Source organism: Sminthopsis crassicaudata, chromosome 4 (assembly GCF_048593235.1).
Source record: "Sminthopsis crassicaudata isolate SCR6 chromosome 4, ASM4859323v1, whole genome shotgun sequence".
Classification (NCBI taxonomy): domain Eukaryota; kingdom Metazoa; phylum Chordata; class Mammalia; order Dasyuromorphia; family Dasyuridae; genus Sminthopsis; species Sminthopsis crassicaudata.
In genome coordinates, this window is record NC_133620.1 from 178,385,852 (window position 1) to 178,530,030 (window position 144,179).

The 144,179-nt window shown below is 34.6% G+C and overlaps 3 protein-coding genes across 4 annotated transcripts; 2 read left to right on the forward strand and 1 right to left on the reverse strand.

The window, feature by feature from the left end:
- The first annotated feature begins 336 nt into the window (after positions 1–336).
- LOC141566013 (NF-kappa-B-activating protein-like) lies at positions 337–2,090 on the forward strand. Its single transcript, XM_074309973.1, has one exon. It carries the CDS (start codon positions 703–705, stop codon positions 1,996–1,998), a length of 1,296 nt encoding a protein of 431 aa, XP_074166074.1. The 5' UTR covers positions 337–702; the 3' UTR covers positions 1,999–2,090.
- Positions 2,091–8,801: 6,711 nt separating this feature from the next.
- On the forward strand, positions 8,802–34,540 carry SERINC1 (serine incorporator 1). Its single transcript, XM_074264690.1, has 10 exons — positions 8,802–8,955; positions 11,128–11,292; positions 13,149–13,318; positions 18,201–18,280; positions 20,278–20,415; positions 21,847–22,016; positions 22,925–23,015; positions 26,110–26,254; positions 26,375–26,605; positions 32,984–34,540. Exons 1-10 carry the CDS (start codon positions 8,917–8,919, stop codon positions 33,117–33,119), a joined length of 1,365 nt encoding a protein of 454 aa, XP_074120791.1. The 5' UTR covers positions 8,802–8,916; the 3' UTR covers positions 33,120–34,540.
- A 4,800-nt stretch (positions 34,541–39,340) lies between these two features.
- Positions 39,341–77,484, reverse strand: HSF2 (heat shock transcription factor 2). Of its 2 annotated transcripts, XM_074309978.1 has the most exons (13): positions 77,145–77,480; positions 62,051–62,159; positions 61,764–61,891; positions 60,068–60,192; positions 57,058–57,133; positions 55,170–55,231; positions 54,090–54,177; positions 52,741–52,889; positions 51,896–52,150; positions 49,562–49,667; positions 46,104–46,157; positions 42,174–42,258; positions 39,341–40,331 (listed from the first exon to the last, which is right to left on the reverse strand). In XM_074309978.1, exons 1-13 carry the CDS (start codon positions 77,235–77,237, stop codon positions 40,042–40,044), a joined length of 1,620 nt encoding a protein of 539 aa, XP_074166079.1. In that variant the 5' UTR covers positions 77,238–77,480; the 3' UTR covers positions 39,341–40,041. The 2 variants fall into 2 exon arrangements, with proteins under 2 accessions (XP_074166079.1, XP_074166080.1); XM_074309979.1 differs by lacking the exon at positions 46,104–46,157 and having other exon boundaries at positions 77,145–77,484.
- Between the last annotated feature and the right edge of the window lie 66,695 nt (positions 77,485–144,179).

Sequence of the window (144,179 nt, forward strand, 5' to 3'; positions counted from 1 at the left end):
AATCTACACCACTTTAACTTCAAATTAGGAACTGGCTAAATAATTGCCAAGATTCCCTTCTTCCTAGCCACGCTCCTCAGATGCGTGTGTTGGGTAGGGAAGAATTTCAAGAAGAAATGGGAACGGAGGAGGCCAGAGGTAGGGAAGAAATGAAATCGCTTTGAATGACTCTCACACGGGGGCCTGGCTGTAGTTCTCAGGCTGAGGTGTGGAGCTACGATGAAGACCGTAGCTACACTAAAGAAGCTACCACTGAAAATTACTTCACAGAAAGCTTTCATAGGTAAACTGGTCAGAGGTTACCCTCCGGGCACTGTAGCACGGGTCACGCGCCTCCCGAGAGTTATCACCTAAGAAAACTGAATTTCGGCGCGCCTTCAGGTGTAAACAAGCTGAAGTTTGTTAAACCCAGCCCCAGAAGTTTGGCCACGCCCTTCCCGGAAGTTCTCTTCAAAGGAAAAGAAATCTCTGTTTACCAACAATTCGCTATCCTCGCCCCAAACAGGATCACGCCCCTCAGGGACGGTCTCTCCAATGAAAGCGGAATCCTTGTGTGACAGTTTCGGAAAGACGCTGGAGTTTGCTAATCCCGTGCTTTGGTCTGGCCACGCCCCCTGAGGCGGTCTCTCTCCACCGAGTTTCTTCCGATTTCTCTTCTCGCGAGAGAGCCTAGCTGGGCTTTCCGTGGAGCCGGCCGGCGCCATGGCGCCTGCCTCTACCTCTCGCAGCCCGGAGGATGCCCCAGGTTCCCGGAGACGGCGTCACGGAGGCAGCGGTGGCGGACACTCAGCTACAGCGTCTGGAGGAGGCGGCGGCGGCCGCCGAAGCTCCTCCAAGAGCCCTCCGGCCACCAAAGCTATCCGCTCGCCCCGGGGCCGCTCTCGTTCTCGTTCCAGAGAGCGCAACGGCTTTCGACAGTCGTCGTCCTTCTCGGAGCCGGGAGGCCCAGGCCGCAGCCGTCGCAGCCCCAGCCGGAGCCACGGCCGCGACCGAGAGCGGCTTCCTGATATGCGTGGCTCCTCGTCCTCATCTTCTGCCCACTACCATCATCACTACCACTACCATCACCATGGGGGCGACCGGCAATGGCCAGATTACTACGAGAAGGAGAAGGAGGAGAGCCTGCGCCAGAGAAGGTTAAATGAGCGGGAGCGGATCGGGGAGCTCGGAGCCCCGGAGGTGTGGGGGCTTTCTCCTAAGATTCCTGAACCTGATTCTGATGAACACACCCCTGTAGAGGAGGAGGATTCAAAGTCCAAGAAAAGTGCTTCAAGTTCCAGTTCTGAAGAAGAAAAGAAGAAAAGGAAGAAGAAAACGAATCGCTCCAAAGAAAATGCTCAGAGGAAAAGAAAGAAAAAGACGTCCAAAAGAAAACATAAAAAGTATTCTGAGGACAGTGACTCTGATTCTGATTCTGACTCTGATTCCAGCAGTGAAGAAGAGAGAAAAAAGGCAAAGAAAGCCAAGAAGAAAAAGAAGAAGAAACACAAAGTGAAAAGGTCCAAAAAGAAGAAATACAAAAAAGAATCTACTGAGTCAAGCTCTGATGGCTCTGATGAAGAGCTCCCAGAAGATGATCTCTGGATTGAGAGATCAAAAAATGCAGAAGCTATGGATTTAATTGGGCCAGAAGCGCCAGTGACACATGCCTCTCAAGATGATAGACCTTTGAACTATGGACATGCTCTGTTGCCTGGAGAAGGTGCAGCTATGGCCGAGTATGTCAAAGCTGGAAAGCGAATTCCTCGAAGAGGAGAAATTGGCCTGACAAGTGAAGAGATTGCTTCCTTTGAATGCTCCGGCTATGTAATGAGCGGTAGTAGACACCGAAGAATGGAAGCTGTGCGACTTCGAAAAGAAAACCAGATCTACAGTGCTGATGAGAAGCGAGCTCTAGCATCCTTTAACCAAGAAGAGAGAAGGAAGAGAGAAAATAAGATTCTAGCCAGTTTTCGAGAAATGGTATATAGAAAGACAAAGGGAAAAGATGACAAATAAGGACTTTGTCAGTTATGCAGCTAAAAATGTTAAAAGTATCTTTACAACCTTATCTTTTTTTCTATTGAAATATAAACAAAGTTTATGATGCACTTGTGCCTTCTTTTTTATTAATTGAATTCCTTCAGGAGAATATGGTGTTGATAGAACTAAATTACTTTATTGGTATCATTTCGAAAAGGTGTGATTGGCGTACTTAATCTGAATGTTTCTATGTGCTAGTTAATGAAAGTTTTATGTGTTGAATTGAGGGAGTTGGTCAAAAAGTGATCCCTGAACAACCTTGCAATTCAGTTTTTTTTTTCCCCCAGTGGTACTTGGGAGGGAGATGAAGGGGGAGGGAGAGGGAGAGGTAACCATGGTCAACTCCAAAAGTCATGCCCTCTTAAAGTAGTGACACTAAACCCTGTACAGTATACTTACTATTCAGGGAAAACAAACAAACAAACCCAGCATTCCCCTGCTTTTAACACAATTGCTGTAAATATAGGAAGCCCATTGCTGCAAAAGAAAAAATAATGAAGTTTGGAAATTCACTTCTAATATTTTATAAGCTCTGATTTGTACTAGGAATGTTGAATTATTGGTTCTTTCCTCAACCTTTTTTACTAATAGGCTAGTTAAATCGCCAATGACAGAACAAAATTTGGAACCAAAAGACCTGCATTTCTTTTATTAGGGTTATGACCCTAATAGTCAAACTCTCTCTGGGCTTCATTTCCTATCTGTAAAATGAGGGGTTAGACAAAAATAAAATCCTTAAGGGTTCCTTCCAGCTCTAAATCTTGGGAACTTAAATTCATTTTTAAAAATATTAGGCAGTTGTAAGTCCTCTCTCCCCCATTTAAAAAACAAAACAAAACAAAACAAGACTGGATGTATCTAGTATTAGGCCAGTCAGTGAAACTAAGCACCTATTGTGTGATATGTGTGGGAATACAAAAAATATGAGTTCACAAACTAATGAAGACTACAAAACAAAATGTATATATTTCTGGGCAGGAGGGGAGGAGAAGAGGGAAGGCATTAGAACTAAGGGAGGTTGGGGAAAGCTTCTTGTTAATTCTACAGGAATTTCTGTAGATTCTTAAAAGATGGGGCTTCATTTGAGAGAAGCCAGGGAAACCAAAATACTGAATTGAGGAAGAACATTCCAGGCTCTGGGGACAGCCAGAGGAAATGTCTAAAGCTGAGTGTCTTGTATGTCAGTACAGGTCAGTGTCACTGGATCAAAGACTTGGAAATAAGGCGCAAGAAAATGGAAAACTGGGATGGGGGGGGGGGAATGCAAAGGGTTAAAAAGGTATTCAAATCCTTAGAATATTTTATATTTGATCCTAGAGGTATTGGGATTCACTGAGTTTATTGAGTAGTGGATGAAATGAGCAGGCTTGCGCTAGTGTTATTAAAGGTCAATGGGGTTGCATCATTTCAGCTTAAACGCCTATATAATGGGAATAATAAATAATCGAGGTTCTAAATGGCCAGTGGCATAATCAACAGGTAAGGATGAATTTAAGTATCCCCTTCCCAAATGACATTTTCCGGTTTTTTTTTTTTTTTTTTTTTTTTTTTTTTTATTAATAAGGATAAAAATAAAAATTTCCTATTTAACACACTTATGGAAATTTTTCCTTATATGGCTTGGAGATTTCATTTACTATTATACATAATCTCCAAATACCATTGTATAAATTCAGCTTAATCACTTTAAAAAAAATTATTAGCTAACGTTTGGAAGAAATAGTGCCATTTCTTTTATATCAGCTCATTTGTTTTCCTTGCCCTTTTGTTTTACTAAAGGAAGATGAGTGAGGATGTGATTTCATTTTTATGTGAATTTAATGTCCAAAAGTGATTAGCTTCTCCATTGTGAGAGCATCAAATATCAACTACTCAAGTTCAAAATGCCCCCAGACAAATTTAATGTTTTTCTCTAAATTTGCCCCGTCTAAATTTTGTATTAATGGTACCAATATTGGTACAGTCATATAGCCTGAAAATTTGGATTATTTTTAGATTCTTCCTGATGAATTTTCCCCCACTTCAAGAAGACAGCCTGCTATGTTAGAAAAATTGAGGACCTAAATGAATCCTGGCTTTGCTTTTTACCTATGAGATTTTATGCAAGTCACTTAAGTCTGAGATTTTAGTATCATGAAAAATGAGGTAAGATGAGGTCAAAGATCCTCTGATGCTATTAAATTCAGTTCCAAAAAAAGTGTCACCTACATTATCTGGAAGACATTGGCTGCAAAGTTGAAAACAATCCTTGCCTTCAGAGAGCTTAAAATCTTAAACAGGAATTATGATAGGTACACATTTGATACAAAATCTGATAGAGTAAAAGAGAGCCAAGTAGTGTTCAAAAATAAAATTTAAAGTGGGAGAAATCATTTAAATAGAGATGGTAAAGGAAAGCATTTACAGAAGAAATAGCATTTGCACTGGTCTTAAAAAGAATTAAAAGAATAAGCTCTATTCAGGCAGGGACCATGCCTTACTTAAAAAAAAATTCTAATAGGCATTTCCTATTAGATTTCCTGCAGGCATTGATTGACTAAAGGAGTATGATACAGATGAGGTGTGTGGCCTGTGTGCATACAGTAAAGCAGGACAGTGCAAGTCAAGGTTAGGAAACAGTTACTAGTATTGTCTGGCTATATAGAGTACATTGAGAATATTAATATGAATTTTTAAAATGGATTTTTATTTTTAAAGTATGTGTAGATAGTTTTCAACATTCATCTTTGCAAAACCTTGTATCCCAGATTTTTCTTTCTCTCAGGCCCTCCTCTAAACAGCAAGTAATCCTAATATATGTTAAACATGTGTAATTTTTCTATACATATGTCCACGTTTATCATGCTGCACAAAAAAAAAAATCAGATCAAAAAGGAAGGAAAAAATAACCAAAAAAAGATGAAAATACTATGTTGAGATCCACATTCAGTTCTTATAGTCCGTTCTCTAGGTGCAGATGGCTCTCTCCATCACAAATCTATTGGAATTGTCCTGAATCACCTCAATATTAATATGAATTTTAACTATCTTAAGAGAGGCTCAGTCATTATGGAGGGCCTTCAATATTAGATTCAGCCATTTGCATTAAATCATTTTTGAATCATGATATGCCAGGTACTGTGTACTATACTAATACTTCATGTACTATAATAATAGCATTTATATAGTGCTTTTAAGGTTTATAAGATGCTTCATATGTATCACCTGAGAAGGTCTTCACAACCCAGTGAGGTAGGTGATTATCCCTATTTTAAGGGAACAGTATGAGCTAATTAAATTAACCTTCTTAGGATCATACATCTAGTATCTGAGATGGAATTAAAATTAACATTTTCCTGACTGTACTATACCACCTAGCTGTTGATATGTAAGCAAACAAAACTATTCTTGTCCTAATTTGAAAACATAGCACATAATAGGAACTAGAAAACTGAGAGAGAAGTCCTTGATCCTCATCATGTTTTAGAAATGGTGGTTAGGAATTAACAGAGAGGCCTGTTATCCTAGGAACAATTAAAGATTTCTGAATGGTAGTGCTAGGGGAATGAGGAAAGAGTGTGTGTGATCAGAATGAGGAATTTCAGTCTTCTTACATTGGTAGAAAAACTTTAAGAAGGAATATTGGGTGGCACTATCTCTGCATGACATGGAATAGAAATGAAGGTGATAAAATTTGGAATTAATAAAGTGGGAGATCAACCATAATCAATGAGAATATTAAAATTACAAATGATAATAGAGATTTGAGTGGAGAGGAAGATAAGATTGACAGTCATTGAAGCAAATGGTAGCAAATCCTAGACATTGTTATATGACAATGACATCTATAGTAAAATAATAGAACTAGATGACTCAAACGTCAAAGTAGGAAGGCCTGATATGAATTGTCAGAGTAATACTTTAGTAGTGAGAATCAGAAATATTCCATTTGCATGAGCAAAATCTTTACATTCTCTCCAATCCCACAGTATGCAATAGAAACACTACCTTCACATAGCCACTGCTTGCATAAACTTTTTAGACTGGCAAAATGAGAGAATCATAGAAATTCAGAATTGGAAGGATTATTTGGTACAAAAATGTACATTGGTACAAATGGTTATTTGTTGAGAATGTTGTTGAGATTGTTTTTATTCATTCAATGTTTTTTTCAGTATTTTAGCATTTTTATTTATCAGTATTTGCTTGAAGTCTTTCCCTTAGGGAGAACCCTCTATTGCCTAAAGTTACCCATTCTCTTTTGGATAGCTAGGTGGATCAAGTGCCAGGTCTGAAATCAGGAGGACTCATCTGAGTTCAAATGTGACCTCAAACCCTTACTACTTGTGTGACCTTGGGTCACACAACCCTGTCTGCCTCAGTTTCCTCATCTGTAAAATGAGCTGGAGAAGGAAATGGCAAACTACAAAGCCCCAAATAGGGTCACAAAGAGTTGTATGTGAATGAACAATTATTTCTTTTTATCAATCTTAAAGTAACCTTTTCAATTTCACTCACTGTTCTTAGTTCTTCCCTTTAGGACCTACATTATAATTCCAGTCCCCTTTCATGACATGACACCCTTCATATAATTGAAGACAAGTATTATACCCCAATTCTTTTTTTTATGATGACTAGTTCTTTTATTCTTGTTATATTATGAACATGAGATTTCTAAAGAGTGTGACTTCTGTATCTCTTCAGATTAACAAAGGTTTCCCTAAAATGAGTGGAGGATAGGGGACTAGTCAGACATAGCCTTTAAATATAGTCTAAGATTGCATTAGTGTTCTTGACTATCACATAGCACTTCTGACTCACGTTGATTTTTCAGTTTATTAAAATTCCCAAATGAACTGCTTTTTAGTTATCTTGTACATGTGAGGTTGATTTTTTTTAACCTATGTAAAATAACATTTAAACCTATCATACTTCATCTTAATATAATCAACCTAAATTTTTTTCCATAAACATTTTAAAAATTCTGACTTGTTCCCTAATGAATTAGCTATTCCCCTCAACTCTTGTCTCATCTATAAATTTGAAAAGCATGCTATTTTTACCTTTATCCAAGTCATTGATTAAAATATTAAACAGCACAGAGGTCAAGGACAGATCCTCAGTTGCTAAACTGAAGATTTCCTTCTAAGTTCAAGTATTAATGACTACTCTCATTCCCAATCCATTTAACTATACTATTATCCAGCATGATATGCTTTTTATGGAACACTTTGCTAAAATTTAGGTAAACTATATCATTTCCTGGATGTAGATGTAAACTTAACAGGATAGCAATTCCATTGTAAAAAGGAAGTAAAGTTAGACTGGAATCATCTGTTCTTGATGAAGCAAGACTTGTTTTCCTGATCACTGCTCCCCTTTCATCACATTTCTAACTATCCCTTTAATAAAACATTCTGGTATTTTGTAAATAATTGGAGTCGAGTTCCAAATTGATATAAAGTTTGATCACTCTTTTCTCTTAACTTTTTTGAAAGCTGAAGCATTTGACTTTCTCCAATCCCGTGGAAATTCTCTCATTTCCAATGATCACTGACATTGCAATCACCTATCAGTTCTATCAGATTCATTCCCTCTATAACCTGCCCCAAACATTAAGGTATAATACTTGTTCTCAATTATATGAAGGGTTGGCATGTGGAAGGGGAACTGGAATTATTATGTAGGTCCCAAAGGGAAGAATTAAGAGCAGTGAGTGAAACTGAAAGGTTTCAGGCATATACACTATTACTTTCTTTCATTTTATTTTTCAAGTCAAACTGGATTACCTATGATTACCCAAATTTATCCATTTATTTTCGACTTCTTGCTTCAGGTTTCCTCGTTTCCTGGTATATATTCCTCCTTTGCAATTTCAATTGTATTCTGATTTTTATCACCTTCAAACTAGTTTAACTACCATTTCCTGCAAAAAACCTTCACTTGATTTCCCTAAGTGAAAAAAAAAAAATCACGATACCACTAAATACCTAGAGTTTTTCATACCTCTATTATGCATTTATCAATAATCTACCTTGCATTACTCATAAATTTGCATTTATTACTTGTAATGTGTTTTATCTATTAGTTTGTAAACTCCATTATACTTTTATATATTTACTAAATGATCGAATAGTTCACATAGCAGATGAGAAAAACTGAGGTCCAGAGGTAGCCACTTGCTCAATGTCAAACTAAGGTGTATGGCATAATTTGAACCTAGGTCTTCACCTCAAATACACGATAATCTGAAGCAAAACAAAGCATATCATTTAATAGAAGAGAAAAGGAGAGAAAACGTGTACGCTTGAGGAGAAATTAAGAAGTTTATAAAAATTTTTTAAAACTTGGGGGGAAAGCAAAGCATCATTATGCCTAGGATGTTACAAGATCTTAAGAAGCAAAATCTGAAGAGGGCCTTCAGAGATCCACTGTTCCACGGCCCATCTTCTCCATGACCCTGCCCCCACTTAGGAGCCGAGGAAAGCTCTCCATGCGCAGCAGCCTCGCCCAGTCCCCGCCTCTGCGGCAAGTTGATCCCAGGAAAGGAGCGACTCTCCGGGAGGTGGGCGAGGCCGGCGCCCTCCTACAGACGTCTTTTTTTTTTTTTTTTCTCCTTTAGTTTACTGAACGGACAGCCCAGTTACACAACCGATCCAACGTGGGGTGACAGCCTACCAGGACCCATCTTTTCTTTGTAATCCACAATCAGCTAAATAGATTACAATTTCTCCAGTTTATCCAGCTGCCCACCCCGAACCCCGTCTTTTTCTCCCGGGGAAATGACGTAGGTACTGCGAAAAGCGGGGGCGGGGCCTGGGCCGGAAGTGCCTGGAAGATGGTAAATAAGCTGTGAGAGGAAAAAGAACCTGGCACCATCTTTACAACGCCCGGAGGTCCTTCTATCTCCTGACGATGGGGGGTGTCCTGGGATTGTGCTCCATGGCGAGCTGGGTATGTCCTTTCCGCTGTTTTCTTGAGGGCTGCGGGAGCTGGCTGCGGGAGGGAAAGGACTCTTGAGAAGGCTCCAGACGCGGAGGCATCGCCCCCGCCCTTGGACGCCCCAACGGGGCTTCTCGGCTCGGCCGGGTCTCGAGCCTCTCTCCCATTTCCCGTTGCCCCGGGGGCGGGGACGGCTTCCAGCCCTGGATCTGGCGAAGAGATCGGGAGAGGTGGGAGACGTTCCTGGAATTGTCTGGTTTGGGGGGGAGGGGAGGGGAAGAGACCGGTGCCATCCGCCTCCCCCCACCCCCAGCTCCGGTACCCACCCGGCCTCTTTTATGTTCTGACGGTCTCGCCACCCTGCGTGCCTTTACCGGGCCCCAGGACCCGCCCTGGGCTACGAGGTTTGTTGCTCTCCTTACTGCGGAGCGTGCCCGGGCCCGCCCCTGCATCTTCCTGAGTCCCGAGGGCGTCTTGTTGGTTCTAATGAGGGAGAGAGATTGCGTTGATGTAGGACCTTTGAAAATGAGGTGGGGCACAGAGATGGCTTTGCTGAGCCTCTGCTTATTGAATTTGGAAGCGCCCTGGAGGTTGAAATACTTGGGTTTTAGTCCTGGGTGATAACTGCTGGATGACCTTGGATAAGTCATCTCATCTCCCAGAGGTTGGATTTTTTTTTTTTTAAATCGATAAAATGGAGACAGGTAGTGTCTATTCTATCGTTATTAACGTTGTTACGAAAAAAAATTGTGAATTGCATAAACCTTGAATTGTCAGTGCTGTTGTTTTGTTTGGAGCTTAAAGCTAACAGCAGCCATCATCGCTCAAGTGGTGAGAAAGAGGTAATACACCTCTTAAAATACTGAGCTTTAACTTGGGGAATAAACTGTGCCAGAAAGAATCTGGCATTGCAGGTGTGAGTTTGTAAGTAAGTAATATTTTAAGTATCCTGTTGGATAAGTTCCTCTTTCCTTTGGAACACCAATGGATGATTTGCAAAATTGGTCAGAGAAAACTTATGGAGGATGCTTGATAAAATGGAAAGAAATATTGCATTTGGAATTCAAAGCCAGCCTGCTATTAACCTGTCATTTTCAGTTAACTTATCTTAAATAAGAGGGGTTGATAGACTTATGGAGTCCTATTCGGCTCTAATTTGCCCTCCTATCGTCATAAAAAAAAAAAAAAGTAATTTAGGAAGACATATTAGGGAAAGCCGTCTTTTCTGTATGTACACCATATATGGCTTCTCTCCTACAAAATTATTCCAAAATAGACCTCCACTTTTTCCGAATTTATACAGGTGTGGTACTGTCTTTAAAGACATAGCTAAAATAGTCGAATTTAATTTAACTTATTCATTGATAATTAATGATATTTTTTAAAACCCAAAGGGCAATAAGCTGTCCCAGCCATAGCCTTGTTAGGAATATGAGAAGCTCTTTCCTAGCTTCAGAATTTCTTTGTGACACAACTAATTAGTTCTCCTAATTTTCTTTTACTTATTTTCCTTATTATGTCACTGTCCATTTATTCTCTTCTATTGTCATTGTGTTTCTTTTCTCCCTAATTTTCGTTTTCTTGCCTTTTTTTCCATTCTTTCCTGGCAAAACTTAAATTAAATCATATTTAATAATCTGTATTTAATGGCTAAATGACCTATTCTTTTAAAATTATATGAATTTAATCTTTAATGTGTGTTTCCTCCTGAAAGTCTTCCTCTACCCCCCAAAAAGAGCCCAACTCTTGGTAGGTAATCTGGTATAATAGAAAGAAGATCCAAAAGACCTTGTTTTATGTTTTAAGGATTTAAATTTGGAAATCCAGTTGATTTTTACTTCTAAGTTTTATATTTATGTATTTCTTCTTATCAGAAGCCTTACCTAGTCTAATATTTTAATTAGCAGAAGAAATGAAAGAATAATAGAATTGATTACTAAGATTAATAAAAACCGTAGCACCACAAAATCTCTTTGGCATATCACACACAAAAAATTATACTTTCTCTAATATCTTTAATATAATTGGATTACATACTGTTTAAAAAAGAAACCTTTTGGAAGATATCTGTGATTTTTGTCAGGAAATCAAATTTTGATAAATTTTCTAACTTTTTGTGGTTAATGTATGAGGATTTCTATATATTAAAGTGTTACTTGCTTCTAACATTTTTCTCTTTATCAGATACCATGTTTATGTGGCAGTGCTCCATGTCTGCTGTGCCGATGCTGTCCCAGTGGGAATAACTCTACAGTAACTAGGCTGATTTATGCATTCTTCTTTTATTCTCTGGATCCACTGACAATCTGTGGGATTAATTTTTTGTTTTTTTTTTTCCCTGAGGCAATTGGAGTTAAGTGACTTGGGCAGGGTCACACAGTTAAGAAATGTTAAGTGGCTGAGGCCAGATTTGAACTCAGGTCCTCCTGACTTCAGATCTCTATCCACTGACAATCTTGGGATCAAAATAATCTAGTGAAGCAGTATCCATGATCTTGCATAAATAAACTTTCTGCTCTAAAGCTAAAGATGAGAATAAGATAGGTAACATAAAAGCTTTTTTAAACTTTCTCTTTTAAAAAATAGTAGATATTGAACTAGTAGTGCTTCATTTCATTATTTTTTTTGGAGAGGCTAACAAAAGAGAAATTTAGTCTATAGTTGAGTTACTAAAACTTTAAATTCTTGGTTGAGGTAATTTATTAGTTATGGGCCAGAACTCTGAACTTGAAGCAAGATACTAAGTCAGTGGAATTGATAGAGATAATAGTTGTCTAATTTAGCATGGTTCAGTATGGTTGACTTAATCCTACAAGGAGTTATTATGAGCCAGAACTTGAAACAAGGTACTAAGTGGAATGGAGGAGACAATTGTTAAATCTAGTTTAGCATTGATTTAATCCAATAACAAATAATGGTTTCTTAGTGATATAATGATTGGTGTGTACTTAGGGTGGAGCATATAAGCTAGGAGTCTTAGCCAGGAGAGATATTCGGAGGAAGCTAGAGGCAGAAGGTGTCAGAGGCAAAGTACTGATGGCAGGAGCTCTCAGAACCAAGGAGAGAGATGGGTCTCTAAGAAAGTTAACCAGGCCCCAGGAAAAGAGACAATAAAGGATTTGGACTTGAACTCCTCTTGGTTACTCGTGTGGTGATTACTGAACTGAAACGAAGGCTGTTCCCAGAGACACTAAGAAAACCTCAACAGAGAATATTACATTTTAGAGAGAACTGTACAATTATTGTTTCCTATTCTTTTGTTTTAGAGGGCTATAAATGGTCCCTTTTTGGTAATACTTCTCAGTAACATCCAGATACATTTATGTTGGCTCATTTTAATTTCATTTTAAAAGTTGTTATACTTGAGCAAATTGAAATATAACATGACCAAACTAGATTACATATTCAAAGGTGTTGATAATGCTATTAAGAGCTTGAATTGCTCCAAAAGACCCATACATTACAATATTTGTTCAATAGGGGTTTAAAGGGGAAGTATTTTGGACTTTTAATTGTAGAGCCTGAGAATTTGGCCCTTAGGTATTAGAGTCCATGAGTGACTTGTATACTTTGATTTTCACCCCTCCCACCTCCCATTGCTAACCAGAATGTTTTATTTTCGAAATTAAAGTGCATTATTAAACTTGAGGAATTGTTGGTGATAGGGTTTTTGTAAAATTAAAGTTAGTAATAATTCTAGTGAAAATTAGATCTTAATTCTGAGAAATTATATTGGATATATTTTTTTAAATTGATAAATGAGATTTGTAAGCACAATATTCTTGTAATTCTCTGAGCAATAATAGTTAAACATTGACACATCATCTAAATCCCTTGCGAAATGTCTTCTAGTAAATGGGTTGAAAAATCATTAACTTTGAAAAGCAAAGTTTCTTCAATATCCTTATACAGATTGAGTTATAGAGATTAGTTACAAGTGTATGGAGGGCATCAGGAAGATAGGAATGTCCCAATAAAATTTAAAATTTTGAAAAAATCAGGACAGATCTATGTGATTAAAAATTATCAAACTCAGGTTGGGCACTGGGAATTGTCTTTTTATGGTTTGCAGTAGCTTGATGTAAATTGACATCAATTTTTTTTTTTTTTTTTATCTGCATTTTAGGGAGTTCATTTATGTAAATTTGATGTTTTTTCTTATTGGTCATGACTTTTTTTTTTTTTTTTTTTTTTTTTTGTCCTAGATTCCTGGTTTTTGTGATAGTGGGACAGGACTTGTGCCTTGTAATGTGTTGGTTGGATACAAAGCTGTATACCGTTTGTGCTTTGGCATGGCCATGTTTTTCCTTTTGTTCTCCTTATTGATGATCAAAGTGAAGAGTAGCAGTGATCCTAGAGCTGCAGTGCACAATGGGTAAGTTTTAAACTTTTTTAAAGAAGCTGAAAAAATAAATAGCCTCCCTAATAAAAGTGTTAAGAATGCTTTGATAAATATTGAAAATGATTATATTCTTTTAATGTACATTTATGGCTAGAAAAGCTAGCTCATTAAAGTGGGAGTTTCAGTTATTTACATTTTGAGGAATAGTTTTGATGAAAATTTCTGTTGGTTATAAAATTTTAAATTCTTAAGTTATAATTATTTCATGTTTAATAGGAGGAAAATCTTTTTCATTAGTGCTTATGATTTCCCTATTCACACAAAACTCTCTGGACATAAACTGCAATAGGAAATTCCATTTTGTAATCTGAAAAATTAAGGAAAAAATGCAGTGGATAAATTGTAATTGTGGTAGATGTGAAAGAGAAGTTGGGAGAATTTAATAAAACAGCAAGATGCAATGGAAAGTGCACTTATTTGCAGTTGAAGAATTTGGGTTTGAATTGTGTCCCTTTATATGATAAGCCATGGTTTTCTCATCTGTCAGATTCTCAAGTTGGCAATAATGGTCTTGATTAACAGATAACCTTCTTTAAAACAGAGACAGGAATTTACTGGGGGAGAATATAATATAAATAGCTAAGTCATTGTATCTGATATTTTTACTTACTTGATTTTTCTTATAATGGTTCATTTTGGAGAAGTGGGGGAAATGTCTAGAAATGACATAAAAACAAAAGGCAACAATTTAACTTTGATTTAAAATAATAAAATGAGGGGGATTGTATTAGTTAATCTAAAGTTAATATTTCCAAAACTAATACTCTGTGGTCCTAGTCTCAACTTTGCCATAAACTATGTAACCTTAAATGACTGATCCTTTCTAAGGTGATGGCTTTAGCTTCTTTCTTCAGCTTCTTTCTTCAGTTTTCTTGGTCCAGATGAAAGATCTGGATCTTTTAAATATCTCTAGTTCTAACACACCTGCTTTTTAAAAATGATTCATTACTGGAGTATGTGCCTTTCATACAAGTGGCCTAACTCAAGGAATGCACACAACTATTAAAGCTTAAGCATTAAGATTTTGGGACACCCTGTATGTTTTATATGGATATAGATCAGAAGTGGGGCCATTTCTGTTTCTTTTTTTCTGTTAGGGCTTTGGATACTTAATGGCATCATTCACAGGCCATACAAAATTATCAACTTATAGAACTCAAGCAGTGGAAGGTTGTCAAATTAGCTTTTGGCTCATTATCCCATGAGATTGCTATAACAATTGATTTGGGCATTTCCCATTCCTGATATACATAGAAAATTAAGAATTTGTAGAATGATCCAAACAAGACTAATAACCATAAGCTCTGATTCTTTCTGAAACGTAATATAGATGTCCCCTTTAGTGCTTTTCATAATCTAAAGTCCAGAACCTTAGTTCAAAATATAGATATTCTAGTTCAAAACATAGTGGTTACTTTCTGGATGTAAGGAACTTCAAATGGATATAGTGAGTGGGAAAGAAGCTAATTAAGATTGTGAGATGGTTTTGCTTTTATGAAAAAAATAGTAATGTTTGAAAAGAATTTATAAGTAGACAAATGTTTAAATGCAAATGATTTACAACAAACTTTAATAAGTATTAATACAGTTAACATTCTGCAGTTATTTACATTTAAATGTACTTCAATACATAAATTATAACTTATGCTTAGTTCTGACTATGTCTTTCCCATTATTAAAGATCATCATCTATTTCCTTCTTTTTACTATATTTTTCAAACTTGAGTTTTTATCATGTTATAGTTAATAACCTTTCTCCTGATATTAGATTTTTAGGGTCTTTCTGTTTTTTTTTTTTTTATTTCTAGTTATAAATAATGCTTTTATAGAGATAAGATTTGTGAAGTACTTAGCACACTACTTGGTCCATGTTAGGTGCTTAATAAATGCTTAAAGCTCTACTCTATTACAAAAACCTTTAAATAAATAACTTTCTTCCCCTGGCATCCTTCTACCCCAACTGCTAGTAGTGTTACAGGATATTTCTGACAATGGAATTATTGTATCAAAGAATATAATTATTGTAACTTTTGCTAAATCTTGTTTTTTAAACTGAAAATGTTTAATAGAGGTCATAGAAGAACTGATTCTCAAAATGTGTAAAGGGGGAAAAAAAACTTAGGGGGAAAATACTCATGCTATTGTGTCTTTAAAGTAGTCAAGACAATATTAATAACTTCTAACATGTACATCTACTTTTTTAGATCTATTACATCTTTATGAGAATAATGTAAGGGCTTATTGAAAGTATAAAAAGAAAACAGGTAGTTTCCTCCAATATTTTTCTACATCAGATCATGAATTTGCTATATTATTGAAAAATACACGGGGGCAGCTAGGTGGCGCAGTAGATAGAGCACCAGCCTTGAATTCAGGAGGACCTGAGTTCAGATCTGGTCTCAGACACTTAACACTTCCTAGCTGTGTGACCCTGGGCAAATCACTTAACCCCAGCCTCAGAAAGAAAAAAGAAAAAAAAAAAATACAGAGAATCCAATATTTGACTGTGCTTACTATTTATTAACTTAAAGAAATGATTGAAATAATTAAACTAAAACGATTTTGCTTAGAGCAAAATGCCATCTTAAGCATTTCTTTAAAATCATCATAGAAAATATTTAAAAAATGAAACAAGAACTTTGCTCAGTGACTCTCTGGTTATATAGCAGAGAATAAAACAGAATAATAAATAATTTCTAAAAGTATTAAACTGTCATGGAAGATCATCAGAAGAGTTGAAATGAAGGCCTCCAAATTTTCCCGTTCTCGTTGACACTTGTGCTGATTGCATCAAGCCCTGGAATGTTGTAGACACTTCTAAAAATAGGTTCTACTGAAAAAAATAGTGATATGTATTTGTATTAAGTCTTTGGGTTTTGGCTATTATATATATCTTAGACATCAGTAATTTACAATAAACAGGATTTAAGATTGAAAAGAATTGGGGCAGCTAGTGGATCCAGCAAGTAAAAATGGAGCACTGGCTCTGGAGTCAGGAAGACCAGAGTTCAAACTTGGCCTCAAACATTTGACAGTTGTTAACTGTGTATCCCTGGACAAGCCAATTAAATCTGATTTCATTGCTCTCCAGAAAAAAAGAGGAGGATTGAGAGTCAGTTGAACTGCATTTGAAAGTTGTTACTACTATCTCAGCCGCCTTAAAATAAAGACCTACTATTTTAACCCTAGTAATTTTCCACTGATAATATGTGGCTATACACTACCCAAAAGATAGTGGAGAGAGAAATGCATGGTAAGTGGTGAATAGAATATAGTAGTGAAGAATTGAACAGGAGAAAGATTACAAATAATTAGACAAACATGACTAGAATAAAGTGTCTAGTTAAAGAAAAAGAGAGACATAGGATGTATGTGTTATTGGTTTTTTTTTTCCTGTTGTTTTCCTGATCATTATAAAGGCTTCCCAAGATGTCAGTTGGATGACTACTAGAAAATTTACTGGTAAATGTTGACAGAGAGTTATATAAGAATGAGAAAATATATATTGGTTCAGTTCTATAGCATTGGAGAGAATAGTCAGATCAATGAATGCACAGATCTATCAGATTAACCATAGAAATGAGAATTATATATTCTGAGGATATAGAGGAAAATATTTTTTAAAAGTTGGGTTTTGCAGATATTGGAGAATCAAGTCTGTTAGCATACCATAGATTTTTTTTAAATGGGTATTTGTAAAAATTTAGTGGGCATGTAATAAATTTTATAATCTCAATATGATATAAAAAACAAATGGACAGTATCTTGAGTGAAATAATGGAGGATTTAGAGGAGAATCATATATAGTTTTGTGTCTCAAAAGATTTTTTTCTTAAGAAATTAAGACCTAAACTATAATTTTTATTTCAGTTCCATAAATAAAACCTTGCTTTTTCACAATATGAAAAAGCATATTATGAAATTATCATAATAGGAAAAAGCAACTCTTTGTTGCTAAGAGTTAGGAACAGTGAATAATTTTCTTTTACACTGTCTATCGAACCTTTTATGAATGTGATTTCTTGGTTAGGATCATAGCAAGAGATAAACGCTACAGGATGTAATAACTAAGCCTAGTTATCTTTTTTTTATCTATTTTCTTAGTTTATATAATAGTGTGATAGATGAGAAAACTAATGAAATGACATAAAAGAATGGTATTTAAGAATTGCATTTCTTTTTTGAGTTTGTCAGCTGTTGGTTAGTTTTCTTCTTGATATAACTATATAGCTATAATAATCCCAACATATATCTCATTGTCCCTTTAATTTTTTTTCACAAAACCCATTTTCTAGCTGGGTTCTCTGTTGTGACACTCATAAAATATGACTAGGCCATTGTACTCATTGATTTTTTTTTTTTTAATTATTAAAACTTTTAATTTTCAAAACATATGCCATTGAGTTTCTTGGAATCATTAGAGATTTAGGTTAGTGTTTTCTTATTAACTTTTAAAATATGATAGCTTTTAAGTGCGATGTTCATATAGTCAGGTATCTAATTTGTTTAATGCTTTATACTTTATAAAAGTACATCCTCAATTAGTGTAGCAGCTTTATGAAGGTTAAGTGATAGTATTTTAACACAAATAAACATTAATTCTTTTGTCAAAATGCCATTATTTATGTAAGATCTGGAAAACAATTTTTCTTTAAAAATTATGCAGAAGTAGATGAAGTTGAGTTTTTTGTTCACTTTATAGTAATCCTTCCAAAGAATTGTTTCTAGCCTAGTTCATGTTATTTTGATATACTCTTAAATTTTTGCATGTGGTATTGCATGTATTTGAAAATATATATCATACATTAAATATACTTGAACTAACATGGTAAGAATCTATGGTTTTCTTTTTTAGATTCTGGTTCTTTAAATTTGCAGCAGCAGTGGCAATAACTGTTGGAGCTTTCTTTATCCCTGAAGGACCCTTTACTACTGGTAAGAATGCTGAATATCTGTGTTAGTATGTGTGTACTCCATTTTCAACTGCTGTTAAAACAATATATTTTTTTGGTTGTATAAGAACAATTCTCTTGCTTCTCTGCTTTGTTTTGAATGTAGGCATTCTTGAAGGCCCTTTCTTTGAACTTTTTCTCTATTTAGTCTTTCCTTGTTGATCTCTTTCTTTTCAGGCATTATCTTCAATTTAATCTCCATCCAAAGCCTCCTTCCTGAACTTTATATGTATGTGTATTATGTGTATACATGTGCATATATACATACACATGTGTATAAATTTCTTTCAGTACTTTTATATGTTTAAAAACCCACTTACAGGAGTTTAATGAATATTATCTTTGTTGAAGTGAAATTAGACTAAGTTAGTGCTATAAACTCCTCCCCCCGTAGCTATGAGTTGCATAGGGTCAATAAATGTGTGATTGTTTTCTTTGTATTATTGTATGAGCATAATTGCAAAAAATGAAGTGAGGGACTTATTTTGACAAGGAAGTCTGCAAAAATTAACTTTTTTTTTCCAAAGGGATTGCTTACTATGTGTCAGGTGAAACTCTTTAATTTATTTTTCTTTATGGATACATTCTTTTGATCAGACAAATGTATAAGGTGTTACAGATTTTATATTGATTTTTTTTTTTTTTTACCTTATTGCTATTCAGTTTAGTAACATTTATCGAATTGATTCCCTTCCCTAATGTTTAACAACCATAGATTTATCAAACATTAATCACCTTTGTATATTTGGTTCTAATTAGGGGATTTATGGTCTTTTCCATTGACTTTTTTGGTTCAGTATAAGATAATTTTAATAATTAGAACTAAGAATTCTTATCAATTCTTTATCAATAAAAGTAAGGACTTTTCTGCAATTTATATCTTTTGTCTAGGTCATTGAAAGGTTAAGTGACTTGGCTGGGCTCATACATATAGTATGTTCAGAGGCAGTACTTAAACCTCAAGTTTGTTTGGCTTAGAAGACAAATTTCTATGGTTATAGTATCTAGTGATAAATAAAACTATAATTTATTTTTTAAATGGTAGGGCAAGAATCTCTGTTTAACTTTTTAAAAGTTCAGCTTTATATTTTCTATATATAAATTACACCTATAATTATGTAAATTGGGATTAATGTGATTGAGAAAATTTTTTGTGGCCTTGGGCAAGTCACTTGATTTCATTGAGCCGTTTCCCCCTTCATTTGTAAAATTAAGAGCATTGACATTAAAAAGTTTTATGTCACTTCAGTGCTAGATTTCTATATGACTTTCTGTATTTTTCTCATATTCATACCTCTCTTTTGCTTACTTCCCATTGTCTTTTTCCTTTTATATATATGTCCATTGGGTAAATTAATGACCAGAATTTGTGTGTGTGATTATGATTTTGACATTAAAAATAAAAAGTTGTTATTTATTGGCATTAGAGTGATTTTGGATTTATATTGTATCCTATTATATTTAAATTATTTCAGTTTTTTGGTTGGACTTGTATTTTCTACATCTTTATGTTATCTGATGTGTATTACTTGTATTTGATTTTTCTTAATCATGATAGTACTGATTTCCTCTCACTTTAATAATTTCATATATTGTGATTTTTTTGCTTTGTAATATTATTAGTGTTTCTTAAAACTCTTAGCCCAAATAGTTTCTCTCGGGGTATTCTGCTTTTAAATTTGTGTGTCACTATCATTGCTATTCATGGTTTTCTTGAGCTTGCATAATGGAGGCTTATTTTTTAGTCCCAGCATCAGTTGTAAATTATGTGGTGAGTTAGTTCATCACTATTCCTTTTTATTAATCAATTAACATATATTTATTAAGTGCTTACTGTATGCCTGGAATTGCTGGAGCTACAAAGAGAAATCAGTACCTTCCTGATCTCCAAACCTATCAGACAGACCACATTTATATCTCTAAGTCTATGCGAGATAATTTTCGTAGAGGAACTTCTTACTTTTTTTACCCCTCTTTCAGTGTGGTTTTATGTGGGCATGGCAGGAGCCTTTTGTTTCATCCTCATCCAGCTGGTTTTACTTATTGATTTTGCCCATTCATGGAATGAATCTTGGGTTGAAAAAATGGAAGAAGGGAACTCAAGATGTTGGTATGCAGGTAAGAAATTGTAATGCTTCAAGAGCATGGACAAGCGTATCATACAAGCTTATTTTAAAGCATGTTGTTTAATTAACTCTACAGATCAAAGATTTATAGAGCTAGAAGACGCTTTGTTGTCATCTAGTATAGTACTCTCATTTAAGAGATTAAAAAAGAGGCTTAGAGGTATTTTAAGTTATAAGGTATTCAGATTGTGTACATACACATCCAACACCCTCAGTTCTCTGGAACTGGAAGAAAAGAAAAGGTTTCTGAAAAACAAGAGACAGTGGCTTTGGATTAGATCTTGCTTTAGGTATTTGATTTTCTAATATTGGTCACCTGATTTTATAGCTGACCTCTCAGCACTGTTGAAGGCAAGCACAATGATAAGAATGGACACTTGGCTACATTAGAGTCAAAAAAGTTAAGAAACTTTGGTCTAGGCCTATTTAGTGTGAAGATAAATACCAATGTATACATTGTTTTTGAAAGCATCATGTCATTGTAACATAATTCAATAATTGATGATCATACAATGATACTGAATTATGAAGAAATGCTTCATTTTCTGCATCATTTATTGTGTTTAAGATAGGAAATATATGATAGCTTTTAAGAAAGATTTCCTTCTGGATTATTAGTGCATTTTTGATACTTCTTCCATATCTGGGAATTTTACAAATATGGAATTTAATTTTTTGAAGAAGAAAGATAAAGAGGACTTTTACGTTTCTATCACAGCATTTATGTACATTTTCTTTTAAGCCATTATGAGTCCAGAACTACATATATTGAGAGTTATTCAGAAGAAATTTTTCTTTAGATATTTGAAAACTTTCATATTCTTTTATTAAATATTTGAATATTTATTTTAAACATTTTGCTTTTGAGAAAGCACTTGTTTTGTGGGCCAAAGGTTTTGAGAATTAAAATAAGTTTATTTCCAAAAACCGTTTATCATATAACAAATTTTACAACCTCTGCCAATTTTTAAGGTCTTTAATTTTGGGCAAGGAACTACCTTTGTTTCCCAAGGATCAATCTTGCAAAGTTTGGAGAAGACACAACATCCGTATGTGATGGAGATTGACCAAAAAAAAAATTTTTATAGCAATTTTTCTAAACCATGTGCGAAGTTTTAGAGGAATTAAAATGTTTACCAGGGGACATAATCTGTGTAGACAAAATTACAGATTTTTGGTGTCTTGGATGTGAAATAAAGTTTTTATGGGAGTTTACCCATAGGAGTAGAGTCTATACTAGAGTCTCTTGAAAAGTGTTAGTTTATGAGTCTTTCTGAGCCTATATGAAGGTCATTACTATATAGTTTTTTGGTTTTTGGTAATGTTTTGTTTTTTGTTTACAACTTACTATTTTTATCTAATGTAAGCTTACACAATTTATATTTGTTATGAAATTTAACTCTCCACTCTTATCTTCTCACAGCTTTGTTATCGGCTACAGCAATGAATTATCTGCTGTCTTTAGTTGCCATAGTCCTATTCTTTGTCTACTATACTCACCCAGATGGTTGCTCAGAAAATAAGGCCTTCATCAGTGTCAACATGCTTCTGTGCATTGGAGCATCTGTAATGTCTATTCTGCCCAAGATCCAAGTATGCTATCTTTCTGTCTTATCTATTTATTTGTATAGTAATATTTCATTTTTTCCACAAATGCATTACAAGAAAATTTTTAGCATTCATGTTGAGTTCCAAACTTTTCTTCCTTCCCTTCCCTGTCCCAAAAAAGGTAGATAATTTGATCTATTTGATTTGATACACATTCTAGCATGTAAAAAGTATTTCCATATTAGTCACAGTTGTGAAAGAAAAAACAGATCAAAAGGAAAAAAAAAAGACAGGAAAGAATAAAGAAAGTATAAAAAAAAAAGCTTTGATTTGCATTCAGAATCCATCAGTTCTTTATCTGGGTATGGATATCCTTTTTTGTTATAAGTCCTTCAGAGTTGTCTTGGGTCATTGCAGAAAATAGATATGTCATTTATAGCTGATTATCTTACAATACTGCTGTTTATACACGATACATTTCACTTTGGTTCAGCTCATCAAAGTCCAGGTTTTCTGAAAGCATTCTGCTCATCATTTCTTATAGTATAATAATATTCCATCATAATTACATACCACAGTTTATTTAGCCATTCCCCAACTGATGGGTATCCCCTCAATTTCCAATTCTTTGGCCATAGAAAAAAAGCAGCTTTAAATATTTTTTCATATATATAGGTCTTTTTCCTCCTTTTTTTTTTTTTTTTTTTTTTTTTTAATCTCTTTTGAGATACAGACCGCAGTAGTATTGCTAGGTCAAAGGGTAGGCATGGTTTTATAGCTCTTTGGGAGTTTCAAATTGCTGTGCAGAATCATTGAATCAGTTCACAACTCCACTGACAATTATGCTGTTTATTTGAAGACTTTTAGTTGACATTCATTAATTTCTAAATGTTCAGAAATATTGAATTATGTCAGATTGTAAGTGTAGTTTTTATTTTTAAATTGTTACATAGGAGTCACAACCAAGATCTGGTTTGTTGCAGTCTTCAGTAATCACAATCTACACGATGTATCTGACCTGGTCTGCCATGACGAATGAACCAGGTATGTTTTAGGATTGTCTTTGATAATTTTTTCAAGATTACAGTCTTTTTTTTTTTTCCTTGAAATTTAATAATTTCTTTATAGTGTCCAATTAGCAAAAATTCCATGGAAAGTTATTCTTCCAACAAGAGACCTCTTATGTGCAAGTCAAAATTTTACCAGATTCCTTAAAAGATAAAACAGTAGAGATAACTTCGTTCAATACTGTATATCAAGTGAAATATAAAGTAGAATGAATTGATATATTACCAAAGATACCTTGTAACATTGCAGGATGGACATTACAGGAGGAAATGAATGCCATTCTTTTTCTTCACTCTGAAAGTAAAAACAGAAGCCAGAAAAAACAGCTTAAAGAAATCTTGCAGTTTCTCCTTGAATAGTTAAATAAAATAAATTATGGAATTGGTTTTATTATACATCCAAAGGCAGCAAAACATTTATTTTTATGGGACACTGGAAATCTTATATTGCTCACGATGGACATAGACTATCGTGGAGTCAACTGTAGTCTTACGTTCTAAAATCTATTGTGGAGGATAAAGAAGTAGACACTTTTTTGAGAAACTTGCTTTGTGACTTCAATATAAAAGTGGGCTTGGAGAAATATGGTAAAAATGTTTGAAAGTAGTTAGAAATATAAAGTGGGAAAGGTCAGATCTGAATAATATGTAGAAATATCACACTTATAGAGCATTAATACTTTGACTAAAATCAGGAGGTGCTTAATGGATTAAGCCCTAAAATTTAAAAAAAAAGTGATTATATTTTCAGAAGAAAGATAAGAAGTTGCTGATGTTGGAGTCATTTTCTCATAACTGTATGTGTAAGACAACAGTTTGTTCCTGGAAAAACAACAAAATTGAGGCAGTTCCATCTTGATCTGTTCTAACAAGCTGATGAAGGAAAGTGAATAAAAGCACAGTGATGCAGCATATTCTCAGTATCTAAGGAAATTTAATTAATATTAATTACCATATTGAGAACAAAATACAGATACCAGAGCAGAAAATAGTAAGCAAGAACTTGCTGTTCTTGCAGAAATGGATAAGCTAACACTGCAGAATTGTTTATAAAATCTTGTAGGATAATCTGATAGAAGCTTGTTCTTAATCTTCTAACAGATTCTTTCAAGCTTTTGTATAGCATCAGAAAACTAGTGGTAATAGAAGGGGAAAATACTTACCTAAGACTAGTAAGAGTCTCAAGTCATATCCAAAAGGGGCCTTTTAAAAATAAAATTGGAATATATAGATTTTTTAAAAAAATGGAACATAATCTACAAAGATTGCTATGATGTATTTTTCCCTATTAGTGACAACAGAGCAGATTCTTAACACTAAATCTGTACCCCTAACTCTCCAGGTGCCACTCAGGCAAAAATGGCATAGATAAAACAAATATGGAAAAAATAACTGCAGTTCACCAAGTAACACAAGCAATATTTGCTGGAGATGACAAATTTTTGAAGGCAATAAGGGATAAGACCAAAAGTAGCAAATGCTTGGGGGAAAAAGTCACAATCCTATTTACAAAAAAAGATGGGGCAGGGTGGTGTATGTCAAAAAAAACCACAACAAAACCTTAGTTATTAATTACTTGGCAATTAATAACCTCTTGCTTTTATTTTTTCATTTTTTCAAAGTTTAAGATAATAATGATCACTTACCAGACATCTTGATGAAAAATATGGGAAGAGAGCAGGCAAGTTTTTCACAGAAGTTCTTCAATAAATGTTTCTATAGTAGCATAATTGACTATGAAAGGTAGAGAAAATACAAGATGCCATTGTTCTTATTTGATTTTTTTTTAAAAAAACATTTCATAGAATTAGAGTTATAATTGATTTCAATGGCTATCTAATCCAATCACTACACTAAAAAATACCTAGTATAGCATAACCAGCAACTGAATAGTCAACCCTTATTTGAGGATTTCCAACAAATGGAAATTCATTCATTTTGGTCTCCTGTTTAATTTTAGGATGACTAATTGTTAGGCTTTTTTTTTTTTCCCCTAGTATTTAAAATAAATTTGCCTTCATTTCCTGCCTGTTGTTTTAAAATTTTTGCCCAGTTGTTTTAATGCAATGTTCCAAACTAATGGCTTTTCTCAAATAAGCCCTATTTATATAGGAAAACTTCCAAATGCAGTTGATAGTTCATAAAACTGAGCCATTGGTATTTTAGATAGATAATGGAGGTAGAGTGAACTTGACCCAGAATTGAAAAAGTAAGCCAGTTAGATTTCATTGAGGCTTTTCAGTTTTTTTCAAGCTTCTTTCTGAAATACAGATTTATACTGTTCATACTTCATGGCTTGTGGCATGTGATATATTTTATTTCCAAAGGAGCAGTTGTTAATCACCCAAAGGAGAATCACGTGATGAGCATTATTATTAATAGGCTGCAGCATATTGCTAGTGAAGGATTTCACAGAAAAAAAATGTAAAGGATGTCATTTAGCTTTATGATTAGAAAGAGATTCATCGTGTAGTGAGAAGAAAGGATAATTGATAGAAAACTTGTGCACACCATTACTAATCATAAAATGTCAAGAGCAAAGGCCCTAACTAGATTATTGGACTTAACAAGGTAAAGAAGGCATGGGTAGGTTGAGAATTATACAGATTTATCACAGTTAAGTATTTAGTAAATAATCAAGTTAGAAATCAAAAACATCTAAGTAGTTCTGATCTACCTACCACTAACTTGCTGCGATTTTTGGTCAATCACTTTTACTTTAATTTCCTTATCTTAAAAAATATAAATCATGGCAACTTCATACATTATGAGGTTTAAAAATAGATAATATGTTGTGAAAACTTTAGTGCTATGAATATGTTGGTATGCCTTTTGTTCAAGATTTTGAGCTCTACTTGATACCTTAAATGCTGTATAATTGTTTAAAAAAAAGTTATACGTGAATTTATAAAATCTACTTTGAGCATAATTTTAGCTTTTACTTTCTGGTCACAGTTATAGTCTCCTAAAAAGTTATGAATTAATAGATTTTTGTAAAGGGTAAAATGTGGATTCCTTAGAAAATGTCATCTTTGAATTTCTTTCTATTTCAATGTTTACTCATTTCACAGACAGAAAATGCAATCCAAGTTTATTAAGCATAATTGGCTATAATGTTACAACAAGCATTCCAAAGCAAGGGGACTCTGTCCAGTGGTGGGATGCTCAAGGAATTGTGGGACTTATGCTCTTTTTGTGTTGTGTGCTTTATTCAAGGTAAGCTTTTTTCATAACATGTTTTGTTGAAAAAAAATTTTTTTTTTTTTTTTTTTTTTTAAATTACATTATACTTCTCTGAGACTAATGGTTTTCTCTTTTTCTACCTGTTTTCCATAGCATCCGGTCATCCAACAATAGTCAGGTTAATAAACTGACTTTGACCAGTGATGAATCAACACTGATAGAAGATGGTGTGGCTAGACATGATGGCTCACTTGATGATAGTGATGATGTTCACCGAGCAATAGACAATGAAAGGGATGGTGTTACTTACAGTTATTCCTTCTTTCATTTTATGCTTTTCTTGGCTTCACTTTATATCATGATGACCCTGACCAACTGGTACAGGTACTTATTGACATTTTTTACATTTTTAAAGGGATCTAGGATTTGTAAATTCTGGCAGGTTTGTATTTAGCATAAATTAAGATGTGATGGCACTAATTCACAAAGGTAATATTAGTATTGTTTTAGAAACTCTTATTTTAAATCAACACAAAAGTAAATACTGGAATATTGTCATTATTACAGTAGCCTTTTCATAAATTACAGATTATTTTCTACTTCATTATAAATCATGCTTCAGATATTTAACTGTTTACACATCTTAATAAAAAAAAGTGAAATAGTTTATAATTTTGGAGCTTATAGAAATGCAAATTTTAGATTGACACAAAAAGATATGTGCATTTAGATTTTGAGCTCTACTTGGTAACTCAATTGCTGTACAATTGAGGTTTTTTTTTTTTTTTGAATTTATAATCTCCCTCACAATCTACCCACCCACTTTTCCCTCCCTCAATTAATGACAGCAATTATTTCAAAAAAAAAAAAAAAAAGAAAAGAAAAGAAAGAAAATCCTCATCACAATCCCGTTGTCCTTGCCCTAAAATATTTGTGACATTGCAGTTTGAATTCTTTACCTTTGGCAGGAGATGAGTGATATATTTTGTCTTCAGTCTTTTGAACTCACGGTTATTATGGCATTGTTCAAAGGGATCAGCTTTCAAAGTTTTTTCTGTAATGTTTTAGTCATTTGTAAATTTTCTAGGTCTTCAGTCTACCTCGGTTAATAGAGATCTTATCAGTGTTCTTTGAAACTGTCCATTTTGTTATTTTTTTGGGCACAATAACATATATTTAATAGGAGGAAAGCTTATTTTCTAAATTTTGGTTCCAATGAAAAGAGCTGCTATGAATATTTTTGAACATATATTTTTTTCCCCTTTCTTTGAGGTAGAGTCCTGGTAGTGATATTAAGTGGGTCACAGGTATATAACACAATTTGATAACTTGATGGTCATAGTTCCAGGTTGCTTTCCAGAGTGGCTGGAAGTTTGTTTCTCTATAATTAGTTACATAAGTCCCTGTTTTTCCATAATATTTTTGCTATTCACTGGAGTGTAAAGTGCTTTAATTTGCATTTCTCTACTAGTGTCTTAGAACATTAAAAAAAAAAAAAACAACTTTGTTTTTCCTCAATTACATGTAAAGACAATTTTTAACATTCACTTTTTAAAAAATTTTGAGATCCAAATTTTTCCCTTTCCCCTTTTTTGAGAAAATGAAGGATTTATTTAATATAGGTTAAAATATGTGCAATCATATAAAATGTATTTCTTTATTAGTCATGTTATGAAAGAAGATACAGGACCAAGGGGGGGGGCAGCCACAAAAAAGTGAAAAATAGTTTGAGTTTTGTTTTTATAATAAGTTTCTTTCATTGTTTATTTAGTCATGAACTCTTCCTCTATCCATAGATCTAGAAAGCAGTTTCTTACTTGCTTCTCTAGTTTATGTTGTTCATGTATAACTATAGATCTTATATCCATTTGTAGCTAATCTTGGCATTTAGTGTCAGGTGCTGTTATAAACCTAATTTCTGCCAGGTTGCTACTTTTCTTAGCAGTTAGCTATTTATTATGTTTACTATCTCCAATTAATTTTCCTTTAAGTATTTTTGGTGCCATGCTGTTATTAGATGCATTTATATGAAGTGTTGTGGTTGTTTTATTATCTGTTACCTTTAAGCATATTCCCTGTTTATATTTACCATAACCATATCTGAAGTAAGCATATTCCCTCTTTAGCTGTTTCTATAATGTTTATATTTACCATGATCATATCTGAATAGTAGCTACCTCTACTTTTTTTTTGATATAGAGCATTTTCAAAACACATGTAGCTTTCTTTTTTTTTTTTTAAATTTAATTTTATAATTATAATTTTTTGACAGTATATATGCATGAGTAATTTTTTTTTTATAACATTATCCCTTGTATTCATTTTTCCAAATTATCCCTTCCCTCTCTCCCTCTCTCCCTCTACTCCCTCCCCTAGATGACAGGCAATCCCATACATTTTACATGTGTTTACAATATAACCTAGATAAAATATATGTGTGTAAATCCCATTTTCTTGTTGCACGTTAAGTATTAGATTCCAAAGGTGTAAGTAACCTGGGTAGATAGATAGTAGTGCTAACAATTTACATTCACTTCCCAACACATGTAGTTTTCAACATTCACCCTTGCAAAACCTTGTTCTAAAATTTTTTTTCTCCCTCCTTTACCCCCATCCCCTCCCCTAGATGACAAGTAATCCCATATATGCTAAACATTGTGCATTTCTTCTATATATATATTTCCACAATTATGCTGCATAAGAAGAATGAGATAAAAAGGGGGGGCGGAATGCACCTTAACTCTTAGAATTCAGGGGAAGAATGGAAGTTCTGGGTAGCTAGATGGACATCAGCAGAAAAAGCATGAAGCACTAGGATTATAATTCCAGAGACAAGCAGGGAAGAGCACTTATGGGATCATCTCAGCCTTAATTGAGCCTTTAAGTGGGACTTTCGATTACAGTCCCACCCCAAGCGGAGGTCTTTAGAAACCCTAAATTACAGTATCCAGTCAGAAAGAATTATGATGTCAAATCCTCAACTTTATATTTCCCCGTAAGCATTCCTCCTTGGTGTAGATCTATGCTAAATTCATTTTAGGATTAGTCCACCTGTCAATCCTGTAATTCCTTCCTTTGTCTGCTAAACTTCTCTGTGGATTTTAGCCTGTGAATGTAGTGTATCTTGCTTTCTTGGCATCTTCTCTTTAAAGGCTTTTTCTTGCTGGTTAATTGTGAATTCCACTAGGGAACTTGTCTTTCCCCCTTTTAATTATGAAAAAACCCCTTGCTAACTCCTGTGTATTAATTCACATATAAATAGCACTTTTGTAACCTGTGATGGATATCCTAAGACGTAATTTCTTTATGTTATGAACAGAATTTCTACTATGCTATTTTTATATAATCTATCGCTCTCCAAAAATTATTTCATATTTACCATACCTGATGATGTAATTTTTGTAAGACCCAAATGTTGGGTGAAGAATTCATAATGGCCAAAGATGACAAAGATAGGTTTATTTAGGAGAATGGGTAACAGACAAATACAATAGACACCAGGAGTAGCAAGTATGAAATAGAGTTGGGAGAGCATAGAAAAGGGATAATTAAAGGTGGAAAAGACAAGTTCCCTAGTGGAATCCACAATTAGCCAGGAGAAAGTGTACCTCATAAAGTTGGAGTATGCCCTCTGCTGACAGGATACATAGCAAAAGAGATTTATCACCCTGAAAAAGTTAGCTATAAGTAGAAAGATACCATGAGCCATGGTTGTTCATGAGTTATGGTCAGAGACACCACACGGTGTGGGAGAAGGATGAAGGGAGAGATACCATGGGGCAGAGTGCTGTGGTGGGCTATAACTCCACAAGGGAGTCAGCAATGATGCTTCAAGCCATAGACAGATTTATAGAGGTTGTTTTTCCCCCTGAGTCAAAATTTTTTGTGGTTTTCAGTTTTTTTATCTGGTCCATTTTAATTTTCAGGGCATTTAGTTCATAGGTGAGGTTTTCCACCATTTAATTTCAGGGCATTAGTTCTCATTGCCATTATTTTCTCTGTGGCTTTTCCTTTTTTATTTATTTGTCTTGTTTAGTTTTTTTTTTTCCCATGGAACCCTTGTAATCTTTGTGGTCATATGATTCTCTCTTTCCCCCCTCCCCCCCAGCTTTCCTTGAAGTAACTGCGGAGGGCATAATCTTCTGGATTTTCCCACAGTTATTTAAATCATAACATTTCTTTTTAGGAATTTACCTTGGTGTGTATGCTTATCTCATAAATGGACAGTATGTAGTTTGGGAAGCTTGTACTTCATTCAATCTCTGCAACTAGATAGCTTGGATAGGGTTTGTCCAGTTCTTGACTATTGTGTCAAGATTGGATCTCTTCTTCAGTGGACTCCAGGGTATTAAAATGCTGAGCCTGGCTTGGGTGACTCCCTAGTGCTACCAGTTTACAGAAAGGCATGTGTGGTATTTTCTTGCACCATAGATTCCTAGGAATACTCCAAGTTGGTCTTTGCCTAAGGTTTTTTTTTCTTGCCTGGAGCCACTGGAGTCAGCTAGTCCCTCCCAAGCCCTTGTGTAATTTCTCTCTGATGTCTGTCTACCCCAGTTTGCTTAGCTCATAATCTCCATTGGTCTTTTGTGTTCCTGAAGCTGAGTTCAGAATTTTATAATTTATTTTTTTCATTCTTTCTAGACTGATGCCATTTCCAAGCCCCATGGTTATGTTTATGGAAGATCCAGGCTCCATTATGTCTTAGTATGCCACCATCTTCCTGTCTATATTCTTTATATTTTTCTTTTATTCATTTCTATAGTCATATATATGTTTGGAAATCTTAGGGATCCAGTTTTGATCTCAGACCTTTCAATCAGTTCTTCAAACATTCTCTTTTTTTGTCATCACAATGATACAGTAATTTTTTTTGTTTACAGTTTTATTGTTTAGTTGAAACTGACAAAAATGAAGATTTTTCTCATTTTTACAGTTATATTTTAAAATATTACATCTTTAATAATTCATCTTTACAACCATTTTGTATTTCAGAATATAATTATTATCCGTACTAATTTTGAATGAAGCAAGTGGCAAAAAAAAAAAAAGTTTCCACTTCTTTTCCATTTGGAGTGCATTGGGCTTGATGCTTATTTATTAAAGACATTAGGAATTAATTATATGTAGTATTTTGAGATTTTGAATCCTCATAGTAGTCCTATAGAATAGGTACTATTGTTAATATTTTACAGATGAAGAAATTGGTATCAAGTGAGTGCCCAGTCATATTGTCAGTCAGGATTTGAACTCAAGTTAACATTCTGTAGTTTTTCTTTAAGCTTTGTTCAAGACTATTCAAAAGCCCAGCTATATGATGACTATAAATAAGATTAAAACCCATTGCAGATTAGATTTCCTGCAGAGTTCCACGAAAGGGAGAAAAATTAGCCTTGCCAAATATTTGAAGGACTGTCAGATTACAATTGAGTATAACATCCCACTTAATACAAAAGTAACTGATAGTTAAAAATACTTGGAATATAATCAAGACATACTGAAAAGTAAGTCTCCTAAAAAGGGGCTCAAAACTATCACAAAGAAAGGAACAGAACCAGAAGAATGTTATACGCAGTAATAGCAAGCCTATGTGATGATCAAGTATCACAGTGGGGTGATTCAAGGCAATTCCAGTAGACTTGGGATGGAAAATGCCGTCCCCATTTAGAGAAACAACTATAGGGACTCAATGTAGATTGAAGCATACTGCCTTAATCTTTTTGTTGGCTCATTTGTTTTTTTTCTTGTGTTTTTTTTCCCCCTCACTTTTGGTTTGATTTCATTTGGTCAACCTGACAACTATGGAAATATGTTTAAAATGATTGCACATGTTTAATCTAAAAAAAGTTATCACAACTCAAAAATTCAAAAGTTCTTTCACTCCATAAATGAGGAGAAACTTTATATTACGTGAAATCAGCAATAAAGACATTCTGTAAATGACTTATTAATGTGTAAATGAGACATAACCATATAAAATAGATGATTGGCATAGACTATGCAGTGTGTTAGCTAAAGATTAGTAGCCATATACCTGTATAGGACCTAGTAGCTTGTTTTGCTTTGTTAAATGCTTGAGTTATCAAAGCAAGGACTATCTATATTCAGAAGCAGAGTGGAATTATGAAGTGTAAAGCATTCATCATGGCTTCTCCAACTACCTCTGTCACCTTGGACAAGTCACTTAATCTTACTGGGTTTTCAGTTTCCAAATGTGCAAATAAGATATACTACTTGACTTTCCAGATTCCTTCAGCTTTAAAATTTTGACCAGTATGTTAACAATGTAGCAATGTATAGTTTTCTTTAAGAAATATGTTACATCACAAATAGTTTTGACTTTTAACATTTCAGTTTTCTGAAGAAAATATATTTCTTAAAGATGTTTATTGAATGAGATAGTGCTTCTTTAAGATTTACCTCTGGGAAATCTACTTACTGAATTTTGTGTAAATCTTATTTGAAATGCTTATTTAATCCTTCAACAAATATCCTCATAAAGTAAAAATAAAATCTTTTATAATGGAACTACCATTCAACTTAACAATTAAGTTGAGATTTCTTTTTTATTAAGTTTTTTGGATTTAAAAGAAAAAGGGTAAGAGGACAGAGAGGGAGGGGGAGGAGGAGAGAGAGAGAGAGAGTGTATGTGGGGTGTGTGTGTGTGTGTGTGTGTGTGTATGTGAACAGATCTGAAACTCGAACTTTAAAGATTAGCTATTAATGCAATTAATTTTTTTTTCTTCCTGCCCCCAAATATTTTAGTTATGAGCCTTCTCATGAGATGACCAGTAAATGGACTTCAGTTTGGGTGAAAATTTCTTCAAGCTGGATTGGCATTGTCCTTTATGTTTGGACACTAGTGGCTCCACTCGTCCTTACAAACCGTGATTTTGACTGAACTGGAATTCTGACATGAAAGTTCTTTTGTTTCTTGCTCATTTGAAATTGACAGTATTCCAGACTTTGATGTAAATATGTGTGTTAACAAGGTAGCCTACTTGGTATTAGTCTGCATGACATAAATTGTGTCATTTTATGTTTTATTTGTATTTTCTTGCTAAAGTCACTGATTTATGTTGGATTTAATATCAGTGAAATATAGTCAGTATTGTGTGAGATGGTAGGAAAAAAGTAGATGAGGAATATGGGGAGAAAGCGAAATAGAGTGAAAACCAAAATGTTAGTAATTTACACTTTAAAAGCATGGTGGAATTGAAAAGGTCTTTTTTTTTTTTTTTTAAATCTTTATCAACTATATAAGCAAGTTAGGACTGCCTTTAATAAATACCTGATGACTTGATTCAAAAACACACTTTAAGAAATTTTGTATTCTGTAATTCTTTAAAACATGTTGTATAGACATTTTTGTGACAGCTGATATTTATCTACCCAGTTTTTCCATGATTTCAAGAAACGTGATTTATCACTTAGAGGAAATGTTCTGGGTTACACAGCATGAAAAATTTAATCAATAGTGCCTAAGTAATAAATTTAAATTTTCCTGAGGTGGGAAAATTTTGGTAGGCAGGTACTATTTTTGCTAGTTACTTTTCCGTAGTGTTTAGCACAGTGGTATAGAGTGAGCATTCATTTGATAACAGATTATCTCCTCCCCTCTAACCTGAGATAAAAAAACTGTTACATGTAGGTAGAACTTTTATTAACTTTTCAAAAAGTAAATTTGGAATTTTGAAAAGAAGAAATCATGGCTTATGTACGAAAGATTTTGGAAGTCAATTTAAAGGGAAAAAATAAAGTAGATTTTTGTCCCAGGGAAAAAATTTTAGACCTGGAATGTCTGAGATCTTAGAGATATGAATTAATTTGTCCCAAAGTTAGAACCAGGATTCCTGGCTAGTTAGATGTATTTGCCATTGTACCAGAGTGGCAACAAAAATTATTCTGCAAAATATATTGTATAATGTGTATTGTACTTGATTTATTATTATGGCTGGTGCGTAGCATGTCTACGGTTAATGGCAAAATTATTTTAACTCATGCTAAAAGAATGAACCCTGACTTAAAGTTTGTTGTGCAGTTTTAAAAGTATTATTAAATGCTTTTGTATTTGCTACTATATAATTGAAATACATGGGCTTTATTTAAACTTGTTTGCTCCATTTCAAATTGATCACTGATTATGAACTAGAAACATATTTAAGCACTTGTTTTTGTATGATGTAACTATTGCTCTTTATCTGTGTGATGTTAAATGGCTATGAATGCAGGTGGAGTATAGTAAAGCAACAATTGTTATCCTCCAACCTTATATTTGGAGATTCTAAATCTCTTGTGTTAATAAATATTCACAAATCTTCAGCATCTCTTCTGTTACTATTAATAAACATAAATTCATATAATAGGTTTGGGGTTTTTAAGGTTTTGGTTAGAAAGCCTTCACTTAATTTTAAGAATACACAGTAGTCACTTTTTCCCCCCTTTCCACCACATAAAGTTGAGGAAAAAAAAATAACTGTGATGATGCTTACAATAGATTATCACATGCCTGGCTACCTCCCATTTCATTGTGCTGGGAAAAAAAAAAAATCAAATGTTAATTATATGGTTGCTATCAATTATATGGTCGATCATTAAGTGTCCTAGGTTCATAGATCTGAGGAAGGATGAGCGTAATGGATCCATATTAAAAGAATGTGGGGGTTGGGAGTAGAGAAGGAATATAAAGGAAATACATTGGATTTGGGAAGAGGTAACTTATAAGAAGATACTTGGCTGATAATGTCTATTAGTTCACCTCCTGCCTTTGGACTGATTTTCTGGTTTGGAATATGCTCTTGCAGGTGGCTGCCTTAGAATGCCTTAGAATATGATGCTCCAGAAATAAACTAAGGGAGGAACTTCAATATAAAGGTCGATGTAACTCTCACGCAACCAAGTTCACAATTCCTCATTTTTTCTCCTATCATGATCTCTTCCTCTATTTCTGTTATACTCAAGAGATGGTCACATCTCTTGATCTTGACATCACCCACAAATGGTCCACTAAAATGATAAACTCTGAAATCACTGGCAGTCCTAATTTTTCATCCCATCTCTCTAAAACTTCAGTGTTTGGTATCCTATCCTGCCAGGTCATTTGCAGAATCTTCTAAGACAATTCAAATGGAAATGATTCAGTTTAGTGGCATGGTACTGATACACTGTCCAGGTTTCACAGGCATTTTTGTTTGCAGATGATTATGTTTGTCAACTTTATTATCAATGTGGACAGTCCTAGAAAGTATACTGCCGAGGTAAGTGGGCTAGATAATTATCTATATCATTCAAAACTATTGTTAAATGATGGTTCCACATGTGGATGGTATGATGTTGGCTGATGGAGGACCTGTATTTTCTTGGTGTTAATCATTAGGCCAAAATAAGCACGGCTCTGAGAATTGATCCATATATAATCTCAGCTTCAGAGGCTGCATCAAGTGCACAATCATCAGCATATAAAAAATGATATACCTACACTCCCTCCACTTCAGTTTTGACTTTGCAAGTTGAATTTGCCATCAGTGCAGTAACAACTACCATGAGAGGTCAAGATGTCTCCGTTGTCCACCTTTATAAAGATAAAAGAACTAGATTGTCCTGTGACAATCACAGGTGGTCTCTTTTAGTCATTGCTAGCTCTTTTTTAAGCTCACTCTATACCTGGAAAAAGGTCATCTACCTGAGAGCCAGAATGGCTTCAGAAGGAACCGAAAAGTAGTTTGTGGTGTTTATTGTCTGACAAGTCTATGAAAAGTGCCAGGAGCAGAACAGATCTGCATGCAATATTTGTAGATTTGACCCAAGCCTTTTGATACTGTCAGTTGTGAGCATTTAGGGAAAATTATATCAAAATTTGATTGCCCAGAGAAGTTCATCAGTATAATGTATCAACTTTACGATGGCATGCTTTCCCAGGTTTTGGATAATGCACAATGCTCTTGAACTTCCCCAGTAACCAGTGGAATGAAACAATGATTTGTTTTTGCATGATGTTTTCAGCCACCTTGTCAAATGCCTCCAATGGGGACACATGTGAAAATCAAAGTTATCTTTAAGTGATCCTTTATTGCAGTAGGCCCTTGTTGAATTCTTTGTCAAATTCCTTGCTTTGACAAAATTATTATGACCCCACAATCCCTATATCCAATCAGAAGGCCAAGTTTGTCAGCAAACATCATTTTTCTTCTATAAAAGAACCTACTGGTAGCCAGCTTACTAAATGTCACAATGGCTAACTCCATTTTTGAAACTTAGCTGGCCAGTGAATAGCATAAGCCCTGCTAACTTATTTAGGAATTTATCCAGCTTTATGCTGTTGCTGTTTCAAAAACTTTAACACCACCTTATGGCATCTTCCCCCTTGTTAATCACTAAAACTCCTGGAAATTAGCCTGCTGCCAGAAGCATAAAATCTTTTGCCTCTTGATTTGGATAAGGTCTAAACCTACAAATTCTTTTGAGACACCTTGTGAAACAATATATTTTGGGGATTCAATTCATCTTTATGTGATACTTTTGACCACCTTCTATTGAACATTCTTAAAAAAAAATAAAAGCAATAAAAGTGCTAGCTAGCTACTATCTTCTTGGATTTGCATACCAGTTTCTCCCTTCTACATATGTGGTCATTCTAGGACCCTGTGCTGATTTATCTTCCATTGTCCCTAACTGGTATACCTTCAGGACTTTGTCCTAGGCCACATTCTATTCTATTTTACTCCATGACCTCATCTCTCTTGGGTTTGGGACCCCTAAGGTGCCCTTCCAAGCTCTAAAGTGACGATTTGATGAATTCTCTCAGGTGAGGTGGCAGAGAACAGATATGGAATGAGGCATATGCTATAAAACTTAGACAATGAGTTTTGTTAATTGCACTTTGCTACAAGAACGTTCTGGGGGAAAAGGGAGATGAAGATATGTTAGTAAATGAAAGTGACGGCTAAAAAAGTTCAATTATACATAGGCAGCTCTGAAATCAGAAAATATGGCCTAGTATAGATGTGAAGGAATCAAATCAGTCCAATATTCCTATCGTGTGTGAAAATAAAACTACATGCATCTAAACTAAGCTTAAATCTACTCAGTTTTTTGTCCTTCATTTTTGAAGAGGACCATGACATCAGGGAGATGGTGCCAAGAGAATTGCATACAAGTGAGGAAGGAAGAAGTTACCAGCTTCTCTTCTCTGAAGACATTGAGTCCCTTGGCAAGATATAGATCAGAAAAAGTGAAACAATTGTTATTTACCTTCACTCTGAGCCAGTAAGGGCCCAAACAATGACCAGGTGGGGCTTGGCCTGGGACCTATTGTTAATCAATGAGAGCCAGACTGATAAAGGTTGAATATGGTCTTGGCCCATAAATCCCAACATACCTAGCAAGATTTCAGTGATCAAACTTTATATTCCTTTGGGCAGAGCACCTGCCCTATCTAGTATAACACCTTATCTGGACAAAGGGAAGAGAAAGGGGGAAAAAAAGAGAAAAGAAATGAAAAGATAAAGAGCTGTGTTGTCCAACAGCTGTGTTGTCCAACTGACCTCCTCTAGTTGAGTCCCTGCTCACAGATGCTGTTTATCCTTTGTTCTCCAAGACCAGGACATTATGGAGGTGGGAGGTGATGGTATGACATGCAAATGAATTACATTTGTCTTTTTTTTTTTGGACAAGGTAGAAGGCCATATAGCTTTAAATCACAATGCGGAAATTGTCTCAAACTTAGAAGACTGTTACTTTAACAAGGCCCAAGTGTCCCACTACGTCCAGGACCGTCACCAATTGTAATAATCTTTATTTTGCCACCAGACCCAGATGGCTCCAGAGGAATAAAACAGGTTGGTGACCTCATTTAGATGCAGTTCACTTGCACGTCAGGGTCCTCTTTGAGAATGAAGGACAAACAGCTTATGTACGATTAATCTTGGCTTCAGAACACCTCTAACTGCATTGTGCATTTCTTCTGAGTTACTTCAGTTCTGCTTTGCTCTTAGAACACAGCACGCATCTTCTCTGATTGATAAGGGCATGCCAGGCTGGGCAGTCCTGTGCCAGTGTCTCCCCTGTTATGCAATCAATTCTAACGCTGAGAGACCCTTCAGTGTCCTTGTATTGCTTTTTCTGACCACTCCATGAGCACTTGCCCTTTATGAATTCCCTATAAAATAAGTGTTTTTGGCAAATGAACATTTAACATTCAAAGAATGTGGCTACCCAACAGAGTTGCACACACTGCAATAGAATATGAATGTTGGATTCTACTGCTCTGGACACTGGCAACTAAGGGTGTGATGAATGCTGGTGTCCCCAAGTACATTTATCATAGCAATGAAGCATCAAATATTATAGCATAGGACAATATTAAAACTTGCCCAACTGCAGCAAGTAAAACACATCTGGGTTATAAAAGGACCTGGTTGTATTTACCTCACAAGATTGTTTAAGAAAGAAAAGCATTTATAAAAATTTTAAAGAGTATGTTAGCTGTTACTAAGAGTAATATAAACTGAGGGCTACTACTTTTTTCATGCCTAGACAAAGTATTTGTTGCACTGTATTGTATAAAGCTCTAGCAAAGAAGAAATGGTAAGCTGACATTTTCATTTTGAATAGAAGCTTTTCTCTCTCTCCCCTCCTCTCCTCTCTGTCCATCTGTGTCTCTCTTACACACACAAAATTTAACAACAAAAAATGTATCCCATAAATGTAATCATCTATCACTACCAATAGTTAACGTCAGCAAACATAACATTAGGATGATACTTTGCCAATTCTTTTGCCTCATTTATATAAAAACTTAACTTGTAAATTAAAACTTCTAAGTTACTATATGCTAAAATTCAAAAACAGTACGGGATTAAGAGAAAGAAGGACAAGAAAAAGTATATATAGTTTTAAAAAAAGAAAGTAAAATTCTTTAGAATTTAGTGTGATAGTTAGCTTTCTCCCCCTATCTGTGCCCCATCCATCACCCTCCAAAAACCAAATGAACCCATACACAAAAAGACAGCAGAGCAGAAATGAGATCTAAGTATCTACTGGATTTATTTTAACTTGAGTATCGCTTAAAAAAAAAAAAAAAAAAAAAAAAAAAAGGACAAAAAAAAATCCAAAACACAAGCAAACTGAAAAACCTTTTTATTTGACATTCCAGTCCAACTCAGAGGGCAGAGATGATCTCCATAACCTAAACTAGACTGGGAAGGTTTCAGGGGCAGGAAAAATCATGCCCATTTCATTATTCTGGTGTGGTGCAGAGAAATACCTCTCAGAACCAAGGGAGACCAATAAAACCACTAGATCCAGGCACTTTTATGTTCCCAGTTTTGAAAAGCCAAGTGTAAAAATTTTAATAAAAGTTAACTGCAACAGAGAAAGCATTCAGAATACCATCTTCAGCACTAGTGTGTTACACTCAAGGCAATCAGATAGCATCAAACAAGTAAAACAAATTACAACAAAGGAACAAATGAAGGTTTAATTAGATTAGGGTAAAAAGGGCATGTACACAAAAACAAAAATCAACAAATACCACTGCAATTGAAGAAAGAATGGCAATTTGAATCCAAATTAAGGATTTGCCAACAATATTCAGGAAGTCTTATAGAAGTACATAGCTGAGTAACATTTGAAAGCTTTGCAAGAGTGATCAGTGTGTGGTTACAGACTTGGGGTAGGGACTAGGAAGGTGCTTTAGATTCCACAGTATCTGAATACACAAAACAAAGCCATTTACAAAACAAAAGAGTACCAAATGATACTTTAAATAAATAGTTCATCATTTTGATGAATATATACATATAAGAGTCCACTTTCTTGGGGAGTCAATTATCTAAGAGTGGCATGTCACTGTCCAGTGGGGCAGGGGCTAGTTCACATAAATAGAATAGTGTGGCTTCACTAGCTTCAGCTTCAGTCAACGGTTCCAGTCGAACAAGCTTACTTTGGGTCGGTTCCGGGTCCAGGCTACTATCCAGAAGCTCATCAACCCCCAAGGGTTTGTCTAAAGAAGATGCAGCTTCTGAAGTTGCACTCCCATTTTCCACAGTGGAGGATGGGCTCCCGTCAAGAAATGCAAGGAGAGGAAAAGCTGTGTACTGGATGAGCTGCTTATCTAAAAAGAGGGACAGAATACTCTCAAGATCAATTTATACAAAACCAAAGGCAACACAGAAAAACTATAAAATTAAAAAATAGAGTGGGCCACAGAATCCAGGTGTTCTCTGAATTTTACCACTCTATTTCTCAGTGAGTGTATTCATGCAGTTCATGCCAGTCTCTATAGGGAAAAAGAATATCACAAACTGTTAAGTAACCCCAGCTTCTACAGACCACAGTCCACAGAGACTATAGATTGTTACTCTATCTTCAAGAGGAAAAATAATCTAAAGACAAGAGACAGTTTAACTGTCAGAGACTTAACTGTTGGGATAAGGGTTAACTGTTATGACCAGAGAGACTGTAAGAGGCACAGAGAAAGGACTAAAAAGATTTTTTCCTGAGAGACTCTAAGTTCATTATTCCTGAAAAAAGGCTGAAAGAGTTATTTCCTGAGATAATGCTATCCTGAGAGAACCAAGTGATAGAACTGTTTCCATAGTTAAGAAGTCTAGAGTTGCAACTGCTATTTAGAGGTGCCTCTGATTGTAATCTTTCTCTCTCTCATATAGGTTGAAATATTTAAATTTGTTGTTATTCAGTCGTTTCAATTATATCTAACTCTCCATGACCCCATCTGGAGTCTTCTTGGCAAACAATAATGGGATGATTTGCTATTTCCTTTTTCAGTCTATTTCACAGATGAGAAAAGTGGGACAAACAGGGTTAAGTGATTTGCCCAGGTGACATGAATTGGTGCCCAGGTGACATGAATTGGTGCCCAGGTGACATGAATTGGTGCCTGAGGCCAGATTTGCATCTTCCTGACATCAGGCGCAGCACTTGATATATCCTTTGAGCCACCTAGTGACCCTCTAATATTTAAATATCTTTGTATTATTAGTTGTTAAACTGTTAATAAACTACACAGCCATTAGCATTCATATTTCTTTGGAAATAGTAAATTCAACATGTTCAAGATGAATTCACTTCCCTGCCCCTAATGCTCCCCCTTCTCAACTTCCCCATTACCATCAAATATACCACCACCCAAATCAATCAACCTGGCTCTCAACCTAGACTCAACTCTTCTCTCACCCTCCAAATTCAACTAGTTGACAAAACCCAGCATTTCAACACGTAATCTAAATTCTATGTACACTTCATAGTATGTCCTATACTTGGAATATCCTCTCAAGCTATCAAGCTTGACCTCTCGATTATCTTGTAAAGCAGAGGTATCAAGTTGGACCTAACAACCCTCTGATTGCAGTCTGAACCCAATTAAGCTATGACTGGGAAATATTTAATAAATTGAGTAAAAATAAAATAGAACATAGATAATGTTAATATATGGTTTTGTTAAGTCTATATGTATAGTCAAAGAACTTTATATATCACTTAGTGGTCCCTATTACTTTTTGAATTTAACACCCAAAGAGACCATGTGATAAAGAGAAAAGTGAATGTCAAGAGAGTCTGGTGACATCCTGTCTTTGTTATCTGTCACCTGTGTGACCCTAGAGGGGCAGACTCCTTGATTCTCACTTTCCTCATTTATAAAAACCACAGGGTTAATACAAGTCCTTTCTATCTAGACTTATGAATTCTCTCCACTCCACTCCACTCAATGAAAACTTTTCTCAGCTCTGGACTTTAAACAAAGCATTATTGCAATTCTCTCTTACTGCTGTCACTCTAAAATAATTTTGCTAATTAATGGAAGATTGGCTAGGAAGGAGGGTGGAGGTCATAAATGTGAGGATTTCTGATAATTGTGGTGTTAAAAAAAATAGTACCAACAAGATTTAAAACAAAAAACAACACACACCTCAATGATGTATCTTTAAAAACATACCTGATTTAGGCTTAGAATTTCTTCCATCTTCTGAAGTTGGTTGAACTTCATTATTCTTATTAGTTTCTGATCCTTTATTTTCCAACTGGGGAAAAAACCCAACATCGTCAAATATTACACAATATGCATCTTTTTTGGGGGGTGTTCTTGAAAACTTACCTATACATTAAATGTTGATAGAAAAAAATACAAATAACAGTTCTAGAATGGTAAGTACTAGAAGGGGCCTGAAATTTAACAAATATCTAGTCCAAATTCTTTATTGTACATAAAGGCGAGGAAATATGAAGCTGGAGATATGTCTGAGTTTACAATCTAGTTGGACAGAGAGAAGACATACAAATAATTCTAATATATAGTATACTATAAGGTCAAAAAAGAAGGTAAAAAGGAAGGACTATGAAAATTCAAAGAAAGAAAATATCATTTTTAAATGGGAAAGGAATAACAGAGTAACTAACACTAGAGAAGACTTCAAAGAAACAGTAATACCTGAACTGAATCTAGTCTTAATAAAATATAGATTTGGAGGAAGGTCCATTTTAAAAGGGAACACAACTGTGAGTTGCAATAAAAATAGATATTATAAAAAGACCTGAATACTAGCTAAGGAATTTGGATACAATTTACTAGGCAATGATGAGCCACTTTAAATATTTAATTAGGAATGATGATCATAGCTGTGCTTTGGAAAAATCAAGTTGGTATGTATGTGAGAGTTAATGAAGGAATGAACTAAAATGACAGCAATAAAACTCCAGAAAAAAAGTCGAAAGCTTGCCGCCCAAGAAAACAGGAGAAAATATACTTTCCACCCCCTTTTTCAGAGGTGGAACACTTATCTATACTGATCTAGGTGATAGGCTGTGTAGTCTTGCTGAAATGCTTCCCCTCACCATCCCTGCTTTCTCTCTATTGTGTTATAAGGAAAGCAGGATAAAGGCAAAGCTTTAGGAAATTAAGATAATATAAAAGCAACTAGCAATAAAAAAAATTAATGGAAACAGGAGTCATTGAAGAGAAGGAATTAATGAAGCTCGCCAACCAATTGGACAATGGGAGATTTTAAAGTGGGAAGAAATACTCAATGACTAAGATTTTTAAATTAACTCCAGAAAAAAAGTTTAATTTTTTAAAACATCTTAAACCTTTTTACTTTGGAAATATTTTCAATATGGTTACATAGCTTTAATATTTAAGAGAAATAAAGAGTTTGGTCATTACCTACACATACACAAATCACAAACTCTTCTAGAGCTTGGTAGACAATTTGAAAGTTACTGTTGATGCAAAATGCATCAAATACCAGGCAATCTGATGATTAGCCCCTCTGAACTGAGTCCTTCTCCCTTGGAAGTACCTGCCAGAAATCATACTGTATAGCACAACTTTTGAAAACTCAGGGCCGTTTCCATGTCAAGATGAGACAATAAAGTAAGAGTTCCGTTTTTGATTAACTTGAAATGATCATCATGAACAATTACTTAAAGGATAATCTTGGAGGCTGAGGTACAATAGAGCTGTCTGAGCCTTTGCAGAATGGTTTTCTTTCTTTGTCACACAATGTCATTTTATCTACTACTCACTATTCATTTTGCCATTTTCTATCTGCCAAGATGATCTCTTTTTCTTCAACTTTTCAGCATGGCCTGTAGTACAGCTTTTATACCCACTAATGAGAAATGTATATTTATGTCCTGGACAGTAAATGGACCATTCATATCTTTAAATACTCCTAACTTCAAGTTGGTTTTTTTTTTTTTTCCTTGTGCTACAAAAGTACTTAAACTTTGAAAGTTGATATTTTTTTTTAGAAGTACTTTTGAAGAAAAAAATGGGTTGCCTCAAGAGTTCTACATGCTAGATAAGTTTGACATTATTATTCTAAATCCAAAATAAATAGAATGTATTCTTTTCATTTATGATTATATATACAAAAGAAAATTAATATTTTTAAATGTGTTCTTATTAAATATTTGTTGCAAAGCATTTTGGATCTGCTCTATTTTTGCTCAATACTGTTATTTTTCATTAACTATACTTACTATCCCAAGTGAAAAACCACAGTAAATCAAATATTGTTCAGCGGAATTACAGGAAACTGGCTAATCAACTTTCAGAGTTCCTGGAGTTTTGTGATAAGTTTCTCAATCTTAGAAATGTGAGAACCTGGGCTAAATGGATAATTTATATAAGATAGAAGTAGTAAAGAATCAAAAGGAGAAGCACATATATTAAATACACATGTAAAAAGGTCCCTTCCAGAAATGAAATCATATGACTAAGTAACATAAGAACATATTCATAATGTGGTTGAAGGGCCATGGAGACTCTAACATAAATTATCAGTTATACACTTTATACACAAAATATATTTACATATAACAGAGTAAAACTGTTTTGTTGGTATTTAATTTTGAAAAAGATCAACAGTAGTTATTTCTGTGAAGATCCAGACAGCCAATATAACTGTACACATACATGCCAACATTCACACGATAAAAATTACTTTAGTATGCTTTTCCTTGCTCATCCCTAGACCATTAAGTGTTAGAATAAAAATAAATAAAATAATAAAAAATAATTTGGAATATGTAATAATTCTCAGAAATTCTCATTTATTTTATAACTTTAAAAATATATTGCTAAAACAAAGTAAGATAAAAATCAAAAAGAGGGATATTTTTGAGATTGTATGGTGTAAAAAATACTAAATACAGAATCTGAAGATATGAATTTAAATACAGGCTATTACTTATGACTTCTGTGACTTTGGGGAAATCTGTTTTGTTCTTGAGCTCCAATTTCCTCATTTCCAAAATGAAAGAGACCTTGATTGGATTATCCTTCTAAGATCTCTTCCAGCTCTAAAAACTTATGAACCTTTGAGTATTATTTAAGACTAGTTTTCCATTCTCATTCATGACCTAACCCACATGGAGGCTTTAATCTTCTCCAGTCTTTTCTCCTGGAACTCTGCATCCAGGAACTCACTATGTTGGTGCTAAACTTAAGTGAGTATAACCAATTGACTTTAATCCTCTTATAGCTCAAAACTCCTAAATTCAAGCAATCCACCAGCCTCAGCCTCCCTCAACAGCAGGAACTTACAAGCATGTGCCATCATACCAGATCCTTATGACCATAATATGGTAATTAAAAATCATCCTCATCTGGTCACTCAAAAACCTCTTTTTAATTATACTGTTAGCTCAGTAGAAGTTATTATATTAAAGTTAGTTTCCCTAAACAGTCTACAATTCTGATTTCATTAATTTAAACCTGCTTATTATATCTCCATGTCAGTTCAAATTATTGACACTTTTCACATATGCTGTTAGGAAATCTAGCACAGTAATAAAAGGAATTATGAAGGAACATGGTTTCCAGAAAAACATATTTATAACGCTTATATTGTGCCACAAGTTTAAAAAGTACTTTCCTGCCAATAATTCTGTAAAGCAGTTTAGATATCATTTTACAGATGAATAAACTGAGGATCAGAGATAATAAATTTCTTGCCAAGGATTGCTTAGGTGCTGGAGCTAAGTCTTCTGACTCAAAATAGTACTTCATGCACCTCTCTACCCAGAAATTGTTCATAAGTATGGAAAGTATATATTTACATCTGTGGTATATGTGAAGCTTTTTCAAAGCTTCTCCTTTACAATACCAAATTTAATTAGGAGATTGTCCAATATCTAACTATATTTTCATATTTATATTTATCACATAAGTTCCAAAGGAACAATCATCCCTAAAAGTTTTTACCCAGAACTTTTAATATCTTCATTAGAATTATATTTTATTAGAAAACAAAATGCTTTTTTTTAATGATAGTAACAATTTCACTGCTTACTAGTTATCAGATTATTATTTCAGAATTTTTTTTACAGCTATGGGTCCTGAGCAATATTAACTAAAACTTACTTTTGTATTACTGATGTAATCTGTGGAATTCATCTGCACAGAGCTAGTGAAAAGCTGCAAGACCAAATGAGACATTGTAAGTTTAAAAAGTATTCAAAAATATTATGTTCAGTCATGATTTTCAAAAAACCTCAACAGGCAGAAGTCTTGCAAGGCAAAGAGATGTAACCCTCCACCATAAGTTCATTAATAGGAATATTTCCCTAGAGAAAATTTTGAGATGAGAGAAAAATAAGAAAAAAGTAAAACAAAGAGAGCCATACACCAGATGGCAAAGAAATTTGCCATATATTGTATGGAATTTTCCTTATTATTGAAAGGGATATTCCTCTTTCTGATTTTATGAGTTCTACTAAGAAACTGGGAAGTAATCTGGTGATACCCAAGACAAAAAGTGCTAATGTTTGTTCCATCATTCAAACTTTTTCTTCTTTTTCTTGTACCCTCCAACTTAATACCTCTCCTTCTGGGTTTTTTCTCATTATTCAAACTCCTCAATGACATTTTCCTGCCCTCCTAGACTGCAGTCAGGACTAAAATAGTCTATTTTGGAAGACTTAGTAGCCTCCAATAGGTTTTGACTGAAGAGGCTGAAGATATAGTTAAAAAGTTAACATTTTTTTCCAATAACAAAAATACTTTAAAAAAAAAAAACATGGTAGAAATAGGTTAAATCCATACTTATGCATACATACTTATACAATTATCGTGACGCTAACAAATATGCTTTTACAAAAATCTCTCAGTATGGCTCTCCTCTGCTGTCACAAGAAATCTTAAATTCTCACTAAATTGGACTCTGCTAGCATGCTCTAGTGGGTTTCCCACTCAAGATATACATATTTTGCAACTCAAATAGAAATTTATTCATCCCAAAAGTATTTGGTATTAAAACTACTAAATAAAAAAGCTGCATATATGAAAGTACTAGGTATATAAGAAAAGACAAGATTCATGAAGGAGGGGAACAGGAAGACTTTAAAACAGGACGAAAGGAAAGTTAATTTGAATTTGGACAAGGACAAAACTAGGGGGAGGGAATAGAGTAAGAATAGGTACAGGGGTAAAAATGGGAACGACAAGTTTTAAGGATAAGCAAGAAAACTAGTCATTTGAAGCAGAAAGTTTGATCTGATAAGTACTGACTGATAAACAAGAGGGCTGGGACTTAATTATCTTTCTATGTCCTTAGGAAACTTTTGTGCTTCGAATATACTTAGAAGAAGGGTCAGATTTTGTCTACTTGAGTGAAGAAGGGAAAATTACATTATTTCCTCTAGGATTATATCCTGGAAGCAACGTGCAATTAATAGAGGTGGTAGAGTAGACAAATTCAGAATAAAAATCGGTACTTTGGGTAGAGGAATGCAGTCACTAAATATTTATTGAACATTATGTAAAACAAGTATCGTACTAAATTATAGATAGATAAAGGCAAACGACAGATACTGTTCAAGGAACTCACAATATAATAGAAGACAAATGCAAACAACTCTGAGCAAACAAAGCCACAAACAAGGCTACTAAAAATGAGCAAAAGGAAGGAACTAAAACTATAGAGGATTGGGAAAGGATTTCTACAGCTGGGGAGAGATTAAGTAAGAATTGAAGGAAGCAAGGTGAAGAGAAGAGGTGGAAATGAGGGTGGGGGAGAGAATTCTAGGCAAGGAGCCAGCCAGTGAAAATGCTGGAATCAGGAGATGATGGAGTATCCTACACAAAGAAGAGCAAAAAGGCTAACATTATTGAGAGATGTTACAAAGGTAAAATGGACAGGCTTTGGCAACAGATTAAATGGGAGAGGAAAAGTGTGAGGAATTGAGGTTAACCTAGATTGCCAGTTTGTGACTGCAAATATCCTCTTCAATAGCAGTAAGGAAGCCAGGAAGAGGGAGGGTGTGTGAGGAGAAGATAATTTGGACACTTTGTCTACAGAACACTGAATATGAGATGTCCAATAAGCATCTGGAGGTGCACAGCTAAGGCCAGCAGAGAGATCAGCAAGTAGATTTACGAACTGTGAGCAAAGATGATGTCTGAATCAGGGGCGCTGATGAGATGGCCAGGAGGAGAAGAGGGCCAGCCTACACCACACTGTGGAACACCTATGGTTAGTGGGCATGGATGGAATGAAGGTTTAACAAAGAAGACTGAAAAGGAACACTAGCCAACGAATCAAGAGCAGCTATTATCTTGAAAAATCTAGAGCATCTAGGAGGAGGTGATCAACTGATGTTAGAGGTTGTAGAGTGGTCAAGGAAGATTAGGACCAAGAAAAGACCATTAGAGATTATCATTAATTTTGTAGTTTCACTTTAATGATTAGTGTACAGAGAAGAAAAAAATAGAAGCACCTACTAAAGGTGGTCTTTTCAAGAAATATTTGGTAGCAAAAAGGAGAGAAAGAGATGGGATGGTTGTGTCAAGTGAGGTGTTTTGAGGATAGGGAAAGGCATGAACATGTCTGTAAGCAGGAAAGAGGTAGCCAGAGGACAGAAAAAGATTCAAGAGAAGTGAGAAAGTTCGTATAATATAGAGGAAAATATGAATTACATAATATCCCTTAACATTTCTACAATCCACTATTTTTCTTACAATAATCCAGTGAAATTGGTGTGAAATTGAGTGAAGAAGGGAAAATTACATTATTTCCTCTAGGATTATATCCTGGAAGCAACGTGCAATTAACAGAGGTGGTAGAGTAGACAAATTCAGAGTAAAAATCGGTACTTTAGGTAGAAGAATGCTGTCACTAAATATAATAGAGAGGGCAAAAGGCATAAGATCTGAGAGCTTGGCTACATTAAGTGTGCCTAAATGGACATTATGGGTAAAAAATGAAGGAATACAAAGAAGTTTATACAAGGATAGAGTTAAAAATAAAGGAGCTTAGTAAAAAAAAGAAAACTTAGAAATCAGTCATCTGTGGAGAGATGGGAAGGGAAAGAAAAGACAATGGCTCCCAGGTATGCTGAGGAATCATATTTAGAAATGTGACAGACTTTTAAAGTCACATTTTTATAAGGAGCATTTCCATTTAAAATAGAAAGATATTTTACATACCTACCTACCTACCTACACATATATAAATACTTTATCCTAGTTGGTCAAGGCCCTTAGCTAATTATTCTTGTTAATATCACAGTTAAGTTCAGACAAGAATCAAATTTAACAGTATTATTGATTAAAGTTCAAGTATTGCTGCTTAAGTTATCACCTCAATTGCTACTCCAGGAACACCCTGCTCTAAATGTCCTGTCAGTACACACAGATAATGTTCTATGGGACTTCCTTTCAAAGACTACCATCAGAATTTTTAAAAGAAGGAAAAGTCACATAGGATACAAAAACAAACAAAAAATCATCCCCCCCAAACTATAAACATTTTAATTTCTATTAATACTTTTTGATAAATCAACAAATATATCTGAAAAGCAAAGGATATACAATATACTTACATCCACTAGCAGATCTGGGTCTATGCTAAATTGTCTTCCTGAAAGCATGGCTTGGAAGTCTTCTAAACTGCAGTCAATACTGTCAAGATAATCCAACAGCTCAACCCTGGAGAAAGAATAAGAAAGAGGATTTTACCTTCTTAGATGTGTCTGTGTTTATGTTTAAAATTATTTTTGAAATCTCACAATTACCTGTCCAGGTAAAAGTATTATTTTTCGGAATTACCATATCAAACTACTGATTCCATTAAAAAACTAAAACAAAGGGGCAGGTAGGTAGTGCAGTGGATAGAGCACCTGCCCTGAAGTCAGGAGGACCCGAGTTCAAATCTTAACAATTCCTAGCTGTGTGACCCTGGGCAAGTCACTCAACCCCAATTGCCTCAGCAAAAGAAAAAAAAAAACCAAACTAAAACACAGACTGTTTAATTAAATATTAGAGTACTAATTTGGAATGCTTTGGTGCCAACATTCTCTAATTCATCTTTTCTCCTTCAAGTTTTTTTTTTTAATGTTATAAAATGTTATAAATGTTATATGTATTATATGTTTCATTCTTACCTATTCTGCAAGATGATCTTGTCCATTCTAGTAAATATTATGTCAAGGATCTTGTGAATTGTTATATATACCTTGAGGGTACTCAAATGTTAGGTGATAAATTTTTTTTTGAAGAAATAAAAGGAGCTATTGGCACAGAACAAAACAAAAAGATCTATGTTTTGGGAATGATCATACCACTCTGCTTGGAGCCAACCCTGTATACAAAGGAAGTTTTTACACAGCTGGAACCATTACCTGGATTAGAAGCTAAGGAAAAATCACACTAGTGAATTTACCAATTTAAAAAGAATCTCTTAGAAACCAAGAGTTGCCATGGAATCCATAAGAATAAGAGGTTCATGGATAGATTTCAAGGTACCTGTGACTTAAAATGTTTTAATAAATGGATTTCAATATAAAAAGAATCTCTTGACCTATTATACTACAATTTCTGTTACTAAAATTCCTAAAATTTATAAACTATAAACACTTTAAAAAGGAAACTTAAAAAAACTTGATGCACTCTTTTCCAGCTAAAAATTAATTGTCTTCTTTTTAAAACCCTTTCTCCTCTGTATGCTAACACATCTCCAATCTTCTGAATGTGGTGAATAAAAGGTGAAATGACTACGAAAACAAAGATTTGATCTTCCAAGCATATTGATTTATTTGGCAATACAGGTCAATTGCTTAATAAGGTTGAACCAGATTTCTACAGTTTAGACTCAGCTGGACTCAAATACAGGGGAAGAAACAGATTTTTAACATATTAAAAACAATCAAGTAAGGCCAATTGATTAAAAAGAAAAATATATCATTAAGTAATCTGATTTCTAATTGAATGAGAGATTAGGAATTTTTCAAATTGGGAGAGAGAGAGAGAGAATTTCCCTGCCTTCAGAAAAGGAATCTGAAAACTCCCAAAATGTCAGTAAACAATCAAAGGAAAATGGAAACAATAGCTGTGGATAACCTAGGCACATCTAAATGAAGCAAATTGTTAGTTTTATCATAAAATTTCTGTTTTTTTTTTAAATTTCAGAAATCTAAAAACAGGAGCTAACTGAAAAGAATCAAATATATAAAATATTCTTTGAATGGAAAAAACCTCAATGAGTCAAGACCATGAAAAAAGAAAACATATTTAACAATTAAGACATATTTACTTTAACCAAAAAAAATTGATGAGGTTTAGTAAATCTGAAATTAGAAACTCATCTTCAACCTTTAAATATTTTTTCAGAAGTTGTAGGAAAACTCAATTACAAAAATTATCTGTCAGAAAGTACAAAACATCACAAAACAGCATCATGGATTAAGAGACAGAAGAAACTTAAAAGATTATCTAGTGTAATATATGCTCACTATAAACTAAGAAACTAAAGGTCAGAGAGGGTGTTTTGCCTGAGGTCACATAAATATTAAGAGTTAGAGCCAAGATTTATAGTCTGGTCCTCTGATTCCAAGTTTATAATTCTTTTCACCTGTTTTGTGTTGAGGCTAGAGAGACAACATCTTACACACACAAAATGGGCAGAGAGGATTAAAAAAAAAAGCCATTTACAAGCATATCTTCATAAAAAGCTATAATTAAATGGGCCCAAGAAGAATTCGGCAAACTGGACACAAATATTCTTCAGTGAATAAATCAAATTTCCAAAGACTGAAGAAAGAAAAAACTAAATGGATGGAAAATAAAATAGGTAGAACTCTACCAGGTTAGAGTTAAATACAGAAACAATAATTTAACTAATCAAGCTCAAAATTAGTAGTCAAAATAGCATCACTCACTTTCCTAAAAGATTGATGTTTTCATTCAGGATAGAGTCCATCATGGAGACAGGATCTTCTGAAGTCAGAGCAGATGAGTTGTTTACTTGGACAGCATTAGACATGAGCGAGCTGCCACTCTCAATGACGGAACTCCCATGGTCAGGGACTGGAACACTGTTTGGGTCACTACTTTTGTCCCCACCCTGAATAACTGTAGCATAATCATCCTCATTGTCATCTTCAACAATGACAATATCAGGGTACTGGCTACAGCTATTCCATGAATAGAAGAAAAGAGAAAGAAATAGTTATTATTCTTTTTCCTAAAGTTCCTATCCCTAGTTGTAAATTTCTAGATACTTATTAACAGAACATAGAATTTAGATTTAAAAATCAGAGAATACAGTGATATAAGATACTATTAGAAAAGGGATCTATATTCTAGAACTGCAATCTAGAATTAAATTATTAAATCATCCTAAACAATTTTTCCTTCTTATGCTTATGTCAAAATCTGTGATTTGAGGTTCAGTAATACCCACTACTTAGACAAGTCTAAAACTATCTACAATTTAGTAGCAAATAACAGCTGTCACAAACTTGGAGGTTAGTAATCAAACAAAGAAATGTCAAGACTACAGTCCAAACTCAGAATCTGGTGTTTTAGCACTAGAACCCATGAATCAAGCCAACTCAGTTTCACTTTAAACTTGTTTGGTTTCTGTTTAAATGAATATAAGTTTCAAAACTTAGATACTATTACAAACTAATGAAAAAATATCAGTTTGAGCTTTAAAAGGCATTCCTTGAATAACAAAGTCCTATGAAGCTGTCCTCTACCCTTATTTTCAAAATCTTCTTACTTTGAAGTGTCAGATGTAGCATCCTCATTCGTTTCAGGAGTAACTGGAGCATTTTCTTCATCTATATTATCATCGGTGACATCATAAATAATGATGTCTTCTGAAATCTGCTCCCTTGGTTTTAATCCCTCTGTCCTACTATGTGGAACCTTATGAAATTGGAGAAGAAAATATGTCTAAGAGCAGGTCCAATTTCTAAATCAACTACTGTACCAATAATCAGAAATGAAAGTTCCATTACTGTGCAGTAAAAAATAACAACTGTGATAAAATTCAGAGAAACATGAGAAAATCTACATAAACTGATATACAGTAAAGTAAGCTGACAATATACATATCTCTAATAAAGGTAATAACAATTTTTTTTAAATCACTAAAAATGAAGCTAAGCTCTGAGTAACTAAAAAACCAATCATGGTCTCAGACAACAATAAATGAAATATCTCTCCCCCCCTCATCTTGGTACAGAGCTAACTAAATGTCATATACTTTAACAGATAAACTATAGTTAAAGGTATTTTTGCTAATTGTTTTTATTAGAAGAGGGTTCAATTTGATGGAAGGGGATTTTCAGAAATGACTGATTTAAAATACAAAAAAGAAGTCAAAAGTTTAATTCAAAAGAACAGCAAATTACATTGGCATTTATAATGTGTGCTGAGGTGGCTAGGAGCTTGGATGAATGCGTAGTCCCATCTAAAAAAATAATCATGCATAGTCTATCAAAAGAAGTAAAGTAAATAAATGAGTAAATATCAGTAGATGGTAGCATTAGAAAATTCTACTGTAGTTATTACTAGATAAGCCAAAATAGTGGGTACATCTAAATAGAATTATAGTTAAGGACAACTCATTTTAATCTGTTTAAAAAATCCTAATATCTAATCTTAACTCATTTCACATAGTTATTACTGATAGAGAGAAATCATGCTAAGTATTATGGAGTTTACACTTCAAGCAGTAATTCCAAAGGGTGTTTTTAAGCCACACAATTCAGTTTAAAGAAAGTGGAGTATCTGCCCTCATAATTCATGGTTTCATGATGCTGACTGGCTAATTTAAAAGTGACTATACTAGAAGATCTAACCTAAGACATAAAAATCATAAAATTGTTTTTTGTTAATTAAACATTAATTAAAAGAACTAAATGTAGAAACATTAAATAATGTTTTTCGTTTTTGTTTTTGCTGAGGCAATTGGGGATTAAGTGACTTGCCCAGAATCACACAGCTAGGAAGGGTTAAGTGTCTGAGCCCACATTTGAAGTCAGATCCTTCTGACTTCAGAGCTGGTGCTCTATCCACTGCCCTCAATGCAGTATTGTTACAGGATTTAAAAATAAAAGTTACTTTGTGGTGGTGGTTATTGGCTGGTTCTTTGACAATTTGCTGAAATCTATTTGCCTTTGGAGATCCATTAGTATTTAAAAGTAGAGGCCTGAAAAAAAAAATCACAAGAAAAATTCATATATTTAGTTAGACAAGCACACAGAAAATAAAGACTGGCTTTCTACAGTATTATAGATAATACTATCTATTGTTAAACAATTTATTTCAAAAACCTGTTTAATGGCACTATAAAAAGATATTTTCCAAACAAATTAGTAGTGACTTAGTCAAATATTTACAAAGCAACTATAACTCAAATTCAGGCATAATTTTTACTTTTGAAGGAGTAACAGCAATGCCCTTCTTTTTTTTTTTCCCTTTTTCCTTTCTTTCTTTGTCCTTTTACCACATTTTTATCTTGAGCCTGTCAAAAGCAGATAGTGGTAGTCATAGATATCACCTAGTCCACTCTTGGCAACCAAGGTAAAAGAAAAAGTTATATCAGTGCTTAGCATAAACAGTACAAGTAATAGTAATCTGTTCTGTTAGCTCTAGCATAGGTTCTGCTTCTAGTACTCCATTAATTTTGGTCTTCTCAGTTCCTATATAAATTGTATAGAAAATAGTTTTTCTACCTGTTGCTTTCTCCGTTTTGTAGAGAGAATATAGAAATTTGTAGGGTGGAATAGGGTGAGGGGAGAAATTTGCATTAAAGATGTTAACTTGTCCTAATACCAAGACAAATTCCAGGGAGCTACAGCAAATACACTAATTAGTCTGGTAGGATAAAATAGTGGTTCTCTTAAGTGTGTTGTAGTGATCCCAAGGAGATACTCAAGGTCAAAACTATTTTTTATAAAAATACTAATGTGTTTAATCTTTAATATGGTAAATATTAATAGATATAATCCACATTAAAACTCTTTGGAGGGATTGCTCAATAATTTTTAAGAGTGTAGACCACAAAATCTGAGAGTCAGTGATAGAAAAAAGGTAATAGTTATTCATTCAGATCGAAGACATCTCAGTTCCCCACTCAGAATTTTTGAGGTAAATTCCCATATTTGAAGTTAATTACCTGCTTCCCTGCAGGAAACTTACCTTTTGCGTTTTAAACTCACAAGCTGGTTATTCTGAACCAATGTAACAATAAACTGGACAATCTAAAAAGGGAAGCAAGAGTAGGTAGAAGAAAAAATACTTAAATGCATATTACTGGGATTACGTCAAAAGAAATATTTTCATAGTTGCATATATTATATATTATTAACTAATTTCTAATTTTCTAAACAGACTAATGACTGAAAACATTCTATAAAACACCTGTTATGTTTGGTTATTTGTCCTTTGTTATCAAGGAGGACCAAAATGATATCACTACATTAGAATTAAGTTATAGTGCTGTCTGAATGGCTGATCAGACCAGTATGAGTTCAGGATGCTCTACTAGAGTGGAGCACAAACAGTCCATGTAATCTTTAGGGGTAAATTCTCTAAATTTGCACATCTCATATTTCTTTTGAATTACTTCAATTTTGTTTTGCTCATAGAGTATAGCACCTTTTCTCATGAGTGCAAGCCATGCTGGACAGTCCTGTGCCAGGGTCTGTCATGTTGCACAATCCCAAAATTCTCAAAGAGACGTTGAGTGTGTTTTTGTATCACTTTTTCTGACCACAATGTGAACACTTGTTCTGTGGGAGCTCTCCATAAAATAATCTTTTTGGCAAGCATATGTTTGGCATTTGAACAATGTAGCCAGCCCATCAGAGTCCCACTGTCTGCAGTAAAATTTGAATGCTTGGCAGTTTAGTTCAAGAAACTCCACAGTGTCTGGTATCTTATCCTGCCAGGCATCATATTAAAATTGTAAAATACTTTCACTTTATTCTTATTCTACAGGTCTTTTCTGGTGAGCAATATACCATCTGTGGTATGCTCCAGACAACTTTTGTCCCTTCTTAGAATCAATCAATTCAGTATCTTAAACTATAGCATCAAACACTAATGCTAACCTTTTCTGAATAAAGCATATTAAATATAATATGACCAACTCTTCATGTCCTTGCTTTTCTTTTTTTTAATCTTAAAAACTCTTATATTATCAAACATTTACAAAATTTCTTCAGAAAAGAATATTTTCATTAGAATATTAACAGGAATTGTTGTGAAGTCCATTCCAGCAAAGAATATTCTCCTTTAAATGGCTTTACCATGAAAAAACAGATAATTGAGAATGCAAAAGAAATAACCACCAACAGCAGACATGTGTCTAAATTTGCATAATGATAAAACGTTGAAAATTTATTTTGACATGTTCAAAATTGCAACATTTACGTGCCACATTACTCCTACTTTATTAATCAAATGTATGCTTTTAGTAAATCAAAGTCACAAATTTACTTTTAGCTGGAAGGGCTCGTGAGTGAGACCAGGATAGTTTCAGCATATAAAAGGGTTTTCACTGTCTAAATGGGCCAATCTAGTTTGTTCATGATCAAAATAAAAATCAATCTACTTGCAATCTTTTACTTGGCCTTTAATGCTGTTGGTGATAACATATTTACTCCTGAGTGTCATCACCATTATCAGAGGAAATGAAGGAATTAGTCACTTTAATCATTGCAACTGTACAGATTAAAAGCTAATCCTGATTAAACACTTGTAAAATGACCTATCCTTTCATTTTGTAGTTTACATGCACCAATCCTCACCAGAAACAGGTATAAGGTTGAAATTAATATAGGATTAAGTATAGCTAATTATAAACATGCACCAAACAATGGTAGTTTACAATCACAAAAAAACACATTACAGGGCAGCTTGATGGCACAGTGGATAGAGTACAGACCCTGAAGTCAGGAGAGAGAACCTGAGTTCAAATCTGACCTCAGCCACTTAATAATTCCTAGCTGTGTGGTCCTGGGCAAGTCACTTAACTGCAATTGCCTCAGCAAAAAAATTAACCAAAAAAAATACTCCACATTACCTTTCGAATTACTTGCTGCTGTTGCGTTTGTTTTGCCCGTAATTCTGCCACTTCCCGCCAAAGGGATTCATTTTCTCTATCATTTAAAATAAAGGGACAATCAAAAGCCAAAATACCATTAGTTAAAATTATGACTATATTACAGATCTTATTCATACTTTAATGGAAGCTTTTCAAGAGACTGGGCAGCCCTTATTCTGAATAGTAGTATAGTTTTGGCAGCTGTCTTGGAACAAACCCAGTGTTACACTTGATAGCTTCACACTAATAGAATCTGCTACCAATGGCAACAGATATAAAAATATACACTTTATGTTCAGACCTGCATCCCTAGAGTCCTATGTAATGATCCCCCCACCCTAACAAGTTGGTATTATTACAGTATGACTAAAATTTTCTTTGGTCATTGGATAACCAACCTAATGAAAAAAGAAAAATAGTTCCTAAGAAAAGAAACATGCATAGATCAGATTCACAAAGACCTCATCTCTCTCTCTCTCATATTGGAAGTGGCCATTAATGGGCCTCAACTTATGCTGATCATTGTAGAAGCTTTGACCTGCTCCATTTCCAATGTGGGCTGGTTCACCCTCTGGATTCACTACCTACAGAACGCAGGGACCTTTAGTTCCTGAATACTTAAAAGACCAAAATACTTTCATGAGGGATAGCCAGTGACACAACAATCCTAGAATTTAACAACAACAAACACTTTCTGTAACAATTCCTTACTGAAATTGTATTATATCCCTCTCAGTTACAGTAGTGACAAAGCTCATAGGGTAGCAAAATAAATCATCTATTAAATGCTTCGGTTTTAATTTTCTTACAACTTAAAGAAAGCCAAATTTCTTAATACAGACTAAATATATGTAGGGACTAGAAGAAAATGGAAAGCACAATTTTTGTAGCATCTTTGATTTCTATTGATCAATAAATTTCCAGGTTCCATAATCAGTATATTTGTATTTGTTGAGACAGCAGATAAGAACTATTTTCAAGACTTATGTGTTAAAAACTGCAATAGCTGGCATTGATGAACCATGAAATCCAAAGCTAAAGTCAAAAGGTACCTCTGAATCACTATATGCAACAGTGTAAAAGTAACTGAATATGGTAAATAAAAGGAACTGAGAATAATGTATGTTTAAAGAGAATACAGAATCAAATAGGTGATGGACCATAAATACAAAATGAGGTCTATATTTCAGACATGACAAATGTATTGATTTTTTTTTTTCACTATATTTCTTGCAAGAGAAGGATCACTGAGTTAACAGTGATATTCAAAAAAATTGTATCAACAAAGCATTTTAAAAGAAAGAAGGTCAATTTAATTACCTCTTAAATAAACAATAGGAACAGTCAAAGGAAGACCAAGAATAACTGCCTTTTTTGGGGGGGGAGGGGGGGAGACTTTGAGTGTCTTGCCCAGGTTCTAAGGGCAACAGCCACTAGAGGGCTTGGACCTCTCCTGATCAGCTTTAACCTGCTCTATTTCCAACTTGAGCTGGTTCATCCTCAAGAATTACTACTTACACAGTGCAAGGGCCTTTAGTTTCTTGGTTTAGATGAAGAACTCCATAGTCATTTATTAATAAGAGGAAAAGTATTCCTTTTGATATAGGCTGAATTTTATCTCCACATACAAATTACTTGTGTTATGTTGGGATCAATGAAGATACCAAGTATTATAATTTTTTTTTAATGACACTGAGTTTGGGAATGTACATCTTTCCAAGCTAACATAAAAATGAACAAAGTAGGACAGTTCTCTTGGGAATGAGTTCTATTCATTTTGAGTAGCAAGGTCACACTTATAAGTTTTGGAAAGCTTTCAATCCTTCACGACATAAAGAAATGGTACCTTAAATAGGATGTCTGTATATTAGAAAAACTGTCTCTTTATGTAAAAACTCCTATCAATGTTCTAACTATGCTAATCTTCATATACTAATAGTATGACAGTAGAATACTCACTTTTATATGTTTGTTCCCAAGAGCAGGAAAACATGTGTACCAATTCATCTATTTTGTTCATTCTACCTCCTTCAGAAGAACACTACTATGAAAATTCAAAACTAAGGATACAGTCTGTCAAGTTTACATACTCAAATGACAAGTATTTTTAGAAATTTAATTTTACTAATGATGAATGTTGGAGGGGCTGTGGGAAAACTGGGCCACTGATGCATTGTTATTGGAGTTGTGAAAGAATCCATCCATTCTGGAGAGCAATCTGGAATTATGCTCAAAAAGTTATCAAACTGTGCGTATCCTTTGATCCAGCAGTGTTACTACTGGGCTTATATCCCAAAGAAATACTAAAGAAGGGAAAGAAGTATGTGCCAAAATGTTTGTGGCGGCCCTTTTTGTAGTGGCTAGAAACTGGAAAAGGAATGGATGCCCATCGATTGGAGAATGGTTGGGTAAATTATGATATATGAATGTTATGGAATATTATTGTTCTATAAGAAATGACCAGCAGGATGAATCAGAAAGGCTTGGAGAGACTTACATGAACTGATGCTGAGTGAAATGAGCAGAACCAGGAGATCATTATACACTTCAACAATAATACTATATGAGGATGTATTCTGATGGAAGTGGATATCATTTTCAACAAAGAGAAGATCTAATTCAGTTCCAATTGATCAATGATGGACAGAATCAGCTACACCCAGAGAAGGAATATTGGGAAATGAGTGTAAACTGTTCGCACTTTTGTCTTTCTTCCCAGGTTATTTTTACCTACTGAATGCAATTCTTCCTGTGCAACAAGAAATTTGGTTCTGCACACATATATTGTATCTAGGATATACTATAACATATTTAACATGTATGGGACTGCCTGCCATCTAGGGGAAGGGATGGAGGGAAGGAGGGGGAAATTCAGAACAGAAGTGAGGGCAAGGGATAATATTGTAAAAAATTAGCCATGCATATGTACTGTCAAGAAAAAGTTATAATGATAAAATTAATAAAAAAAAAAAAAGAAATTTTATTTTACCTTTTCAAAGTAGACAGCCTGGACTCAATGGTTTCTTGTTTGATTTGAACTTTCTGAGCACTACTTATGATTTTAGATAAGTCTTCCTGGCGAATTTTGGTTTCTTCTGGCTTTGAAGAAGAAACCTGCTCAAACAAAACAGTGAAGACAACAGATATAAATTCTAACTATCTGAATTCCAAGTCTTAGCATTTCTAATTATATATATATATATATATATATATATATATATATATATATATATATATATATATATATATATATATATATATATATATATATATTTGCAATTATATGTATACACAGACATACACAAACACATACATCTTAATAAAGAGGACATGCAAGCTGAGCAGATTATCAAAAACATTTCATTTCCATTTGTCAAATGCAAAAAAACAAAACAAAACAAAACAAAAAAACACCAAATTTTATCTTATGATTCAAGGCAGAGATTCTTAACAGCTATTATGTCATGGATCCCTGTAACAATTTGGTCATCTCTATGGGCCCTTACTTTGAATACTCTGAATGGATAAAATAAAATAATTAAAAAAGAAATCCATTACTGATTGCTAATGAAATAGTTATCAAAATATTTTAAAAAGTGGTTCATGGGCCTTTGTTTAAGAACACCAAATCTAAAGATATTCTCTCTGGAAGAAACATTTCAAGGATCCCTTTTTTTACCATCTTCTATGGCTTTACTTTCAACTATTCTCCTGACCTCCCCCATTTATTCATTTAATCTATGCTGTAATAATTACTCAACTACATGCTACGCAATTTGTCTCCAGGCCATGGCACACTGTTTTTTTTTTTTTTTTTAAATTCCTTAGCAAAAATACTTGTCATTCAAAAACAGGTAAAAGTTTTAGCAAACTAAACAAGATCCTGATACCTCCTCTAGAAACATTTATTTCTGTCCAGTACTACTACTGCAACAAATAAAAATCCCTTCTATTTCAGGACTTTAAGGTAGAGTGCTTCTCTCCCCCCCCCCCCCCCAACTCCTCATGATATTCAATTGCTCAGAAAGGACAGAAGTTACAACTATGACATTTGCCCTAGAAAGACATTGGTGGTGGTTATATTAAAATACTTTTAGGTTCCCTTAAAAGGGAGTCTAACAGATCATCTGTACAATGCTTAGCACAGTATTATAGGTACTCAGATACTAAATATAAGCTTTATCAAACTAGCAAAGTATTAGGCTTAAAAACTGCACGGTAAACAAAACCTAGAACCAAGTCATAACATGATCTTTTATTACATAAATTAAGAAATTTTGTTGTATCAAATTATAAAAAGACAGCATTCCGAAAAAAAGTTGATTTGCATAGCAGTTATATGGAATATGTTTTCTCACAGACATAATGATATAAAGAAACAGTAGTTAGGTTTCCCAATCTGGCCCACAAAACTTTATTTAGGCCACAACATAGGTGAAATATATATACATTTTTATAAATGTGTATTAAAAAAAGATGGAAAAAATATTGATACCATACTACTAATTTAACAATTTTAATTATCTTTTCATTACCCTAAATGCTGTGAACTGATAAAATGAATGACATTCCTATTTATATTTGAAAACCATAGTGTAGATTAAGCATACTACATTATTTAATTATTAAAATGAATTAGATTAAGAAATAAAACAAACCAACAAAAAACCTGAACTGTAACTTACTTTTCTTTTAATGTTCTCCAGCAAATCATCCTGGCCCTGTTTGAAATATGGGTGCTGAAATTCAACTGGGCCATCTCGTTCTTGCTTTACAATACCAGAATCAACATGAACTACTTTACGGAAACCATCTGAAACACAATTGCACATTGAATAAAGAAAGCCAAGTCAAAATTCAGTCCTACTGGGTTCAAAGGATTTTCTTTTCCTTTACCAACTCCAGTGGAAAAAAGCAAAACACTTGATCAAATTACATTCTCCACTTCATACCAACAGCTCTCTATACTCACACATATTTAACTGCCTCACAAAGCTTGCCATGTTGTTGTGCTTGAAGTACTTAGGAAGAATTTCTTTTGCAAACCGCTGTTCATCCAACACCAGGAAGCTCTGGCCATTCTAAAATGAAGAATACAGATGTCTATTACGGAAGGCCCCTTGTCTTATATGTTCCCACACAGTAGGTCAGAACATGTAGAGTCTAGTACTATACAGTATTCTTTGGCAACAGTTAGAAGGTACAACAGCAATTTTCCTTACTGCAATATTTTTTTAAATCTCTGATTTTCTCTGGGTGAATATTCAGACACAATATAAAGTTTATCATATCAGCAAAGCATTTGGCTTAAACTGCATGGAAAACAAATATACCCTACCCCATTCATTGACACAAATGGGAGCTCCTCTACAATTTAATAAATAGTCCATGAAAACTGAACAAAAAATCCACCACCCAGAAATCTGGTGACAAGCTCTTCTAATTTAATTAAAACAGGAATATTGCCTGTTACTTGGTCCATATCCAAACCCTTTTTACCTCAGCTGGACTTGCCAGAAATTTGCACTCTGGTATCATAGTGTCTGAGAATACAGGTCACTTCCAAGAAACAATCAATAAGGAATCAGAATAGGGATTTAGTGTAACTTCCCACTATATTTACTTTATGTTTGTTTCCCCCTCCCCTCCCAAGTTTTAGCTCTAGTAGGTACCATTCATCATTTTAATATTTTCATATATACCTGCTCTCTCTCAGCTTCTGATTTTCCAGACAGAAGAATCTGTCCTACTGCAGAAGTATCTCCATTGCCTTGACAAAGGAACTGTGATAGTGTGCAAAAGAAAACTGACTTGGAAGATAGAAAGGACTTCCTTTCAAAGCCCCTCCCTTTCACTTATTACCTGAAGTACTCCCTGGGCCTCATCAGTATGATAAGGCAACTACATAGATTACTTCTCAAGTCCCTTCTACCTGTACATCCAGGATTCTATGAACCCCTTGAATATTTTACATTTCCATCACTGGATTTTTAATCATCTGTTGCATTTTTAAGGAGTAACTTTAAAAGCACACAACCAATTTTTAACATGCCAAGGATGGAGGATGATGTTTTGTTTTGTTTCCACTATTCAAATGAAGCCAAACAATTTGTCAACCATGTCAGTTCAGGACATCTGGTCAATGTATTTGAAATAAATTCTGACTTCCTAGGTCAATACTTTTAGCAAAGGATAGGTTCTAAGTTCTAAGGACAATAAACATAGGTGGTTTGCCCTTAAATTAATTAACTGGAATTTATGCACAATCAAGTTTGTGGCTATTTTCTTTCCCTCTGCACAGCTTTTTCAAGGTTTATGCCCATTGAATTTACATTTCATAATCAAAAAAAGATAGTTTCCTACAAATTTGGGAGATTTTACCACACAGTCCTTATAACTAAATTATAAAAAAGTTTATTAATAGTAAGTCATAACCATAATAATAATTTGATCTCAATAGTATTCCTACATATTAGTTCTCACTACTATTTATACTTGGTCGCTCAGGAGTGAGAATTTGTTTTTACTTTTTTGTGTGTTTTTAACCTAGTTTCTGTAGGCTGTGACAAAATAGTCTACCAATCCCAATCTTAACCATTGTTGGAGAACAGACTTTGAAAGTCTAAACAAATTATACCCATCCCTCGATTACAATTTATTCTAAGCATGTTCATCCAAGGAACTTTAATGCAACTGAGAAATCTGGGATCTAGACTTATCTTATTTTGTTATACTTCTGGAGAGATTGACATTAGAGCAAATGACTATGAGTAGCTTAGACAGAGATGCAGAAATTTTCCTTCCCATAGGAAAGTGTTGCTTCTAGGCAAAACAAGAAAAAAAAACCCCCAAAACAAACAAACAAACAAACAAAAAAAAAAAAACACTACCTCAATAAACTGTGATAATCAATTATCTATTTATCTTTTCCTTTACTCAAAATATTTTGAAAAACTTCCCACCTAGCCACCTAACGGGATTCTTTCACCTTCAATCTCCTAAATTCTTATCACTTATTTGATTTGGGAGAGGAAGGAAAGAGTATGGAGGGAGAGATGGAGATTTTTAAAAGTTTATATAAGTTTATTCAGCTGTCCTCAGCTCATATTAGTTTAGGAATGGCATCCAGTTGGTGGTGTGGCTCTTATTTTTTTTTTCTCCATTTATATAGCTTTTTATTTACAAGATATATGCATGGGTAATTTTTTTCAGCATTGACAATTGCCAAATCTTTTGTTCCAATTTTTCCCCTCCTTCCTCCCAACTTCCTCCCCCAGATGGCAGGTAGATCAGTACATATTAAATAAGATAAAGTATATGTTAAATACAATATATGTATACATGTCCATACAGTTATTTTGCTGCACAAGAAGAATTGGACTTTGAAATAATGTACAATTAACCTGTGAAGGAAATCAAAAATGCAAGCACACAAAAACAGAGGGATTGAAAATGCTATGCAGAGGTTCATGGTGTGGCTCTTATAAATAAAATGCCTTGATTAAGCAATACTCTTGAGTAATTCAACATTTTTCCAATCTTATTACACTTTACTCCCTTCCACATACTCTACTGTCCAGGGACACTGGCTTTCTTGTTCTTCAAACCCTTCACTCCAACTCCTTTTCAGTGGTTGCCCTCCCTATTTGGAATGTTTTCTCCTCCTTTACTTTGTGTCTTCCTTCAAGATTCAGCTCAAATCTCCTTTTCCAAGGTACCCATATACAATCTTTCTTATTGCTAATGTCTTTGCTTCGAGATTAACTTCCACTTATATATACTGTGTATATATTTTGAATGAAAACAATTCTTGGCACATTCTCTCTCCCATTCTTTTAGGGCAGGGATTGTTTTTTACTTCCTTTTATATTCCTAGCACTTTATACAATACCTGGCAAATAGTAAATAATAATGGTTGTTGAAGATGATAACAGTCCCTTGAAGGAAATGTTCGATCTCTTGACCCACCTAGTTTTGTACCATAACTTACTCTAACCTCCCACAAGTAGTTGCTTTTCTATCACTGGGTCACAAATTATCTCAAAATACTGATAGTTCAAGAACTATCTCTGTCTTACTACAAATGAAATTGTACATTATTGATATGGAAATGAGAAAGAAGCATACAATTATTAGCAATGGACTATAACACTGGATCTCAAATTGCTAAGACTGGTAGGACCTAAAGATCTATGGGATGTCTCAAGACAGAACATGAAGAAATGAAGATGTATTTATTCATTATTGCTAAATTTGATAACAGAATACATGCTTCATATATTTCTCTCTCCCCTCTGCAAACCACTCACCCCCATTCCCTAGTCACCTTTCATCTAACTGGCCTTTGAAGAGAGCAAAAGATAAGGAGGGTTCATCAAGTTTTGTTTTGTTTTTTACATGTGTTGGATGACTGGGTGAAGTAGATTTTCTACCAAAATATTTGCCTTCACTAAAGCAAGTGGAAGACTGAAAAGTATGAGAAAGAACTAGGATAGTGAGTGTGGTTGATGGATCTTACATAAGAGAAGAGTAAAGGGAGAAAGAGAAGAAAAGATTGTGATTAAACTAAATTAAAGGAAAATAAGGGGTAAATGATAATGATGTAGCTACAAACTTTTGAGACAAAGAATGGTTGTGTCTTCAACCAAGGGAAGTTTGGAAGAAGGAAAGGTTTGAGAGGGAATATTAATGAGTTCAGTTTTGGACATATTGAGCTTAAGATGTTTTTAGCACATGAAGTTTGAAAGTAAACTTTCAGAAAACGGCCATCTGAACAGGAATAATTCCATAGTTTCCAAATACCTACTGATGTTTGCAACAGATAAAATAATGAAGAAATCTAATGAAGAACCTATATTAAAATTAGTCTTCTTGCCTCCAAATTACAAAAAAATCTTCCAGAAGCTTAAGAGGAAAATCTGCAAAGCCAGAATGGAGACCAAGGACTAGCAAAACATATGGAGCTCTGTATCCAGAGGTAGTAAGAGTAAGATTCCCTGAGAATTCCCAAGGATAGTGAGAAAGTTCTAATATGGAGTACACTTCAACTTGACAAAAGCAGAGGCATACACAAATAGTACTGCACTTCTCAAACCAGGACAATTCAGTCTCAAACAATTCTAAGATCTCTAACATTAAGGTCTAGGGCAGTTCTTTAGATCTGGTGTTCTGAATCTCAAAAGAATTAAGAGAGCAGAATAATGGTATCAAACAAAGCCAAAACACCTTCATTCCTCCAACTCACACAAAGTGCCTATCCCTCATACAAAGCCTCAATAAAAGAACCATAGCCAGAGACACTAGTAAATAAAACAATGACCAAAAGTTCTGTAGATCTAAAGATTTTTCCCAAAAGGAGAGTAATCTTACTGCAAGCTGAGATCCAAAGGGAAAAAACACCTTCCATAAGGCCTATATGAATACCTAGGAAAAAAGCACAAGAGAAAAAATTAAATAAAAGATCCAGAAAACAAAATTGCTAGAACTCAAGAGTACTAAACTTCATCCAAATAACAGACTCCCTTCAAATTTAAAACAGACCAAATTTCAATTAATGATCCCATGAAACTACAAATATTAGATTGCAATATCAGAATATTAGAAGAGAATAAAAAATGAAAAAACAATCTAGGAAATTAAGATAGTTTAAAGAACTGCCTTGGAAAACAGGTCAAGGAAAATATAATTTAAGAATTATTGGATTCCCTGAACACCACAATTTTTTTTTTTCTTTTTCTGAGGCTGGGGTTAAGTGACTTGCCCAGGGTCACACAGCTAGGAAGTGTTAAGTGTCTGAGACCCTATTTGAACTAGGGTCCTCCTGAATTCAGGGCTGATGCTCTATCCACTGTGCTACCTAGCTGCCCCCCCCTTTTTTGGGGGGGCGGAGGCAATTGGGGGTAAATGACTTGCCCAGGATCACACAGGTAGGAAATGGTAAATGGTCATATTTGAACTTCAGGGCTGGTGCTCTACTGCGCCACCTAGCTGCCCCTCACAATCAAATTTTTAAAAAAAGGTTGGATATATTTTATGAATTCATAAATGAAAACTGACTAGATCCATTAAGTACCAAAGCAAAGACAGAATTCATCAATCACTTCACTTAAAAAGCAAAAAACAAAAGAAAAGAAAAACCCTAAGAATGTCATAGTCCAAATTCCACATGCCCATATTTAAGAAGAAAAAAAATCTTTAGATATCTAAAAAGCAATTCAAGTATTAAAAAACCACTATCCCACAGATCTAGTGGCCTTTACTATAAATGAGAATCTCTTTCCCATTTTCCTCTTGCATATTGTGTGTAAGAAAAAAAGGGCATCATAACCACACATGCAACTTATCTATTGTTCCTCCCCCCCCCCCCCCCCATATAAATTAACCCTTGGGTTTCCTGATAATATCATCTCTGCCTCATTTGGGTAATGAGAATGGAGTTGGGGGAAATTTTTCCCTCCCTCCAAACCTTGAAAAAAAATCATTCAGTTTTCATTAGAGATAGAGAAATGAATTATGTACAGCTTGCCTTGAACCTAAAATTATCATGCTGGCATAGAAATGTATAGATCAGGGAAAAAACCTAAACAGCAAATATCTAAAGTGAAACTGAGGGAGAAGCAGAGAAAGCATAAATCAACAAATCAATAAATCTTAATTCTCTTCCTTTTCAACTGTTCCGCATGCCAAACGCTAAAATATCAAACTACTAACATATTAAAAATGATTCCAATTTAAATGATAGCTTCATTATTATTTTGTTTGTGTTTTTTTGAGAGACAATTAGCATTAAGTGACTTGCCCAGGGTCACACAGCTAGTGTCTGAGGCCAAATTTGAACTCAGGCACTCCTAATTCCAAGGGCCACTGCACTGTTAACTAGCTGTCCTTATAATTTTATTACTGAGAAGAATTTAGGATTGGCAGTCATAGCCTCCCTATTAACTTAAAGACAAGGAATGAATTTGAACAGCTCTGCCACTGATTTTATACAAAGAGAATTTTGCATAAAACTGTTGAATTTCTACCATGCATTGCTTCAAAATAATAGGTAGAAGAAAAAAAAATGTTCTGAGTCACTTTGTAATCCTAAATTCTTATAATAGTAAGGGATGATGACTATATGATTAATTCAGTAAGCTATTAGAGCTAACAATCAGATATTCACACAGCAAATGAGACTAGAACAAAAAATTAAATACTTATTTGAGGTATAAACTAAAGTTGGTTGTAAGGCAAAGCATTATTATACTAAAAACCAAAGAAAGAATGATTTCTTAAAGTTTACTTTAGAGCAATTCGACAAATATGTGGAGAAAGTCCTCTTTAAAGGGACCATTTAAATATGTATTTGTTTGAGTATAAGTCTTACCAACACTTAGTAAAAGATTTGATCATCAATAAGGGAAATGTGCCCAGGCTGGCCTTCCCTCCCTACTTTACCCAAGCTATTTTTGCTCAAGAAATTTGTCTTGGCAACTGGTTAGCTTCAAAATTTCAGACATGGCCTAGAAGTGAGGGAATAAGCCACTTTTGGAACACTTATCTACTATAAAATCCATCCTGTTAAGTAGTAAGAAAAGCCATCTTATTATTGTAACAAAATAGAAGAAACAAAGGTATGATTAGATTTCCAATTAAAATTTTAGGATGGATAAAAGATATTTTCCACAACAAATATAAAAGCTTTCTGAATGAATGATTATCTGATTCTAAAACCAGCTGCTACTTCTAAAAAGGCCTTAATAAGATTTTCACTCAGCATAAATGCTGAGTTCATCAACACTAAACAGAGCAAACAAGCATGAAGGCAACCAGAAACCTATAACAAGCAACAACATCCACAAATGGCAATTTTAAAAAATGTGGTAGTATCTTGTTTTTGCTTTTCTAGCTATCATTAGCTAACAAGAGCTTTAACAGTGGTAGCACAATGTTCTTTCTAATTAGCATATGGAGGATAAGTGTAATGGGAATTAAGCATATTCACTTATCATTTTCACTCCTTCAGGAAGAGCCCTATACAAGTTTCAACCTCTATTTTGGGTTCTATTTGAAAATAAGGATTATGATGGATGACCATTTTCCATAATTAGACAATAGTGTTAACACTTTTCATGACTGTAGTTTAATTGTCCAATGGTGTTATATGTCAGATTTTTCCAAGTAATAAATACATGATACGAAACTGAACTTTTCCACCCTTTAAAGGATATTCTGAATTGAAATTTCCATGTCCATTTCCTAGTTTCTCTCACTAAGGCTATTAATGGCATGTAATATTAGCAATGAGGGTATCCGTGTGGGATAGTCCCATTTTAGATAAACTTAATCAAGACAAAGGTACATTTTCTCGTTTCATTCAACCCAGGCAAAAATCCTTAAAAAGCTAAACGTCAATAAAATGTTCACATTGATTAATGTTGACAAATTTAGTTTTTTAAAAAAGGTAGTTAAATCAGTGTCCTTACTATTCAAATAAACTTTGAGAGTAAGATGACTGAGATCCAACAGAAATATTAGCACCATTCTTAAGCTCTCAAAGCAATTTTAGAATAGCTCAATACTCTTCCCTACCTAGGAACCCCACACTTCTGTGAAACTCTCCCAAGATAGCATTAAGTGTTTACTACCAATTGGTTGAACCTAGAACTGTTTTCCTAAAAAAATGTCAGAACACTCTTAGTGAACAACATTGTTGTTCTGGAAGTCCAAATTCTGGAAACATATAATGATAAAGGCAGCCTGAGTTTGCTAGAGGCAGCAAGGTGGCACAGTGGATAAAGTCCTGGGTTTGAAGTCAAGAAGACCTACATTCAAACACAGCTCAGACACCTATTAGCTGTGTGGCCCAGGGGTAAGTCACTGCCTCCATTTCACCTTACTTGTAAAATGAATATGATAACAGTTTGAGGGCCAAATGAGACCAATCTATACAGCCTATAGCAGGCATCATATGAAAACTTATTCCTTTCCCCTAAAGAAATACCTTAAACACTACAATAGTTTCCTGCCTATAATCTCCTTTCTCCAACCTATCTTAGATTGCCTGATTTATCTTTCCTATTTTCAGCATGTTACTCTTCCTTGCTCATAATGTCCCCATTCAGAAATTATCTTGTGTGTACACTCCTTCTCTGCATAAATATCGTCACTCTTAGAGAATAGGGACTGCTTTCATTTTTGTCTACCATCCTTAGATTAGCTGCATAACAAAAGCTTGTTGATCGTTTGCTCAGTCTTCAATGGTTCTCTGCTACCTGGCTCATAGAATATACTCTAATCTAGTTTGGCAAATCTAGCCTTAAATCATCCTTTCCAATTTTCTCAGGTTATATATTTGTAAACTTCCTCTCAGAGGGTTTACTTATACCACCCAGCTTTTTGCTTCCAGGATCTAACCTCAAATCCTCTCTTTTTATGTACTCCTGGTTTAATGTGGTATAGCTGAAAAAGTTTTTCCATCTTCTCAATTTAAAAAAGCAAAGGAGATGTCTTTAAATTTTTTGTATTCTCCTAGTCTTTGTAAATAATTAGAATCTAAGATCTGGAAGGGACCTCCAAGGTTAATTTATTTCAATTTCTACTTTCTAAATCTCATGTACAACACCCTCCACATACAGTAAGGTCATTAGGTTCTGAACATTTGCATTGACTTAGAATTCACTATAACTCCCGGGGCAGTCCATTTCACTTCTGCAATATTTTAAATTTTTGTTCAGACTGGAATCTGCCTTTCTGCAATCCCATCATGTCCAACTCTTTGTGACCCTATTTGGCAAAGATTCTGAAATGGTTTGCTGTTTCCTTCTCAAATATATTTTTATAAATTGGGAACAGAACTAAACAGTTAAGTGACTTGCCCAAGATCATACAGCTTTTAAGTGAATCAATAAGATAATCTTCTTGACTCAGCACAGTCAATACCTTGTAATTCTACCCACATCTACCAAAAGCACACAAACGAAATTCTAAAGACAAAAAATCTTTGGGAAAGAGATTATCTATATTTCGAGAAAAAGGTAAATAAAAGTTCTATAAGATTCTGATGTTAGCAACATCTTCCATTTAAAATACTGAATATATAATTCTTAAAATACTTTTCATGTAAAGAAAAATTTTCCAATATTACAAAAAGCTTTATTTCCTCTATTTTGGTCCAATTTGTTTTTTAGATTGGCTGATCTGCACTTTAAAAGTTCTGTCAACATATTTCAAGTCCAAGTACCCTTGTTGCCAAGTGAATTGGGTGTTCTTTTTTTCTTGTTATTCTGATTCATTTTATTTTTTAAATATTGAGCTTAAATATCCAATAAAATGAAAGAAGAGAAAATGAGTATAATAAAACCAAGAATCTCATTACATTCAGCTTGCCTTTCAAGTATATATGTTCAACATTTAACTTTTTTTTTTGAGATATTCTCATCTTTATTTAAAGCTTTTTAATTTTCAAAACATATGGATGAATAATTTTTCAATATTGACCCTTGAACAGCCTTGTGTTCCAAATTTTCCCCTCCTTCCCCCTGCCCTCTCCTCTAGATGGCAAGCAATCCTATATTATACATGTTAAAATATGTTAAATTCAATATGCAACATTTAACTTTCAAAGTTGATCTGAAACTGTTTCTGTCTTTCATTCTTTTTTCCTTTGTGTATTATTTAAAAAATACTCAAATTATTCTTTTCTTTTTTGGGGGTGGGCAATGTGAAGTGATGAGGACAGCAAAATAGTAGACCTGCTTTTCCCTTGCTTCCCATTACCCTTTATAAAAAAACTTAAACACTCATTGGAATATATATTCCAATCTCTTCTTGTACAGTTAAGGAAAATTAGGTCTATAGGGAAAAGTAGCTTGTTGCAAGACATGTCAGAAGCAGAGCTGGAGTCCAATTTTCCAATTTGAGTCTTCTGATTCTCAGGGGAGTATTCCTTCTATTATATCAAATATCTCAGCAACAAAAAAAAAATCTCTAAATGATAAATAACAACAATATTCAGAGACAACCTAGTAGCCCAGTAGATAGAAGGCAGACTAAGTTTTTAAGAAGCCTTGAGATTTTGATTCAGTAAACTGCTCCTTGAGAAGATTTCATAAATGCAAACATTTGAAATTTTAATATATTTTGAGAAAAAAGTATTAAGACACTAATCTTATAGATGACTTAAAATTTAAATGTTACATTTCCATTTGAATAAATGGAGATTATGAAGATAATTGGGTAATCATTCAGCATAAAAAATAAAAAGAGTGCCAAAATATCTTTTTTTTTCCCCAAATGAAGATAATATTTAGTAGTAACAAGAAAAAAATGTATCACTTTTTGGTGGTTGTTTATTGCTCTTTAAATATTAGAAGGGATGATAAAAACACTTCTTTGCTGCTGTAAAGAATTCTGTACTTCTAAGAGGTAGGCAAAGATAGTCATCCCAATAGCCATTTTGTCAATTTGGGAACAAAGACTAAATTGCTTGCTTTTTTTTTTTTTTTTTTTTTTTAAATAATCATTTATCAAAGGACCTAATTTAAGCTACTTCGAAAGATACAAAGATAAGAAAAAAACAACTTAAAATGTTTGCCCTCCAGGAGCTTACTTTCAGCTGAAGGAAAGAACACAAAAGAAAAATAGGCACAAAGTAAATCCCCAAAGAAATTGGTATCAAAGAGAGGATTAACAGATGGTAATTGGGGGGTTGGTAAGGAGGGGTAAAGAAGAGGAGAAGACAGGATTCCCTCGGTTTAGAAGGTGATACTTAAACAGAGCTTGAAAAAGTGAGGGATTCTTAAGAATTAGGAGAGAAGAGAGTATATTTCAAACAGTGACAGCCTATTTGAAGGTAGGGAAGATAGTAAAGACCAAGAAGGTGCGAAAAGGAGGTAATGTGCAAAATAAGCCTGGACAGTAGGAATGGTGTCAGATTAAATGTTAATAAAAATAAAATAGAAAAAACTGTATTTATCATAAAGGCAGCAAGAAGACACTAGTGTTTTTGGAACAGTAGAGAGACACGTTCATAGAATCAACAAACTTACAGGTGGAAGGGTCTATAAAGACAATCTCATCTTCCACACACTTCACTTTGCAGAAGAGGCCCATAAAAGTAAAATCATTTGCTGAAAATCACACAAGTTGTCAGTAAGAAAGCTAATATTTGAAACCAGGTCCTATGACTCCAAATTCAATATTCTTTTTCCACAATACCTTCCACACCTTTGGAAACTATAGACAGATGGATTGGAGAGAGGAAAAACTTGAGGCTGGGAGACCAACTGGGAAACTATGTTTAGTTGATATCTGAAACTAAAGTAGTCTTAGAGGAGTTGAAAGAAGGGAATGGTTTCAAGAGATGTAGAAGCAGACCTAATGAGACTTGGAAAGTAATTTGGCTAGGTGGGGAAAAATTAAGTCAAGAGTCTGGAATAATTTCTATACTGTAAATCTAAGTGACTAAAAGTAACAATATCCTGAAAAGAAATTAATCAAAAGGGAAGAGTGTTTAAAAAAGGAAAGAAAGATGCATTTATAAAGCATCAATTATGTGCAGATTCTATGCAATTATGTGCTTTACAAACATTCATTTAATAATGAATTCTTTTCTGGATATATTGATTTGAGGTGATATTGAAGCACAGAGTAGGCAATGTACAACGGGGCAAGGAGAAAATGTATAGATCCAAAACCTAACAAAGGCACTTTTAAAAAAAAGAATTAGGTCTGGAATTTAGCTCCCTTCATGTTTCAGTTTAAATGCCATCTTCTACAAGGTGGCAATTTCCCCAGTTACAGATTCTTCCCACCCCACTCCCACAAGTTATTATATATACATTTTATTATTTATGTACCTGTTGTTCCCCTCAGAACAAAAGCACATGGGACTGGGATGGTTTCATTTTCTGTCCTCATATCTCCAGTGTCTAGCCTATAGTAAGCCCTTAATAAATGTTTACTGGACTGAACTGAATTCTGGATCTCTGTCCAACCATTAGCACATACCGTTCCCTTTTCTTGGTCTTGGCTACCATTCTTCCAAACAACAGCATCAGTTAAAGACTAGTTGTGAAGTGATAGATCAATGCCAACTTAACAACAGTAATCTAAATGGTACCAAACTTGTAGTTAATGTAGTATAAAGGAAAGAGCACTACACTAAATACTGAGACCTAAGTTCTAGTTCTACCTATGCTTAACTGTATACATAGAGCGAGCAGTGATTTAGTAATAAAATCATAGGACCTTGATTAAAATCTGTGCTCTCTTATTTAATAACTACAACTGTAGGCAAGTCAATAAACTAACTTATTTAGGTCTTAATTTCTTAGTTGAAAAATGAAGGGGCTTCTTAAACATTTTCTATCCATGACCTGAGAAATTTTTATATGACCCCAGGTATGTAGATAGAACAAATCAAACACTTGCTGATAATAAATCATAATTTCATCATCTCTACATTCAGTTACAAGATCCCCACATGGGATTTCAAACTGCACTTTAAGAAACTAAGGACTAGATGATTTTTAAAATTCCTCCCAATTCTACATTATAGGAACCTTTCAGGGTTTCAGTTTATTCATCTGCAAAAAAACAAAAAACAAAAAACAAAACAAAACACACACACACACACCTAAACCCAAGGTGAACTAAAAGATCTTTAAGGTTCACTTCTAGTTTCAAAATGCTGATTCCATCATCCTTCTGCATCTCAATTTAAACTGTCCACTCTTCCAAAAAAGAAATCATAGGACTTAATGTACTAATATAAAATGATAGTTCTGAAAGGGATTTGTTAATTTAACCTTCTATGATGACCTTTAAAGGACTCTGAACTATTCAACAATGCAACAAATATTTAAGCAAATTATTTTTTGTACTGGGTAAAAATACAAAACAAGTCAGTTTCTGATTTTAAAGATCTTACAATATAATAAGATAATAAAGAAATGACTAACAACAACATAAAAGAGAACTGAAGTATACAGGAGAAATAAGAACAAAGGGCTAAGAAGCTATAGAGGTTATTTGGGGACAATGGAGAGAGCACTGGATCTGCAGTCAAAGTCCTGGATTGGAATCCTGCCTCTGCCATTTATTGTCTCTGCACCTTTGAGCAAGACATTTAAATTAGACCTGTCTTCCCACATATAAAATGTAAAACCATGTGAGGAATGGCAAGATAGATTCTCAAGTTTTTTCCATTTTCAAATCTATGATCTCTACGACAGAAAACATTACTTTTGAATATGATAAATATACATCAGTACAAGGACTAATCCCTCCATTGAGTAACTACGTCTAATACAGAAAATGCATAAATAGTTTAACTATATCTTGAAAATGATATGGTCTTCATTTCCTTTTCACAACTTAGCAACGGCTTTCATGTTTGCATTTATTTGGTATAGAATTAATGAACTATACTATTTATATAGGTTTTAATATTTACAAAGTACTTTACATATATTAACTCATTTGATGCAGCTATGTAGTGAAATGGTGGGCCTAGAGTCAGAAAGTCTGAGTTTCCATCCCACTTCGGGCATTCACTAGCTATGTGATCCTAGACAGCGTCTACTAAAGCTCTTTGCCTCAGTTTCCTGCACTGAAAACAGGGATAAGAGCAACTACTTGTTAAAAAGAGTTGTTATAAGAGCAAAGAAAATATCTGTATGTTCTTCACTATAAATGCCAGTTCCTTTCTCCCTTTCATTTGAGTCTCACAACTATGAATTAAGTGTCATAAGTAATGATTCCACTTTATAAGACCAAGGCTTAGAAAGCTAAATGATTTTGCCCATGGTCAGTGTCAGCAACTGAATTAGAACCCAGACCTCTCCTTCTGTCAAGGACTGTCTCTCCTTTCCATTACACAAAGCTTCGTTCAAACTGGACGGGTTCCCTGGACACCAGCAGGTCAAATACATCCATTTTCCTAATGAGAAAACTGAGGCCACAGGAGTGTAAGTGATTTGTCAGATGTAACTGAACAATTAAAGTCAGGTGTGGGAAAGATCGTTAGTTAAGAGGGCATGGATTAAAATCCCGATTCCAATCCTTAGTACTTTAGGTGACCTTATGGAAGTCTAGTCTCTCAATGGTCGGCCCACGGTGGCTCTTTCCATTACATCACTCTGCTGGATCACTGACTTAAGAAATTCCCTCCTCTGTTCTAATCCACTGCTGAGTTACTGCCTATCATCATGAAGCTAAGAATCATTACAACACATATACAACCCGAGTGCTCCCAAATCTCGAGTTAATTTTTCTATTTCTGTCCAACGATTTGATTTTTACAATCAATTATCCAGCAACGATTAGCATTTGCACTCTTCCCTCCTCTCCCTCCACCCCCACTGCAACCCCCTTTCCTCCCCGTCTACAGAACCATCCCGGATGCAAAAGCTTTTATTTTCTCCAGGAGAAAGGGGCGTGTATTGATGGACTTCTTTGGAAAGATGGCAGGGTGAAAGATCTCAGCTGGAAGAAAAACGCAGAAGCTGTGATCTGAGCCCGCCCCCGTCTCCCACTCCGGTGCATGAAGGAGGAGCACGCAGTATACTGAGCGCGCAGCGCTTGACATCCGCCTTCCCCTTAGAGTTTAAAGGTAAAGGGGGGGGGGGTGTCAGTGTATACCACCCCCTCATACGAAATCGCCCACCACCCCAAGGCTAGCCTGAGAGGGCCGGCGCTGCTCTCGCAGCTGACCCGGCCGGGTCGGCAGCAGGTGCGTGCCCAGCTCCACAGTCGCGGCCCCCTCCTCCCTCTCCTCCCTCCCTCCTCCCTCCCGGCTGGCAGGCAGAGGAGGCCGCGGCGCGGCAGAGGTAATCAGGAACGGCGCTCCGGGTTTCCAACGCACATTCTCCTGGAGCTGCCGGGGAGAACAATACCGGGGGGGAATCAAGGAGAGGGAAGGGGGGCCCGTCCCCGGGGAGCGCCCGGAAGGATAGGAGGAAGGGGGGGGATGCGGCATGTTCTCCGCCCCCGCAGGCCTCCGCAGGGGACCTGGGGAGCGGGGGAGACAGTACATTAGGGGTAGGGAAACGGAGGAAGTGGGAGGCCGCCGGCCGCGGTACCTGGCTCCAGGTGATGAACTCGTTGGTGTGGGCCTCCTCCACCAGCGTCCAGAGCTTACTGAGGAAAGCCGGCACGTTCGAACTCTGCTTCATTGTTACAACTCGGGAGATTCTGAAATCTACTCTAGAACGCGGCTGGAGCAGCAGGGACGGAGTAGGCAGCAGCTACCCCCCCGGAGCACCCACAACGCAGGCGCGCCACCAGCACTGCCAGCACCCCCGCCCCCCTGCGAGTCCCTCCTCCCCACCCCAAACTCGCGAGTAGCTCGGAAGGACACTGCGACTACGCAGGATGGACTGGGAAGGCCACACGTGATGGACGTCTCTCCCGGCCCCGCCCTTGTTTGTCGTTCTTGTTCTTAGCCAATCGGCTGCCGAGGATTCTTTGTTTGGGGGGAAGGATTGGCCACTAGGGATGAAGAAGGCAGTACCTTCCTCCCCTCTTTATATAACGCCTCTCCCAGGCAAAACTTTTTTTTCTTCAACCTTCAGCACGTGTTGACTTTTTACCTTGTAACAACCCAGAGTCCTTGGAGCTTTAGCCCGAGATTCTGGAGTTTAGGAAGATTTTTGTTGGGTGACTGGTGGAAAAAACAAAATAGTAATAAAGAATGAAAAGAATGATTAATGCCGATCGAGAAGGAAAGAGGAAAGATAAGCTTCTTAGGCTCCGGCACAGAATGTTAATGCTATACGAAATTAGGTTAATTCTGAAGACCTTGAAACATTCAGAAATTTAAAAATTAATCATCCAAGACAAAGTAGACCCAAGAAAACACAGGGAAGACTTTCTTGTTGATACCTGTACACGAAGAAGGGTTTGAAAAAATAAAAAGGAAGCTTCATGCTTCCTTTAAATCCCAACTAGGCATGAATACCAAAGGAGATTAAAAAAAAAAAAAAAGGAAAAGGAAAAGGACCCTATATGTTCAAAAATATTTGTAGCAGCTCTTCTCAGGAACTGGAAATTGAGGGGATGCCCATCAATTAGGCAATGGCTAAATAAATTGAGGTATATGATTGTCATGGAATATTATTGTTCTGTGAGAAATGATGAGCAAGATGCTCTCAGAAAAACCTCCAAAACATACACATTCAATGAAATAGAGGATTTTCAAACATTTGTAATGAAAAGATCAGAGCTGAATGGAAAGTTTGAATTTTCAAACTCAGGACTCAGGAAAAGCATAAGGAAGTAATCATGGAAGCTTTTAGATTAAAGGGGAAGAGGAGAAGGAAAGGGTAAATGAGTGAACTTTATTTACTTTTATCAGAATTGTCTCAAAGAGGAAATAACATATACACTCAATATGAGTATAGAAATCCTTTTTTACTCTGAAAGAAAACAGAAGAATGAGGTGTGGGGAGAGGGGAGAGGGAGAAAAGAAAAGGCTTATTGCAGGGAGGGAGTGGTCAGTAGCAAAATAGGATGAGGCTGGGTAAAAGGAGAGAGAGAATAGAATAAGTGAAGGAGAAATACAATTAGCAATAGTAACTGTAAAAAAGAATTTTGAAGCAAGTTTCTTTGATAAACATAGAACTGAGTCAAATTTGTAAAAAATAAAAGTCATAACTCAATTGATAAATGATCAAAAGATATGATCTATGCCCAAAGGAATATGAATTCGTGCATATTCATTGACCTGACAATACCACTATTAGGCAGTGTGAAAAATGCTGAAAAGTTGGATTTCCCCAGGGTTGCAAACTTTGAGGTAGTGTGGAATAATGGGTAACACTGACCAAGGGCTTTTCAAGAATGTGAGAGGTTAAGGAAGGTTAGGACTCTACAGAACAAAATTAAGTGATCAATAGAAGCCTTGAGCAAACAAACAATTTTGGGGCCAGGAAGGGACAGGTGGATTCAGCCAGTCTGAAAGAATCTTGTGATTTTGAGAAAACCACAAATTTAAGATAATAGTCCATCCAGCCCAAAGTATTTGGTGTCAATGACCTGACTCGACCAAATCACTACTGCCAGCTTAATAGACTAATTGAATATTAAGCAATATACCGGATAGAAGGAGTTTTCCACTACTTTTGAACATGGGATATATGATGAGGGAGGGGAAATATATTTTATGCATATTAAGGGGAAACATGTAGTGGGGGTATATCAGAAAGATTGTAACCCAGAAAAAATGAACCAATTTGTTCTCTGAAGGGAAAGACTAGCTACATTAGCAAGTATAAAGGTTCTCCCACTTCTGTGCTCAGTGCTCCCTCTTCCCAAAGAGAAATGGGGCTTGTTTCTGGCCAGAAGATTTAAAAATACATTTTCCTCAATATCTGATTTTCAGTGTCAAAAGTATTTCTAACAGCATGAATACCAAAAGAAATTTAAAAAATAATAATAAAAAAAAAAAAAAAGGAAAAGGATCTATATGTACAAAAATATTTGTATCTTCTCAGGAATTGGAAATTGAGGGGATGCCCATCAATTAATGAATGGCTAGACAAATTATGGTATGTAATTGTCATGGAATATTATTGTTGTCGGGATTGATGAGCAGGCTGCTCTCTGAAAAAAAAAAAAGAAAGAAAAACTTGGAAAGTCTTTCATGACCTCAAGCAAAGTAAAATATATTTTATATAAAGTAATAACACTGTTCTGGAATGACCAGCTGTAGATGACTTTGCTATTCTCAGCAGTACAATGATCCAAGACTACTCTGAGGAACTTATGATGGAAAATATTATGCATACTCAGAGAAGAAACTGATTGTGTCTGAATACAAATTGGATTATTCTCTCCTTCCTTTCTTTACTCCCTCTCTCTTTAAATTTGTTTTTCTTAAGGATTTTTTCTTTTGTTAGCGTGGGAGATGTTTTCTTTAACATGACTTTTGCAAAAATGTTTTGCATAACTTAACATGTAGTTTCTTAATGGAGCTTGAGGGTGAGGATAAGGGAGAGAATCTGGAACTCAGATTTTTTTTAATGTAAAAAAATGATTTTAAATGTCACTGGTGAAAATATTAAATAAATAAAAAATAAAATAAAACCCATACAGGAAGCCTTCCCTAACTTCTGTTAATTCAAATGCCTTTCTGTTAAATCATTTTCTAGTCATCCAGTACATACCCTGTTATGTATATGTTTGTTGGCTTGCTGTCTCCTCAGTCTTCCCTCCCTCCCTTCCCCATTTCCCCAGCCCAGGCCTCAAATTGTAAACTCCTTGAGGGCCAGGACTGTCCTGTCTCTTTTTGCAACCCCAGAGCTTAATTCAATAGGTGGTGGTTAGTAGTAGGCACTTAATAAATGTTTATTGAATAAAAAGCCTGGACATTTGAATGATTTATTGAATCACAAATAAGAACCTCAGACTAACTCCTTCAGGTTGCCTGCAACCTTTGTTGTTCTTCAATATTGGGATGGGTAGGCTGTGTCTTCTCAAAAGTGGCTTCTGAATTTTTCTAATTCTTCCTTATCTTGAGTAGGATGTGTTCCTTAACCCACTCGGCAAAATGTAGCTAATAATAACTGCTTGACCTAATTAGCCTGGGTGTGGTGTAAAGAGACAGTTGTGAAACTTTTCATTCATAAGATCATAGAGCTAAAGTTGGAAGGGACATCAGAGTTTTATAGTTCAATCCCATCTTTTCCCAGATGAGTTCCAAATAGAATAAGTGATGTGTACAAGGTTACACATTGGTAAATGCTGAGGTAGGATTTCAATCCTGTTCCTCTGACTCTAAATCAAGCATTTATTGAGCTCCTGCTATGTGTGGATTAGTAGTCTCATTCTAGAGGGAAAAGGATGGCTATGCAGAAAAATAAATATGAAGTATAGTGAATTGGGCACTAGCAACTAGGGAAACAAGGTTTAAATTTTAAAAGAATCCAGAAATTCTATAAGTTAGAGATAAGCTAGGATTGCATTCTAGTTATTGGCAGGGGTGGAGGGAGGAGATAAGATATAAAAAGTAGAGAAATGGTAGATGTATGTTTCTAAACACAAACAGCACTGCTTTGAATAATTGAACAAAGAGGACTATATCCCAAGTCTTAAATAATGTTATATGTAATTACATATAGTGTTCAAAGGTTTTTTGTTGTTATTGTTTATAGCAGTAGCACTCAATGAGTTCTATTGATCCAAATATATTACAAGGATCCAGGTAGAAAGGCATGGACACTGGGATTTCTGCACAATACAAAATAGTATAAACTAGCTGGAAGATAGAATATTCAGATATTTTTTATTCCTCCCCACAAGATGTCTTGATCAAATAGCAATCAGAATCCAGTGGGGGAGCCCCTTGAAAACAGTATGCCAGATGGGGAAATGTTTTAATTATTTTTCTCTCTGCCTTTCTTCTTCTCCCTTCTTCTCTCAGGCTGAAATTACTCAACTTTTATGGTACATGAATATAATGGATATTATTATTCTATAAGAAATGATCAGTTCCACACAAAGTCAGATCTAACCAATTGGAAAAATATTAAATGCTCTTGGATAGGGCAAGCAAATATAATAAAGATGACAGTACTACCTAAACTAATCTATTTATTTAGCGCTGTACCAATCAGACTCCCAAAAAACTATTTTAATGACCTAGAAAAAATAACAACAAAATTCATATAGAAGAACAAAAGGTAAAGAATTTCAAGGGAACTAATGGAAAAAAATCAATGAAGGTAGCCTAGCTGTACCAGATTTAAAATTATATTATAAAGCAGCTGTTACCAAAACCATTTGGAATTGGCTAAGAAATAGACTAGTTGATCAGTGAAATAGGTTAGGTTCAAAGGACAAAATAGTCAATAACTTTATTTACCTAGTGTTTGACAAACCCAAAGACCCCAGCTTTTGGAATAAGAATTCACTGTTTGACAAAAACTGCTGGGACAATTGGAAATCACTATGGCAGAAACTAGGCATTGACCCATACTTAACACCATACACCAAGATAAGGTCAAAATGGTTTCATGACCTAGGCATAAAGAAGGAGATTATAAATAAATTAGAAGCACATAGGATAGTTTACCTCTCAGACCTGTGGAGGAGGAAGGAATTTATGACCAAAGAAGAACTAGAGATCATTGATCACAAAATAAAAAACTTTGATTATATAAAATTGAAAAGTTTTTGTGCAAACAAAACTAATGCAGACAAGATTAGAAGGGAAGCAATAAACATTTTTATTGTCAAATGTTCTGATAAAGGACTAATTTCCAAAATATATAGAGAAATGACTCTAATTTATAAGAAATCAAGCCATTCTCCAATTGATAAATGGTCAAAGGATATGAACAGACAATTCTCAGATGAAGAAATTGAAACTATTTCTAGCCATATGAAAAGATGTTCCAAGTCATTATTAATCAGAGAAATGCAAATTAAGACAACTCTGAGATAACACTACACACCTGTCAGATTGGCTAGAATGACAGGGAAAGATAATTCGAGAATGTTGGAGGGGATGTGGGAAAACTGGGATACTGATACATTGTTGGTGGAATTGTGAACACATCCAGCCATTATGGAGAGTGATTTGGAACTAAGCTCAAAAACTTATCAAACTGTGTATACCCTTTGACCCAGCCGTGTTACTACTGGGCTTATATCCCAAAGAGATTTTAGAGAAGGGAGCTGTTTGTGGCAGCTCTCTTTGTTGTGGTCAGAAGCTGGAAACTGAGTGGATGCCCCTTAATTAGAGAATGGCTGAATAAATTGTGGTATATGAATATAATATTACTGTTCTGTAAGAAATGACTAGCAGGATGATTTCAGAAAGGCCAAAGAGACTTACATGAACTGATGCTGAGTGAAATGAGCAGGACCAGGAGATCATTATATACTTCAACAACAACACTATATGATGAGCAATTCTGATGGATGTGGCTATCTTCAACAATGAGATGAAACAAATCAGTTCTAATAGAGCAGTAATGAACTGAATCAGCTACACCCAGCGAAAGAACTCTGGGAGATGATTATGAACCACTACATAGAATTCGCAATCCCTCTATTTTTGTCCGCCTGCATTTCTGATTTCCTTCACAGGTTAATTATACACTATTTCAAAGTCTGATTCTTTTTGTACAGCAAAATAACTCTTTGGACATGTATACATACATTGTATTTAACATATACTTTAGCATTTTAAACATATATATATATATGTATATATATGATCAGAGGATGATTTCAGACTTATATGAACTGATGCTAGATAAAGTAATTAGAACCAAGAGAACATTGTACACAGCAACAAGATTATGTGATGATCAACTGATGAACTTGTCTTTTTTCAATAATGAGCCAATTCCAATAGATTTGTGATGGAGAGAGCCATCAACATCCAGAAAGAGAATGTGGATCACAACATAATTTTTTCACCCTTTTTTATTGTTTCCTTGCTTTTTGTGGTTTTTTTTTTCATATTTTTTTTCCTTTTTGATCTGATTATTCTAGTGCAGCATGATAAATGTGGAAATATGTATAGAAGAACTGTACATGTTTAACACATATTGGATTACTTGCTATCTAGGGGAGGGCATTGGGGAAGGAGGGAGAGAAATATTTGGAACACAAGGTTTTACAATGGTGAATGTTGAAAAGTATCTGCATAAATTTTAAAAATAAAAAGCTAGTATTAAAAAAAAGGAAGAAACAATGTACATGTTTAACCTATATTGGATTACTTGCTGTCTATGGAAGAAGGAGAGAGAAGGAGAAAATTTTGGAGCACAAGGTTTTGCAAGGGTGAATATTAATAGTTATCTTCACATGTATTTTGAAAAATAAAAAGCTATTAATATTAAAAAAAGAAATTGATCAACTTTGCTCTTATTTCCTTCTAGCTTTTTCCTTCTCTTTTATCTTATTATCTTTCTTCTTTATCCCTCTCTTTCCTCTCCTGTTTATCCCTTTTTCTTTTTCTCTTTATGTGTTATTTGTCAGCCTCTTGTGATCCTATCAGGGAAGCTTCCTGTTAAAATGTGACAGGGACTGTTTTTGCTTTTCTTTGTATTTAGAGTATCTGACACATCCTAAACTTAATAATTAATACTTGCCGATATACTTACTGATATATCTTGGAATGAGATGGAAGTTCCTTTCCTGCGATAGTTTTGTTTAGATATTTAAAAAATCTGATACAATGGAAAGGGCACCAAATGAGGAAGGTGGCAAATTCCTTTTCTGTAAATTAATAAGGTAACCTTTAGCATATTAATTTTTCAGGACCATGGGTTTTGTAATCCATAAAATGTGAATAATAATGAGTTCTTACATCACCGGTGTTGGCAAGATTAAATATGATATATACTTTAACATATTTAACATGTATTGAACTGCCTACCATCTAGGGGAAGGGGTGAGGAGAAGGAGGAGAAAAGTCAGAACAGAAGGTTTCACAAAGATCAATGATGAAAAATTACCCATTCATATGTTTTGTAAATAAAAAACCATAAAAAAGATTGTAAATGAAAAGCTATAAAAAAGATCATCATATATAAAATATGATAATAGAAAGGAAGAGTAGGGATATAAAATGTCATTTCAGCCATCCAATATATATAAATAAAATATATATTAATAAAAAGACAATTAGAAGATTTTTTTTAAAGTAGTCAGCAAAGGACTTCTAATTATAATGATTTAAGTTACAAAAAGTTGATTTACATAGCTCTTCAGGAATATATCATTCTTAAAATAAGTAATGCCTTGTTTAATTTTTTTTCTTCTAAAGTTAATAATCACAAAAACATTTGAACAAGATAAAAATGAAATCATAGATAAAGCCACAAATTCCATGGTATGGTTTGTGAAAAATATTGTTGCATATTATCTTTACCAGAATTAATATTAATATAATATTAACTCATCCTATTTGTTTCTGAGTCTAAAGTTTTTCATGTGGTTGGGCTTTTTGGTCAATGTATATTATCAGATTTTTTTATGCCCATCAGTTTGGGAATGGCAAAACAAACTGGCACATCACTGCAATGAAATATACATTATGATGAATACAAAGAATCATGGAAAAATTTTTGTGAACTGCAAAAAAGTAAAAAGAACCAAGAAAACAATATTACAATTTCATGTTGCTGCTGTGTTCAGTTCTGTTCAACTCTTTATGACCCCATCGCTCATAATACACCTGTCCTATCTTCCATTATCTCTTGAGGTCTGATCAAGTTAATTTTCAATGTTTCCATGATATTATCTATCCATTTCATCCTCTGCTCTCCCCTTTTCCTTTTGTTTGGAATTTGAACTCTGGTCCTCCTGATTCCAAGGCCAATTCTCTATCCACTATGCCATCAAACTGTCCCTCTGAATTTGTAATTTCTGTAAGTATTGACTGTTTTGACCTCCATGTTGTCCAAAGGATTCTCAAAAGTCTACTCTAATATCACAATAAGAAAACATTGATTTCCTTAAAGAACAACTCTAGTAGCCATACATTGCTACTGAAAAAAATCATAATTATTCATCCCTTTTGGCAAGGTGGTATCTCTGCTTTTTAGGATGTTGTCCAAATTTGACAGAGCTTTCTTTCCAAGGAGCAGGTATCTTTTAATCTCATGACTGCAGTCATGGTCTGCAATGGTCTTTGAGCCCAAGAATAGAAATCTGACATTGCTTTCATTTCTTCTCCCTCTATTTACCTGGAAATTATGGGAGCAGTTGCCATGATCTTAATTTTATTAACATTAAATCAGAATGCTCAAATTTTTCAAAGTTGTTTGGCTTTACATGATTATTTTTAAATAATAATTTTTTATTTTCAAAATACATGCAAAGATAATTTTCAACATTAATCCTTGCAAAACCTTGTGTCGCATATTTTTCTCCTTTCTTTCCTGCTCTCTCTCCCCTTGACAGCAAGTAATCCAATATATGTTAAACATATATAATTCTTCTACACATATTTCTATATTTATCTTACTTCACAAGAAAAATCAGATTAAAAAGTAAGAAATAAGGAAAAAAAAACAAGTAAAGCACAAAAAAGGTGAAAATACTATGCTGTGATCCACACTTAGTTCCCACAATACTCTCTCTGGGCGCAGATGGCTCTCTCCATTACAAGACCATTGGAAGTGGCCAGAATCACCTCATTGTTGAAGGAGCCAGAATTGATCATCATATAATCTTGCTGTTGCTATGTACCGTGTTCTCTTGGTTCTACTCACTTCACTTAGCATCAGTTCATAGGAGTTTCTCTTGGCTTTTTATTATTGCTATTATTTTATAAATTGTTCTCATTATTCTGCTCACTTTCCTCTACACAATTTATACCAAGCCTCTCAGGTGTCTCTGAAATCATCCTCTTTATAATTTCTTACACCACAATTATATCCTATCACATGCATATAACTTCTTCAGCCATTCCCCCAATTGATGAGTTCTTTCTCAGTTTCCAGTTCTATATTTTCACAAGAAGAATTGTGATAATATTTATGTACATATGTTCATTTTTCTTTTTTCTTTGATCTTTTTGGAGTGTAGATATATATTAATAAGTATATCACTAAATCAACAAATATATACAATTCAACAACTTTTTAGGCTTCCAGCTGATTTCCAGTACCACCAATAGTGCAATAAAGTACATATTTGCTTATAACCTCTCTAGCATTTGTCATATACCATCTTTGTTAATTTGATAGGTAATTATTAACAACACAGTATTTTATCATATTGCTGTCTTTTTTGTATTTCTTCCTCTGAAAACCACCATTTGCATTTTTTACTATTTATCAGTTGGGAAGTGGCTCTTATTCTAATAAATCTAAAGCAATTTCCTATATATTTTAGAATGAGATTTGTCAGAAAAACCTACTATAAAGATTTCTTATTGTTGTTGTTGTTATTACCATTAATGTTTTTCTTAAGATTTTAGTTGCAATTTTTTTTACAGAAAACATTTTTAATGTTATTTAACCAAAATTGTCCATTTTTACTTATATTATCCTCTATCTCTTGTTTGATCATGAACTCTTTTCCTGTCCATAGATATGACAGGTAATTTCGTCCTTGCTCTTCTAATTATTTTTATGATATCACCCATTAGTCTAAAACATGAACTCATTTGAAGCATATCTTGGCAGACAGTTTGAGATACTGGTCAGTATCTAGTTTCTGCTAGAATAGATCTATAGTAGTTTCTCTTTTTCAGTTTTTTCAATAGTTTTTGTCAAATAGTGAATTATTATCCCAAAATCAGAAATCTTTAGTCTGTCATGGTCATTTGCATACCTAATCTGCTCTACTGATTAATTTCTCTATTTTTTATTTAATATCAAATTATAATTAATGCTGTGTAATATGGCTTGGGATGTGATACTGTTAATGTCTTTTCTTTTCCATTTTAAATTGATTCCCTTGATATTCTTGATCTTTTATTGTTCTACATGAATTTCATTCTTATTTTTCTATTCTCCATAATCTTTGCATAATTTGACTTGTAAAGCACTTAATAAGTAAATTAATTTAGGTTATATTATAATTTTTATTGCATTCTATTGGCTTAATCATAAGCAATTAATATTTCTCTAATTATTTAGATCCATCTTTATTCATGTAAAGAAAATTTTGTAATTGTGTTTCTTTAGTTTCTCTGTGAATCTTGATAAGTCGACTCTCAAGTATAAAATACTTGGGAGTCGACTTATCAAGATACCCAGAGAAACTAAATAAAGTATAAAATACTTCCAATACAACCAATTAACATTTATTAAGTGCCTACAATAGATGCCAAATACAAAAGATATAAAAGAAAGATAGCCCCTGTGTTTAAGAAGCTGAGGGGGAAAGGGAAGAGTTGGAAACACTGGGAGGCATCTTGTTTTCTTAGAGTTGAAAAAAAATGAGGCAGGGCAGCAGATGCAGAGTGAAGAGAGCAGAAAAGTCCAGTTTTTGCCCTCTAGAAAGGAAAACATTGGGAAAAGTTTGGTACTTGACTTTCTAGTTCTTTAGAGGGAAGAGGACATTGAGGAAAGTAATATTAATCAAGACTTGAATTAATACATAGTGATGAGATTAAAGAGAAAGTATTTAAATTTACTTCTTTCTATAGTAATTTTAAATGGAATTTTTATTTCTGTCTCTTTTTAATGGATTTCATCTGTATTATATATAAAGGCTGATGATTTGTGAATTTACTTTATATCCTCCAACTTTGCTAAAGTTTAAAAAAATTTTTTGCTGGTTATTTTAATTGATTCTCTAATATTCTCTAAGTAAATTCATACATTTGTTAAAAGTGATTGTTTTCTTCATTTGACCAAGCTTATTACTTCAATTTATTTTTCTTGTCGTTTCCAGCATTTTTAGCATGACACTGAATAATAATGGTTATAAAATACATTTTTGCTTTACTTTTAATTTTATTTGAAAGACCTCTAGTTTACTGCCATTAATGCTAAATCTTGATTTTAGATAGATATTACTATCATATTAAAGATATAGCCAATTGTTCTTATGCTTTGTAATGTTTTTAAAGAGGAATGAATGTTTTATCTTTTTTTTTTTTAAGCTTTTTATTTACAAGATATATGCATGGGTAATTTTACAGCATTGACAATTGCCAAGCCTTTTGTTTCAATTTTTCCCCTCCTTCCCCTCAACCCCCTCCCCCAGATGGCAGGTTGACCAATACATGTTACATATGTTCAAGTATAAATATAATATATGTATACGTGTCCAAACAGTTTGAATGTTTTATCTTGTTAAAAGCTTTTCTGAATCTATTGATTATAATTATATGATTTTTTATTGTTGTCGCTTTCTTTTGTTGAATGCCTATTATGTGCTATGGTCAACAGGTTCTTAAAAGTTGTGTCAATTAAACTATATTGTCAATATATTATAAGAGTTTTCTACTTAAAATAATTATTTTCTAAATACTTTGAAAATTAAATAATTGTTAACATTTGTATTAATAAATATTTTCATGTACAATATCTGGCTTATTTTAAGCAAAATATAACTATCCTTTTCATTATGACTTTGAATTTTATAATAAGAGATTTAAAAAAAAAATTTTTTCCCTGAAGCATTTAGGGTTAAATGACTTGCTTAAGGTCACACAGCTAAGTGTCTGAGGTTAGGTTTGAACTCAAAATCCTCCATACTTCAGGGCTGGTGCTTTATCCACTGTGCCATCTAGCTGCCCCAAAAAGGGATTCTTGGCAAACAAAAATACTATATTCCACACCTCACTAGTACGGTAGTATTGTCTGCAAATCTACATAACTTTTACCAGGATTTAAGGTGAAACAGAAAAAAAGAATAACTCTAATTTTTACATTGTAGAAGATTATGGATATATATGTATATATCCTTTATTATTTCATGGAATATAGCTGAAAATCTGTAAGGTTTTATTATTGATTCCTTCTGCAAGAATGAGTCATTTAGAATATATTTTGGATCTCTATAGATCAATTTTAGTTCTTAGTTCACAACTCAGAGGATTTATAATTGGACTATTCAAAATAATCTTTATAAAAGATTCACAATATTTTTTTAAAGATTAAGTTGTATAAGTATTATGCAAATGAATTAGAAATATCCTAATTTAAGGTACTTAAAGGTTTCTAATACTTTGACTTTTTTCTGAACCCATTATATTATTTTTCATAAAAATCCATTTTGAATTTTGTCATCATGAAGCCATCATCAAGCAGGAAAGGCTTCATTAAATTGACATTAAAAAGACATACTAAAAAAAGGTTTTCTATAATGTCACAAGTTTTGTGAATTTGGCCCTACTTTTTTCTTTTTTTTTTTTAATTTTTTAAAAAGTCATTTATTTTTTTATTAAGCATTTTTTAAAAATAATTTTATAATTATAACATTTTCTTTAGCAGTACATATGCATAGGTAATTTTTTTTTTTTTACAACATTATCCCTTGTACTCCCTTCTGTTCCGAGTTTTTCCCCTTCTTCCTTCCACTCCCTCCCCTGAATGGCAGGCATTCCCATACATATTAAATATCTTATAGTATATCTTAAGTACAATATATATGTGCAGAACCGAATTTTGTTGTTGTTGTTGCAAAGGAAGGATTGTATTCACAAGATAAAAATAATCTGGGAAGAGAAACAAAACAAAAACAAAAACAAAAACAAAAACAAAAAAAACCAATGCTCACAGGTTACACTCATTTCCCAGTGTTCCTTTTCTGGATGTAGCTGATTCTGTCCATTATTGATCAATTGGAATTCGATTAGCTCTTCTCTATGTTGAAGATATCCACTTCCATCAAAATACATCCTCATACAGTATCATTGTTGAAGTGTATAATGATCCCCTAGTTCTGCTCGTTTCACTCAGTATCAGTTGATGTAAGTCTCTCCAAGCCTCTCTGTATTTCTCCTGTTGGTCATTTCTTACAGAACAATAATATTCCATAACATTCATATACCATAATTTACCCAACCATTCTCCAATTGATGGACATCCATTCATTTTCCAGCTTCTAGCCACTATGAAATGGGCTGCCACAAACATTTTGGCACATACAAGTCCCTTTCCCTTCTTTAGTATTTCCTTGGGATATAAGCCCAGTAATAGCACTGCTGGGTCAAAGGGTATGCACATTTTGATAACTTTTTGGGCATAATTCCAGATTGCTCTCCAGAATGGTTGGATTCTTTCACAACTCCACCAACAATGCATCAGTGTCCCAGTTTTCCCACAGCCCTTCCAACATTCATCGTTATTTGTTGTCATCTTAGCCAATCTGACAGGTGTGTAATGATATCTCAGAGTTGTCTTAATTTGCATTTCTCTGATCAATAGTGATTTGGAACACTCTTTCATATGAGTGGAAATAGTTTTAATTTCATCATCTGAAAATTGTCTGTTCATATCCTTTGACCATTTATCAATTGGAGAATGGCTTGATTTCTTATAAATTAGTCAATTCTCTGTATATTTTCAAGATGAGGCCTTTATCAGAACCTTTAACTGTAAAAATGTTTTCCCAATTTGTTACTTCCCTTCTAATCTTGTTTGCATTAGTTTTGTTTGTACAGAAACTTTTTAATTTGGTGTAATCAAAATTTTCTATTTTGTGATCAATAATGGTCTCTAGTTCTGCCTTGGACACAAACTCCTTCCTCCTCCACAAGTCTGAGACGTAAACCATCCCATGTTCCTCCAATTTATTTATGATTTCCTTCTTTATGCCTAAATCTTGACCCATTTTGATCTTATCTTAGTATGTGGTGTTAAATGTGGGTCCATGCCTAGTTTCTGCCATACTAATTTCCAGTTTTCCCAGCAGTTTTTGTCAAATAATGAATTTTTATCCCAAAATTTGGGATCTTTGGGTTTGTCAAACACTAGATTGCTATTTTTATTCACTATCTTGCCCTGTGAACCTAACCTATGCCACTGATCAACTAGTCTATTTCTTAGCCAATGCCAAATGGTTTTGGTGACTGTTGCTTTATAATACAGTTCTAGATCAGGTACAGCTAGGCCACCTTCACTTACTTTTTTTTTTATTACTTCCCTTGAAATTCTCGAGAAATTAAGAGAGCTGTAAGAAGAAATAGACAGAAAAACTATAATAGTGGGAGATCTCAACCTTGCACTATCAGAATTAGGTAAATCAAACCACAAAATAAATAAGAAAGAAGTCAAAGAGGTAAATAGAATACTAGAAAAGTTTGATATGATAGATCTTTGGCGAAAGCTAATTGGAGACAGAAAGGAGTATACTTTCTTCTCAGCAGTTCATGGAACCTATACAAAAATTGATCATATACTCGGGCATAAAAACCTCAAAATCAAATGCAGTAAGACAGAAATAGTAAATGCATCCTTTTCAGACCACAATACAATCAAAATTACATTTAATAAAAATCCAGGGGAAAATAGACCAAAAAATAATTGGAAACTAAATAATCTTATACTAAAGAATGATTGGGTAAAACAGCAAATCATAGACATAATTAATAACTTCACCCAAGAAAATGACAATAATGAGACATCATACCAAAATGTGTGGGATACAGCCAAAGCAGTAATAAGGGGAAATTTTCTATCTCTAGAGGCCTATCTGCATAATATAGAGAAAGAGAAGGTCAATGAATTGGGCTTGCAACTAAAAATGCTAGAAAAGGAACAAATTAAAAACCCCCAGACAAACACAAAACTTGAAATTCTAAAAATAAAAGGAGAGATTAATAAAATTGAAAGTAAAAAAAACTATTGAATTAATTAATAAAACTAAGAGTTGGTTCTATGAAAAAACCAACAAAAAACCAATCAGTAAATCTGATTTAAAAAAAGGAAAAAGGAAAAGCAAATTGTTAGTCTTATAAATGAAAAGGGAGAACTCGCCACTAATGAAGAGGAAATTAGAACAATAGTTAGGAGTTACTTTGCCCAACTTTATGCCAATAAATTCGATAACTTAAATGAAATGGAAGAATACCTTCAAAAATATAGCTTGCCCAGGGAACTAATGAAAAAAAAAACTCAGAGGAAGGTGGTCTAAGTGTACCTGATCTAAAGCTATATTATATAGCAGCAGTCACCAAAACCATTTGGTATTGGCTAAGAAATAGACCAGTCAATCAGTGGAACAGATTAGATACAAAGGACAAAAAAGGGTACATCTATAACAATCTAATCTTTGACAAACCCAAAGATACCAACATTAGGGATAAAAATTCATTATTTGGAAAAAACTGCTGGGAAAACTGGAAATTAATATGGCAGAAATTAGATATGGATCCACACTTAACACCATATACCAAGATAAGATCAAAATGGGTCCATGATTTAGGCATAAAGAATGAGATAATAAATAGATTAGAGAAACAGAAAATAGTCTACCTTTCAGACCTGTGGAGCAGGAAGGAATTTATGACCAGAGGAGAACTAGAGATCATTATTGATCACAAAATAGAAGATTTTGATTACATCAAACTAAAAAGTTTCTGTACAAACAATACTAATGCAAACAAGATTAGAAGGGAAGTAACAAATTGGGAAAATATTTTTAAAAGTAAAGGTTCTGACAAAGGTCTCATTTCCAAAATATATAGAGAACTGACCCTAATTTATAAGAAACCAAACCATTCTCCAATTGATAAATGGTCAAAGGATATGAACAGACAATTCTCAGATGATGAAATTGAAACTATATCCACTCATATAAAAGACTGTTCCAAATCACTACTGATTAGAGAAATGCAAATTAAGACAACTCTGAGATACCACTACACACCTGTCAGATTGGCTAAGATGACAGGAACAAATAATGATGAATGTTGGAGGGGATGTGGGAAAACTGGGACACTAATTAATACATTGCTGGTGGAGTTGTGAAAGAATCCAGCCATTCTGGAGAGCAATTTGGAACTATGCCCAAAAAGTTATCAAACTGTGCATACCCTTTGACCCAGCAGTACTACTACTGGGCTTATATCCCAAAGAAATACTAAAGAGCGGAAAGAGACCTGTATGTGCCAAAATGTTTGTGGCAGCTCTTTTTGTTGTAGCTAGAAACTGGAAGATGAATGGATGTCCATCAGTTGGAGAATGGTTGGGTAAATTATGGTATATGAAGGTTATGGAATATTATTGCTCTGTAAGAAATGACCAGCAGGAGGAATACAGAGAGGATTGGAGAGACTTACATCAACTGATGCTCAGTGAAATGAGCAGAACCAGAAGATCACTATACACTTCAACAACAATACTGTATGAGGATGTATTCTGATGGAAGTGGAAATCTTCAACATAAAGAAGATCCATCTCACTTCCAGTTGATCAATGATGGACAGAGGTAGCTACACCCAGAGAAGGAACACTGGGAAGTGAATGTAAATTGTTAGCACTAATGTCTGTCTGCCCAGGTTACAAGTACCTTCGGAATCTAATGCTTATTGTGCAACAAGAAAATGGTGTTTACACACATGTATTGTATCTAGGTTATATTGTAACACATGTAAAATGTATGGGATTGCCTGTCATCGGGGGGAGGGAGTAGAGGGAGGAGAGGATAATTTGGAAAAATGAATACAAGGGATAATATTATAAAAAAATATATAATTAAAAAATATAGCTTGCCCAGATTAACAGAGGAAGAAGTAAGTAGTCTAAGTAGTCCCATCTCAGAAAAAGAAATAGAACAAGCTATTAACCAACTTCCTAAGAAAAAGTCCCCAGGACCAGATGGATTTACATGTGAATTCTACCAAACATTTAAAGAACAACTAACTCCAATGCTATGTAAACTATTTGAAAAAATATGGATTGAAGGAGTCCTACCAAATTCCTTTTATGACACAGACATGGTACTGATACCTAAACCAGGTAGATTGAAAACAGAGAAAGAAAACTATAGACCAATTTCCTTAATGAATATTGATGCTAAAATCTTAAATAAGATATTAGCAAAATGATTTCAGAAAAGCATCCCCAGAATAATACATTATGATCAAGTAGGATTTATACCAGGAATGCAGGGCTGGTTTAATATTAGGAAAACTATTAGTATAATTGACCATATTAATAACCAAATTAATAAAAACCATATGATCATCTCAATAGATGCAGAAAAAGCATTTGATAAAATCCAACATCCATTCCTACTAAAAACTCTTGAGAGTATAGGAATAAATGGACTATTCCTTAAAATAATAAGGAGCATATATTTAAAACCTTCAGTAAACATCATATGTAATGGCGATAAACTGGAACCTTTCCCTGTAAGATCAGGAGTGAAACAAGGTTGCCCACTATCACCATTACTATTCAATATAGTACTAGAAACTCTAGCCTCGGCAATAAGAGCCAAGAAAGAGATTCAAGGAATTAGAGTAGGAAATGAGGAAATCAAATTATCACTTTTTGCAGATGACATGATGGTATACTTAGAGAACCCCAAAGACTCTGCTAAAAAGCTATTAGAAATAATTCAGAGTTTTAGCAAAGTTGCAGGATACAAAATAAATCCACATAAATCCTCAGCATTTTTATACATTACCAACACAGTCCAACAACAAGAGATACAAAGAGAAATTCCATTCAAAATAACGGTCGATAGTATCAAATATTTGGGAATATATCTACCAAAGGAGAGTCAGGAATTATATGAGCAAAATTACAAAACACTTGCCACAAAAATAAAGTCAGATTTAAATAATTGGAAAGACATTCAGTGCTCTTGGATAGGCTGAGCGAATATAATTAAGATGACAATACTCCCTAAACTAATCTATTTATTTAGTCCTATGCCAATCAGACTCCCAAGAAATTCATATGGAACAACAACAAAAGGCCCTACTTTTTCAATATTTTTATCAATAGTTAAGGGCTAAAAACTTCTCCTTTAAGTATTTAAATGCCATGTCATTTAGTGCCTATATATTTATTGATTTTTTTGCATTGGTAATGGCATTTTTTAAGCAAAATGCTTATCTCTTCAACTGTTTCTGGGTTTTTTGTTTTGTTTTGTTTTGTTTTGTTTTTACATATTTCCATATGAGTCATGTTGGGAAAGAAAAATCAGAAAAGGGAAAAACTGCAAGAAATAAAAAACAAAGCAAAAAAGGTGAAAATAGTGTGCTTCTGTTTGCATTCAGTCCCCATAGTTCTTTCTCTGGATATGATTGGCATTTCCCATTTAAAGCTTATTGGAATTGTCTTGAATCACTGTTTTGCTAATAAGAGCTAAGTCTGTCATAGTCATCATCACACAATCTTGCTATTACTGTATACAGTGTTTTCCTAGTTCTGCTCACTTTACGTAGTATCAGGTCATGTAAGTTTTTTCTGTTTTTTTTTTTTTTTTAATTACTGTGATCATCGTTTCTTAAACAGCAATAATATTTCATATATTCATATACCATAACTTATTTAGGCATCCCTCAATTGATGGGCATCCACTTAATTTCCAGTTCCTTGCTGCTGCAAAAAAGGCTGCTACAAACATTTTTGCACATGTAGGTCCTTTTTCCTCTTTTATGATTTCTTTGGGATATAGACCCAGTAGTGACACTGCTGAATCAAAGGCTATGCACAATTTTATTGCCCTTTGGGCATACTTTCAAATTGTTCTCTAGAATGGCTGGATGAGTACCCAACTCCACCAATAATGCATTATTGTTCCATTATTCCCATATCCCCTACAACATTTATCATTATCTTTTCCTATCATCTTAGCCAATCTGAGAGGTATGAGGTTGTTTTGATTTGCATTTCTCTAATTAATAGTGATTTGGAGCATTTTTTTCATATGACTATAGATGAGTTTAATTTCTTCATCTGAAAATTGTCTGATATCCTTTGACCATTTATAAATTGGAGAATGATTTATATTCTTAAAAATTTCACTCAGTTCTTTATATATTTTAAAAATGAGGCTTTTATCAGAAACATTGGTTGTAAAAATTGCTTTTTGTTTCCCTTCTAACCTTGGCTCCATTGATTTTATTTGTGCAAAATCTTTTTAATTTAATGTAATCAAAATTATCCATTGCATTTCTTATGTTCTCTTTTTCTTATTTGGTCATAAATATCTTCCTTTTCCAGTGATCTGACAGATAAACTATTCCTTATTCTCTTAATTTGCTTATAGGATCACCCTTTATGTTTAAATTGTGTACCCATTTTTATTTTGTCTTGGTATAGAGTGTGAGATATTGGTCTATACCTAGTTTCTGCCATACTACTTTCCAGTTTTTCCAACAATTTTTGTCAAATAGTGAGTTTTTATCCCAGAAGCTGGAGTCTTTGGGTTTATCAAACAGTAGATTACTATAGTCATTGATTATTGTGTCCCCTGTACCTAAACAATGATCCAATGACTAAATTGGGCCTGACTCAGCTTGGATGTAAATAGGAATCTTTTCTGCTTTGGTCAGAAACCCCGAGGGTCTTCCCCTCCCAGATTTAATTTTTTTTTTTCATTTTTTTATATAAGGTGAACAAGGAGATTCTTTGCCTCAATTGCTACCTAGCCTTAATCACTGAATGGATGTGACCTCAGTCAAACTGAATGAGACCTGTTGAAGATTTTGGCTTAAAAAGGCCAAGGTCTCCCATTTCACACAAGGTCATCTCCAATCTTCCTGATCTATATCTTGGTCACTGGATCCAGTGGCTCTGGACGGAAAAGTCAGGGAAGTGACTTTGCCCTCCTCAGCCCTCCCTCACGTCAACCCAATTGTCATGTCATGGCATCCCCTCCCTGATGTTTATCCTTCATTCTTGAAGGGCAAACAACAATTTGTGTACCTACTCTATTCCACAGATCCACCACTCTATTGCTGTTGTTGCTTTGCACTTGAATGGGGTGTCATTTATTTATTTATTTGTTTGTTTATTATTAAATTTCTTCTTTTTGTTTGTTTGTTTTTTTCCTCAGTAATATTTTATTTTTTCAATTACATATAAAGATAGTTTTCAACATTCATTTTTATAAGATTTTGAATTCCAAATTCTCTCTCTCTCTCTCTCTTTCACACTTACCCTCTTCCATCAAGACAGCAAGTCGTCTGATATAGGTTATGCATGCACAATCATTTTAAATATATTAGTCATATTGTAAAAAAAAAATCAGAACAAAAGGGGGAAAATCCATTAAAAAAAAAAAACAAACAAGCAAAAAAGACACCACTAATTTCTTGACGGTTTTCATAACTGCTACTATATAATATAGTTTTAGGTCTAGGAACTGCTAGGTTACCATCTTTTGCATTTTTTTTTCATTAATTCCCTTTTGATATTTTTGCCCTTTTGTTTTTCCAGATGAATTTTGTTATTATTTTTTCTAGCTCTATGAAGTAATTTTTTGGCAGTTTCATTGATATGGCACTGAATAAGTAGGCTAATTTAGATAGAATTGTCATTTTTTAATCATATTTGTTCAGCCTACTTGTTAACAATTGATTTTTCTAATTACTTAGATCTGATTATATTTCTGTGAAAAATGTTTTGTAATTTGGTTTAATTCCTGGATTTGTCTTGACAGGTAGACCCCTAAAATTTTTATATTATCTAGTTATTTTAAAAGGAATTTCTCTTTCTACCTCTTGTCGCTGGACTTTTTTGGTAACATATAGAACTATTGATTATTTATGTGGATTTAAAAATATCCTACAACTTTGCTAAGGTTATTACTTGTTTTAAGTAGTTTTGTTAATTGATTCTCTAGGATTCACTACATGTACCATCATATCACACACAAAGAGTGATAATTTTGTTTACTCTAATTCTTTCAATTTCTTTTCCTTCTCATTGCTAAATGTATCATTTCTAATACAATATTAAATGATAATGATGATAACTGGCATCCTTTGTTTCACCCCTGATCTTATTGGGAATGCTTCTAATATATCCCCATCACAATTAATACTTGCTGATGGTTTTAGATAGATGGTGTTTATCTTTTATAGAAAATTCTATTTATTCCTAAGTTCTCTGGTAATTTTAATTGAAATGGATGCTGTATTTTATCAAAAGCTTTTTCTGCATTTATTGAGATAATCTTGTGATTTCTATTAGTATTGTTATTGGTATGGTCAATTATTCCAATAGTTTTCCTGAAATTGAACCAGCCCTGCATTTCATTTGCAAATCTCACTTGTTCAGAGTATGTTATCCTGGTAATAAATTGCTGTAATCTCTTTGCGAATATTCTATTTAAGATTTTTACTTCAATATTCATTAAGTAAATTGGCCTATAATTTTCTTTCTCTTTTTTGACTCTTCCTGTTTTAGGCATCAACACCATATTTATACCTTTTCCCAAATAGTTTATATAATATTGGAATTAATTGTTCTTTAAATGTTTGGAAGAATTCACTTGTAAATCCATCTGGCCCTAGAGAATTTTTCTTAGGCAGTTCATTGAAGAGTTGTTCAATTTCTTTTTCCAAAATGGGTTTTATTTCTCCTTCTATTAATCTGAACAATTTATAAATTGTAAATTTTCATCCATTTCAATTAGATTGTCAGATTTGTTGGAATACAGTTAGACCAAATAGCTCTTAATTATTATTTTAATTTCTTCTTCATTGGTGCTAAGTTTACCATTTTCATTTTTGATACTGATCATTTGATTCTCGTCTTTGTCTAATCAAATTAACCAAAGGTTTATCTATTTTATTGTTTTTTCCCCCATAAAACCAACTTTTAGTTTTATTTATTAGTTCAATAGTTTTCTTACTTTCAATTTTATTAATCTCTACTTTGGTTTTTAGAATTTCGAATTTGGTATTAAATTGGGTTCTTTTTCTATTTTTTTTTTTTAGTTGTGTTCCCAATTCATTGATCTGCTCTTTCTCAATTTTATTTAAGCATTTAGAGATATAAAATTTTTCATAAGAACTACTTTGACTGCATCCCATATATTTTGCTATGCTGTCTCATTATTGTTATTCTCTTGAATGAAATTATTGATTTTCTATGATTGGTTGTTTGACCTACTCATTCTTTAGATTGTTTAATTTCCAATGAGTTTTTAGTTTATCTTTTCATGGCCCTTTATTACAGGTAATTTTTATTGTATCATGATTTCAAAAGGATGCATTTTATCTTTTTGTCTTTCATAATTTGATTTTGAAGTTTTTATGCCCTAATATAGTGTCAATTTTTGTGTTCATTCCACGTGACTTTCATTCCCGTTCACTTTCTCCAGAAGTCTTATATAAAATTTTTCTAAGATTCTATTTACCTCCTTAACTTCTTTATTAATTATTTTGTGTTTAAATGTGTCTAATTTTGGGAGGGAGAGGTTAGATTCTCCACTAGTACAGTTTTGCTGCCTATTTCTGCCTGTAATTGACCTTATTTCTCCTCTAAGGAACTGGATGCTGTACCCCTTGGTACATATGTGTTTGGTATTGATATTACTTTATTGGTATTGATATGGTACCTTTTAGCAAGATAGAGTTTCTTTTCATTTCTCTTTTAATTAGATCTATTTTGCTTTTTTTTTTAAACTTCATTTGAAGAATGATATATTCTGTTCCAGCCTTTTACCTTTACTTTGTGTGTATCTTTATGTTTCAAATGTTTCTTGTAGACAGTATATTCTGGTTTTTAATTCACCCTAATATGTGCTTTCATTAAAAGACAGTTCATGCAATTCACATTCACAGTTATGATTACTAGCTCCATCTTATTTCCTCCCTTCTACATGCTTTTTTCTCTTGTTTCACCAATAGATGTTACTCTTTAGGTTGGAAAAGACTTGTTTTGTTTCAGTATTCTCCTTTGAATACAAACTTTGATGTTCTCTATTCCCATAATAACTTCTCTTTTGCCTGATCTCTCTTTTTTTTAAATTTGTAGCATTTTCAGTGTAATAACTTTTAGTCCTAGAGTGTGGGGCTTCCGGCCTCAGGTCGTTCTTCAGTTCTCCCCTCTGCCCGTAACTCAAAAACAAGAACCGCATCCTTCTGTGAGTGCCCACAGCTAGCATCACCCCTTGCCCTACTGCTTCTGCACTCAAAGGGTGGGGGTGTTCTGGTTCCCTCTCCCTCAAGCAGCCCTTATCAGCAGAGACAACCTCAATTTTCCCCAACTCAAATGTCCCATTCCCTATATTGTCAGAGAGGTAAAAATTCCTGTGGCTGGAGTAGAAGCTACCTCCCAACCCAGCTAATCCCCGGCTCACTGCTTGCTGTTTCAATGGAATTAGCTTAGAGGTGTGTATCCTTGGCTTTGCTCAAACCTCCATCCTGGTGTCTTTCTTCAGATCTTTTCCAGTTGTCCTAGGAGGACCATTGTTCTGCCCTAATTCTTGTTTATTTTCATTGCTCTATGTTTCCTTTGAAGTACTATTTTTGTCTTTTTTTGTGAAAGAGATCTGGAGAGCTTAGAATTTTCCCATCTCGTCTACTATCTTCCTAAAAATCCTCTCCTTTGGGGTTACTTTGCCCTCCATCAGGTAGTCAGTTAATAAACATTTTTTAAACACCCACTAATTTGTCAGGCACTATGTAAATGCATGGGATAAAAAAAAAAAAGGGCAATAGATAGCTCCTGTTCTCAAGAAGTTTTAATGGGAGAGACAACACGTAAACAACTGTGGACAAATTGGAAATAATCAACAGAAGAACAGGCTTCCTGCTGAACATGGGATTTTAGCTGGGACTTGAAGGAACTCAGGAAAGCCAGGAGACAATTGAAAAAGAAGAGTATTCCAGGAATGGGAGATAGCCAATGGAAATGAAAAGATTTAGGAGATGAAGTAAGCCAAGGTGAATGACCAAAAAGTATTTTTTTTTTTTTTTGAATGGGGGAGAGTTGTGTAAGGTGTAAGAAGATTGAAAAATGGGGGAAAAGCAAGTTTTAAAGACTCTGAATGCCAAACAAAGGATTTTAAATTTGATTCTAGACTTAATTGAAACTGAATACATGATGGAATGGGATGAGATTTGTGGTAAGAAAACCAACCAGTAGGCTATTGCAATAACTCAGATGGGAGGTGCTGAGGTTCTATACCAAAATGGTGGCAATATCAGGGGAGAGAAGGACATATGAGATGATGTAGCAAAATTAAAATTGATAGGTCTTGGCCATAGTTTGGATATCTAGGAAGATGGTGGTACTCTCATTAGAAAAAGGAAGGGTTTGAGAAGGAAAGATAAATTCAGTTTTGTACATATTGAGTTTTATTTGTCTACTGGATATCTAGTTCAAGAACTTCAGTTGGAAAAAGGAGACTAGAGATCAGCCAAAAGTTTAGTTCTAGGTAAATGGATTTGAGAATCATTAGCATAGAGGTCATAACTGGATCCATGGGAACGGATGAGATTACCTAATGGAGTAGTTTAGATGGAGAAGAAACAAGACCTCAGTACAGAACCCTGAGTAACACCCACAATTACAAAGTATGAGTTTCAAGTCATGAGTTCTTGAAATATAGTATCCAGGCCAGTTTTATTTGGTTATGATTTTCAAGGGATCTAATGATTGTTAAATAAATTTTTCTTAATTAATTTTCTAGGTCAATTTTCTTTTTGTAGTAGATATCTAATGTTTTCTTCTATATCTTTAAATTTTGTTCTGATTATTTATTGCTGCATAAGGGAACAATTGAGTTAGTTCTTGGATAAGGTTCTAATTGATTTTTCTAATTCTTTCTTACAGTGTTTGTATTTTACTTAAAATTCCATTGGAAAAAAAAAATCTCTTGACTTATTTCCTTCAAAGATTCTTATGCTCATTTTTTCCCTCCTAAAGTTCTGGTTGTAGTTGTTTTATAAGTTACTTTCTTTCTAATGGTTTATTCCTTGAACATCTCTTCATTCACAGTGTTTATATAATAAGTTTTAGTGTTTTAAAACTCCAAGACAAGCTCCAATAGCTTAAGGGGTCCTGGGTTTTGGCTAGTGAGAATTCACTTCTTTTATCCAATCAGTTGATAGTCTTCCATGAATACCACTCCCCTATATATGTTGTCTTCTATTAGAATTTAAGTTTTGAGGTCAGGGACTAATTTGTTTACTTTTATTTTTGTCTCCAGTGCTTAGCCATATGCCTCGCACATAGGAAGAGCTTAATAAATGATTTTTCATTTGGTATCTTCTATATTCTCATGTCTCTAGTCTTAGCTCTTGATTTGGGACTTGGCTCCAAGTTCAAATTCTGCAACTCTTTCAAACTCTTAAATGGGTTGATCTAACCCTTTTTGGTCCTGATCTCTATTTCATGTGTTCTTGCTTTGGGCTTCCACCTTCCCTGATGTGTCTGTGCTCTGATGAACACTGACAGATTTTTATGTCCCTGATTAGACCTATTTTTTTTCCCCTCTTTTTACTTACAGTGTCTCTGGTTAGGGTATTTTTTTTTAAGTAATTTAAAAAATTCCAGGACAATGGACTCCCTTTTCTACCTCTAAAAATAACTAACCAGCATTGGAAGCTAGATTGCTGATATCAAATAGATTTCCCCTGGAATTTATTTTTAAATATGCATTCTCTCTCTCTCTCTCTTTCATACACACACACACACACACACACACACACACACACACACACACACTACAAGTAGTATGATTTTAAAATAGATTCATTACATTCTGGTATAATTAATTATATACTTCCAACCAATATAGTACACAAAGATAATCAGAACTTTGATGGTAAGATAAGAAAAGAGATATATTTAGTAGTCATTTTAAGATTGCCATATTCTAAATAGGCTCCAGAATTACCAATATATGTGTAAATAACTTTTTGTGTTTGTTTTAAGGTAATATTACTTAAAAAATGTCTTGGGACAAAATGTTAAAGGGCAGAGATTATAAAGGAATAAAACAATTTCTTTTTGTTTTATTAAACTATAGAAAAGCATTTACAAAATGTTCACCATTTTCCACAGTGCTTGGTGCTGAGGCTATACAAATAAAAAATAAAACAGTTCTTAACTCAAGGAATTTACATTTTACTAGATAGAAATGATACATATGCTGAAAAGTAAAAGCAAAATGTAAACAAAGTAAATATAGACTGTGGGAATTAGGAGGAGGGAAGTGGCATTAAAAATTGAGGAGATAAGATACATTCTCATGGATTATAGGAGATAGCACCTGAATTGAGCTTTGAAGGAAGATAATAAAGTGTTTAAGAGCAGATGAAATGTCTAGCCATGAAGCACAACCTATGCAAAAGTAATACTAGATTTAGAAATGGAAATAATAGTTTTAGAGCTGGAAAAAGACCTTAGAGGTCATCTAGTCCAACCTCTTCATTTTATAGATGAAGAAACTGTGACCTAGAGATTTAAAAGATTTTGTCCAAAATAGGTGTTAAATTGCAGAAACAAGATTTGAACTTGAACACTGACTTTCTGACTCCAAATATAGTTCTCTTTACACTATTTCATATTGCTTTCAAATTCATTTAATTATGCTCTTTGATGCCTTCCATAGAATATGAGCCTAATAATAATTATTCAGTAATTGCTATATGGATTTTACTATCTGGGATTATATTAAAATAAGATCGATAAGCAGTTGTTTTTAAAGTGATTGACAAAGCCAATAATCATACACATGGGCTGATTCAAAATATGAAAAGTCAGACTTTAGTAAGTGCAAATAATAAGGAAAACTATTGTTATTTTCTATCAGTAGATATTTTCCAGTTTGAAGAGCCATATAATAGGAGGTCAATACATTTAGTTTCTCTTCTTCTACCTTCCTACAATCTTACCTCTCTACCCAGGTACATACATTTGTAAGGTTTTTGTTTTTGTTTGTTTTGATTTTTAGTCTATTTAGTCATGTTTGACATTTTGTGATCCTATTTGTGGTTTTCTTGGCAAAGATACTGGTGTGCTTTGCCATTTCCTTCTCCAACTCATTTTACCAATGACAAACTGAAGCAAACAGTTAAGTGACTTGCCCAGAGTTATACAGCTAGTAAGTGTCTTGAGACTGGATTTGCACTTTAGTCCTACTGAATCCAGTGCTGGAACTCTACCTACAGCACTACCTACCTGCCCTTCAATGTGTGTTATGGAAGCCAAAACAGTTAATGCTCAGCTTTTAGGAAGTGTTCTACAATTTTTAGACCTTTTTAAGTAATTTGATTTGAAATATGATGTTCAGTTCTGGGCACTATACCATAAGAAGAACTTTGGCAAAATATCATATGATTTATCCAAAGAAGGGCAACCTCTTTGATGAAGAACCTTAAGTCCATGCCATATAACTATTAGATGAATGCAGGGGTTCTCAAACTACGGCCCATGGGCCAGATACAACCCACTGAGGATGATTATGCGGCCTTCCAGGTTATGGCAAATGGGCTGAGGGGCGGAGACAGAGTGTGAGTTTTTGTTTTTACTATAGTTCTGCGCTCCAACAGTCTGAGGGACAGTGAACTGGCCCCCTATTTAAAAAGTTTGAGGACCACTGAGAAGAAACACGATATTTTACCAGTATGAGTGTTTGAAGATCTGTCATGTGGCTTAGGGATTAGATTTGTTTGGTTTGACTCTATGGGGCAGAACCAGAAGCTCTAAGTGAAAGTTGCAAGGAAGCAAATTTAGAAACTCCTACCATTTAACAATTCCCAGAGTTACCTAAGGTAATAAGTTAAGTGACTCAGGATATGTTAAACTTGAACCTTATGTGGGGTTTGAATCCAGGTCCTTTTGATTGCAAGGTCAGGTCACTATCCATTATTCCACACTACCTCACTTAATTTAATAATAACTATTTAATAAATAAATCAAATTTATAGCATTATAATTTTAAAGCTGGAAAGAACCTTAGAGATAATCTAGTCTGAGCCACTCATTTTGGAGATGAGGAAATTGAGACCCAGAGAAGTAAAATTATTTGCCAAAAGTCACATAGCAGAAATGGCATTGGAACTCAGGACTCTTGATGCTAATCTTAAGGGTTATTCAGCCCCCCAAATTCAACACTTTTTCCATTGCATATTTCCTTCCCAATAAGTAATAAACACACACACACTATGCACTAGTATTTGCATATAATGCTTCTCTCTAAGCTGTTCTGTAGCACAAGAAAGTAGCCTCAAGGCTAGAGTTGAAGTGGCTAGTGCTCGGGCCTTGGTAGGAGTGTGTGTGTGTGTTTGGAAGTGGCTTTGAGTCTATCACAAAAGTAGAACAGCTGCAGAATATTTAGGGAACATCTGGAAAAACATGTAATCCCAATAGTAGGGATTTGACTAGATGTCTACTTCCATCCTTTCTCTACATGGCTCTTTTCTGAGGGGCTAAGAAACTACACCCCTGGAAAACCTCCTCTGCAGTTGGGTGAAACCAGGTTGAGGATGAGCAACAGGCCTCAAGCCTATCTGTGAGTTAGGGGAATGCTTGTCCCAAGAATGTGAACACTTCCCCTGGTGGAATGGGCAGAGGAGAATAAGTTATTCCAATGGTCTTCATAAAGATGGCTGAAGCACTTAGATCCATCCATTGATGATCCATTGATAGTTGTTGTGATTTTTGTCTTGCCACTGAATATGGATGATTCTGGAAGAGAGAGTGAAGCTGATTACTGTGCAATTCCATCTCACTTAAATTCAATTCACACACAAATAAAGTCATCATTCTGAGATATCTTTGGTCCTTTTCTAAAACAAAGGAGGAACAACAACATAGCCTTTCACCAATATGGAAGGAGCTATGATGAAAAGCTATATTATCATATTCCATATAGTATGACATTTCTGAACTCTGATGGAGATTGCCTTGCAGGGTGCAGAGAGGGATGGGCACAGAGTGAAACTTCATAAGAATGCAAACTTCATGAAAGTTCCCTTTTCCCCATCTTGGATACTTTAAAAAATTCAATTGAACTGAATAAGTATGAAGCTTAAAAAGTGGCTCTTGCTTAGGTGTTTATCCCTAAATTCTCTGTTCAGTAAGATTGCCCAACATAAATAATGTTGACAACTCCTTATTTCTACCCCATCACAATACCTGCTTTGCAACTGCTTATAGGATAAAATACAAACTTCTAGGCCTAACATTTAAATTCCTCTATAATCTGACTTTAACCTACCTTTCTAGTTTTATCTACTCTCTGTCACACATTCTAGACAAATTAGATTATTGTTTTGTTTTGTTTTTTTCTTTTTCCTAGTCTCATCCTTTGATTTGAAGCCCAATGCCCTAGGCTAACCCTTCCTCTAGGGCAATTTCACCAGAGACAGAGCCCTCTATTAAGCCATGCAATATTTCCTCTATGCCATTATGCTCTCAGTGACATCAAAGGAGCCAGAAATTGTATCCCAGCTTGTTTTATGGGAAAGTAGGAGGGTATCCTACCTTGGTGGGGGGGGCAGTGCTATCTAATCTTAAGGACACAGCTCCCATTTAAAAAAAAAGTTACCTTTGTGACTCACAAGTTCCTTAGGGGGAACTGCATTTGAGAGGTTACGTGGAATTGCAGTTCATCTAGTGTAATTCATCTCTGGTTCAAGCTGAAAAAGCTCTAATGAAAAGTTGTAATTTGGGAGGAAAGTGTTCAAGGCTGTATTGTAGTACTTCCCATGACACATGCTTTCATGTAGTACATGAACCTTGCTTTCAACTCCCATCCTACAATAGTAGGATTCTCAACATAGTCCTCTGAGTACCTGGGCTCTATCCCAGATAGAGATTACCCCAGGAGTAAGAGAAAGAGTTGTCAAGGTATTGTACTGTTTAGGAAAGATTCATATCAGAATGATAAAGAGTAGGGGGAAAAATCATCCATTTAGGCTAGCATGTACAAAGGAGTAGGTAAAATTGAAAAGGTCGGTTAGAGTCACATTGTACTGGGTCTTAATGCCAGGCTAAGAAGTTAGCATTTTATCCTGAGGACAGTGGGTAGTCACTGAAAACTTTTGAGTATGAAAGTAAATGATCAGATTATTACAAATTAAGATTATTTTATCAACTCTCTGAAGGACGGATTGTAAAAGAGAGTTAAAGTCAGGGAAATCTATAGGAGGCTATTGTGTATGTCCATGCAAGAGATAATGAGACCCTACTAGATTAAAAGCAATTTGAATTAAGAAGAATTTAAAAATGTGGGGGGGAAAACATTTTTGAAATTGAATGAATAGAACTCAACATTTGATTGAATGTTGAAAGTGAAGTAGGGAGAAGTATCAAGAAACTCCAAGGTCTGGAGCCTGAGTTACTGAGAATACAGTGTCATAAAGAGAAAGAAGAAAGTAGGAGAGGCAGACTGGGGGCGGGGCTTAAATTAATTTCAGTTTTAGACATGTTAAATTTGAGGTTTTAGTGAGATTCCTCAATTTATCCATCAATCAGTTGAAACTGAAGTACTCCTACTCTTGAGGAAAGATTAGTAAATTCTATATGCAAATAATAATGATCAGAGTTATGGAAATAAATTCGTTTACCTAGGCAGATAATGTAGAGAAAGAAGAGGACAGGACAAAGCTAGAGCTTTTAAGTACACATATGTTTAGGGAATTAGGGGCAAAATCAACTATTGATGAAGACAAAGGTCAGGTAGGAAGTGAAGGAGTCAGAAGAGGACTGTTATCAGGGAAGGTAATGTAGGAGAAAAATATCAAGAAGGAAGGGGTGGCAGCTGAATTAAAAAAAAAATGTTTTTCTGGTATTTTTTGTTTTTATATCAGTAAATTTTCAACATAGCATCTAGTTTCCTTTAGTTCCAAAAACAACTCTTCCTTTATAATAAAGAAGAGTTAGTAAAATATATATCCTCTTGGCCAAGAGCAGTAAGACATATTTACAACCAAATTTATTGTAATCACTCAGTGCTAAGCTTCTTTTCATTCACATTACTGTAATCCTTTGTATATTTTCTTCTAGTTCTGTTTATTTTTTTCTGAATTCTTCATATTCTTAATTTCTTTTTGCACAATAATTTATATGCCACAGTTTACCCAGCCATACCTCAACTGAAAGACATCAATTTTGTTTCTAGTTTCACCACACAAAGTAGTAGCACATTTTTGCTGTTGTTGTTGTAAACAAAGAACTTAAATAAAAGAGTTCCATCAATTTTGGAAGGATTAAACCAATTATAATATATAAGGTAATAAAATAAGTTATATGAAAAATACAAAATAACATAGGAATACTTACATGAGCTATTAATAGAAAATGAAGCAAGCAGAATCAGGAGAATAATTTACACTGTGACTAAAAATATAAAAATGAAAGAAATAAAAAATATAGAACCAAATGCTAAGTAATTAAAATAACCTTAGCTGATTCTGAAAAAGAGATGAAAAATAGTATCCACCCTCCCTTCTTTGGAGAGGTGGAGGACTATGGGTATGAACAATCTATAAACTGTCAGAATTAGTTCATTTAGTAGTTATTTTGCCATGCTATTTTGTCTTTTCATTTTCATTCTCTTTTATATAGAATAGGTCTCTGAGAAGCAGAAGAGAGACAATTATATTTGGAAGTTAAAATTATTTTAAAAACCCAACTATATTGGGACAGCTAGATAGCACAGTGTATAGAGTGCCAGAGAGGACCTGAGTCCTCTGTGTTCAAATCTGGCTGTGTGATCCTAGGTAAGTCACTTAACCCCAATTGCCTCAGCAAAACAAAAAACAAAACAAAACAAAACAATGATAACCAATAAAAATTAAAAACAAGCCAAAATGCTACTGTGAATATTTTGTATATATGAACTCCTTGGAGTATGTGCTTAATAAGACAATTACTGTGTCAAAGGGTGGAGTATATGCCTAATAAGGCAATTATTATGTCAAAGCGTATGAAAAACCATTGAATTGAGTAATTAAAATGTTATCAGTGACTATGGAGGGTGAAATTCTATTAAAATGGTAAATATCAATGCCAAATTATAAGATTTGAGGAATGTGTATGTGATAAGGAAACGGATCTATAGACATAAGCCCAAATTTAACAGTGAAGGTGAGGAAAGATAGAGAATGGCACTTTTAAGGTCTTAGCTTATATGGAATTTTTATTTTAGGGAGACCTAACCACAAAGGGGTAAAAATTAAAAATAAAAGGAGAGAATATTGATGATCTTTCTAATAACCTGATCACATAATTTTTCAAACTTTTCAACTCTTATTTTCCTTCATTAGTCCACTGCAGCTCATTATAATGATCACACCTTAAAACCTCATTATTTGGGAGAATTATACCATTGTTAAGATACTAAACTTTGAAATTTCATTTCCTAAAATAATATTTTGTACTTCTGTTCCTTCCCTCTCTCATTTGTAGTAAACTTCTGTACACTTACCATGACCTCATTTTCTTTGACCTATTTATTCCCCAGTCTCTTTCACTCTGGCCTCCATGCCTAGCCCTTAGTAATTTTACTAGCTATAATATTTTAATTCCTTGACTTCATAATCTTCTGCCATTTTTGACCCATTAAATCCCATCCATGGGGTAACTAACATGAACCAGTTTTACAGGTTCTGCTCCAGGGCTGCTGAATATCACTAGAGGGAATCAAAATCACGTTGAGTTAATTATACCCACTGTAGATTTATGAGGCATAACCTCAGTTGGCTTCTTACTACTGTTCAATAATCTTCTAATCTACTATTTTCAATTTCTTTTTTTTTCTTTTTCTTTTTCTTTTTTTTTGGTAACTATTCTAAATCCTTTTTTTTTTTTCTCTTAATGTACCAAACCCACTCATACCACATCCATACTTATATCTATGGAATCAGGATTCTAGATTTGTGATTCTAGATCTAGATTTTTAACATGACTACAAAGAATCAAAGAATATGTAAAATATTGTTTCCTCAAATGACTATAAGAAATTTGCTTTTTCATAGATACCTATGTTGCCTTCAATAAGTGAATGGAAATATGTGCTTAAATTTCTGGAATCATTAATCTATTAATATTTTCTCAAACTATTTCAAACCCTGTTCCTACTGAACCTCACTGAATCTACTTTTTGTACCTTGATTAATCTTCTGAACTTATACAATTTCTTTATCAATTTCATTAGTACCAGTTTCATTTGATCTTCATTTGACTGTTGGTTTTCTCAAAAGATACTAAAAATATACAGTCTTTCCTGACTTGACAAAGATCTTGCTGTAGTGCCTATTAGTATGTCTGTAATTTTGCTCTTCTTTTACAGATATAAAAAATAAAGAATGAATGCTTCAGAAGAATAAGAAAATGCAGAAAAATTTAGTCTGTTTTTCAGTATAACAGATGATTTAGTTTGGAGCTTTCTAAGAAGACAAGTTATTTAGCATGAATTTCTCCAATTTTCCTCCTCTGTTCCTCAAACTATTCTTCATTCTTTTATTTACTATGGTCTATTATCTATTCCTTCCTTCTGGTTACCTAGGTATTCTTGACTTCTCACTAAGGGTAATTCCTTTAGCACATAATTGATCCTATTCCCTTCCCACTTTCTTTGGGATCTTGCTGCAACTGTCATCTCCTCTTTTGTATTTATAGAGATTCTCTTTTAGTTTTATCTCAGCTGGTGGGTTTGTGTATGAAACAGAAGTAGGAGTTGACATGAATGAGTGTCAAGATGAAAAACAATTTCAATAAAATTGACAGCAAGATCACATCTAATAAGATGAAATATAACAGATACCAATGGGAAAAATTCTACACTTGGGTTTTTAAAATTGCCTTTACAAATACAAAAGATCTTAGGGATTTAGTGGAAGTCAGTTCAATATAAGTCAACTATATAACAGGTAAAATAAACTAAAATAAACTGCAATTCTGACCTTCATAAAAAATTATATTGTCTAGAATAAAGAGGATTATAGTTCTGTTATATTCTTTCTTCATCAGATTTCTTCTTAGATATTATGTTCAACTTAGATACTATGTTCAATTTTGGGTTCCATATTTTAAGAAGGACAAACTAGCTAGAGCATGTCTAATTAATTGCAAAAAGTATGATGAAAGAACTAGGGATCATGTCATATGAGGATTGATTGAAGGATCTAATAATAATATGGAGAAAAGCAGCTTTAGATGAGGGTGTAAGGATATGGAGATTTCTGGGAGGTAGTGGGCAGAATATAAATGGATGTAATATAAAAGAACTAAGAATAATAGATTGAAATTAAAGGTAAATTTTAGCATGATGTTAAGAGTACTTCCTAATAGTTAGAGCTTTTCAAACATAAAATGGTCTGTTTTGAGAGATGAGTTCCCTCTAACTAACTGAAGCAGCTAAGTGGTACAGTGAATAGAACATGAGACCTGAGTTCAAATCTAGTCTCAGATACTAGCAGTCTGACTCTGGGCAAATCACTTAACCTCAGTTTCCTCAATTGTAAAATGAGCATGGAAACAGCACATGCTAAGTATTACATAAATACTTATTTTGTAACTAGAAGTCTTCAGGCAAATGCTGAATAACCAGTTTTCAGGTGTACCAAACTGAAAAATCTTAAATATGAGTTGGATTAGAGAGTGATTTTGTGATCCTTTCAACCTCAACATTCTGAGATGTTTGAAGAAACATTGTTTGAGTAATCCTAGAGATATCATAAGTGATAAAAATTTGAAGGATTGTCATATGTAAAAGGGATCAGACTTATTCTGTTTGACCTTAGAGAGCAGGACTAGAAATAATGGATAGAAGAGACAGTTTTTTTTTTTTTTTTTTTTTGGATTTAGGGTAAAGACGCTTCCCTTACAATGGAAGTGATCCAAAAGTGTAATAGCTGTAATGCTTTAAAGAGGATTTCTGTTATGGCATGAGTTGGACCAAATGATCTCTATATTAGGGCAATATTCTAGGTTAGTATAGCAGAATTTTGGAACATGTTCAGATCTCCTAAGGTAGAGGAACCAGCTTCTGAGAGAAGACATTCTGCATTCTTTTAGAACAGCCTCTTTCAATTGGCTGTATAGTGGGAACAGGCTGAATCTTTAAAATATTCACATTGGGACAGTCTCCCTGTTTTGCTCTTGGCATCCATAAAAGATGAAGGTCCAAGTTCATTACTAGTAAGGGAATCATGAATCAACTAAGGGAGGAAGGGCTGTCTTCCTTTTCTCCTTCATTTTTACTTCATGGTCTTGAGAAACCCGCTTTGTCCTTTTTAATTACAGGTACATATGGTAGAATTCCCCACGACAGCTAGGAATTTGAGGAGCTGATAAGCAGGCTACCAGGGCATGTGTACAGCCAGTCAGCCCATCAGGAGAGATCTGAGAAGACAAGGTACCTGGAATTTAAGGAGAAGAAGACATTTAAATTCAGAACTTGAAACTCAGATATAGATAGAAATTGAAGTGAATCTCTTTCTCCTCTATGGAGTTTGAAGCAGTACTGGGGAAATTATGCCCACAAGGTATTGATTTCAAGGTTATAGCATATCTGACAGTAGCTGATCAAAATAATCCAAGCTTGGAAGATTTTTATCCAAAATGGACAAGAGAGAAATGTCTTATGAAAATTGAAAGAGGAGAGAGTGTCTTAGAGAAGAGAAATTAGTATTGTCAAATGTTGCATAGAGTTAAGAAGGAATAGGATGAAGAAAATATTGTTTTTAGAAATTAAGAGATCATTGGTGACCTTAGAGAAAATAATTTCAGTTGGATGACAAGGTCAGAAGTTAGATTGCAAGTGGTTGAAAAGTAGGTGAAAAGAAAGTGGAGCAATGAATATAAATAGCTTTTTTTTCTAGGTCTTGACTGTAAGAGGAAATAGTGAGGTCAAATAAAGTTTTGTTTTGCTTTTAAAGAATGAATATCCAGATGAGTTTGTAGCCAGCGAGAGAGGAGCTAATAGATTGGGAAAAGCTGAAGATTAGAGAGATGATGCTAGAGGAAATGGGATGAAAAAGTATTTTTATCTTTGATTAGTTGGTTAGTTGGTAGTTGTCCTTCATTCTTGAAGATGACCAAAATGATATCACTACTTTAGGGTCAAGGTACAGTATGCCCAACTATGATAGATCAGATTAATAGAACTTTAAAAGCTCTATCACTGGCTGGGCACAAATAGTCCATATGAACATTTGGAGTGGAGATGTCTTTTTTTTTTTTATTTTTTTTATTCATTTTTTCCAAATTATCCCCTCTCTCCCTGCACTCCCTCCCCCCGATGGCAGGTAATCCCATACATTTTACATGTGTTACAATATAACCTAGATACAATATATGTGTGTAAATACCATTTTCTTGTTGCACATTAATTATTAGCTTCCGAAGGTATAAGTAACCTGGGTACATAGACAGTAGTGCTAACAATTTACATTCGCTTCCCAGTGTTCCTTTTCTGGGTATAGTTATTTCTGTCCATCATTGATCAACTGGAAGTGAGTTGGATCTTCTTTATGTTGAAGATTTCCACTTCCATCAGAATACATCCTCATACAGTATTGTTGTTGAAGTGTATAGTGATCTTCTGGTTCTTCTCATTTCACTCAGCAACAGTTGATGTAAGTCTCTCCAAGCCTCTCTGTATTCCTCCTGCTGGTCATTTTTTACAGAGCAATAATATTCCATAACCTTCATATACCACAATTTACCCAACCATTCTCCAATTGATGGACATCCATTCAACTTCCAGTTTCTAGCTACAACAAAAAGAGCTGCCACAAACATTTTGGCACATACAGGTCCCTTTCCGCTCTTTAGTATTTCTTTGGGATATAATCCCAATAACAGCAATGCTGGGTCAAAGGGTATGCACAGTTTGACAACTTTTTGGGCATAGTTCCAAATTGCTCTCCAGAATGGCTGGATTCTTTCACAACTCCACCAACAATGTATCAGTGTCCCAGTTTTCCCACATCCCCTCCAACATTCATCATTATTTGTTCCTGTCATCTTAGCCAATCTGACAGGTGTGTAGTGGTAGGAGATGTCTTTAAATGTGTACATCTCATATTTCTTTTGAGCTACTGAAATTCTGCTTTGCCTATAGAAACACAGCTTCTTCTTTGATATGGGCAGGCCATGTTGGGTAGTTCTGTGCCAGTGTCTCCCATGTTTCACAATCAGTTCCAAAGTTCTTCAGAAAGACTTTGAGAGCATCCTTTTCTACTGGATTTCATGTTGCTCAAAAGCATGCCCACATTCCATGTATCAATAGTGAGTAGAATCATCTTCACAAAAAATTTGTACAGTTTTGTATGTATATTTCATTCACAGGGAAGGATTACTACCTGCCATGGTAAGCAGGCTACAGTGAAGCAGACAATTTCTAGGGCACTTTTTCTAGCTTCTTTATCATTCCAGGAGATGAGCAGTGCAGTCCTTACAAAAGGCTGCTCAGAAACCCAGGGGACTTCTGAATCCTACTGATGTTTCAGTCTAGTCAAGTCTGAGCCACCTGTGAACAAGATTGTGACTATAGCTCCCAGAGCTCTGACTGCTTCATCACTTACTTGTCAAACCAGAACTCTGAAGTAGCAGAGTCCATGACCTTAACGATCTTACACTGAAATATAAGAGACAAACATACAAAAAACTAAGGTAAGAATGGTAAAATGGAATGGAATTTTGACTCACACATAAATTTGATTTAAGTGAGGCAGAGTTACTTGAAGTCATCAGCTTCCTTCTCTCTTCCAGAATCATCAAAGTTCAGTGGCAATACAAAACAAAAGACAACTGGTTATGGCTTGAGATGCAGTGGATGACTTGTGACTTTGATGAATAATCAGGCTCTAAGCTCAATGGCCTGTTGGAACAATTTGTTCACATTCACCTATTTCACTAGGAAATCTTCACATGCTTGAGACAGATACTCCCCTAATTCACTGATGAGTTTAGACTTCCTCACTTACCCTATCTGTCTGCTAAAATGGTTTGATAGGGTATGACTGCTGTATGTATGACTGCTGTATGTACTACAGCTTCTTGGATCCAAGATGAGAGTTGAATGACAAGGTAGAAAAAGTAGAAAGCATCCCTAAAAGTGGAGCTTGGCAGTCCTCACACAGAGATGCTAGTCTTTTCTGAACACTTACCCTATTTTCTTATACAAATCATAGGTAATATCTTCTGTTAAGAGAGTGTTGTATGTATATATGTCTGTGAGTGGAGATGGTGATGGTGGTGTGCAAGGTTTGAAGAAAGTAGAGGTGGAATAATCAGTTTTGTGTGTGTGTGTGTGTGTGTGTGTGTGTGTGTGTGTGTGTGTGGGATATAATTAGGGAACAGTAAAAGAATTGCCTCAAGACAGGGAAAGTCAAGACATTTTATAAGATTTCTAGGAATCATAGTCTTTACTATTCCGCTATTTCTGATAGTACTCTAGCACGTGCATAGGTGTGGAAGCAATGGAGGGTAGTGCAGATAACCTCTCCTTGTTCTGTTCTAAATCTTGACTCCTATGATATGAATACAACCTTAGAAATCATCTGAGCCAGGGATTCTTAACCTTTTTGGAGTGTTGATGGATCCCAAATCCTATAAACCCCCTTTGAACATAATAGTTTTAGATATATAGAATAAAATACATAAGATTATAAGAGACTAATTATACTGAAATATATGTAATTGTAAATGTAAATATGTATATGTATTTTAAGTTTACAGATCTAAGATTAAGAACCCTTGATCTGGACCAAACATCAAATTTTCTTAATGAGAAAAATGAGGTCTATAGAGATTAAATGATTTGCTGAAAAGTCTCACAAATGGTAAATAGAAGGGGCATGGTTCTCTATTTCATGTGATTTGACTCTAAATCCAGGGCTTTTTTCATGAATGGAATAACAAAGCAAAAAAAAAAAAAAAAAAAAAAAAAGAAAACTTGTTCCTTAAGAGTAGTCCTGAAATATAAAATAAATAATATTTTTGCAATTGCTTATGATACATATTTTTGATGTCTGACTTCTACCAAGTATCAAGTTTATTATCAATGAGCAATTAAACTTACTGGTTAATGAGAAAAAAAATCCTCTATTCCTATAGCACACTCTGCTGTCCGAATCCTGTTATTACTGCTCCTATCTTTATATTCTGCTTTAGGGCCCTAAATGAAGACAAATCAAAAAAGGGAATAAATAAGTTAACAACAAGCATTTATTAAGTATCTCCTGTGTGCCAGGAAGATACAAAGAAAGGCAAAAAGCACAGTCCCTGACCTTAATTATCTCACATTGTAATGTAAGAGACAAGCATGCATACAAAAAACTATGAACACACAATGTATCTACTGGGGAATAATCTAAGAAAGGAGGCACTGAGGGAGAAAGACAGGGAAAAACCCTGGAGAAGGTGGGACTGGAGCTAAATCTTGAAAAAAGCCAGTGAACCAGGAGGTGCAGCATGAAGGAAGATCTGGGGGACAATTAAAAGAAAAGGCACAGAGTTGGGCAATGGAGTGTTTATTATGTTTGAGTGATAGCCAGGGAAAGTAAACCTGAATCATAGAATACATGGAAGGGAATAAATGTAATAAGACTGAAAAGATTGGAAAGATAGATACTCCCTTAATTCATTGATGGGTTTGGAGTCCCTCACTTATCAACCTGATTAAGCCTGTCTGGTAAAGAAAAGGGTTTGTACTTGATTCTAGAGATAATGGGGTGGGGAGACTACTGGGGTTTATGGAATAGAGAGGTGACATAGTCAGAACTGAGCTTTAGTAAAAACACTTAGACAACTATGTGGAGGTTGTGGAGGAGTAGTCAAAGAGAATATCAGAAAGTTGTAGTCTTGAAATGGTATTTCACTTATTGACTTTAACAAATTACTTAAAAGATTTAGAAGAAAATTTCCTCAGTTACCTCAAACAGAATGCTTCATTATCTGCTTTATGTGCCCTATGTTTGGATGGGTAGCTGGGTAGGACCTTTTTTCTCTTTGCTGAACTATCACTTGATTTTAATTAATAATATTATGTAAAGATGGTGTAAAATATGTACAATATTTTTTAAACTGACATTGAAAAATCTATTTTTCATCAAAAATGTTATTTATGTTGCTTTTTTAGGAATGTTTTTCGTATGATATGATAAATTTGCCACTATCTGCTAAATAGCAACACAAGTTATATTTTCTTACACAAAATGTAGCAAAAACTGACATCATTAGTTACCACCCCAAGATTGTTTCATTTTTAGGATAGTATTTTATTTATATAATACATTAGGGTTTATAAAAATGTACTAGACTCATTATCTTATTTGATCCTCATAGGATAGATAGGAACAAAACTATTATTATACTTATTTTACATTTGAGGAAACTGAAGCTCAGGTATGTTATGAGCCAGAACTTGAAATAAGGTACTAAGTGGAATTGAGGAGACAATGGTTAAGTCTAGTTTAGCACTGATTTAATCTCACAACAAATAATGGTTTCCTAATGATGTAATGATTGGAGTATACTCAGTGCACAGCATATAAGCAAGAAACTCTCAGGGCCAGACACAGAAGCCCACTAACCCACAAGCCCACTCTCTTGGAGGAGGAGTCAGAATCATTCCAACTTCCACCTTTGTGCTGGCTGGAGACATTCAGAGGGAGCTAGAAGCAGAAGCTGGAAGAGACAAAGGACTAGTGGCAGGAACCAAGGAGAGAGATAGGCCTCTAAGAAAGCTAATTAGGCCCAAGAAAGGAGACAATATTTAAAAGGAAACTGTAAATGATTTGGACTTTTAATCCCTCACTGTATTTGAGGTGATTATCGAACTGAACTGAAACTAAGACTGCTCCCAGAAGCCTCCCAAGAAATCTGCTCCCAGAGAACATTATGTTTTAGAGAAGAATATTACAATCAGGCCTTGGCTTTCTGCTGGTCAGAATAGGCCTTATTTACAGTAAGCAAGGGGCCCTAGGGTATAAAGGGCTGAAATTCTGAGTTGATGTACTGGGGTTGGATAACCGAGCATTTAAGGCTAATTACCGATTGGACAATACTCTATTAGCATATGCTTGGAAAATGGCTTCCCACTATTCTATGCTGGTTCAATCTTTTAGTGTATACAGAGAATTGTGGGAGAGATTAGGGGTGGAGTAAGACAAGCCAGGTTCACTTTGGCGGTAGAGGAGAGGTCTTAGAAATCTTGAGTCCATCCAATTCACTTCTACCCCTAAAGACCAAGAATAAAGACCAAGGACTTTTGCTTATCCTGACCCCGGCTGATTCTAAGGTATCCAGGGTGCTAACTCAGTCTTCAGACTAGGAGACCCTAACATAATATGATTTTGTGGTCCCCTGATTTTAGGGGGGGGGGGTTCTGCTCTGGCAATAAGTCAGTGATTCTAGATTTTTTTTCCTCAGGAAACTCTCACACTCTCTCTGAATCCTGACCACTCCTTAGTCAGATAGCTTCTGGTCTCAGGAAACTCCCACAGGTTAAACTCCTGAGACAATAGTGAATAGAAGACTCCTTGATTCATTGCTGACTGGTAATCTTATCATTAAGAACCAAATTCCAGAAACCTTTCCTTCCCACCTATGAGCCAGAGAATTAGCATATCTATGGAAGAACCTGGTAAATGTCTCTCCTTGCTCCAGTTTCTCTGCTGAATTCCCTTACAATTCAGCCCACTTTGTAATGGTGTTACTATTGCAATAAAACTTATCCCTTGACTATGAGATGGGTTCAAGCCTGCAAATGCTTTTGAGACACCTCCTGACTTTGGTCAGGACCACAAACTTTTGGGCTCCCCCTTTCCCAACCTCAACATTTAATGGTCCATATGGGGAGAGTCTGGCCTCCCCTCATTTGATTCCCTCCTTGTCAAGGGAAGCCTTCCATTTTTATCCCACAATCCTATAGCTGGGATACCCTAAGACATTATCTGGGTCATCATGAGTTCCATACTCAGAAAGTTTTTTGTTTGTTTGTTTGTTTTGTTTTTTTTTGGATTGGGGATGCCCAGACTGGGAAATTCTTACAATTTATGGCCAAGTTCCTAGAAAATCTTTTCCACCTTTTCACCTTCTCTAAGAAGCCAGAGAAGACAGAAATGCTATAGTATAGCTTTTGGCAAAAATGTACGGTTTTTTGACAAAGATGGGACAGCCCTCTTTCATATAATTTTGTTCATATGTGTTTGCGTCTCTTTGTAGAATGTCTGTGAAATGTTTGTTCTGTAAGCTAGATTAAAATTGCAAAAAAAAAAAATAATCCTGAAACATTTTAGTTGTGGGGATTGTTAGCAAATCAATATAGCCCAAGTGTCTGTTTGTTAACTCTTCTCACCTCAGAACTGTAGGGAAATTCAAATTCTGCCTCACCTGCAGAAATAGGGGAAACAAAACCATGGGGACACTACACAACCTTGCCCATAGACTCCCAGGCAATCTTGGGGAAATGGGAATGGTGTGGGAGTCAGGCTCCAAGGTCAGTATTCCTTGAGCCCTGGTACCAACCATTCCAGCTTTCAGCAAGTTCTGTTTAGGAACTGCCTGAGAAAAATTCAGGTAACCCTGGCAGCACTTAGAAAGCCAGTCAGCCTGTGCATTTGGTAAGAGTATCATTCTCGGTCTCAATTTTGGATATGTATTGGCTATGAAATTTGGGACAAATTATTTTACCTATGCCAAGTTTTCTGATTTGTCAAGAGACATACTGTTGTTGTGAAGCACGTAGCATAAATTGTATATGAATGTTAACTGCTTTATTGGATATAATTGCTTCATATTTGATAACTTTATGGGTATTTTTTTAATGTGACCAATGCATAAATGATTTCTATGTGTGAAAAGTAATTTGGGAATTTGTTTGAGATATGATAGTTAATGCAATTTTAAAGGAAAGCCCACTAAAGGGATCTATTTGCACTGATAGTGTTAACAGAAGAGTTTTGTAACTTTAGGAAAGCAAAAAAGTAGTTTGCCATTATTTTAAAAACTCTAGCTATCTAGAATCAGATTTCTGAGGGCCCTGTCAGTAAAAACTGGCATTGTAGCCTTTTCCCTAGCTCACAAAAGAAAAATGATCCACCTGAATTGCCTTTATAACCAAATTGCAATCCAATTTGTCTAAACTCATTAACTAAAGTTAAGACAATTTTAAAATTTCTTCTATATCAGTGTTAAGAATTGTCTTGTTTTCTCCCTAAAACAAAAGGGAAACTTACTTAAGAGAATAGAAATCACAGCAAAAACTATTTGGCTATTACTCAGGAAAATTCTAAAATTGTTAACTAAGTTACTGGGAGTTATTGTCATCATGGTGAGCCTTATCAGTTCACCTCCTTTCCCCCTTCATAGAGTGAGGGAGGCATCAAACAACATATCCCACAAAAGCACTAAGAATAGTTGACTAAGACCTTGGGTCACGGTCAACTCCCCTTAATTTGTAAGCTTGCCACTTTTCTTGAAATTGTCAGGGTAAGCAAGATCATGAGCCCTGAGAAATGAGCTTGTTTTAAGATTTATAGTTTCTAAACAAGGAATGCATTTACTAAGAATCTATAAGCCTGTCAAATGAGTGTTCCTTTGCAACAGGATAAGTTTAAACATATAAAACAGGATAAACAAAATTTCATGGGTTAAAATCTTGGTAAACTTCTAAAATGATGTATCTAGCCCTAAGTTGTGATTGGTAAAATTTGCTATTAGAGATAAAATCACTTGGGACTTTAACTGATATTCTTTTGAGTTCTGAATTTGATAGCCTGATTATCAAGTCAGTAGCCCACCATTGGAGATAGAAAGCTGCAGAAGTTAGCCTAGAGACCCCAAACTTCCCAAACTCAGCTGTTAGAAACAGATGTTGGAATCTGTAATAATAAGGACTGAAACAGCTAGAGAGGAGCAGATTGAAGGACCAGAGCAAGAAACAAGGAACAAGCTGCTGCCATATCCAGGAACCAGGAGCGTTTCTGCTTTAGATGTTGCAACAGGGCCATTGGGCTCACAACTGTCCTCGGAGGAAACTCCCAGGCTTTTTCCTGGGCATTCAGGAGAGGCACTGGAATAGAGAGAGAATGTCCAAGGGTTAAGCCACTGCCCCCAGTGCTCAGTCCTCCAGTCTGCTCAGGACCAGGAGTGACAGTGTCTGGGACTTGGCCAGGCTCCCCCTTACTCCATCAAGATGGCCTAACCCAGGATAACTTTGACTGTGGCAGGTATCGGGAGGCCTCGTTTTCTGTCTTGTTCCAGGCACTCTGGTCTTACTCTCTCCTCTTCCCCCCCACCCCCAATAGAGTAATAGAGATTGAAGGGAAAGTTAAGAACTATTTTGAGACCTTCCCTCTGCCCTGCCAGTTTGGTGGTCTGTTATTTAAACACTCTTTTCTTATTCCCTTCTGTCCTGCTCCCGTGTTGGGGTGTGATTTAATGGTGAAGTTGAGGGCCCAGTTTTCCCTTCTCAGACCTCTGGGTGAACTTTTTGTGCTTTTCTCGAAGCCCTCCCACATTCCCTCTGAAATCTGGGTTCCTGTCTGAGACCATTGGGCCTAATCCCTATACGATGCTCACACAGATCCCAGGGGACACAGTGGTTTTCCACTCTAGACCTTAAAGATGCTTTCCTTTGCATATCATTGCATAAAGACCCACAATTTCTTTTAGCCCTTTAAGGGGCAAATCCAGGGGAACATAGCCCCCCCAGTGCACTTGGCCAGTATGGGTTTGATGGTATCTGCAGCCCTCCGGGAGAGGCTTCTCTGGCTGTAGCCATAGAAACCCTTACTGTCCAGCCCCTTTCCCCCATAAAGTTCTTTGTTGAAAGGCCCACAGAGTCTTATCAGTCTATTAAGATCCTGAAAGTTAAACTAATCCCTAGCTGCACCTTATGCCTACCTAATGAAAGGTGGGGCCAAGCTCAGACCTCCTTACTTCTCACAGAAACTTGGTGTCTTTGGGGCAATCTTCCTGCCTTAAATGAGGAAGCCTCTAAGCTCACTCCAAGCCAACCACTGGAGGTTCTAACCCCCCCCCCCCCCAGGTTCAGAGCATTTTTATCTTCACAGAATTTGAGAATTGTCAAAAAGAATGAGAGTGAACATTTATACTAATTCCAAATACACTTTTCATATTTTGCATGCTCATGAGGTTATATGGAAAGAAAGGAGACTTTTGATAGCAAAAAGATCTGTCAAATATGCCCAGCTGGTGAAAGGGCTGCTAACCCCCCAGGAGGAGGGAACATGCTGGGGAGGGACTGGCAGATGGATTTGACACACACCCCTCTCAGGGCTTCAAACTGCTTTTTGGGTTTTGTGGTCACTTTTACTAATTGGGTAAAAGCCTTCCCTTATAAGACTACAGGCCCGGGTTTTTGCTAAAGGAGATCAAACCCAATTAAGATTAATCATTATCTCCACTCTGCAGTCATCCTCTCTACCCATGACTTTTAAATATTGTGGTGCTTGCACCCCAGGTCATTTGAGTGCTCCTTTCTGTGTATAATATGCTTCAGGCAGTTTGATCCTGGCGTGGATAAGAAACCACTGGAATTTATTAAATAGCAGAATGACACTTGCAGACCATTTTTCCTTTATTAAATTTTAGATAATTTCAATAATGAATTCTCTTAATTCTCTTTATATTTTGGGCTTTTGTATTAAAAATGAGTAATCATTTCCTCAGTCTCATCAATTTCTCTCAGTGACTGAAAAGAATTTTCCTCATGGCCTGAAGAAATTGTGGTATATCATCTACATTGCTTTCTTATATTTAAGTATCTGGTGTTATCCCACTACAAAGAAAAATTAAATACAAATACATCAGAAATCTTACTTCATTAGCAAATTTAAAAGCAGCAAATTTTTTTTGTTTCTTTTTTTTTCCCATCTCTATTTGTGTCTGAGAACAATTCCACTTCAGTCATTGAGAGTTGTTTATCTTGATTTAGTTCTAGGTATTTTCTTTAGGCAGACTGGAGCTGGTTTACTGGGAAATCTCTTACTCCTTTGCCATTGTGTCTCCAAATTCCTAACTGCTGTCAGGAAGAGGCCCATAGACTCCATTTTTTTGCACTTGTTCAATTTCATAAGACTTATTTCCAAGGGAATTCCTCAGACAATAGTTAGTTTGGGGCTGAAAAATTTCCTGGATCCAGTCAGCTGTTGCTTTATTGTTTTCCTCCACAGTTGTCCGAAGTCTGTCACCATCACCTGCTTTCTGAGTGGTTTTCAGATTATAACCATCAGTCCCTTTTCCTGTTCCATATGTTCACAACTCAAAACCCATGCCTCAATATACATTTTCCCATTTTGTTTTTTCTGTTGGATCCTACAAATACTGATACATAACTATATGTTTGTGAATTTGCAAAACATTGCAGAAAGCCTTCACAACACAAGGATATGGAATCTAGGATTCTGTTCAGATTTTGTTATTGTGTATCTATTCCTGATCTCCTGAATGTGGAATTTATGATTATGACCAGTGGCTATCTGGTTTTTCTCCTGCAAAGACATCATGGACAAGTCCAGCATATTCATGGCTCCACTTAATTGTCAAAAAGGTCTCGTGAAACGAGAGCCACCTATACCATCTTGGTATTGGTTTTTACCTATGTTTCCTTCTATTCAGTTAGTTCCATTTTTGAGTTTTATGTCTTTCATTTTTATAGACATTCTCAGTGGTTGCTACCCACCACAGCTTTCTTGGATGCTAGTTTGGTAACTATTTTTGGTAACTAGCTACCAGCCCATTTGTGCTTATCAGTTCTCATTCCCAAATTCTCCATTTTTTTGAATCACTCTGGCAAAAGAAAATATCCCATAACTCTTTCCCCTAAACATTCTACTGTCCAGCACTGCATTTCCACTTGTGCAAAAATATTTCAGTAGCTGATGGGAGCAGGTCAGTAAACAATAGAGTCAAAGGGACTAGAAGGGATATTAATGACACCAATAATAATCATATTCAGCATTTGAATAGAACTTTAAAGTTTGAAAAAGACTTTTACTTATATTTCTCATTTAACCTGCCTAAATGTTCTTTTATTCTGAACCTCCATGTCACCTTTTCTTAAGACCATTTTGATCTCTTATTCCTGAAGTGTATAATCAATTTGCTTATTCTACTTTAGACATTGCTTTTGTCGTAGGATTGAATGTACAACAGCCTTTTGTACTGACAAATGAGGGACAATTGTGAAATATCTATCAATCATTTCTAACCATAAAATAACAGGATTTTTTGTTTTCTTTTCCCTGTAATCTGTTGAAAGCAGAGATTTTTTTTCTGTGAAACTTGTCCTTCCTAAGAACTAACATAAATGATGAATAAGATTGCAAATTAAATTTAACAAAAGGATGAATTGAAGCAATTCTCCAAGAAAGATAATATATATTAAAAGGGGGATGCTACCTCTCAATAAGTGGGTCAATGACTTGTTTCCAATTATACCAAAGTCCCAAAACAAAAAGACATAATTATAAGAGCATCAATACATGTCCATCAGTCCCAAATCCAAGAGTCCAAAATAATTTAGCACATGAATAACAAGATAAAGCATTTCAGATTCAATTGATTTCAGGTAAGAATAGAAAAAGCAGCCAAGTGCATTTCAGGATAGCTTATCCATATTCAGAAGTAGGTGAAAATATTTTTATCATGGAAAACTAAGTCAAAAGGATCTTAATTTAGTTTTCCCCAGGTCACCTTGAAATCTTTTCCCCATGGACAAGGATTCACTGGCTTCATTCTCATTAAGATGATGACATTTTTATTAAACTGATAACACATCTGCTCTAGGATACAACAAACCTGAAAACAAGTCAGGCATTAACTTACCATCCCCTAAAGGGGATCTCATATAGTAAGTCTCACTGTTCATGAGTAGGGTTGGATATGGTTATTAAACAATATTCTCATGACATTGAAATCAATCAGCTAGAAAATCAAAGTTATCAGACCATCTAAAATTTCACAAAAAACTTTACTTGACATTCTTTTCTTCTATTATTTTTATTCAAATACAACATAAAATTTCTTCTGATATAAAAGGCAGTCAAAAATTTAACATGAAAAATTGAATTAATGCAGAAAATGATATTTTTGTTTAATAGCAGTTAGAAAAATATTTTTAAATTAATGCAGAAAATATGATAATTTTCTAATTGCTATTAAACAAAAATATATTTTTAAGAGTGACATCTGTATTGTCTAAATTGCTTGAAGATGTAACCTCAGCATATATTATACCAAGTATAACGTTCTAATTACCATAAACACAACTCATCTTACATACAAATAATTTGATATTATATAGACACAGTCAAAGAAATTATTCAAATTTTCTTTTTTTATTCAAGGAATGTTTTTTAATGTGAATAGAGACCATTATTCAAATAAACCACATAATTTCTTACACAGGGCTCATAAGGATTACAAACTTGTTAAACTTAGGTAGTTACCAAAAAAAAAAAAAAAAGTTATCTATGATTATTCTCCCATTCCCATATTCCTTTCTGAAAAGCAAGCAATTATTATTTTCCCAATTAAAATGTACACATAATTTTTAGAATCATAAAAATTGTGATGAATAATGGAATTAATAATTTCATGGTATCAAAATCAAATAATCTGCTCTGACATAAAATTATGATTTCTGAAATATATTTACTATACAATGTTTTCCCAGAATGTACAATGCAAGAAAAATTTAGTATCATAGTAATAACATTCACAATATCATGAATTTAAACTGAAATAAAACATTATTTTAATCAGATGATATATAGTCCAGTTAGTACTATGTAGAAAATCATCTATCCTAACACAAGTGGATTTTTAAATCACAGTCCCCATTGTTTCTATAAGTCATTAATCAAAAGCAAATTTCATAACAGCAAAAATTAGGGGGGAAAAGTTATCTGTATTTAGGTAAAATGAAATCATAAGACAAAGATGCCTTAACTGCTTTTCATTCATTGTTTGGTTAGCTCCAATTATGCTGAACTAAATATTATAAGCTATTGTTAAGATACCTTACTCTTCTTTGGGACTTTAAGATATTAAAACTGTTCATTACACAGATAAGAATATCTTAAAGAGATTTCTACTATGCAAAATTCATGGCAAAAATATTATATATTTCATTTTCAAAGGAAAACATTGGAATGATTCCTATAATTTTTAAACAATTGATTCTGAACAATTTTACCTATAATCCCAGTTCAAAAAGCATTTGCCACATTTATATATCATATACATACATAAAAATAAATGCATACATGTATGTTCATAGACATATGGACATGTATATGCATATATCTAATACAACAGATTATCAAATTCTCGCCAGTTATAAACTTTATTCATATTATAGATTGGTAAAGTGAAGTAACCTATTTTTAGCTTCCTCAGTTAAGTCATGAAAATCATACAGTCCAGTTCTTTTCTTTCTTTCTGTTTTTTTTCCGAAGCAATTGGAGTTAAGTGACTTGCCCAGGGTCACCCAGCTAGGAAGTATTAAGTGTCTGAGGCCACATTTGAACTCAGGTCTTCCTGACTTCACGGATGATGCTCTATCCATTGTGCCACCTAGCTGGCCCTGGTCCAGCTAATTCTTGACCCAAATATCAAATAAAATGAAATGTTCCCAATTTCCTTGGTCATGGAATGACACCAAAAAAACCTTAGATGCTAAGAGAATTGGCATATACCATCACAATTGTTTTCAAAAAAGATCTTTTATTCACTTACTTTTCTTCAAATAACAACAGTTATTGTTTCATTATTTGTAATTTTCAGTAAAATAAAGGATGATTCAGTCAATAGCATTTTTATGCTAAAATATGTCATGTGTGATTAACTTGGAGAAACAAATAAAATGAGTTAATAGTTATCCTTAAAAATATTACATTCTGGAGATGGAGCCAAGATGACAGAGTAAAGCTAGGAACTCTCCTCTAAATAGTTCCAAATTCATTTAAATAATGGCTCTAAACAAATTTGAGAGAATAAGACCACTCAAAAAGATGGAGTAGAGCACTTTCCAGCCAAAGACAACTCAGAAGGTCAGCAGGAAAGGTCTGTGGCACTGGGTGGAAGTCCAGCATGTAGTCCTGGTGAAGGTCACACCAAAATAGCCTGGCACTGACTACAATCCCAGCATCTGTCTCATGGCAGCAAACCAGGAATGGTCCAGGGAACCTGTGAATCAGCAATAGTATGGGTGACTTCCAGTCCTTTCAGCCCAGAGACACAAAAGGCAAATTGGAAGGTCATTAGGAAAGGTCTGTAGAATCAGGATGGGAGTCCAGTAAGCTGTCCTGGCACAACAGTATCAGCACAGCACTGACCTAGCCCCAATCCCAGTGGGCCTACACCAGCAGATAATGTACAGATCTACAGACCTCTGAAGTGGCAGCAGCACTGGTGGTTTTTTTGGCCCAAATTCACCAAAGAAAACCCTGCAAGTTCAGCAGAAAAGTTTGTTTGTGGGATTAGAGAGCCTTGGGAAACCAGCAAGCCAAGAGCTGGTATCAAGAATGAGTGTGGGCAGTGGGATGGTGGCAGCTTCTGGAGGCCTCAGCTCATAGGATTTATCTTTTTTGGACTGAGGAAGGACTGAGTTGCTTTAGCACACTAGATCTTATAAGTACAGTGAGGTAGGGACATTCTTAACAATTCCAAAACAGAAAAGAGTGTTCATGATCTGGTCCCTAGAAGGATCTCTGAAAACAGCTGCACAAAGCCCCTGAAGCTTGGGACAGAACTCTATTTTTAAAAAGAGTTCAAAGCCAATTAACATATTTAACATGTGTGGGACTACCTGCCATCTGGGGGAAGGGGTGGGGAGAAAGAGGAGAAAAGTTGGAACAAAAGGTTTTGCAACTGTCAATGCTGAAAAATTACCCATGCATATATCTTGTAAATAAAAAGCTGTAATAATAAAAAAAAACATACAATACAAAAAAAAAGAGTTCAAAGTCAAAAGAGGCTAGGAAATGAGCAGACAACAGAAAAAGTTTCTGGCCATTGAAAGTTATTATGATGACAAGAAAGATCAAAAAATATACTCAGAAGATCCAAATTAAAAGCTCCTACATCCAAAGCCTCCAAGAAAAATAAGAATTAGATTCAGGCTTTGGAAGAGCTCAAAAGGGATTTTGAAAGTCAAGTAAGAGAGATAGAGGAAAAATTAGGAAGAGAAATGAGAATAGTCCAAAAAGAAATACAAAAACAATGAGAAGAATGCTTGCAAAAGTAAAATTGGACAAATGGTAAAATTGAAGGAACATGAACTGTTGATAGGGAGAAGGTGTCTTCTATTTCCTGATTGTATCAATTTATTTTTAATTAATTTTTACCTTTCTTTACATTCCTGGATTTTAGTCTGAGAATATATTGGACTTGTAAAATCTGTTTCTTAAGAGGACTAGACTTTGTGCTTGACTCATATGTCCGAAATCTTCACAGGGTACCAACTGCTTCCCTTACTTCTGAGTAGGATCAGTAACAGTTCTGTATTGTACAATCAAACACCCTAATTTAAATAATGTTCTTGATGCTGAATATATAATTTTTGTTTTCAAAATTAGGAAAATTTAGCTTTAATTCACCCCCATTATAAACCATTAATTTTCATGGATTCTATTGTCATCTCTATACCAATGATTATCCAATCTTCTTAACCCCTCCAGACCAATTTTTCTTACCTGCAATCTAGATTCTTGCTTGTCTGGCATCACTAACTGAATGTCCAATCGGCTGATTCAATTTAAGAATGTATTAAAAGCCTAATTATTTTTGCTTCATGCCCCTCTTCCCAACTTCTCTATTACTGCTTAAGTTATCACCATCTTATTAGTTACCCAGGTTCACAATATAAATGTCATCCTCACATGTTCTCAATTTTCATTTCCAAGACAATATCAAGGATTGTCTATTTTACATTTATGTCCTCTCACAAGTGTCTTCTTTAATTAACCAAAAGTCATTGTCATCATAGCAGGCAGTTCTTATTACTTCACAAGTGAACTATTGTAGTGAACTATGGACTGGTCTTCTTGCCATAGTTTTCTTCTCAGTCCAGTTTTTCCTCCACTGAACTATCAAATTAATTTTCCCAAAGCACAGATCTAAATGTGTCACTCTGCTATTTAATAAATTCCAGTTATTTCCTATCTACTCCAGGACCAAACACAACATTATCTTTGATGTTCAGAGATCTGCATCCTCCTCTAGTTTTCTTACATATTGTTCCCCACAGACTCTGTAATTCATTGACAAGTCTTACTAGCTCTCCATTGCACAAGTCACTCCATATCCTGATTATAGACATTTACTGTGTCTGGCTGCCATTCCTAGAACATACTCCCCTCTCATCTCTGCATCCTGGCCTCCCTGAATTCCTTCAAGTCTCAATTAAATTCCCACCTATTTCAAGATTCTTTTTATGATATTATTGACAGCTGAACTTTCTTTTTGTTTATTATATTTAATTTTCCTGTTTTGGAATATAATTAATTTTTTTATAAATATTTACTGTAACGTTATTTTTCTCAATAGACAGCGAGTTCCTTGAGATCAGGGATTGACTTGCCTTTCTTCCCCACCCTCCCCCCAGCATTTAACATGGAACAAATTACATACTTAATAATACATAATTTTCGACTATTAGAAAATCACAACAAAAAAACCCTGAAGATAAGAAATAACCTTTCATGTTATAGCTATCATGCATTTCTTGTAATTAAAAATATCTCAAAAAAATCCTAAAATAAGAAAAACTCACTATGTCTTCTCATAGGATTCTATCTATAGTTTAGATTTGTAAAAATTGTGTTGGTTTCCAGTTCCAGTTGTTCAGTAATTAAGAATATCAGCTACATCCAGAAAGAACTATGGGAAATGAGTGTGGACCACAACATAGCATTTCCATTCTGTTATTGTGTATTTGCATTTTTGTTTTGCATCTCAGATTTTTTCTTTCTTTCTGGATCCAATTTTTCTTGTATAGCAAGATAATTGTATAAATATGTATACATATATTAGATTTAACAAATATTTTAAAATATTTAACATGTATCCGACTACCTACCATCTAGGAAAATGGGTGGGGGGAAAGAGAGGAAAAGTTGGAATGGAAGTTTTTGCAAGGATGAATGTTGAAAGATTACTCATGCATATGTTTTGTCAGTATAAAGTTATAATAAAAAATTGTATTGGTTTCACTGAAATTCATCCCCTGGAAGTATATTTTGTAATAGATGCAAATCTCAAATTTAAAGATAAAATAAATACTAAAGAAGGGAAAGGGACCTGTGTGTGCCAAAATGTTTGTGGCAGCCCTTTTTGTAGTGGCTAGGAACTGGAAACTGAGTGGATGCCCATCAATTGGAGAATGGCTGAATAAAATATGGTATATGAGTATTATGGAATATTATTGTTCTGTAAGAAATGACCAGCAGGATGAATACAGAGAGGCTTGGAGAGACTTACATGAACTGATGCTGAGTGAATGAGCAGAACCAGGAGATCATTATACACTTCATCAATGATACTGTATGAGGATGTATTCTGATGGAAATGGATATCTTCAGCAAAGAGAAGATCTAATTCAGCTCCAATTAATGGAGAGACTCAGCTATACCCAGAGAAGGAACATGGGGAAATGAGTATAAACTGTTTGCATTTTTGTTTTTCTTCCCAGGTTATTTTTACCTTCTGAATCCAATTCTTCCTGTGCAACAAGAAATTCTGTTCTACACACATATATTGTTTCTAGGATATACTATAACTCATTTAACATGTATGGGACTGCCTGTCATCTAGGGGAGGAGGTTGAGGGAAGGAGGGAAAATTCGGAATAGATGTGAGTGCAAGGGATAATGTTGTAAAAAATAACCTATGCATATGTACTGTCAAAAAAGTTATAAAATTAATAAAAAATAAAATAAAATAAAGATAAAATAAAAGAAAAAATAAAATTAACAATGGGCTGAATAGATAAACTTCTTGTCTTAAAAAAAAAAAAAAAAAAAAAAAAGATCACTTTCCCCTGTATCTATCCTAGAACTCTTTTCCACTTTCATGCAGCAAACTGAGACAAATATGAAATCTGGCCTATTACACAGGGCCATACATACCAGTCTTCCCCAGATAGACCCAGAGACGAGACCAATAGTAAGGTGCCAAATAGCTTTTCTTTTTTGGTGTTCTCAGCAGGGGTTAGCAGGAAGCAAGAGCAGAGGTATGTACATCTCTGCCTCTCTCTACTTCTCTCCACATCCTTCTTCGCCTATGGACTCAAAGCTGCTTATATTTATTCTCCTCTGGGATTACCCTGTTCTTAGCCCACTCAGCACTGTGTAGGTGGATAGTGAAAGGGAGACACCTGGAATTAGTGCTTCATCCTAAGAAAAAATCTAACACCTGCCTCAGAGGCCAAGCCCCTCTCTACCTCCTGGGTCCACCTCACCAGCTGACATGGCGTACATGGCAATTCTCAGAAGCAAAGTCTCCAACAATCTGGGTCACCCACTGATTGACCCTTACTAGAGTTCTCCTCATCTATCTCTGGATCTCCCCAGAAACTATAACACTAAGGTCAAAGACAGCTCTCAGCTCTCAATCTGGGCTTGTAGACCACTATGGATCAGACCACTGGTTGGAGGAGAAATATTCTGGAGGGTTAAGTTAGATGATGAAGATACTGAGTCCACGGAGAATAAATGAATCACCCATAATTACAGAGATCATAAAATTCAGAGTAGATGAACACAGTTGTTCTCTCTCCAGGCAATACTCTTCCACCCTGCCACTGTTTTTATTATGAGATACCTCAGACAATCACCACTGCCCACTTTTTTCAGGATACTCCAATTAGCTGCCTCACTCAGGATCATGAAACTTTTAAGTTTCAGAGCGGGAATTCAGAGCTAAAATTTTAGAATACTTGGTACTTCCAACTTCAAGAATCTTTGAACTGAACCATGAAAAGAAAATATTCCTTTTTAAATTATTATTATTATTTGGTGAGGCAATTGGGGTTAAGTGACTTGCTCAGGGTCACAGGGTTACAAAGGGTTGAGTGTCTAAGGCCAAATTTGAACTCAGTTCTCCTGATTTCAAGGCCAGTGCTCTATCTACTGTTCCATCTAGTTGCCCCAAGAAAAAAATTCTTAAAGTTGGAGTGGATTTCTGCTTCTCTTCAGTTCCTACAATGCAAGCTTTGGTTTTCTTGGTGATTCTTTTTGTATCAGCACATGGAATAAGAAGTTTTGAAAACAGAAATCTGAGCAATTACTTGCATGGGCAAAAGATAACAAACAGACTGTTTAACGATATCAGCCTTATTCAGGGTGTCATAACCAATGACTGAAGTAGTAAGACAGGACTGAAATAAATGGGAGGGAAGATTCTCAGGAGAAGAAGCTCAGGACAAGTTTGAAAATCTAGGCCAGCCCAAGATAATTTTTAAAAATAATCCTTCAGGAGCAGCTAGGCGGTGTAGTGGATAGATCACCAGCCCTGAAGTCAAGAGGACCTGAGTTCAAATTTGACCTCAGATACTTTATACTTTCTAGCTATGTGACCCTGGACAAGTCACTTAACCCCAATTGCCTCAAAAAAAAAAAAAAAAAAAAAAAAAAAAAAAGAGGAAGTCAGAGGAGATTTGCATGTCTCCTGGCAACTGAGAAAACTCTGCAAGCATAGATAACTGTGAACTAAAAGGCCAAAATTATAGAATGATGATTAATATTAATTATCTTCTTGCATCTCACACCCAGTAAACACTTAATCAGCAGATTTTTTTCTTGAATTCCAAATGCCCCTCTCTTTTGAACTGTTCTCTGTTAGCAGTTCTCTTGGACATTCTGGAATTGTTCTCATCCTCAAGGTAACTCTGAATGGGGATCCTCTTCAGTAGAGTTGGCTGACTAATTTTATATATTTTACAGATTATTAGGAATTCTTTTTATAACCTTTTCTAAAATGTATCTCAAAGCAGTTTTAATAAATACTTTTAAATTTTACTTCTCTAATAAGCCCTTAAACTCAGCTCAGACTTTATAGTCCTAAAATTATCAATAATAGTTTTCTTTAACTTCAAAATATTTTAGTTTTTAAATATCCTTTTTTCCCCAAACGCTGTAATTGATATAAATGTGCTAAAGAAAATAATGTTATAAGAAGAATTTTTTAAAATGATTTTTTCGGGGGAAGCTAGGTAAAGCAGTGAATTGAGCACCAGCCCTGAAGTCAGGAGGACCTGAGTTCAAATATGATCTCATTTACTTAACACTTCCTAGCTTGGTGACCCTGGGCAAGTCACTTAAACCCAATTGCTTCAGGGAAAAAAGAAACAATTTATTCTAATATAATTTTTTTTCTTAGGAAGAGTAGAGGCTTATGTGAAATAGCAAATTTTTTTTTTTTGTGAAGATGACATCTAATACACATTGCATTTACTTATATGTATAAATTTCTTTCATATGTAATTAAAAAAATATCTTGGGATGGGATGAGCAAGCAAACTAAGTATTTAATTCCAAATTGTATACAATGTTTTAAGTATATATCAAATGAGTTGCCTGTTAGTAATATATGTTTATATTTCAGGACATTATTTACAAAGAGATATTAATTAACATTAGATAACAGACCTAAGTAAAACTAACATTTCTTTTGAAACATTCCTCTAAGAAAACTGATTTCCCTCAAATTATTTTCTTCATGAGCAAACTGGAAAAGTTTCTGTTTTCAACCTTAAGCAATTGATTCATACTTTGGTCTGACTAACTTGATATTTTTAGAAATTTCAAGGACCATATTTTATGCAGGAATTCATGACTGTTAATAGGTAATTTACAAATCTCAGTATGAAAATAATTATAATCTCAGATTGAAAAGCATAAAATGTTCACTTTCTTTATCTTAAAGCAATGTAGAAGTGACAAAATATAGCATTGATAAGATACAGTGTTTCATATCATATCAACAATACAATATGTCATATCATATCAACTTTACCTTAGTAAAAGATATGTGTATGAATATAAAGAACAGACATGATTATAACAGCATCTGTATTAATCCACCAGTCCTAAATCCTAGGACCCAAAATGATTTAGCATATGTATAATTAGAATAAAGCACCTCAGAGCCAAATGATTTCGAATAAGGTTAGAAAAAGCAGCCAAGTACATGACAATATACCTCATCCAGACTCAAATATAACCAGGTGAAAAAATTCTTGCAGGGAAATCAAGGAAGTCAGGAGATATTAATTTGGCCTTTTTCAGTTCTCCCTTCCAACCTTTTTCATGTGGACAGAGATCCCCCAGCCTCATTCCCATTAAGCTGGACATTTTTCTTGAACTCATGAAACATTAGTTCAAGGACACACACACAAAAAATCTGAAAACAAAACTGAGACAATTTGATTATATTCCCCTGAGTTTATTTTGTCACATAGCAAAGCTCAATCTTCATGGGTAGACTTGGATGTAGTTATTATTAATTCTCTCGTATCATTGCAACAAATTAGCTAGCAAGAAAAAATTATCAGACCTTCAAAAATTGTACAAAAGTCTTAACATACTTTTCTTCCTATTTTGTCATTCTCACATTTCTTAAATCTCTTTGATTGCAATTAAAAGCAACATTGACAAAATGTGTGTGAGGCCGGCTTTTATGAAACACTTGAATGTATGTATTTTTCTCTACTTATTCTGGTATTATTCTGGTCCTAAATTTAGCTCACACTCCCAAAAAATCCAGAAGAACTATAGCCTAGGTTGTATCAAATTTGGAGTAAGCTAATCTTTGAACATGAGAAAAGAATACAAGCAAAGGAAAGCAAAGCAAAACAAAATACTTTTAGTCTTTTTAAATTTTATTGTTAGCTGATAATACTACTTTTCTGTAGAGATTTACAACAGAATGTTTTATGGAGAAAAGCATGCTTAAAGTGTAAAAATAGTTGAAGAAGGAAAATTGCATCTTGTATATTATTCCTCCTTGAGGATGCAACTAGCTTCTTGTTACCTCAGACTCCCAAAACATCCTGGACCCGAAAATCATCATGTTGAACTTTCACCTGGTTCATCCACTCTTTTTAAGATTCCCCTCATTCTTAGTGCCTGTGAATCTACCAACCTCTTATATCAGATATAAGGACAGAAACAGCCCACCCCAGTATGTGTGCTTGTTCACTGAAAGATTACAGGGACTCACACTTGAGTATCCATTAGTAATAAACTGCCTTGTAATTTACTATTTTTCTTTTCAGTAATTATTCACAATCTCCTCAAACCAGTCTTCTTAAGGTTATGATGATCCACGGGTATTCATGAAGAAATTTACAAATGCATTTTAATAGGATTAAACACCCATAATTAAATAGACACAAGTCAGGGCCAGAACAAAGGCTGCCCATTCTCCTTGTCTTTTTTCTTTCATGTTTCTGCTACAAGCACATATATTTAGAATTTAGAATTCATCATTTAGGAGTCAAAACTCATGGTCTTGAAGTCAGAAACTATAGATGTTTCAGACACTTGGCCTGATAGTTAACCTGTTGCCACCTGTCCCCTTTTTTCTTTATTTTCTCTGGAGAGTTCCTCAGAAATCAACTGTCTTATAAAAAACAGGCAAGACTTCAGTTTCCCCATCTGAGTACTTATCTAACAACAAAAGAATAAGAACAGTAATAATAACTGGATTTTATGTAGCATCAAGCATATGGCAAGCACTATTCTAAATACTTTGCAAATATTTTCTCATTTGATTTGGTGTTAGTTTCTTTTATTTCCAAATTGGGAAGATGTTTGTAACTTTCAAAGATTGTATGGTCAAAGCCCTGTCTGAAGTTTTTATATAAACCTCATCAAGGCAATTTCTGGCCTCAGATAACTTACATTCTAAAAAAGAATTCAAAACATAAAAAGGGTAATTAAATGGGCCAACACATCAAAGGGCTGAGCCAGGAGACTGATGAGATACTTAAATGCTTGTTCTGACCACAGTCCTCTTCTCTGTTTGAAAGCTTGCCTCCATGATGTTGCATAAGATCCACACCTGCTACAACCACCCAGAAGTGATACTTTCCTCAGTATGGGAACTATGCTGGGGGAGGGGGGGAGAGGGGAAGAGGATAGGGGAGGGGGAATAACAGCAAAAAACAAAAAAAACCCCGGGGAATTGTTAAAGGACAGGTCAATTCCCCAAGAACCTCCCTAGCTGTGGATCATAACATCTGAAGGAGTTGCAGGGCAGTCTTTGCTGACACAGGTGTTGGAGACTGGGAATGAGATAAATTGGAGGGAGAAGAGGGAGGTGAGACAATGCAATGGCCTCTCAGGAAAGAGGTCAGAGAAAGCAACTGTCTCAGTCTCCTTGTTTCATCCATTCACAAGAGAAGATCCATTCTGAGTTGGATCTTCAGCAGCCACTGTCGGGTAGCTCCCATGTATTCCAACAGAAAGTCACTTCTTAGTGAGGGACACCCCAAGTAGTTTCAGATAAATGAGTGGTTTTCTTTTCAGTTAATCCCTGAGATTATTCATTTACAGTTAAGAGATTGAATTAATGGCTGAGATTCTACCATGTTTTTTCTGGAACCATAATTAACATTTCTCCAAAAGTTTAGAAATGAGATGACTACAACTTTCCTGAGGTCACAGAGTGATGGAAATGAAACCAGCACATTGGAGTGGAATCACAAAGGTAAGGTCTTTTATTCCTATTAGACTTCCCTGCTTTTGGTTTGTGTGGAATAGAGAGATAAGGTATGTTTTATCATATTTCTATGATAAAATCATTTATATATTTCAAGGGGAAATAGTGTGGAATAGAGAGAGAAGGTGAAGAACTTACAGGAATGTGTGAATTCTTTTTCTGTATTTTATTTTCATTATTCCTGTGTTTCCTCTACGACCTGTATAATAGTGCAGGCTCATATTTACTTGAGCCTTGGCCAGCTATAAACATATTTACTTAGCCTGAGCTGATGACATTTATCAGTATTTGACATTTATCGATATTTAGTCTATTAGCTTGACTACTGTCTATCTGAAGCTTAAAGGCCTGATTTTCTATTTCTTAGAAATCAGAGGATTTGGGGGAAACAAACCTTCCATTCCAATCTCTTGGGATAGCAACAACCAATTAGATGCCTCCCCCTACCCTTCTCATTGCTCTCTTACTTGTGATGAAATCTCTTGTATAAGAGCTGTGTATCTTTACTACTTCTTTAGCCCTCCTACTATAAGCTTTCTCTTTCCCTTATCTTGTGATAGAAGGGCTCATCCTTTGGAGGTTTTAATAAACAATCTTTCTGCTTTCTACTGAGTGATCTCTTATTTTTACCTTCTGAATCCAATTCTTCCTTTGCAACAACAACAACAACAACAAAATTCGGTTCTGAACATATAAATTGTACCTAGGATATACTATAATATATTTAATATGTATGGGAATGCCTGCCATCTAGGGGAGGGGGTAGAGGGAAGTAGGGGAAAATTCGGAACAGAAGGGAGTACAAGGGATAATGTTTGTTGCAGCCTTAGAAATTTGCTCATACACTGTTATAGGATAATTAATCTGTGCTGAATTCTCTCCATACTGACCTTCACCTGCTAGTTGGTCAAAAGTGACTTGTATATTAACTCCTGTTTGCCTATTGTGTCTGGCTTGAATCTTACATAATTCATGATACTCCAAAAGCAACAACAAGTTTTGTCCAGGTTCTAAACATTCCTTGCTATGGATTTCCAATCACTAGGGTTTAGGACTTCATAAGCCAAACTATCTAGTAACATCTTAACATAAGACCATGTAGCCCCATAAAGAGTGCAACTCTTTTTCAAATCCTTAATTTTTTCTAGATCTAAAGGAGTATGTCTTCTCCTTTTTTGACCTGAAGAGTCAAGCTCTTCAATCCAGGTATGCATTTATTTTTAAATTAGATATATCCTATCCTGCATTTTTTGCTTTAACAAAGGCCTTATGTAATTCATAGGTGGTTGTGTCACTGCTTCTCCCCCTCCTCCTTCTCCCTCCACCCATGGACAGTTAATTGAGGGAATTAGGTCAGGGAATAGGGAATGTTCCAGTTGTGAAGTTCCACACTCAGAAGTGTATTTAACTCCATTCTTATCTGACTCATCATCCTTTTTACCTAGTTAATTTGGCACCTCTCCCTCCTGCACATTCTTCTTTTTCCTTATTCTAGGTATATTTTTGGGAATTATGTTTGGATTGGAATTGTAGTATTTACCTAGTTGCTCTCCTACTAATTTCCACTCATCTGGATTCAATTCTTTTTCCTTAGAGAACCAAGGAAATGTGTACTATACAGTTTTTTTTTTTTTAAAAGATCAATGATCTGCTCCCAAGTTATAATTAAACCTTGATTTTTTTTTTTTTAAATATAAGTCTGGCAATGTTCTCTACACATTTTCCTTGAATTTAAAAAGAAGATTGTTTTCTAAACATCTGTCCCATTTCAGCTGAAATTTTACTTTAGCTCTTTAACAAAGTTTCCTTGTACTCACCCTAATTTCTGGGTCATGGAGACTTTTTCACTGAAATCAAGATCGTGTCTGTCCCATATTCAGGTGCCAAAAATGTAATGCCCTTCTCTAAAGTATAATGTTCTCTGGGAGCAGGTTTCTTGGGGGGCTTTTGGGAGCAGCCTTCCTTTCAATTCGTGTAATAACCCCAAATGCAGACAGGTATTAAAGTCCAAATCCTTTATTGTTTCCTTTTAAATCTTGTCTCCTTCCTTGGGCCTGGTTAGCTTTCTTAGAGGCCTGTCTCTCTCCTTGGTTCCTGCCACTAGTCCTTTGTCTCTTCCAGCTTCTGCTTCTAGCTCCCTCTGAATGCTTCCAGCCAGCACAAAGGTGGAAGTTGGAATGATTCTGACTCCTCCTCCAAGAGAGTGGGCTTGTGGGTTAGTGGGTTTTCTGTGTCTGGCCCTGAGAGCTTCTTGCTTATATGCTGTGCACTGAGTATACTCCAATCATTACATCATTAGGAAACCATTATTTGTTGTAGGATTAAATCAATGCTAAATTAGATTTAACCATTGTCTCCTCAATTCCACTTGGTACCTTGTTTCAAGTTCTGGCCTATAACATCTTCTTGTAGGATCAGGTCAATCATACTGAACCATGCTAAATTAGATAATTATTGTCTCTATCAATTCCACTCTCTTAGTACCTTGTAAGAATCATAACACCTGATAATTCAGAGACCGTGAATAATGATGAGATAGGGAGCCGAGGTGGTGCAACTCTGTTTATTGCAACTTCTACCAGCAGTCTTAAAGCCTTAGTTACCTCAGCATAGCAAGAGCTCTAGAAGCCAATCATACTAAACTAACAGGGACTGTCATGCTCATTTCAGACATGCCACATAATCAACAGGGGCAAGTCTTCCATTCTTCTTGTCCACAGGGGTGGGGCTCCTTCCTCCCAGAGCCATCCTGTTCAACCCTTACAGCACTGCCCTCAGTTTACCAGAATCGAGTTCCATGCAGTTATCCAAAGATACATGAGGGTTGGCAGTCCCTTACAAATCCCCTTGTTTGCTTTTGAAGGCTATGTCTTTGAGCTTCAATGAGGCAAATGTGACAGAGCCACTAAACATATTCAGAGTATATTTCAAAATTAATATAAAATCAGTTAGAACAATTAAATATCCAACAAGACCTATTGGAGTGAATAAACTTTTCACCATACCCCAAAGATCTGCTTTCTGAAAGAAATTCAAGATCCTGTCAGCAACCAAATACGTGGCAGCTTTGCCCTGCCTCCCCCACCAGGAGGGTGTTGCTACTGAGGCCTTATGTGTAATACCTCCCATATTGCTGGATTTATGTATACTTGTTTTAAGAGTGAGACCCATATGGCAGCCAGGTGGTGCAGTGGATAGAACACCAGCCCTGAATTCAGGAGGACCTGAGTTCAAATGTGGTCTCAGACACTTAACACTTCCTGGCTGTGTGGCCCTGGGCAAGTCACTTAACCCCAATTGCCTCAAAAAAAAAAAAAAAAAAAAAAAAAAAGAAAAAAAAAAAAGAGACCCTTCAGAAATCTACTAATCTTATTTGATTTCCCATTTCCTTTGGTGTTTGCATCTCCCTTCCTGAGATATTGGGGAGGGTGTGAACACCTCCTTTTATGGTGTTTTTACCCCCTTTTTTGAGCAATTGGGGAAGGTGTGATCATTTTCTTTTTTGGGGTTTTCACCTCCTTGAAAAGTCAGGGAAATCATGACCACCTATGTTCTAAAAACAAAAGAAAGCTGGAGATGTTATGGGCCAGAACTTGAAACAAGGTACTAAGTGGATTGAGAAGACAATGGTTAAATCTAGTTTAGCATTGATTTAATCCTACAACAAATAATGGTTTCTTAGTGATGTCATTATTGGTTTACACTTAGTGTAGAGAGTATAAGCTCTCAGGGCCAAAAAAGACAAGCTAATTGGCCCTCCGAGGCTGAGACAGATTCATTCCATCATCCACCTTTGTGGTGGCTGGAGGCTGAAGTACAAAACTTTGGACATTTGGAGAAATTCAGAGGGCAGAGAAGGAGGCAGGAACTCAAGCTCTCGGAACCAATGAGAGAGAGAGAGAGGCCTCTAAGAAAGCTAACCCAGCTCCAGGAAAGGAGACAACACTTTGAAGGAGACAATAAAGCATTTGGACTTTAACACCTGGCTGTACTTGTGGTGATTACTGAACTGAAACCGAAGACTGCCTCCAGAGACCCCAAGAAAACCTCAACAGAGAACATTACATTTTAGACAGAGCATTACACAGATAATATATGATTTGTTCACAGTCACATAGCTGATAAATAGAAGAGATTGGTGATCTAAGTAATCTTTATTTTCTGTACTGAAGTATTTCTGTCAACCTGCTATAAAGTTTCTGCTCAATGAATTTAATTTCCTCTTGAATGAAAACATCCATTCTCTGTGAAAGTGAATGATTATCTGTGAATGGTAATTTAAAGCTCAGTGAGTTAAATTATTATTCTTATTCTGCACTTAAATTTTCTGCCTGGTAAACTTTTTGATATTACTTTTTCTCCTGTCAGCTCAATGTTTGAGGTAGTAACTTATTAGTAAATATGACTTATGGCAATGTATGCTAAGTGCTTCATTTTGCTTGTATTTATTAGCAGTAAGGTTCTACTTATCAACTATCCTTTTTCTTCTCTCTCTTTTTTTTTTTTTTTTTTTGTACAATTAGTCTCGACACAAAACAAACAGGAACAGTGATGCACTTGAAGTCAGAGGTAGTATTCAAATCATGGTTCTGACATTGACATAGTATCTGTAGGATTCTGGACAAGTCAGTTAACCTTTATAAATTTCAGTATCTTTATCTGTAAAATGGGCAGGTTGGACTAGAGCAGAACTTCTTAATTGGGGATCTGAATAGATTTCAGAGGGGACCATGAATCTGGTGAAAAATACATTCCAACTCTTTCCCCACCCAGTTATCTGGCTGAAATTTTAATTTTTTTTCAATTATGAATATAGGCAACAAACCATGGTAGTTCATCAGTGCCTATGACTGAAGCACTAATAGAAATCATCTCTTCATCTGTACCATCTATTTTCATCAGTAGAAAGCATTTGATGTAATTGGATAGACAACTAACAGGTAACTGTACCAATTTGTTATTTTGCCACCAAATGTTAAATTGTGTGTTTCCATATTGATGATTCAGATATTTATGTTGCTTTTCAGTATTCCTCACCTTTATTTAATGATTATCAATATGTGGAAGGAGGTTAGTAGTTTTTATTATTTAAGTTTTGCAAAACTAGCCAGTTCAAATGAGAATTCTTAATTCTCTGTAAGATGATCCAGTCTTTTGTAACATGGATAAGTGCACAGCATATATGTGTAGACTGGGCTAATTCAAACATATCTGACAGTTAGAATAGCTAGCTGTATTATTTAAAGTAACATATTATTGCTATCAAATTGCATAGTGAAGCAGGTTGTGCACAGGGTCATAAGTTCTGAGAGGAGTTCTTTTGTTTTTCTTTTTAATACTGTTTTTGACCATTGCACTGAAGAAAAGGAATATAAGACAATGTTACACAAGTGGCATTTTTGTATTATCACTCTGGGGAAAAAAAGCATATTTAAAAATGAATTTGGCAAGAAAATTGAAGGATATTAGAAATGAGAACTATTATTTCTAAGAAGGCAAAGAAAACCACTCAAATCTACATGGAATAGCTAGGATCCATAGAATTATTACTCTAATTCTAATATCAGTATGCAAGTATATAAAAGTATATACATGCATATCTATATCTGTGTATGTCTATGTATATATGTATACACACACACACACGGTAACCAACTTCTTATTTTGGTTCTCTAGGTGACCCAGTAGATAGAGCACTGGTTCCTGGAATCAGGAAAACTCAAATTCAAATCCCAACTCTTAACATTTAATAGTTGTATGATCTTGGGCAAGTCACTTAATCTTGCTATGTCCTGATTTGTTAAATGGAGATAATAATAGCATCTTCCTCCAGGGTTATTGTGAAAATAAAAAATAATATAATATTTGCAAATGACATATGAAGCTTAAAATACTATATAAATGCTAGCTATGTCTATATCAAATCATCAAAGAAGAATTCTTATTTTGTGAGATGCTTCTGGAAAAAACAAAGGCTCTCCATGTTTTAGAAATAGTAAAAAAAATAATCTTATCAAACAAACTTTGACTAGGAAAAACGTTTCATACTCTGTACAGATGGAGCTCATAAGATACTTAATAATACATCTGGATTTGCTACTATATTGAAAAAGGAGGAAATCGCCTGTTGTTGTCACTTGTTGCTTTTTACACAAGTGTATATTAGCAGCAAAGATTCTTCCTAAAGGAAGTTATGTCAACAATCATAAAAATCATTAACTTCATCAGATGCAAGTCTCTGAATCATCATACATTTAAATGATTTTGTCAGGATACAGGAACAGAATAGGAAATGGTTCTTTACCATACAAAAGTAGACTGATTTTTTTTTTTTTTTAAGAAAAGTCTTGTCTTGAAGTGCCTGTTTAAGGGGAAATTTTTTTATTGCCTCCCTGCCTCCCTTCTTTCTCCCCTCTTTCCTTTCTTTCTTTTAAATTAAAGAAAAAAGAAAAAAACTACTCTTAGAAAACTTGGAAAGAAAGGATTTTATATATTTGCTGGCTTAGGTACCTGAAAGATATTTTTAATCATATACATAAGGTAAATCTTTCCATTTAAGGTTGGTCCTGAAGTCAATACTATGGATCAGGAAAATTTTCAAGCTTTCTTGGCCAGATTTAGAAGAAGAAATTAGAGGCTGCCACACTTTCAGACTCTGAAATGTTAGAATTTTGAATCTTCATCTGCATCTTGGTTAAGCATTTACTCTTTCTCAATTTCTTTGAATAAAGAAATTTGCAGACTTTTGGAAACATATCAGAATTCTTAAAATTTTGATTGTCATGGAATTAAAGTTGATTACTGCATTTTCATTACTTTTCTTTTTCATATAGATTGTATTTGGGATATTGATGCGACCAAAGGTGAGCTTGTAGAACTTAAAACAAAAAATTATAACTAGTGTTTAACTCAGAATGCCTATATATATATATTTGCAGTCTTTTTCTTTTTCATATAAAGTGTATTTGAGATGTTGACATAACCAAAGCTGACTTTGTAAATTTAGAAGAAAAAATTGTAACTAGTATTTAATCCAAAGTGTTTGTATAGTTCTGGTTTTTT

Bases quoted from the DNA above. Each gene is read 5' to 3' on its own strand.
- LOC141566013 (XM_074309973.1), top strand. From the start codon at position 703: ATGGCGCCTGCCTCTACCTCTCGCAGCCCGGAGGATGCCCCAGGTTCC.
- SERINC1 (XM_074264690.1), top strand. From the start codon at position 8,917: ATGGGGGGTGTCCTGGGATTGTGCTCCATGGCGAGCTGG. The intron at 18,281-20,277 runs GTAAGAATGCTG...CCCCTCTTTCAG, and splicing joins TGAAGGACCCTTTACTACTG to TGTGGTTTTATGTGGGCATG. The intron at 23,016-26,109 runs GTATGTTTTAGG...CTCATTTCACAG, and splicing joins TGCCATGACGAATGAACCAG to ACAGAAAATGCAATCCAAGT.
- HSF2 (XM_074309978.1), bottom strand. From the start codon at position 77,237: ATGAAGCAGAGTTCGAACGTGCCGGCTTTCCTCAGTAAGCTCTGGACG. The intron at 57,134-60,067 runs GTAAAATAAAAT...TTTAAATGATAG, and splicing joins AGGCTGTCTACTTTGAAAAG to AGAAAATGAATCCCTTTGGC. The intron at 54,178-55,169 runs GTAAGTTTCCTG...TTTTTTTTTCAG, and splicing joins GTGAGTTTAAAACGCAAAAG to GCCTCTACTTTTAAATACTA.